The 144,179-nt window shown below is 43.5% G+C and overlaps 1 protein-coding gene across 1 annotated transcript; it reads left to right on the top strand.

The window, feature by feature from the left end:
• The first annotated feature begins 57,916 nt into the window (after positions 1 to 57,916).
• On the top strand, positions 57,917 to 116,681 carry RPP40 (ribonuclease P/MRP subunit p40). The gene is made up of 8 exons (XM_077269810.1): positions 57,917 to 58,155; positions 68,344 to 68,488; positions 94,637 to 94,705; positions 97,462 to 97,557; positions 97,644 to 97,769; positions 108,601 to 108,793; positions 108,976 to 109,110; positions 116,311 to 116,681. The coding sequence occupies exons 1-8, from the start codon at positions 58,039 to 58,041 to the stop codon at positions 116,507 to 116,509; spliced, it is 1,080 nt and encodes a 359-aa protein (XP_077125925.1). The 5' UTR covers positions 57,917 to 58,038; the 3' UTR covers positions 116,510 to 116,681.
• The last annotated feature ends 27,498 nt before the right edge of the window (positions 116,682 to 144,179 follow it).

Below are 144,179 nucleotides of genomic sequence, written 5' to 3'. Positions count from 1 at the left end.
AAAGAAAAAATAGCGTTAGATCAATTAGCACAAAATAAAGATCTTCAAATTAAAAATGCGGACAAAGGTGGGGCGATTATGGTGATTAATGCTGGACTGCATAAAATCCTAAACCTTAGAGATCTAGAGAATCCGGATGTTTATTTGGAATTAAAAGTAAATCCTACAGTGAGATTTAATGGTGAACTTCTAAATTTACTTTAGGAAGGTGTAACAACTGGAGCTTTGAACGAAAAAATTAAAAAAATTGCTATTTGGACTACCCTGTCATTCCAGTGTATCATTCCCTACCAAAAATTCATAAAAATATATTTCCACCTCCTATGAGGCCCATAGTGGTGGGGATTGGTGCACTGGGTGAAAGGCTGGGTGAGTGGTTGGATGCACATCTCCAGCCCCTAGTTTCTTTGACTCCTAGCCATATACAGTTATATGAAAAAGTTTAGGCACCCCTATTAATCTTAAGCTTAATGTTTCATAAAAATTGGTTTTTTTGCAACAGCTATTTCAGTTTCATATATCTAATAACTGTTGGACACAGTAATGTTTCTGCCTTGAAATGAGGTTTATTGTACTAACAGAAAATGTGCAATCTGCATTCAAACAAAATTTGACAGGTGTATAAGTATGGGCACCTCACCAGAAAAGTGACATTAATATTTAGCAGATCCTCCTTTTGCAAAAATAACAGCCTCTAGTCGCTTCCTGTAGCTTTTAATGAGTTCCTGGATCCTGGATGAAGGTATTTTTGACCATTACTCTTTACAAAACAATTCCAGTTCAGTTAAGTTTGATAGTCGCCGAGCATGGACAGCCCTCTTCAAATGATCCCACAGATGTTCAATGATATTCAGGTCAGGGGACTGGGATGGCCATTGCAGAACAGTGTAATTGTTCCTCTGCATGAATGCCTGAGTAGATTTGGAGCGGTGTTTTGGATCATTGTCTTGCTGAAAGATCCATCCCCTGCGTAACTTCAACTTTGTCACTGATTCATGAACATTATTGTCAAGAATCTGCGGATACTGAGAGGAATCCATGCGTCCCTCAACTTTAACAAGATTCCCGGTGTCGGCATTGGCCACACAGCCCCAAAGCATGATGGAACCTCCACCAAATTTTACTGTGGGTAGCAAGTGTTTTTCTTGGAATGCTGTGTTCTTTTGCCGCCATGCATAACGCCTTTTTGTATGACCAAACAACTCAATCTTGGTTTCCTCAGTCCACAGGACCTTCTTCCAAAAAGAAATTGGCTTCTCCAAATGTGCTTTTGCATACCTCAGCCGACTGTTTGTGGCGTGCTTGCAGAAACGGCTTCTTTCGCATCACTCTCCCATACAGCTTCTCCTTGTGCAAAGTGCGTTGTATAGTTGACCGATGCACAGTGACACCATCTGCAGCAAGTTGATGCTGCAGCTCTCTGGAGGTGGTCTGATGATTGTCCTTGACTGATCTCACCATTCTTCTTCTCTGCCTTTCTGTCACGGGGAGACTAGGTGAGCGAGAGCTAATAACCCGGGCCCCTGCAATTTCCCTCAGACTAGGGAAATCCTGACTGACCCTCTACCTGGAGTTTACACTGATGGTGTGCATGTCCAGGCCTCGACCCTCACCCTGTCTCCTGTTTCAACCCTAGGCTGAAACCAATCGCACACCACCCAGTGAAGAGGTAATACACCAATACCCACAGTTAGCACAGACAAGGATAAAGGAAAACATACACCACGACGCAGTCACTCAGGAATACACTATAAATGTGCAGGGCAAAATAAATACAAATATAGGAAGGAGTAAATAAGACTAAGGAAAATACACCACCAGCAACGAATCTCCAACAACCAGCTCTCCACTCCAGACCGAGATAACAACGCACAAGACAGAAGCTATAATCGGCGATGCCCAATGATCAGGAGAACTATTTAAAGGCAATGGGCATGGCCCAGCTTCCAATCCGAGGATCAGGTAAATTAACCCCGGAACAGCTAGATAAAATCTAGCCGACGCCAATGAGCAAATAGTGGTCAAAAGCGGAATTACCGCTGTCTGTCGAACGACCTGGTCTGAACAGCGTCCGACATGACACTTTCTGATGTTTTTCTTGGCCTGCCACTTCTGGCCTTAACAAGAACTGTACCTGTGTTCTTCCATTTCCTTACTATGTTCCTCACAGTGGAAATTGACAGATTAAATCTCTTAGACAGCTTTTTGTATCCTTCCCCTGAACAACTATGTTGAATAATCTTTGTTTTCAGATCATTTGACAGTTGTTTTGAGGAGCCCATGATGCCACTCTTCAGAGGAGATTCAAACAGGAGAACAACTTGCAAGTGGCCACTTTAAGTAGCTTTTCTCATGATTGCATACACCTGGCTATGAAGTTCAAAGCTCAATGAGGTTACAAAACCAAAAAAAGTGCTTTAGTAAGCCAGTAAAAAGTAGGTAGGAGTATTTAAAACAAGAAAATGATAAGGGTGCCCATTAGTGTTGAGCGATACCTTCCGATATCGGAAAGTATTGGTATAGGATTGGATCGGCCGATACCGGCAAAATATCGGATCTCGCCGATACCGATAACCGATACCAATGCAAGTCAATGGGACGAAAATATCGGAATTAAAATAAACCCTTTCTTTCCTTGTAGGTTCATTCTACATGAAGGAAAACAGACAATCCCCAGAATATAATCCGGAAAGAAAAGGTGTGGACTACATTTAAATTTTCAAATTTAAAACCATCTTTAATAAATACATATAATAAAAAACCACAAACTTACAAAAAACAAGGGTAAAATTCACAGTACATATGGTTGGGAACAGTAATAAACTATATCGGGTGAAGCCTATTTAATACAGCTCTAAATGACCAATCAATTTAGTACAAAAACTCAGTTTATAAACAGTCAGTAAATTTTACAAAAATCTCAAAATTCATGTTTAACCCATAAACTGCCTGTTCAAGTATATGCATTGCTGGGCCATTATATAGCAAAAAAGTGCATAGTGCTTGATTGTTTTTTTACCCCATTCTATCAAGCACTATGCACTTTTTTGCTATATAATGGCCCAGCAATGCATATACTTGAACAGGCAGTTTATGGGTTAAACATGAATTTTGAGATTTTTGTAAAATTTACTGACTGTTTATAAACTGAGTTTTTGTACTAAATTGATTGGTCATTTAGAGCTGTATTAAATAGGCTTTACCCGATATAGTTTACTTACTGTTCACAACCATATGTACTGTGAATTCTACCCTTGTTTTTTGTAAGTTTGTGTTTTTTTATTATATGTATTTATTAAAGATGGTTTTAAATTTGAAAATTTAAATGTAGTCCACACCTTTTCTTTCCGGATTATATTCTGGGGATTGTGGGTTTTTGAAGCATGTTTTTGAGGTGTGTTAATTATTTTGGGACCTTTGATAAATGAAGGAAAACAGCTAAGAATAATGTAGGATGTATTGGGGGAGGTGGCGGAGACATTAAAGGCATAGAGGTTTAGCCCAATCAAATAGAATAGCAGGAATTTTTTTTTTTTTTTAAGATGTTCGGAGTTACAAAGATATTGACTATGTTAAGAATTTTTTAATTTTGTCAGATATTGATGTTTCACAACTTCCACGCCCTTCACCTTTTTTTAACTTCTCCCACACTTTCTTCTTCATCATCATCAGCATCTTTGACATCAACTTCCTCTTCACCTTATTCATCTTCTTCTTCATCTTCTACCTATTACATTTTTTTGTTACATTCTTCATATTCTTTTTATTCAACTATTATTCTTCTTCATATTCTACTTCTTCATCATATTCTTATTTGTGACAGGCATTCCTGTAGTTGTTATCTATAAATGTTTGAAGATTACACCTTCCGTTCTGCCTGTCACAAAAGTTACATTTGTCCGCGTTCAGTTTGGCCTGCAGCATCAGGCTTTATCCAGGGGCACCACGAGGAGGAACGGACTCACCCCCATACACTGCTTAGTCTTCTTCTGCTTATAGTTTAGATAATATCTTTTGCTCTGATATTTAGTATTATGCTTAATGTTCTTCTGCTCTTTGTTCTGCAGCCTCTTGTTCTTCTGCTTCTCGGTCTTCCATGTCGTCATCTCTAGGGTCGTCATCTCCGGGGTCATCGTCGTCATCGGGGTGGTCTTCAGGGTCATCGTCTCCAGGGTCGTCGTCATCTCAGTGATTGTCGTCTCTGGTGTCGTCGTCATCTTAGGGGTGGTCTTCCGGGTCGTCGTCTTTAGGGTCTTGAACTTGGAAATGTAGCAGAAGGTACAAGAAGGCTGAGAAAATGTCGAGAACCAGCTGATGGAACTGGAACTTGGATGGCTACCCGAAGGTCCAAGAGCCAATGGAACTACCGAGGACCAGCAGACGTTACTGGAACCCGGTTACTAAGCAGGAGGTACCCGTGCCAGAAAGCACTACCAAGGACCACCTGACGTTGGTGGAACTCGGATACCCAGAAGGAGGCACCTAAGCCAAAGGCTCTGCCCAGAACCAGCTGACGGTACTGGAACCAGGATGGGGAGCAGAAGGTACAAGAGCAAAAGACACTGCCGAGAACCAGCTGACGGTACTGGAACCTGGATGGGTAGCCGAAGGTCCAAGAGCCAATGGAACTACCGAAGACCAGCTGACATTACTGGAACCCGGTTACTAAGCAGGAGGTACCAGTGCCTGAAAGCACTACCAAGGACCACCTGACGTTGGTGGAACTCGGATACCCAGAAGGAGGCACCTAAGCCAAAGGCTCTGCCCAGAACCAGCTGACGGTACTGGAACCAGGATGGGGAGCAGAAGGTACAAGAGCAAAAGACACTGCCGAGAACCAGCTGACGGTACTGGAACCCGGATGGGTAGCCGAAGGTCCAAGAGCCAATGGAACTACCGAAGACCAGCTGACATTACTGGAACCCGGTTACTAAGCAGGAGGTACCAGTGCCTGAAAGCACTACCAAGGACCACCTGACGTTGGTGGAACTCGGATACCCAGAAGGAGGCACCTAAGCCAAAGGCTCTACCCGGAACCAGCTGACAGTACTGGAACCAGGATGGGGACCTATTCAAGATTGTCTTCCTAGAGCCCCAACTAGCGGTGTTGGAGCAAAGGGTCAGCAGGGGGAGCAGAGTGTAGGCCGAAGCCTGCACTGGAGGCATTTGGAGGTCTGTTGTGTCTGCGTGGCGTTTGCAGGACACGATGCCGGCTACACAGCAGGGGAACAGCTGGCGTTACTGAACCCCACTGACACATTGGCTGGTGTTTTTCTCTGTGCAGCCAGCACTTCCGGGCACCAACTGGCGGTGTTAGAGCCCAGGGACAGCAGAAGGAGCCTAATGTAGGCCGAAGCCTAATTGAACCAATTTTAAAGGTAACCTTTAACCCCCCCTCAGGTGTTACAAACTAGAAGAGCCACCTTGTGCAGCAGTAATGCTGCACAAGTCAAAGGTTGCTCTTTTAATTTTGTTCCTTGCACACGCTGAATGAAACACGTATAAAATTTAGCCCCTTATACAGTCAAAACTGTCTTGGAGGCGTGAGTTCCCTTCTTAATGAGACGCAGCACAGCTGTCAAAAAAACCACCTTGGTGCTTGGCGCGGCCTCCTGAGCGTTGCATTTTGCTGTACAGGAGTCTGCGCTGTTGTGTTATCCCTTGGCCCTGCGCTGTTAGCGCTGCCCGTCTTCTGACATAATTTCATGTCGGCCGGTGAGGTTCGCGATGACCATGAATCCCAGCCCCGCAGTGTCTTTTCATTAATTCACACTGCGGGGCTAGGATTCATGGCCTTGCGCAGTAAATATGTTCGCCTCTCACTCATGTCCTTACACCTGCTTCAGACTGTGCGGCGTCAGCTGATCCCTTATCGCATGCCACGGCCATGAAGCCGCACAGTCTGAAGAAGGCGGAAGGAGATGAGTGACAGGCGAACATATGCACTGCTCATGCCCATCAATCACACCCTCGCAGTCAAAATAAATAAGACGACACCGAGGGGCGTTGTGTTGGGCAGGGCGACCGCAGAGGCGCAGCCAGCCAACCAATGATGTCAGAAGACGGGCAGCGCTACCAAGGGGGTTGCTGCGTGTCATTACAAAGGAAAGTCACACCTCAGGGACGGTTTAATGGTCTCAGGGGACACATTTTAGACGTGTTGAGTTCGACGTGTGCAAGGAGAATAACTGAATGAGCCACCTTGTACAAATGCAGCATTACTGCTGTACAAGGTGGCTGCTATACATACAAACGCCTGGGGGGGACAGGTTCCCTTCAATTTCAGTTGTTGTGTCTGCGTGGCGTTTGCAGGACACGTTGCCAGCTACACAGCAGGGGAACAGCTGGCGTTGCTGAACCCCACTGACACATTGGCTGGTGTTTTTCTCTGTGCAGCCAGCATTTCCAGGCACCAACTGGCGGTGTTAGAGCCCTGGGACAGCAGGAGGAGAGGGAGCAGAGTGTAGGCCAAAGCCTGCACTGGAGGCAGTTTTAGGTCTGTTGTGTCTGCGTGGCGTTTGCAGGACATGTTGCCGGCTACACAGCGGGGGAACAGATGGCGTTGCTGAACCCCACTGACACAGTGGCAAGTGTTTTTCTCTGTGCAGCTAGCACTTCCAGGCACCAACTGGCGGTGTTAGAGCCCAGGGTCAGCAGGAGGAGCAGAGGAGCAGAGTGTAGGCCGAAGCCTGCACTGGCGGCAGCTTTGTGTCTGCGTGGCGTTTGCAGGACACGTTGCCGGCTACAAAACGGGGGAACAGCTGGCGTTGCTGAACCCCACTGACACATTGGCTGGTGTTTTTCTCTGTGCAGCCAGCAGTTCCGGGCACCAACTGGCGGTGTTAGAGCCCTGGGACAGCAGGAGGAGAGGGAGCAGAGTGTAGGCCAAAGCCTGCACTGGAGGCAGTTTTAGGTCTGTTGTGTCTGCGTGGCGTTTGCAGGACACGTTGCCGGCTACACAGCGGGGGAACAGCTGGCGTTGCTGAACCCCACTGACACATTGGCTGGTGTTTTTCTCTGTGCAGCCAGCAGTTCCGGGCACCAACTGGCGGTGTTAGAGCCCTGGGACAGCAGGAGGAGAGGGAGCAGAGTGTAGGCCAAAGCCTGCACTGGAGGCAGTTTTAGGTCTGTTGTGTCTGCGTGGCGTTTGCAGGACACGTTGCCGGCTACACAGCGGGGGAACAGCTGGCGTTGCTGAACTCCACTGACACAGTGGCGAGTGTTTTTCTCTGTTCAGCTAGCACTTCCGGGCACCGACTGGCGGTGTTAGAGCCCAGGGACAGCAGGAGGAGCAGAGTGTAGGCCGAAGCCTGCACTGGAGCAAGTTGAAAGGGAACCTTTAACCCCCCCCCAGGCATTTGTTGCTGAAAGAGCCATCTTGTACAGCACTAATGCTGCAAAAGGAAAGGGTGGCTCTTTTAATTATGCTCCTTGCAAACGCTGAACTAGACACTTATGAAATGTGTCCCCTCACACCGTAAAACTGTCCCGGAGTTGGAACTTTCCTTCGTAATGGGACGCAGCACAGCCGTCATTCCTACCCCCTTGGTGCCGTGTGCCGCCTCCTCAGCGTTGTTTGATTCTGTCCCGGAGCCTGCGCAGTTATGTTATCCCTTGGCCAGGCGCACTTAGCGCTGCCCGTCTTCTGACATCATTTGGTGTCAGGCTGGCTGCGCCTGTGCGGCCGCACTGCCCGAGATCCCGCCTTGCAGTGTTGTCTAATGTAATCCCACTGCGGGCCTGGGATCCATGGGCATGCGCAGTGCATATCCTCGCCTCTTACTCCCCTCCCTCCGGCTTCTTCAGACTGTGCGGCATCCCGGCCGTGGCCTGCTATTAGGGATCAGCTGACGGCGCACAGTCTGAAGAAGGCGGAGGGAGATGAGTGAGAGCCTGAGGTGAAGATATGCACTGCACATGGCCATGGATCCCAGGCCCGCAGTGTGATTAAATCAGAAGACACTGCGAGGCGGGATCTCGGCCAGCGCGGCCGCACAGGCGCAGCCAGCCTGACACCAAATGCCGTCAGAAGACGGGCAGCGCTAAGTGTGCCTGGCCAAGGGATAACATAACAGCGCAGGCTCCGGGACAGAATCAAACAACGCTGAGGAGGCGGCGCACGGCGCCAAGGGGGTAGGAATGACGGCTGTGCTGCGTCACATTACAAATGAAAGTCCCACCTCCGGGATGGTTTAACGGTGTGAGGAGACACATTTCATAAGTGTTAGGTTCAGCGTGTGCAAGGAACACAACGAAAATAGGCACCTTTTTCTTGTGCAGCATTACTGCTGCACAATGTGGCTCTTTCAGTAACAAACGCCTGGGGGGGCAGGTTGCCTTAAATTTTAGTTGTGCCAGCGTGGCGGGCGCATGACTCGTTGCCGGATACACAGCAGGGGAGCAGCAGGCGTTACTGAACCCCACTAACACATTGGCGAGGTGTTTGGCTCTGTGCAAACAGCACTTCCGGGCAGCAACCAGCAGTGTTGGAGCCCAGGGACAGCAGGAGGAGCAGAGTGTAGGCCGAAGCCTGCACTGGAGGCATGTAAATGTCTGTTAGTGTGCCAGCGTGGCGGTCGCATGACACGTTGCCGGATACACAGCAGGGGAGCAGCTGACGTTACTGAACCCCAATAACAGAGGAGCGACTGTTGACTGTGCGGACAGCACTTCCAGGCACCAACTGGCGGTGTTAGAGCCCAGGGACAGCAGGAGGAGCAGATTGGAGGTATTTCCACACACACAGCTGTGGAAAACAGCTGACGTTACTGAACCCCAATAACAGAGGAGTGACTGTTGACTGTGCGGACAGCACTTCCAGGCACCAACTGGCGGTGTTAGAGCCTACGGACAGCAGGAGGAGCAGATTGGAGGTATTGCCGCACACACAGCTGGGGAACAGCTGACGTTACTGAACCCCAATAACAGAGGAGCGACTGTTGACTGTGCGGATAGCACTTCCAGGCACCAACTGGCGGTGTTAGAGCCCAGGGACAGCAGGAGGAGCAGATTGGAGGTATTGCCGCACACACAGCAGGGGAGCAGCTGACGTTACTGAACCCCAATAACACGGCAGCAAGTGTTAACTGTGCGGACAGCACTTCCAGGCACCAACTGGTGGTGTTAGAGCCCAGGGACAGCAGGAGGAGCAGATTGGAGGTATTGCCACACACACAGCTGAGGAACAGCTGACGTTACTGAACCCCAATAACAGAGGAGCGACTGTTGACTGTGCGGACAGCACTTCCAGGCACCAACTGGCAGTGTTAGAGCCCAGGGACAGCAGGAGGAGAAGATTGGAGGTATTGCCGCACACACAGCTGGGGAACAGCTGGCGTTACTGAACCCCAATAACAGAGGAGCGACTGTTGACTGTGCGGACAGCACTTCCAGGCACCAACTGGCAGTGTTAGAGCCCAGGGACAGCAGGAGGAGAAGATTGGAGGTATTGCCGCACACACAGCAGGGGAGCAGCTGACGTTACTGAACCCCAATAACACGGCAGCAAGTGTTAACTGTGCGGACAGCACTTCCAGGCACCAACTGGCGTTGTTAGAGCCCAGGGACAACGCTGAGGAGGCGGCGCACGGTACCAAGGGGGTAGGAATGACGGCTGTGCTGCGTCACATTACGAAGGAAAGTCCAACCTCCGGGACGGTTTAACGGTATCAGTGGACACATTTTATAAGTGTTAAGTTCTGCGTGTGCAAGGAGCTAAACTAAAATAGCTACCTTTTCCTTGTGCAGCATTACTGCTGCACAAGGTGGCTCTTTCAGTAACAAACGCCTGGGGGGGGACAGGTTCCCTTCAATTTCAGTAGTTGTGTCAGCGTGGCGGTCGCAGGACACATTGTCGGCTACACAGCTGGGGATCAGCTGACGTTACTGAAACCCAATAACACTGGGTCGTATGTTTTCACTGTGCAGCCTGCACTTCTGAGCCTCAACTGGCGGTGTTGGAGCCCAGGAATTACAGTTCAGGTGGTAGAAAGATGAACACAACAGGAGACCTGGATACTGTAGACAGTCACCCAATTATTTAATCAGGAAGAGGAGTGGCAAATTCCTGTGAGATCCAGGCCGCATGCGACGGTCTGTTAGTACACCACCTGCAGCCCTAAAGACGCGTTCCGCTAATACACTAGCCGCAGGGCAAGCCAGCACCTCCAATGCATACTGGCTTAGCTCTGGCCATGTATCCAGCTTAGAGACCCAAAACTTGAAAGGGGAAGAGCCATCTGGGAGTACAGTAAGAGGGCAAGACATGTAGTCTGTCACCATCTGACGGAACCGTTGCCTCCTGCTGACTGGAGCCACCTGTGATGGTGTAGACATTTGTGGCGGGCACACAAATCTGTGCCACAGTTGGGCCATACTGGTCTTGCCTTGGGCAGAGGCACTGCTTCTGCTCCCTCTTTGTGCAGAGCCTCCTCCACTGCCTGGACGCACTGAGCTGCTTTGTAAAGCACTAGCAGCACTTCTATCAGTTGGACTGGAGAAGATGATGGAATTCACCAGTGTGTCTTGGTACTCCGGTATTTTACGCTCCCGGTTCAACGGTGTGATGAGGATTTGTACATTGTCCCGGTAGCGAGGATCGAGGAGGGTGTACACTGTTGTGAACTATACTTCTTGGCTCCCTCTTGTGGTCACTAGTGGTTTGGCACTTGGATATTCCTTTCCCAGGTTGGTACTCACCTGCTTCGTTAGGCCTGGGGTGTTGCTATTTAAACTTCCTGGATTCTCAGTCCAGTGCCTGGCATCGTTGTAATCAGTTCTCTTCTGTTTGCTCCTGTCTTCAGGTCCTGGTTCTTTGCAAGATAAGCTAAGTCCTGCTTTCGTACTTTTGATCATTTGCATTGTTCATATTTTTTGTCCAGCTTGTACAAAATGTGATTCCTGTTATCGCTGGAAGCTCTAGGGGGCTGATATTCTCCCCCCACACCGTCAGTCGGTTTGGGGGTTCTTGGATATTCAGCGTGGATATTTTGCAGGGTTTTTTTGCTGACCATATAAGTCTTCTTACTATATTCTGCTATTAGTCAGTGGGCCTCTCTGTGCTAAATCTAGTTCATTCTTACGTTTGTCTTTTCTTCTTACCTCACCGTTATTATTTGTTGGGGGCTTGTATTACTTTGGGGTCTTTTCTCTGGAGGCAAGAGAGGTCTTATTTTCCCTGACAGGGTTAGTTAGTTCTCCGGCTGGCGCGAGACGTCTAGGATCAACGTAGGCACGTTCCCCGGCTGCTGTTAGTGTTTGCGCTAGGATCAGGTATATGGTCGGCCTAGTTACCACTTCCCTATGAGCTGGAATTTATGTTTTGCAAACTTTGCTGTAATCTCTGAGGTCCCCTGCCATTGGGATCATAACAGTATGCCAGGCCAATAAATAGTTAATGCATTGCTGAAGTGGGATTAAAAGAAAAGAAGTTCTGAGTTTTTTTTTTTTTTTCTTCCTCCCCTTTATCTCTGAGTGGCTTGAAGCTTTGCTGCAGACATGAATGTTCAGACCTTGATTACTAGTGTGGATCAGCTTGCTGCACGTGTGCAGGGCATTCAGGATTTTGTTGTTAGCAGTCCTATGTCAGAGCCTAAGATACCTATTCCTGAGCTGTTCTCTGGAGATCGATTTAAATTTAGGAATTTTAGGAATAATTGTAAATTGTTTCTATCTTTGAAACCTCGTTCGTCTGGAGATTCAGCTCAGCAAGTTAAAATTGTTATCTCCTTCTTGCGTGGCGACCCTCAGGATTGGGCTTTCTCGTTAGCGCCAGGAGATCCTACATTGGCGGATGTTGATGCGTTTTTTCTGGCGCTCGGATTGCTTTATGAGGAGCCTAATCTTGAAATTCAGGCAGAAAAAGCTCTACAGGCCATCTCTCAGGGCCAGGATGAAGCTGAGGTGTACTGCCAAAAATTTCGGAAATGGTCCGTGCTTACTCGATGGAATGAATGTGCTCTGGCCGCAAATTTCAGAAATGGCCTTTCTGAAGCCATTAAGAATGTGATGGTGGGTTTTACAATTCCTACAAGTCTGAATGATTCTATGGCGCTGGCTATTCAGATTGATCGGCGTTTGCGGGAGCGCAAATCCGCTAAACCTCTGGCGGTGTTGTCTGAACAGACACCTGTCTCAATGCAATGCGATAGAATCCTGACTAGAACCGAACGACAAAATCATAGACGTCAGAATGGGCTGTGTTTTTACTGTGGTGATTCTACACATGTTATATCAGCATGCTCTAAACGCCTAACAAAGGTTGTCAGTCCTGTCACCATTGGTAATTTGCAGCCTAAATTTATTTTGTCTGTGACTTTAATTTGTTCATTGTCTTCCTACCCTGTTATGGCATTTGTGGATTCGGGTGCTGCCCTGAGTCTTATGGACTTGTCGTTTGCCAAGCGCTGCGGTTTTGTCCTGGAGCCTTTAAAGGTTCCGATTCCTCTCAGAGGAATTGATGCTACGCCACTGGCGGAAAATAAACCGCAGTATTGGACACAAGTGACCATGTGCATGACTCCTGAACATCGGGAGGTGATTCGTTTTCTTGTTCTGCATAAAATGAATGATTTGGTCGTTTTAGGTCTGCCATGGTTACAGACCCATAATCCTGTTTTGGATTGGAAGGCTATGTCTGTCTCAAGTTGGGGTTGTCAGGGAATTCATTGTGATTCTCCGCCGGTGTCTATTGCTACTTCTACTCCTTCAGAAGTTCCTGAGTATTTGTGTGACTATCAGGATGTATTCAGTGAGTCCAGGTCCAGTGCTCTTCCTCCTCATAGGGACTGTGACTGCGCTATAGATTTGATTCCTGGCAGTAAATTTCCTAAGGGACGATTATTTAATTTGTCTGTACCCGAGCATGCCGCGATGCGTTCTTATGTCAAGGAGTCTTTAGAGAAGGGGCATATTCGTCCATCCTCTTCCCCTCTCGGTGCGGGATTCTATTTTGTGGCCAAGAAAGACGGGTCTTTGAGACCTTGTATAGACTATCGGCTTCTGAATAAAATCACTGTTAAGTTTCAGTATCCTTTGCCACTATTGTCAGACTTGTTTGCTCGGATTAAGGGTGCCAAGTGGTTCACCAAGATAGATCTTCGTGGTGCGTACAACCTTGTGCGCATTAGGCAGGGAGATGAATGGAAAACTGCATTCAATACGCCCGAAGGTCATTTTGAATACTTGGTGATGCCCTTTGGGCTCTCTAATGCCCCTTCAGTGTTTCAGTCCTTTATGCATGATATTTTCCGTTAGTATCTGGATAAATTTTTGATTGTGTATCTGGATGATATTCTAGTTTTCTCGGATGATTGGGATTCTCATGTAAAGCAGGTCAGGATGGTGTTTCAGGTTTTGCGTGATAACGCTTTGTTTGTGAAGGGCTCAAAGTGTCTCTTTGGAGTGCAGAAGGTTTCCTTTTTGGGTTTTATTTTCTCCCCTTCTGCTGTGGAGATGGACCCAGTCAAGGTCCGAGCTATTCATGATTGGACTCAGCCCACGTCTGTTAAGAGTCTTCAGAAGTTCTTGGGGTTCGCTAATTTCTACCGTCGCTTTATCGCTAATTTTTCTAGCGTTGTTAAACCTTTGACGGATATGACCAAGAAAGGTTCTGATGTGGCTAATTGGGCTCCTGCAGCCGTGGAGGCCTTCCAGGAGCTGAAGCGCCGGTTTACTTCGGCGCCTGTTTTGTGCCAGCCTGATGTCTCACTTCTCTTTCAGGTTGAAGTGGATGCTTCTGAGATCGGTGCTGGGGCTGTTTTGTCGCAGAGAGGCTCTGGTTGTTCTGTGATGAGACCATGTGCCTTTTTCTCTAGGAAGTTTTCGCCTGCTGAGCGGAACTATGATGTTGGTAATCGGGAGTTGTTGGCCATGAAGTGGGCATTTGAGGAGTGGCGTCATTGGCTCGAGGGTGCTAAGCATCGTGTGGTGGTCTTGACTGTTCACAAAAATCTGATGTATCTCGAGTGTGCTAAGCGCCTGAATCCTAGACAGGCTCGTTGGTCATTGTTTTTCTCTCGTTTTGACTTTGTGGTCTCATACCTGCCTGGTTCGAAGAATGTTAAGGCTGATGCTCTCTCTAGGAGCTTTGTGCCTGACTCTCCTGGAGTCTCGGAGCCAGCTGGTATTCTTAAAGATGGAGTAATCGTGTCGGCCATATCTCCGGATTTGCGACGTGTGTTGCAGAGATTTCAGGCTGGTAGACCTGACTCGTGTCCACCCGACAGACTGTTTGTTCCTGATAAATGGACCAGCAGAGTCATTTCCGAGGTTCATTCCTCGGTGTTGGCAGGGCATCCGGGAATTTTTGGTACCCGAGATTTGGTGGCTAGGTCCTTTTGGTGGCCTTCCTTGTCACGGCATGTGCGGTCATTTGTGCAGTCCTGTGGGACTTGTGCTCGGGCTAAGCCTTGTTGTTCTCGTGCTAGCGGGTTGCTTTTGCCCTTGCCCGTCCCGAAGAGGCCTTGGACACACATTTCCATGGATTTCATTTCTGATCTTCCGGTGTCTCAAGGAATGTCTGTCATCTGGGTGGTGTGTGATCGTTTTTCCAAGATGGTCCATTTGGTACCCTTGCCTAAGTTGCCTTCCTCTTCCGATCTGGTTCCTTTGTTTTTTCAGAATGTGGTTCGTTTGCACGGCATTCCAGAGAATATCGTGTCCGACAGAGGATCCCAGTTTGTGTCCAGATTCTGGCGTTCTTTTTGTGCTAAAATGGGCATTGATTTGTCGTTTTCATCTGCCTTCCATCCTCAGACTAATGGTCAAACGGAGTGAACTAATCAGACACTGGAGGCTTATTTGAGATGTTTTGTTTCTGCGGACCAGGATGATTGGGTGACCTTCTTGCCGTTGGCTGAGTTTTCCCTTAATAATCGGGCTAGTTCCGCTACCTCGGTTTCGCCATTCTTCTGCAACTCTGGTTTTCATCCTCGTTTCTCCTCGGGTCATGTTGAGTCTTCTGACTGTCCTGGGGTGGATTCTGTGGTGGATAGGTTGCAGCGGATTTGGAGTCATGTGGTGGACAACTTGAAGTTGTCACAGGAGAAGGCTCAGCGTTTTGCCAACCGCCGCCGCGGTGTGGGCCCCCGACTTCGTGTTGGGGAATTGGTTTGGTTGTCTTCTCGGTATGTCCCTCTGAAGGTTTCCTCTCCTAAGTTTAAGCCTCGCTTTTTTGGTCCTTATAAAATTTTGGAAGTTCTTAACCCGGTTTCTTTTCGTTTGGATCTTCCTGTGTCGTTTGCCATTCACAACGTGTTCCATAGGTCTTTGTTGCGGCGGTACGTTGTGCCTGTGGTTCCTGCTGTTGAGCCTCCTGCTCCGGTGTTGGTTGAGGGCGAGTTGGAGTACGTGGTGGAGAAGATCTTGGATTCTCATCTCTCTAGACGGAGGCTTCAGTATTTGGTCAAATGGAAGGGCTATGGTCAGGAGGATAATTCCTGGGTGGTCGCTTCGGATGTTCATGCGGCCGATTTGGTTCGTGCCTTCCACGCTGCTCATCCTGATCGCCCTGGTGGTCTTGGTGAGGGTTCGGTGACCCCTCCTTAAAGGGGGGGTACTGTTGTGAACTATACTTCTTGGCTCCCTCTTGTGGTCACTAGTGGTTTGGCACTTGGATATTCCTTTCCCAGGTTGGTACTCACCTGCTTCGTTAGGCCTGGGGTGTTGCTATTTAAACTTCCTGGATTCTCAGTCCAGTGCCTGGCATCGTTGTAATCAGTTCTCTTCTGTTTGCTCCTGTCTTCAGGTCCTGGTTCTTTGCAAGATAAGCTAAGTCCTGCTTTCGTACTTTTGATCATTTGCATTGTTCATATTTTTTGTCCAGCTTGTACAAAATGTGATTCCTGTTATCGCTGGAAGCTCTAGGGGGCTGATATTCTCCCCCCACACCGTCAGTCGGTTTGGGGGTTCTTGGATATTCAGCGTGGATATTTTGCAGGGTTTTTTTGCTGACCATATAAGTCTTCTTACTATATTCTGCTATTAGTCAGTGGGCCTCTCTTTGCTAAATCTAGTTCATTCTTACGTTTGTCTTTTCTTCTTACCTCACCGTTATTATTTGTTGGGGGCTTGTATTACTTTGGGGTCTTTTCTCTGGAGGCAAGAGAGGTCTTATTTTCCCTGATAGGGTTAGTTAGTTCTCCGGCTGGCGCGAGACGTCTAGGATCAACGTAGGCACGTTCCCCGGCTGCTGTTAGTGTTTGCGCTAGGATCAGGTATATGGTCGGCCTAGTTACCACTTCCCTATGAGCTGGAATTTATGTTTTGCAGACTTTGCTGTAATCTCTGAGGTCCCCTGCCATTGGGATCATAACAGTACACCCAATAATCAGCCATGTTGAGAATGTGGGCGATGCGGCGGTCGTTTCTCTGGCACTGCAGCATGTAATCAACCATGTGCTGCAGACTGCCAACTCTCCAAGAAACGCTGTCCCCTGCTTGAGGCGTGATCTCTGCCCGCTCTTCATCAACCCCCCCTTGCTGTACACACTGACTACTGGACAATTGTGTAACTCCCTCCTCTGGACGGATGTCTTCCTCCTCCATTGACTCCTCCTCATCCTCCTCACAAAGTGTCCCCGGCCTATGTTTTTGTGAGGAACCACGTGGCGCTGAATGTCCAGAAGCTGATGGAAATGGTGACTCCTCATCCTCCACCTCTTCCACAACATCATCCCTTAGCGCTTGCAGTGTTTGTTGAAGCAGGCAGATAAGGGGGACAGTCATGCTGACTAGTGCATCATCTGCACTCGCCATCCGCGTGAAATAATTGAAGGGACGCAAAACCTGGCAGACGTCCTTCATAGTGGCCCACTCTGTGGTTGTGAAGTCTGAACGGCGCGGAGTGCGACTTCTTTGCGCCTGATACAGCTGGTACTCCATTACTGCTTGCTGCTGCTCACACAACCGCTCCAACATATGTAACGTGGAATTCCACCTGGTAGGTAGGTCACATATGATGCAATGTTCCGGAAGTCGGAATCGGCACTGCAGAGCTGCAATGCGCGATCTTGCCGTGCTGGAACGCCGCAAGTGAGCACACTCTAGGCGAACCTTGTGCAGCAGTGCATCAAGATCCGGATAGTCCCTCAAAAAACTCTGCACGACCAAGTTGAGCACATGTGCCAGACATGGGATGTGAGTGAGGTTGCCGAGGCCCAGAGCTGCCACCAGATTTCGGCCATTGTCACACACTACCATACCTGGCTGGAGATTCGCTGCCACAAACCACACATCGCTCTCCTGCTTGATGGCATTCCAGAGCTCCTGCGCTGTGTGGCTTCGATTCCCCAAAGAAATTAATTTCAAGACGGCCTGTTGACGTTTGGCCACGGCTGTGCTCATGTCGGTCATAACAGGTAAACGTTCACGGGTCCATGTGGAGGTGGACTGTGACGGCTCCTGCAGCGATGATTCTGAGGAACTTGTGTATGAGGAGGAGTCAATGCGTACAGACTGGATTCCTGCAATCCTTGGAGTGGGCAGGACACGTCCTGCGCCACTCGCACGATCTGTACCCGGCTCAACAACATTAACCCAATGGGCAGTGAGGGAAAGGTATCGCCCCTGTCCATGGTGACTGGTCCACGCATCGGTGGTGAGGTGGACCTTGCTACTGACGGAGTTCAGTAGCGCATGTTTTATGTGTCCCTCCACATGCTTGTGCAGGGCAGGGACGGCTTGCCTGCTGAAATAAAAGCGCCTGGGCACATTGTACTGTGGGACTGCCAATGACATCAAGTCATGGAAGCTGTCAGTCTCCACCAGCCTGAATGACAGCATTTCCAGTGACAGAAGTTTGGCGATGCCTGCAGTCAGAGCCTGTGCTCGTGGGTGGTTTGCCGAGAAAGGCCGCCTTTTCTCCCATGCCTGTACTACCAATGGCTGTAGACTGGGCTGGGAGTGTGAGGATTATATGGAATTACAGTGGGTCTCTGGACAACAGTGCCAGAGGTTCTTCCATGGCGATCCTGGGAGGAAGCCGAACCAGCTGTGTGTGAGCTGGAGGAAGAGGCAACACGAGCTGAAGAGGTGGTAGCTGCCGCTGCTGGTTGGCCTAGGTCTTCAGTGTGTTTTTGTAACTCCACCGCGTGCCTGGTCCGCACATGTTTCCACATATTTGAGGTATTGAGGTTGCCGACATTTCTCCCTCTTTTGATTTTATGATGACAAACCTTGCATTTGACAAAGCAAATGTCATCTGCAACTGTGTCAAAAGAGGACCAGGCACTGCAAGTATTGGGAGCGCCCTTTTTGGCTTTTGAAAGAGACATGCTCCTAACGGGTGCCGAAGTGGAGGCTACAGGCTCTGCAGTCTTCCCCCTCCCTCTCCCTCTTTGGCCGGTTCGGGGAATCTCTTCCTCAGAGCTCCTCCCACCACCTACCTGTACCTCACGCCACGATGGGTCAAGGACCTCATCATCTACACTACCCTCTGCCACCAACTGCTCCTCCTGGGTAGTCTCAGCAGCACAGCACGCACCAGAAAGTGGCACCTGATTGTCATCAGCGGATGCGTATTGCGGTGTGGTGACCGGAGGCACTGGCCCACCCGCCTCTTCAGAGTCAGAGAGACAAAGCTGTTGCGCATCACTGCACACTGCCTCTTCTTCCATTTCTCCAATGCTGCTTGGCTGGCCCCCTGTTTCCAAGCCAAGAAATTCAGAGAACAGAAGTAGAGACGGCTCCTGTCCTGGGCTCTCTGACTGCATGGGCAATTTGGCAGGTGGTGAAGAGACAGATGGGTGCTCTCCAGTGCTCTGTGCCTGAGAGGATGTGGCACTAATTGAAGTCGATGCGTTAGCTGCCATCCATCCGACAACGGCCTCAATTTGGTCTTCACGCAGCAGCAGTGTACGGCGCTCTCCGACAAAGCTGCGCATGAAAGACTGTTCCCTCCTGAAACTGGGTGATGATGAGTCACCGGTGCCCGCAGCAGGCACAGAATCCCCACGTCCTCTCCCTGCTCCGCGCCCACGCCCACGTGCCTTACTCCCTGCCTTCTTCATCTTGGTTGACTGATAAAGATAAGCAGAAAAGTACTTAGGGCTTAGTATGCTTATTCCTGAACAGCTCCTAACAGGTATAAGAAACACTAATTTTCTAAAGTGTGGACTAGACTTTAATATGAGCTAATGTGGCCTACACAACTGTAAAGTGGTGTGTTTGGTGAACTTTATTATTATTTTTTTTTTTTTGGCAGAACTGACTACAGGGCAAGCTGTACTCACACGGAGACCATGCAGACAGCCGTAAACGGCGCTGCAAGGCCCAAAAAAACTCCTCTAGGTTATCCTATGTAGTGTTTTTCCACAATTTAGCTGGATACGGGTGGAAAGCCACTAATAGGAATTATTTGAAAAAATGTGCAGCAGCCTGCACTATTTGCAAAAAAGGACAATGTATTTTACGGTATGAGGCAGTGACGCACCCTGAGCTGGATACAACCGGCTGTGGCTGCACACAGACTACAGGGCGAGCTGCACTCACACGGAGACCGTGCAGACAGCCGTAAACGGCACTGCAAGGCCCAAAAAAACCTCCTCTACGTTATCCTATGTAGTGTTTTTCCACAATTTAGCTGGATACAGATGGAAAGCCACTAATAGGAATTATTTGAAAATATGTGCAGCAGCCTGCACTATTTGCAAAAAAGGACAATGTATTTTACGGTATGAGGCAGTGACGCAACCTGAGCTGGATACAACCGGCTGTGGCTGCACACAGACTACAGGGCGAGCTGCACTCACACGGAGACCGTGCAGACAGCGGTAAACGGCGCTGCAAGGCCCAAAAAAACTCCTCTAGGTTATCCTATGTAGTGTTTTTCCACAATTTAGCTGGATACGGGTGGAAAGCCACTAATAGGAATTATTTGAAAATATGTGCAGCAGCCTGCACTATATGCAAAAAAGGACAATGTATTTTACGATATGAGGCAGTGACGCACCCTGAGCTGGACACAACCAGCTGTGGCTGCACACAGACTACAGGGCGAGCTGCACTCACACGGAGACCGTGCAGACAGCGGTAAACGGCGCTGCAAGGCCCAAAAAAACTCCTCTAGGTTATCCTATGTAGTGTTTTTCCACAATTTAGCTGGATACGGGTGGAAAGCCACTAATAGGAATTATTTGAAAAAATGTGCAGCAGGCTGCACTATTTGCAAAAAAGGACAATGGATAGAACAGTATGAGGCAGTGAACCACCCTGAGCTGAATACAACCGGCTGTGGCTGCACACAGACTACAGAGTGGGCTGCACTCTCACACACACAGAGACCTTGCAGATCGCTGTGAAAACAGCGCTGCAAGGCAAAAGCAGTGTACATTCACACTGAAGGCATCAAAACTATGAATTAACACATGTGGAATTATACACTTAACAAAAAAGTGTGAAACAACTGAAATTATATCTTATATTCTAGGTTCTTCAAAGAAGGCACCTTTTGCTTTGAGGACTGCTTTGCACAATCTTAGCATTCTCTTGATGAGCTTCAAGAGGTAGTCACCGGAAATGGTTTTCACTTCACAGGTGTGCCCTGTCAGGTTTAATAAGTAGGATTTCTTGCCTTATAAATGGGGTTGGGACCATCAGTTATGTTGTGCAGAAGTCTGGTGGATACACAGCTGATAGTCCTACTGAATTGACTGTTAGAATTGTTAGAATTTGTATTATAGTAGTAGTAGAAATTCACCGCACACTCTTTAGTCAATTTGCAAACGTGTTTCTCACAATTTATTTTAAAGAATTTTAAACCTTCTTTGGAATAAATTGTGAGAAACACGTTTGCAAATTGATTAAAGAGTGTGCGGTGAATTTCTACTACTACGTACTGGGGCTATTACAGTCCGTTCCGCCTACACCTCATTTCTTAGACCTGAGTGCACACCATTCTCTCCTCATCGAGAATTTTTTGTATTATGGCAAGAAAAAAGCAGCTAAGAAAAACGAGTGGCCATCATTACTTTAAGAAATGAAGGTCAGTCAGTCTGAAAAATTGGGAAAACTTTGAAAGTGTCCCCAAGTGCAGGACCATCAAGCGCTACAAAGAAACTGGCTCACATGAGGACCGCCCCAGGAAAGGAAGACCAAGAGTCACCTCTGCTTCTGAGGATAAGTTTATCCGAGTCACCAGCCTCAGAAATCGCAGGTTAACAGCAGCTCAGATTAGAGACCAGGTCAATGCCACACAGAGTTCTATCAGCAGACACATCTCTACAACAACTGTTAAGAGGAGTCTTTGTGCAGCAGGCCTTCATGGTAAAATAGCTGCTAGGAAACCACTGCTAAGGACAGGCAACAAGCAGAAGAGACTTATTTGGGCTAAAGAACACAAGGAATGGACATTAGACCAGTGGAAATCTGTGCTTTGGTCTGATGAGTCCAAATTTGAGATCTTTGGTTCCAACCACCGTGTCTTTGTGCGACGCAGAAAAGGTGAACGGATGGACTCTACATGCCTGGTTCCCACCGTGAAGCATGGAGGAGGAGGTGTGATGGTGTGGCATGCTTTGCTGGTGACACTGTTGGGGATTTATTCAAAATTGAAGGCATATTGAACCAGCATGGCTACCACAGCATCTTGCAGCGGCATGCTATTCCATCCGGTTTGCGTTTAGTTGGACCATCATTTATTTTTCAACAGGACAATGACCCCAAACACACTTCCAGGCTGTGTAAGGGCTTTTTGACCAAGAAGGAGAGTGGTGGGGTGCTACGCCAGATGACCTGGCCTCCACAGTCACCAGACCTGAACCCAATCAAGATGTTTTGGGGTGAGCTGGACCACAGAGTGAAGGCAAAAGGGCCAACAAGTGCTAAGCATCTCAGGGAACTCCTTCAAGATTGTTGGAAGACCATTCCCGGTGACTACCTCTTGAAGCTCATCAAGAGAATGCCAAGAGTGTGCAAAGCAGTCATCAAAGCAAAAGGTGGCTACTTTGAAGAACCTAGAATATAAGACAATTTCAGTTGTTTCACACTTTTTTGTTAAGTATATAATTCCACATGTGTTTATTCATAGTTTTGATGCCTTCAGTGTGAATGTACAATTTTCATAGTCATGAAAATACAGAAACATTTTTAAATGAGAAGGTGTATCCAAACTTTTGGTCTGTTCTGTATATCTTCAAATCCATTCAGAGACAATCTGGTGTGGATGGGAAGATATATAGATGATCTGGTCTTTGTGCTGAAAAATATGGAGGATGATGTCTAGTCTTTTCTCGAATATTTAAACAACAATGATTATAATCTCCAATTTACTGGTTTTCCTGAGAAGTCACAGATTGATTTTTTAGATGTAACGTTTGTTGCTAGTATTGAGGAGAACAGGGTATTGGTTCTCCCTTACCGAAAATCAACTGCTTCAAACGGTATATTGGCAGCTACATCTTGCCACCCCCCATGCTATTAGAAACCTACCTGTGGGGGAACTCATCAGGACTAATCGCAATAGTTCTGATGATTCTATACATACACAAGTGAAAGTAAAAAAGTTTGCAGCAGATTACAAAACCGTGGTTACCCTAAATGGTGTTTGGAAAGAGCTCATTCGATTGTCAGGAATAGTAGCAGAGACTCTTTACTTAAACATAAGAAAAATAAAACAGATAACAATATTATTACATTCACCACGGGGTACAATCCACAATTTAACCAGATTACTGACATCATACGGAAGTACATACCTATTTTGCGACAAGATACAATTCTCAGAAACATCTTGGATAATCACCTGGTCCGATTTGTGCCAAAAAGAGCAACTACATTAAAAAACCTTTTGTCTCCCAGCTTATTTGTGGATATATTTTACTATAGGAATACTGAAAATAATAAACCAATATTTACCCTCCCAAAGTCCAATGTTGCCTCTCTGACAACAGGACAGGAGTGGTACTGTGCAGTGTATATATTGTGAGGTTGCGCTCACTGCATGTGTTGGGGGACACTCGCTTGGCAATGGGATAAATGCACATGGGCACGGTTTTTAACACAAAACAGTCTATTTGGTTTATTCAGGTATCATAAACCATAGAAACGTGAACCAAAGGCAAACAGTCTTTACATAAGACTTCACATCATTAGTTTGCGGCAACTAAACACGCTGGTCCTGCTCTGACCATTTGCTGTGGGTGACCGCACAGTTCATGGAACATCATAAGCACCAACAGTCTATTTAGGTACCTTATGGGAGCTCCTGCTCCACTTGCTGACTCCTTGTCAGTCCACTCTTCCTGGGAAAGCTGCCTTATGGGGATCACCAACTTGCCTGACAGACATACGCCAGTCGGTTCCAGACCCACCGAAGAACGGTAGCTTTCCCCAACACCGAGGCCGTCACAGATCATCCAGGAACATGGTCTCTCCAGGTGCTTCTAGGAAGTCTCCACTCACAGAAGCTTCCAACACAGACCATCCAAGTCCATGGTCTCTGTGTGCGCTGTTTAGGATGTCCATCCCCACCTGGGACCGTCCAACACACAGGCATGTGGCCTGTCTGGGTGCTAATCAGGACGTTCGTCCAACACCCAGGCCACCAGTTCCAAAGCCCCACCATGTGCTATTCAGGGAGATAGCACTCTCAACACATAGGCTTTTCCAGGACCTTCAGCACAGACCATTCAGGTCCAAACACTCTAAACCATGTGAACAACACCCTGGTCACATTATGAAGCTGTAACCACCCCCACAGGTGGGAGGTGTGTGTGGCTAGTTTGACCCACCCAGCTCTCAGAACTAGCCATGCCAGTCTCCCTCCAAAACAATATAATTACTTGTGGGTAGTGTTGAGCATTCCGATGCTGCAAGTATCGGGTATCGGCCGATACTTGCTGTATCGGAATTCCGATACCGGGATTCCGATACTCTTGTGGTATCGGGTATCGCAACAACATTAATGTTAAAATGTGTAAAAGAGAATTAAAATAAAAAATATCGCTATACTCACCTGTCCGACGCAGCCGGGACTTCAGCGAGGGAACCGGCAGCGTTGTTTGTTTAAAATTCGCGCTATTACTTGGTTACGTGAATTCCCGGCTTGTGATTGGTCAGGTCGGCCACGTTGCCGGGACGCGGACCAATCACAGCAAGCCGTGACGAAATTACGTCACGGCTTGCTGTGATTGGTCCGCGTCCCGGCAATATGGCCGCCCTGACCAATCACAAGCCGTGACGTCACGGGAGGCTGGACACGCGCCCATTTTAAAATGAGCGCGTGTCCAGCCTCCCGTGACGTCACGGCTTGTGATTGGTCCCTCTAAACTTTTATCTCAAACAAGGAGAAGACTGATCTGAGATGCAGCCGAGAGGCCCATGATCACTCTGGATGAACTGCAGAGATCTACAGCTGAGGTGGGACAGTCTGTCCATAGGACAACAATCAGTCGTACACCAAACATGTGGAAGAAGGTGCTCTGGTCAGATGAAACAAAAATCTAACTTTTTGGCAACAATCCCTAACGATATGTTTGGCATAAAGGCAACACAGCTCATCACCCTGAACACACCATCCCCACTGTCAAACTTACGTTTATAGCCTTTTCGCTAGGCACTGCTCCTAATAGCCAGTTTCCTACTCCACACTGATGAGGGGCAAATACCCCGAAACAGCTGTCTGTGGATGGATACCATGTTTTGGCATAGCTGGTTTTCCTTTATTGGATGCTGCCCTTCCCGTGGTTGTTCCTTCCCGGGGAAAGACCTGGCTATTCATTGCTTGAGTTGAGAAACACGTGATCTTGTCTCCGCGGCTTTTCTACATGCATTTGCATATTTCCCATAAGGGATGGGGGCAGTGTTCTGGATCACTGCGTTGAGAAACACGTGATGGTGTCTCCGCGGTGTTGGATGTTTTGATCTCCACGAGGTCATTCATCCTTACGTTTATAACCTTTTCACTAGGCACTGCTCCTAATAGCCAGTTTCCTACTCCACACTGATGAGGGGCAAATACCCCGAAACAGCTGTCTGTGGATGGATACCATGTTTTGGCATAGGTGGTTTTCCTTTATTGGATGCTGCCCTTCCCGTGGTTGTTCCTTCCCGGTGAAAGACCTGGCTATTCATTGCTTGCATTGAGAAACACGTGATGGTGCCTCCGCGGCTTTCCTACATGCATTTGCATATTTCCCATAAGGGATGGGGGCAGTGTTCTGGATCACTGCGTTGAGAAACACGTGATGGTGTCTCCGCGGTGTTGGATGTTTTGATCTCCACGAGGTCATTCATCCTTACGTTTATAGCCTTTTCACTAGGCACTGCTCCTAATAGCCAGTTTCCTACTCCACACTGATGAGGGGCAAATACCCCGAAACAGCTGTCTGTGGATGGATACCATGTTTTGGCATAGGTGGTTTTCCTTTATTGGATGCTGCCCTTCCCGTGGTTGTTCCTTCCCGGTGAAAGACCTGGCTATTCATTGCTTGCGTTGAGAAACACGTGATGGTGTCTCTGCGGCTTTTCTACAAACATGGTGGTGGCAGCATCATGGTTTGGGCCTGTTTTTTATCAGCAGGGACAGGGAAGATGGTTAAAATTGATGGGAAGATGGATGGAGCCAAACACAGGAGCATTCTTGAAGAAAACCTGTTGGAGTCTGCAAAAGACCTGAGCCTGGGATGGAGATTTGTCTTCCAACAAGACAATGATCCCAAACATAAAGCAAAATCTACAATGGAATGGTTCACAAATAAATATATCCAGGTGTTAGAATGGCCAAGTCAAAGTCCAGACCTCAATTCAATCGAGAATCTGTGGAAAGAGCTGAAAACTGCTGTTCACAAACGATCTCCATCAAACCTCACTGAGCTCGAGCTGTTTGCCTAGGAAGAATGGGCAAGAAATTCAGTCTCTCGATGTACAAAACTGATAGAGACATACCCCAAGCGACTTGCAGCTGTAATCGCAGCAAAAGGTGGCGCAACAAAGTATTAAGTTAAAGGGGCCGAATAATATTGCACGCCCCACTTTTCAGTTTTTGAATTTCCATAAAAATGTAAAATAACCAATACATTTTTTTCGACTTCACAATTGTGTTCCACTTGTTGATTCTTCACCAAAAATTTACATTTGGTATCTTTATGTTTGAAGCATGATATGTGGGAAACGGTTGAAAAGTTCCAGGGAGCCGAATACTTTCGCAAGACACTGTACAGAACAAGGATAAGTGGTACTGGGCAGTTTATATACAGAAATAACAGAAAAATGACTGACACATCCAAACTAGTGTGAATAGGTGCATACCAGGAGCAGCTACCTCCATATACAATATACAAAAAAAGGTTGCACTCTATCGTGCCAAAGCATATCAATATTAAATACATGAAATACGAATAGCACAATGGCTTTTGAACATTAGGAAAAATATTTGTAAGACGCTTTGCACAAAATTTGGCCAAAAAGTGTGAGCCCATCAACCATAGCCAAGGTGGCCTCGTTAATCTGATGGGTCTCTGACCTCCCTGTCCAATGTGAACACTTACCTGAGGCTAATTTCTGAATGGGTAAATGTGGACACCTCTCTCGGTAAAGCCTACATATATAGGTTGGCCAGAACCAAATGTGATTAGATATAATGAAAAACCACATGGTGAAGGGAAGAGTGCTCAGTCAGTAAGCTAACATAGAAATAACAGAAAAATGACTGGCACATCCAAACTAGAGTGAATAAGTGCATACCAGGAGCAGCTACCTCCATATACAATATACAAAAAAATGTTGCAATGTATCGTGCCAAAGCATGTCAATATGAAATACATGAAATATGAATAGCAAAATGGCTTTTGAACATTAGGAAAAATATTTAAAATTTATGAGACGCTTTGCACAAAATTTGGCCAAATAGTGTGAGCCAATTAACCATCGTCAAGGTGGCCTCATTAATGTGATGGGTCCCTGACCTCCCTGCCCAATGTGAACACTTACCTAACAATAACAGAAAAACGACTGGCACATCCAAACTAGTGTGATTAGGTGCATACCAGGAGCAGCTTCCTCCATATACAATATACAAAAAAGGTTGCCCTGTATCGTGCCAAAGCATGTCAATATGAAATATGAATAGCACAATGGCTTTTGAACATTAGGAAAAATATTTAAAATTTATGAGACGCTTTGTACAAAATTTGGCCAAATAGTGTGAGCCCATCAACCATCGTCAAGGTGGCCTAATTAATCTCTCATTATATTCAGGGGAGGAGAAGTATACCCATTTCCACAGCCTATGTTATGTATATACAGCATTCACAGCATCACCTGTATAATGTATATAGACTGCTCTACAAACATTCTATAGGTGATACTGCAGTTATATACAGCAGTAGCAGTATCACTTATATATTATATAGTATATTGCACCTCCATTAGGCAGTCTGTATAGTATAATGCACCCCCATTAGGCAGCCTGTGTAGTATAATGCACCCCTATTAGGCAGCCAATATAGTATAACGCACCTGATATAAAAAAAAAACAATACTCACCTTTCTTCCTCCTAGTTCCAGCGGCGCTCCAAGCACCCACTCATCTCCAGACAGCAGGCGCCGGGTACTGACATCATCGCTACCCCCTGTCAGTGTCGGCGTCGGTGACATCAGACGCTGGCAGGGGGATGATGGGAGAAGGAGCATAACACTCCTTCTCTCATCAAGCTGACCCTACGATGACAGGTGGGGGCCCACTGCTGGCACAGGGCCCCACACCGCCTCCTCAGGGGCCGCACAGCGGCCGGGCAGCAGAGCAGGGAGATTGTGTCTCCCTGCTCTGCTGCAGAATGTAACTGTATCGGTGCGCTGTGCACGTGAATACAGTTACATAGCATAGCTCCGGGTGGGCCCCCTCAGAGCGCAGGGCCCTGAGCCACCACTCCCTCTGCCCCCCGGTAGCTATGCTACTGCTTGGAGGGAAGGTCTGTCTGTTGCCATGCGGGAGGAATCTATACAGGCTTCCTAATGGGGGTGCATTATACTATACTGGCTGCCTAATGAGGGTGCATTATACTATACAGGCTGCCTAATGGGGGTGCGTTGTACTATACAGGCTGCCTAATGGGGGTGCATTATACTATACAGACTGCCTATTGGGGGTGCATTATACTATACAGGCTGCCTATTGGGGGTGCATTATACTATACAGGCTGCCTAATGGGGGTGCATTATAATATACACACTGTCTAATTGGGGTGCATTTTGCTGTCAAAGAGCAAGTTAGATGAGAGGTGGAAGGAAAGTTTAGTGTGGACGTGCTGCTCCAGGAGTTTGGACGCGAATGGGAGCAGAGATATTGGGTGATAGCTGGACATAGCAGCTGGATCGAGGGTTGGCTTTTTAAGTTTAGTTAGCCTGTTAGGGTTATGGAAAGGCCAGGTAATGCAAATTTCCCAGCTTTATAAAAACCCAACCTCCTCTAACCTTGTGCCAAAAAACAGAACCCATGGGTTCTTCTAAGAAGCTGCCTAATACTCTGAAAATGAAAAAGAAGGAGGTCTGCAAAGCAGGAAAAGGCTTTACGAAGATAGCAAAGTGTTTTCAAGTTGCCCTTTTTTCAGTTAGAAATAGCAGTTAACAGAAACAGCAGTGGTGAAGATAAGCAAAATTTCAGTTAGAGTTGCTCATAAGATTGTTAGAGAGGCAAATCAGAACTCCTGCTTGACTGCAAAAGGCCTTCAAAAAGATTTAGTAGATTCTGAAGTTGTGGTAAATTTTTCCGCTGTTCAGAAACGTCTCCTGCATCCTCACCACAAAATTCAGAAGTATGCAAAAGAACATCTAAACAAGCCTGATGCATTTTAGAAACACGTCATGTGAACCGTAGAGGTTAAAATAGAACTCTTTGACCACAATGGTATGTGTGGAGAAAAAAGTCACAGAATTTGAGGAAAAGAACATCTTGTCAACCATTAAGCATGGGGGTGGGTCAATCCTGCTTTGGGGTTGTGTTCCAGCCAATGGCACAGGAAACATTTCACAAGCAGATGGAAGAATGGATTCAATGAGATTTCAACAAACTCTTGATGCAAACATAACACCATCTGTAAAAAATCCTGAAGCTGAAAAGAGGATGGCTTATACAAATGGATAATGATCTTAAACACACATCAAAATCCTCAACAGACTACCTCAAAAGGTACAAGCTAAAGGTTTTACATAATTGAAAATCTGTGGCTAGACCTCAAAATAGCAGTGCATGAAAGACGACCCAGAAATCTCACAGAACTGTTAGAATTTTCCAAGGAAGAATGGATAAAAATCCTTCAAACAAGAATTGAAAGACTCTTGGCTGGCTATAAAAAGCGTTTATAAGCTGTGATACTTGCAAAATGGTGTGCTACTAGGCACTAGCCATGCAGTGAGCCCAAACTTTTGCATCAACCCATTTTCCTTTTTGAAATTTTTAAAATGTAAAAAATGACAATATATATTTTGTTTTGGCTAACATACACAGGAAATGTGTTACCCTTAACCTTAGCCCGTTAGAGATCATTTCAACTTGCTTAACTGTTTACAGTAACAGTAATTTTGTCCAGGTATATATACACTCACCGGCCACTTTATTAGGTACACCTGTCCAACTTCTTGTTAACACTTAATTTCTAATCAGCCAATCACATGGCGGCAACTCAGTGCATTTAGGCATGTAGACATGGTCAAGACAATCTCCTGCAGTTCAAACCGAGCATCAGTATGGGGAAGAAAGGTGATTTGAGTGCCTTTGAACGTGGCATGGTTGTTGGTGCCAGAAGGGCTGGTCTGAGTATTTCAGAAACTGCTGATCTACTGGGATTTTCACGCACACCCATCTCTAGGGTTTACAGAGAATGGTCCGAAAAAGAAAAAAAATCCAGTGAGCGGCAGTTCTGTGGGCGGAAATGCCTTGTTGATGCCAGAGGTCAGAGGAGAATGGGCAGACTGGTTCGAGCTGATAGAAAGGCAACAGTGACTCAAATCGCCACCCGTTACAACCAAGGTAGGCCTAAGAGCATCTCTGAACGCACAGTGCATCGAACTTTGAGGCAGATGGGCTACAGCAGCAGAAGACCACACCGGGTACCACTCCTTTCAGCTAAGAACAGGAAACTGAGGCTACAATTTGTACAAGCTCATCGAAATTGGACAGTAGAAGATTGGAAAAACGTTGCTTGGTCTGATGAGTCTCGATTTCTGCTGCGACATTCGGATGGTAGGGTCAGAATTTGGCGTAAACAACATGAAAGCATGGATCCATCCTGCCTTGTATGGAGCATCTTTGGGATGTGCAGCCGACAAATCTGCGGCAACTGTGTGATGCCATCATGTCAATATGGACCAAAATCTCTGAGGAATGCTTCCAGCACCTTGTTGAATCTATGCCACGAAGAATTGAGGCAGTTCTGAAGGCAAAAGGGGGTCCAACCCGTTACTAGCATGGTGTACCTAATAAAGTGGCCGGTGAGTGTATGTATATATATATATATATATATATACATACCTATATATATATACATACCTATATATATATATATATATATATATATATATATATATATATATATATATATATATATATATATATATATATATATATATATATATATATATACACTCACCGGCCACTTTATTAGGTACACCATGCTAGTAACGGGTTGGACCCCCTTTTGCCTTCAGAACTGCCTCAATTCTTCATGGCATAGATTCAACAAGGTGCTGGAAGCATTCCTCAGAGATTTTGGTCCATATTGACATGATGGCATCACACAGTTGCCGCAGATTTGTCGGCTGCACTTATATATATATATATATATATATATATATATATATATATATATATATATATATATATACATACCTATATATATATATACATACCTATATATATATATACATACCTATATATATATATATATATATATATATATATATATATATATATATATATATATATGTATATATATATATATATATATATATATGCATACAATTGTAGGCACAGACATTCTAAATGGCGACACATTTCTGGCAAAGTTTCTAAATATTTTATGATACTGCACTTGCACTTGTACTGTTTTATACTGTTGTTGTACTGTATTATACAATCAATGTTTGTAGATTTTATAGGGAAAAAAATAAATGAAGTAATGACAGAGACAGTCCATCAAAACATAATTTACTACAGCACAAGAAAGCAATTCTGAGTAAATTGATTGTTTGCTATTGACTGGGTATCTATTTGGAGATAATGTTCTTGTACAATGTCAATAGAATTTCTACAAAACCTTCCATGTCATAGAACAATGAGATAATTTGTTAGGATAATGCTCCTGTTTGGGCACAAGTTTTTATTTATTCATGCATGTGCTTGACAACCTATCTGTACAGTATAAACAGGACAGATATTGTGAGCAGAATATTATGAATGGTTTAAAACCCACTGTAGTATAAAGTCAATGTAGACTGATTTTATATGTATTTTTCACCGCAGAAAAGAATCAATATATTGACATAGATAGGGGGCATAGAAGTACCAAAATTCATGGCAATTGCTCATTGGTAGCACTCTGGAGGCTGATTGAGCTTGCCTCAATATGCATTATGCTTGCCCTGAATCTGTAAATTTAAATAATTCATATCAGCTTAATCCTCCTATAAATCATCTCCATTTATTTTTCAATATTCCGTATGCCACATAAGTACGATTGTGTAGTGAGAGTACATATAAAAGTACAACAAATCCCATCATGCATATTTCATGGAGAGCAAATGACCTTTGCTATTATCGTCTGCATTCGACATTAGACCTTAACTATAATGCTTGGTGTCATTGTACAAGTAAGGAATAATAGCCATGCTTTAATGTAATTAATATTTTATTAAAGAGCTATTCATACTGCAGGATGAACACCATATGTTGACGTAGATTGAGCAGTGTAAATATTATTAACTCATTAGCTTGCTAAATACATCACAAATGAGGGCCTTAGATAAAAGATAAAACTTGACAACCAAATGGAGGATACATTTTACTTCCCTTTCCCAGACAAAAAAGTGAAGGTGAATAAATATTGACTAGCTGTTAAATATGCTTATTTTGCACATTTATTTAATCGGGACTATTCACCAGGTGCGTTAGGGTACCGTCACACTGTGCCATTTTCATGGCTACGACGGTACGATTCGTGACGTTCTAGCGATATCGTTACGATATCGCAGTGTCTGACACGCAGCAGCGATCAGGGATCCTGCTGAGAATCGTACGTCGTAGCAGATCGTTTGGAACTTTCTTTCGTCGCTTGATCACCCGCTGACATCGCTGGATTGTTGTGTGTGACAGCGATCCAGCGATGTGTTCGCTGGTAACCAGGGTAAACATCGGGTTACTAAGCGCGGCCCTGCGCTTAGTAACCCGATGTTTACCCTGGTTACCCGGGGACTTCGGCATCGCTCCAGCGCCGTGATTGCAAAGTGTGACCGCAGTCTACGACGCTGGAGCGATAATCATACGACGCTGCGACGTCACGGATCGTGCCGTCGTAGCGATGAAAATGGCACTGTGTGACGGTACCCTTACTCTTAAAGAAAAAATGTCATGATATTTTCATAAAAAATGTAGTGGTTTATTGAATTGTCCACAGAAAAACCACATTGCAGCAAAACATAAAAATAGATGAAATAGTTACGAACAGATTGTCCATTTGTAAATATCAGCGCTTGTTACTCATCGTTTCTGAGATGGAGTAGAAGTCATCTTTCTTTCATGGAGTAGAATCATTGCTACCAGCTGTTCATTCCTTGTGTGTCCTCCGTTGTATGTGAAGAATGATGGTGAAGGCAGGAGGTGACAGCCCCCACGTGACAGCCCCCACCCTCCTAAGAGACGTTATTTATATGTCCCACAGACCACGTGTCCTCTCTATATGGTGTTGACTTATACTCTGAGCTATATATACATAAATAGCTTTTCTAATGTCAGCGAGAGGCAATGTGTTCAGTACAGAATTGAGAATAAGAATAATTCAATTAATAATTATTATTTAACACTAGCTTTAGAAGACCATTTTTGGGAACAAGCATTCCTGAAAACTCTTGTTTCCTGATGATTGACAAGAGTTGGCCGAACCTGCTGATATTGGTAGGTTCGGGTAAAATATATCTATGTGTATGGGGGACTTTAGACAGAAGTGAGCATATATTATGTGAATGAAGTATGCACTCACACATGGCAACATTACATTGTAGTCCCGGTTGTCTATTCCATTCAGCTCTGTGCCAGAAACGGTCAGAAAGAAACATAAGAGATGAGCATACTTTGGCACAAGCCAATGATTTGTATATCATTTTGGGTATGGTAATAATCTTATTTCTGCACTCTGCTAAACAACTGGATGACCATCATTTGACAGCCTGTCCTTAAATATAGAGATTTGTCACAGCCACCAATGGTGGAGTTGGAAGATGAACTGTGTATCAAATAGACATACAAATTTGATTCCTATTAATTAGCGCTGTATTTAAGGGGGATCATTTTAGCATGTGTTTGTTCTTGGCTACACTCATAACTCTTATCAAGTGTAAACCCTTCAAATTATCCAAGAGGTATGTTCTGTATGAGCTCCCATCTTACTCTGAAATATTCTTCTCATTGCACAGTTACAATGTGCTACCTCGCAGGCTCTAATGTGAAGTGTTGAATTGGCAACAGAGTGCACTGTCACTGCACATTGTAATGAGAGAAAGTAGTGAGAAGAGATCAGCCCTGCATCTTAAAGTGACATCTATTTTGAGGAGGGATTGGTCTCTCACCATATTCTTTCCTTACAATGTGCACTGACAGTGCACTCTATTGCAGGCTCATCCCTTCTAATTAGAGCAGGAGAGAGCGCCCTGTAACTCAGCACTGTAAGATTATTACACAGTAAGAAAGGAGCTTATACTGAGCATACATTGGAACTGACAACTGAGGTATGCTCAGTAGAGCAGGAACTAGCTCAGCCACTGAAATGGATTTCACTGTGATGCTTCATTTCAGGGTGGGTACAGAGGCTCCAGCAATGACCGCAGCCTCTGAACCATGATGATGCCCCATTTGAGTATACCTGCATGCGTTGGGGATTCTCAAAATGTAGCATCATTAAATAAAACAGTAAGATCAGAGAGGGAAGGGTATGGACTTTTTAATTAGACCACATTAGAACAACGATTATATTATTAAAATAAATACAAAGACATTTCAGATGAAAATCAATGATAGATTTAGACCACCCTTTAAATTTTCTAACCCATTATGAACATTTTTCAAAACATTTTTACCCATCATGTATCCCATTAAATACAAATGCACTGAAATTTAAAACGTAGCGATGAAAAAATATTACATTTGTCAGGTGTTGAGAGCTGCGGTTCATTAGAGTAATCAGTGAAATGATCATAATTGATGTTTGCTTTCTCCGTAGACTATGCATTTGGTTGACTCAGTCACTTCCTGTAATTATTTTGACTCTGTTCCCTCATGTTATTGACATTGGTAATCTTGTTTTTCCACTGGTTACTAAACAAATGTAGAGATAATCAGTGGATTCACATGAACAAGACATCATATCATATGCTTTATATGATTTCTGTTTTGACTGTTGCTTTCAATTCCCCTTGTTAAAACAGTTGTCCAGTATCTAAAAATTGACTATCTTCTTATAACGAAGCCGTGTACGGGACGGAACACAGAAGCCCTCTACATTGTTTAGTAGCTGCTCCGAGTACTGCACTTTATCTTTCATTCAATTAAATGGGAGATAAATTACAGTATTCGTCAGAACACACTGTACAATATGCATGGCTGCTGTGTTCTGCCTCATACATTGCTTATATCTGGCCATTGGTGGGAAGAGTACGAGGGACATAACCAATGAAATGGCAACGGGGGAACTGAATGGAGAGAGGATCAATTTCAGGCTGATTTTAGAAAATAGAGTGGAATCATAACACTGGTATCTCTTCTGCTTTGGGTGGTTAGGAGGGATTATGGAGGAAACTTATATGAGGACTAAATTTTAAGCTTGGACTAGCATAGTGGCTCAGTGGTTAGCACTGTTTCTTTGCAGCACTGGGAATTGGACTAAAATTCAACCAAGGACGACATTTGCAAGGAGTATGTATGTTCTCCCCGTGTTTGCGTGGGTTTCCTCCAGGTTTTCCGGTTTCCTCCCACATTCCAAAGACATACTGATAGGAAACTCAGATTATGAGCCCCAATGGGGACAGTGGTGATATTTCTGTAGAGCACGACAGAGTATGCTGGTGCTGTGTAAGAAAGCCTACTTAATAAATAAAACTTGCTATGCGGTGTCTGACTCTCAGTATATAGCCCTGTACAGTATATAGAAAATTAAATAGCATGCTGACTGTAAAATAGTTTTAATAACCCATCTTAAAGGCACTCTGTCACCCCCTCCAGCCGTTATAAACTAAAAGAGCCACCTTGTGCAGCAGTAATGCTGCATTCTGACAAGGTGGCGCTTTTAGTTATTGGTGCAGTCAAAGCAGAAATAAAGCGTTTTATAATTTCGCAAAACTACCTTTCTTCAGTCCTGGAGGAAGGTCTTAACCCCCCTGCTGCACACGCCACACTGCCGTCAATCAAGGCTTCTTCGGCACCGGGTGCCGCCCCCTCTGCGCTGTTTTAAAATCAAATCCAGGGCCTGCGCTGTTTTGTTCTGCCTGGGGCAGGCGCAGTGAGCGCTGCCCGTCTGACCTCAGATGCAGTCTCGCAAACTGCGCCTGTGCGGCCACCCAGCTTGTGAATCCCAGCCCCGCACTGTGCATAATGCATAACACACTGCGGGGCTGGGATTCACAAGCTGGGTGGCCGCACAGGCACAGTCTGCGAGACTGAATCTGAGGTCAGACGGGCAGTGTTCACTGCGCCTGCAGGCAGAACAAAACAGCGCAAGCGCCGGATATGATTTGAAAACAGCGCGGAGGGGGCGGCGCCCGGCACCGAAGAAGCCTTGATTGACGGCAGTGTGGCGTGTGCAGCAGGGGGGTTAAGACCTGCCTCCAGGACTAAAGACAGGTATTTTTGCGAAATTATAAAACGCTTTATTTCTGCTTTGACTGCACCAATAACTAAAAGAGCCACCTTGTTAGAATGCAGCATTACTGCTGCACAAGGTGGCTCTTTTAGTTTCTACCGGGTAGATGGGGTGACAGAGTCCCTTTAAATGACTGATAGTTACGGTCTCACTTCTGGGACCACCAACTATTGAGATAACAATTAACCCTCTGACTCCTTTTTTGCTGTTACAAGTTGGTCATCATCTTTCCTGTTAGTGGCCTTTATTTTCTACCAATTCCTAGCAAGTTGCACATGTGGATATGGCATTAATGATGAGAACTACAAATCAAAGTATTTACTCAAGTTACTCATCAAAAGGTTACTCATACTTTAGGTACACAACACAAATATTGAAGAGTTTAAAGAGCGATTTCACCAATCATTGTGCCAACTATAGTTTACATATGGATATTTCCACTCTTAGAGCATCATGTCATTTGTAAGCTGTAACTCATGGGGTCTTTGATGCATTTTTAATCTTGTAACTTAATGTGCTATCTTATTTTGCTTCATATCAATTAACAATTTTAGATTTAGATTGTAAATGTGTATCTCTTAAAGGGAACCTGTCACCTGAATTTGGCGGGACCAGTTTTGGGTCATATGGGCGGGGGTTTTGGGTGTTTGATTCACCCTTTCCTTACCCGCTGGCTGCATGCTGACCGCAACATTGGATTGAAGTTCATTCTCTGTCCTCCGGAGTACATGCCTGCACAAGGCAATATTGCCTTTCGCTGGCATGTACTCCGGAGGACAGAGAATGAACTTCAATCCAATATTGCGGCCAGCATGCAGCCAGCGGGTAAGGAAAGGGTGAATCAAACACCCGAAAACCCCGCCCATATGACCCAAAACCGGTCCCGCCAAATTCAGGTGACAGGTTCCCTTTAAAGCTCTTGTTAGATCATTGGGTACTGGACATGTTGATGAAGTAGGTTTAGTGCTACTTTACAGAAATAGCAGGAAAAAACGAGGCTAAAATATAACTTTAAACTAAATTTTGAAAACTATATCCCATCAGTATAACCAAGGAAACCAATTATGTATATTATATTATGGACAATTATTACAGTGCACAATGTTACACTTTTCCTTAACTTTTTGGATCAACTGCCAGAAAATGTGAATGTGTGGAGATAAACTAACGGTACATGATTTTAAAAACTAGTAAAATATACATTTTAGCCTTGTTTTATTTGTAACAGTCGTTTAGTGCACTGGTTAGATTGGGTTGATCTAGATTTCAGTGAGGAGTTTCGTGTTAGTTTATTTCAAAGTGATAATGTGCCAACCTTTGCAACCACCCAAAAACTGACAAAAGAACAGGTTAGAAAATGTATATGCACCCTTAAGCAGAAGTACCTACAATGGATTGTAATAATGATTTAAATCTGTAAATTTCCTATAATTTAATATATTATATACATCTAAACTCTATTGTATTATGCATCCCTAGCTATAATATATTGGGGTTTTTGTACAGTATGTATGTATTAGGGTTAATACTAAAGCTATAGACTGTATTCACATTTTTTCATGGCATTTTGGTCTATGGTCAGTGGCTCCATCACGGTTTTATGTCTGAAACTCTGGAAAATGGGATTTTGGTTTATGCATTAATGGAGCCATTGACTTTAATAATGCAGGCAGTGTGCTCTACCAGATATTATTTTCTGTAATATCTGCCTATATGAAGCAGGCTCGGAGATGCAGTTGACCGCATTTTGGAGACTGCATCAAATAGGCTGATACTGTCGAAAATTATGTCCAACAGATCACAGTGTGGCTTTGTCTGCATCATTACAGTCAACAGACCCATCAGTGCGAACATCCAAGTCCGCTTTCAAGGAGAAAGTCCCAATGGGGTCATTGACCGTAGGCTAAAACGCTATGTGGACTGCTTTACAGTATATGAGGGTAAGAAATGTTCTAATTATGTGAATGATATGACTGTACATTTCAAAGTGATTAATATGAAACTTCAATATCTTTACAGAAATCATGATGAATGAATCATTCAGTGATGTCAGCAGCAATGGGTCAACAGGTGACCTGAATGGAACAGAAGACAGTCAGACTTTAGTCAACCAAATCACTTATGGATTGCCTTTGACCATATCCTGTCTAATTTTGTGCATTTTTGGACTTTTGGGAAATGGGGTTGTGATTTGGATCCTTAGTTTAAAGATTAAGAGGACCCAATTTACCATCTACATCCTCAACCTTGCTATAGCTGATTTTATCTTTTTATTTGGATTATGGGTATTCATGATGTACACCTTTTGCTACTTAAATGGCTGGACGACATCCGTTTTTGTGGAGAACTATGTAGCTTTTATCATTGGTCTGTTTTATAATTTTGGTTTTAATAGTAGTATATATATCCTCATGGTCATTGCACTGGAGAGATGCATTGCTACATTATATCCATTCTGGTACCAATGTCAAAGACCCCAAAATTTATCAGCTTACATGTGCATTGTGTTTTGGTTACTGTCACTATTAGTGACAGGACTAGAAAATATAATTTGTTCTAATGGAGCACAGTATCAAGACCCAGGCTCAGAAAACTGTACATATGTGTATTTCTTTACTTCAGCTTTATATCTCATGATTGTTCCTCTAATGGTACTTTCCAGTATCACTCTTGTGGTTACTATTTATACAGCCTCGACACACTGGCATCATACGAAACTTTACATTGTCATTGTCATTAGTGTAGCAATTTTCCTAATTTCGGTGGTACCTGCGAGGATACTGGGACTTCTCTTATACTTCAATGTGTTACAGACAGGGGAATTCCTAGTGGCATTTTTTTTCGCTACAGCTCTGTGCTCCGCTTTTAATTGTAGCGCTAACCCATATATTTATATGGCAGTGGGCAGGTTTAAAAAACAGAAAATTGAGTCTGGCTCAATAAGACATGTGTTAGAGAAGTTATTTAAAGAAGTCACAACAAAATAGGGGCAGCATGGTGGCTCAGTGGTTAGCACTGCAGTCATGCAGCGCTGGAGTCCTGGGTTCAAATCCCACCAAGGACAACATCTGCAAAGAGTTTGTATGTTCTCTCCATGTTTGCGTGGGTTTCCTCCAGGTACTCCAGTTTCCTCCCACATTCCAAAGACATACTGATAGGGAATTTAGATTGTGAGCCCCATCGGGGACAGCGATGATAATGTCTGTAAAGCGCTGAGGAATATGTTAGCGCTATATAAAAATAAAGATTATTTATTTATTTATGAAATAAAACAGCCCATTATACCTAAGGGTATGTGCACATGATGGCTTTATTTCGAAGGTGGGGTTGCCGAGATTTTCAGAAGCTTTAGAAAAAACTGGCTCTCTTTTTCCTGACGTAGCAACACCATTGGTTTTGCTGTCATTTTTGCAGCCCTGTCTTGTTTCTGGAGTTTCAACTATAATTAATCGGCGGCTTTAAGCTAGTTATAAGAAAAACAAATATGCTACTTCTTCTAATTGCTTCATTTTTTCCAAATCCTTAAGTGGCTAAAAAAGGTAACACAAAATTGAACATGTACACAGAAATGTCCTTTTTGTATTGATGTGCAGTATATTCATTTTTTAGTGGTTGTTTTTTAAGCGAATCTGCCAGAAAAAGATGTTGTGGGCACATACCTGTTTTCAATGATAACCAGCATTTAGGAAAACATTGGGTTCTATTAATCAAGACTGACATAGTGCATAGCTGTTATGCTACCTTTCTGACATAAAAATGTTTGAAAAATTGGTCCCTTTGCTTTTTATTAATGCAGACTAATGATTTAATTCATTTGAACCTTTGACTTCAATTTTCTTTAATGTTATTTGCACCTTTGTTATGTAAAAAAATACACTTAGTGATTTATCTGTGTATTTTAGAAGCATCTAACTGCTTTATATTGTTGACTTATATGCTTGCTTGTGAACCTACAAGCTCAGAGCTCTGTGGAGATTCCCATAAGTTAGGGTCACACAATCGAAATTTCTCTCATTTATCAGATTCTGATTAAAGTTTGATCAGAGTGTGATCCCAGTGTGATCTTATTTTCTCAGATGTGTAGAAAAAATAAGTTTCTCCATTTTTTACATTTTATACATATTTGGTAAATGCCTTGCTACATGGAGTGGGAAATATATGGCCAGGAAAAAATATGAATTCTTTTGAGAACCCTGCTATTAGAAGTAGAAATAAGGAACAAAAATAAATTCTGAATGAAAATAGAGGAGCAAGAGAATCCGACGACAAACTAAAATGGGTCTATACAAATGAACAGAGCATGGGGAACAAATAAGGAGAACTGAAGGAGCTAACACAGGAAGAGAAATATGATGCCATAAGCATCACTGAAATATGGTGGGATGATACACATGATTGGAATACAAACCTTGAAGGTTACAACTTATTTATTAGAAACAAGATTAACAAAAGGGGAGGAGGTCTATGTTAGGAAAATGTCTCCACAGAGAACCAAAATTCAGCGACTGGTAGCTCTGTAGAAACTGTTTGGGTAAGAATACAAGGTGAGAAAAACAGAAATGACACTATTGTAGGTGTTTACTATAGGACACCTGGACAGACTGAAGATATGTCTCTGTCCTCAAAAAAGTGTGATCATGGGAGAATTTAACTGTCCAGATATTTGTTGGGAATCTCTCTCAGGCAAAAAAAGCAGGTCCAGAAAACTCTTATCTTCTCTTGCTGACAACTTTGTCTTTCAAAAGTTAGAAGAGAGAACAAGAGGATCGGCAATATTGGACCTAATTCTTACCATCCAGGAGGAAATGGTTGAGGAAGTAAAGGTGGGTGGAAATTTAAAGGGAAGGTGCCATCAAAAAATTTTTTTTTGCAGCAATTGTAAAAATGTAAAGAATTAATGTTTACATTTTCTTAAAAAATATTATCATTTGTTTATAATTTAGTAAAATATGAAAAATAATTTGAAAAGTTTTGGAATTTCCACTTTTAAACACTAGGGGGAGCAGCTGCTGAAATTTCAGAAAAACCTAGTGTACAACTAGCTCACATTACAGCACTGCAGTAATTATGGGCGGAGTCTGCTGACGAGTGTGTGATGTCACTCCTCTCCTTCCCTTCTGGGTGTCTGCTAAGGGATAAGAGAGGATGATATTCAGGAACCCAGTGAGCAGCCATTTTGTTGGTGACTGCAGAGTAAGGCTGCCGTCACACTAGCAGTATTTGGTCAGTATTTTACCTCAGTATTTGTAAGCCAAAACCAGGAGTGGAACAATTAGAGGAAAAGTATAACAGAAACATCTGCACCACTTCTGCATTTATCACCCACTCCTGGTTTTGGCTTACAAATACTGAGGTAAAATACTGACCAAATACTGCTAGTGTGACCGCAGCCTTAGGCTACTTTCACACTAGCGTTGTTTGCAATACGTCGCAATGCGTCATTCAGGAGAAAAAAAACGCATCCTGCAAAGTTGTCTGCAGGATTCGTTTTTTCACCATAGACTAACATTACCGACGCATTGCGATGTATTGCCACACGTCGCAACCGTCGTGCGACGGTTGCGTCGTGTTTTGGCGGACCGCCGCCACAAAAAAATGTTACATGTAACTTTTTTTGTGCGTCGAGTCCAACATTTTCGACCGCGCATGTGTGGCCAAAACTCCGCCCCCTCCTCCCCGGACCTTACAATGAGGCAGCGGAAGCGTCGTAAGACTGCTTCCACTGCCCACGTCGGGCATTTCTTTCACAGCATGTGTCGGTACGTCGGGCCGACGCAGCGCGACTGGCCCGTATTGACGCTAGTGTGAAAACAGCCTTATACTGACAAGTAGACAGTCACCGAGGATGGCAGGCAGCAAGGATTCTGGGAGATATGTGGTGGAGGGAGCAGGGTGACAGCAGCACAGAGTATTTCAGGAGAGCAGTGTGCTGGTCTATGGGGGGCACCCTGTTTAGTGCGCGGAGCAGCCAGGGATTGTACACAGAGCACTGTCTTTTATACACATGGATGGACCGTCTCCTCAGAAATCCAGGAAACATTTCTGTGGATTGATGGCCTGTTCTGATCCAGACTCTGCATGCAGACCCCATTCCCCTCCTCAGATCCTGTCTTCTCCATCCTGTCCTGGCGATGTGTGAAAGCGAGGCGACAGGCGCAGTCTGGGGTGACGCTGGGAAGGAAATGTAGCCATATAGTAACGATAAAAATGAGACTCCTCTTCAGCTGCCTCACCAGCCTTCCCCTGACTGCACCTAACTGGAGGTCATGCTGTCCCCTCTATTACCCCAGACCCGCGTGCAGGTGCTCAGCCAGAACCTCCCTATAATGGTCCGCTTTCTGAAGATAATACTGCCATAGTGTTCTCACATAATACCGCCATATAGATCACACATAATACCGCCATATAGATCACACATAATGCTGTCCTATAGTTCTCACATAATACCATCATATAGATCGCAAATAACGACGCCATAGTGTTCTCACTTAATACCGCCATATAGATCACACACAATACCATCAAATAGATCACACAATACTGTCATACAGTTCTCACATAATACCACCATATAGACCACACATAATACCGCCAGTGTTCTCACATACCGCCATATAGATCACACATAATACCGCCATATAGATCACACAATACCGCCACATACTTATCACAATGCCGCCATATAGATCTCACATAATACCGCCATATAGATCACACACAATACCACCATATAATTCTCACAATACTGATAAAGCATAATACCACCATACAGATCACATAATACCGTCATATAGATCTCACATAATACCGCCATATAGATCACACACAATACCACCATATAATTCTCACAATACTGATAAAGCATAATACCACCATACAGATCACATAATACCGTCATATAGATCTCACATAATGCCATAATACAGCATGACCCCTGCAGCTCCTGTTATCGCATGCATTGAGTTGTGTGTGCAATGGGGAAAGACATGCAGGGGGGAGAGGAGTGCATAGGAGAGGATTAGATACACTGTTCACCAGACAGTATCACACAGGATAGGATTAGATACATGGCTCAGCAGACAGTATCACACAGGAGCGGATTAGATACACAGCTCAGGCTACTTTCACACTTTCGTCTTTAGGGATACGTCACAATGCTTCGTTTTGGAGAAAAAACGCATCCTGCAAAGTTGCCCGCAGGATGTGCTTTTTCCCCATAGACTTACATTAGCGACACATTGCGACGTATGGCCACACGTCGCATCCGTCGTGCGACGGATGCGTTGTGTTTCGGCGGCCGCGACGCGCAAAAAAAAGTTCCATGTAACTTTTTTTGTCCGTCGGTTCCGCTTTTTCTGCCCGCTCATGCGCGGCCGGAACTCCGCACCTTCCTCCCCGCTCATCACACTGGGTAGCGGATGCGTCGTAAGACTGCATCCGCTGCCCACGTTGTGCTAAATTTAGCACAACATCCGTCGGTACGTCGGGCCAACGGTTTGCGACGGCCCCGTACTGACGGTAGTGTGAAAGTAGCCTCAGCAGACAGTATCACACAGGAGCAGATTAGATACACAGGTCAGCACAGTATAGGATTAGATACACAGGTCAGCATACAGTATCACACAGTATAGGATTAGATACACGGTTCAGCATAGTATCACACAGTATAGGATTAGATACACGGCGCAGCAGACAGTATCACACAGGATAGGATTAGATACACGGCTCAGCAGACAGTATCATACAGGATAGGATTAGATACACGGCTCAGCAGACAGTATCATACAGGATAGGATTAGATACACGGCTCAGCATAGTATCACACAGGATAGGATTAGATACACGGCTCAGCATAGTATCACACAGGATAGGATTAGATGCATGGCTCAGCACACAGTATCACACAGGATAGGATTAGGTACACGGCTCAGCAGACAGTATCATACAGGATAGGATTAGATACACGGCTCAGCATAGTATCACACAGGATAGGATTAGATACACGGCGCAGCAGACAGTATCATACAGGATAGGATTAGATACACGGCTCAGCATAGTATCACACAGGATAGGATTAGATACACGGCTCAGCATAGTATCACACAGTATAGGATTAGATGCATGGCTCAGCACACAGTATCACACAGGATAGGATTAGGTACACGGCTCAGCAGACAGTATCATACAGGATAGGATTAGATACACGGCTCAGCAGACAGTATGACACAGGAGAGGATTAGATACACGGCTCAACATAGTATCACACAGGAGAGGATTAGATACACGCGCAGCAGAAAGTATCACACAGGATAGGATTAGATACACGGCTCAGCATAGTATCACACAGTATAGGATTAGATGCATGGCTCAGCACACAGTATCACACAGGATAGGATTAGGTACACGGCTCAGCAGACAGTATCATACAGGGTAGGATTAGATACACGGCGCAGCAGACAGTATCATACAGGGTAGGATTAGATACACGGCTCAGCAGACAGTATGACACAGGAGAGGATTAGATACACGGCTCAACATAGTATCACACAGGAGAGGATTAGATACACGGCTCAGCATAGTATCACACAGTATAGGATTAGATGCATGGCTCAGCACACAGTATCACACAGGATAGGATTAGATACATGGCTCAACATAGTATCACACAGGAGAGGATTAGATACACGGCTCAGCATAGTATCACACAGGAGAGGATTAGATGCATGGCTCAGCACACAGTATCACACAGGAGAGGATTAGATACACAGCTCAGTTAGTATCACACAGGAGATGATTAGATGCATGGCTAAGCAAACAGTATCACACAGGAGAGGAGTAGATACACAGCACAGTAACACACATGGGAGGAGATAACTGCTCAGTCAGCACCACAAAGGAGAGGATTAGATTCCCTCTCCCCCCTCCCCACTGATACTTACTTCACGGCTCCCGGCTGAGTCCTTCTCCCTCCCGTCCATGGTCTCCTCCTCCTCCTATGACTGCAGGGCTCCTGCGATCATCCTGGAAAGCTGGCCTGGAGCCCACAGAGGCAGTGTGAGCTCCAGGAAGATGGCGCTGGTCTCCTGCCTCTGCCGTGCTGTGGACGGCTCAGGGGGCGTGGCCAGACACAGCAGGGACTAGCTTATAATGGTAGGTATAGAGTCAGCTCCCGACTGCAGATCTCTATGCCCTGGGCTGCCGTAAATGCAGAGTGAAAGTGCCGTGCAGCTACACTTACACTCCTGCAAAGCAAAATGGCGGCGCCCAGTGGCTGAAAAAAAAATTAATAATAAAAAAAATGTTAAAGTTAAAAAATGTAAATTTGTATTAAAAATAATTGTTTATATAAACAATCATTTTTAATACAAAAAATAAAATGCGGCACCTTTCCTTTAAGAAGCAGTGATCATGCTATTCTCAAATTGTCGACTACAAGAGGAGGAAGACCAGCGAGGACTCAGACTTTAAGGTTGGACTTCAGAAAGGCAGATTTTAATGGACTCAGAAAGAGGGTAGGGAAGGTTGAATGGCTGAGTGTTCTAAAGGACAGAAAAGTCCAAGAAGGATAGGAGATTTTGCTAAATGAAATTCTCTCTGCACAATAGGTAACAATCCCCAAAAGAAGGAAGAATTGGAAGCTTTTAATGAGACCAGGATGAATGAACACAGAACTTATTCACTTGTTAAAAAGAAAAACGAAATGTATATTAAATAGAAATAATGGGCATATCTAAAGAAGAATATAATGCTGTTTGCAGGGTATGCAGGGCAAGCGTTAGAAGAGCTTAAAGGGAACCTGTCACCCCCCCCCCCTCAGGCGTTTGTAACTAAAAGAGCCACCTTGTGCAGCACAAATGCTGCATTCTGACAAGGTGGCTCTTTTAGTTATGATGCCTGCACACGCTGAAATAATCACTTATAAAATGGGCCCCCTCTTACCCTGAATCCGCCAGGGAGACGGGTTTTGCCTTCCTAATCAGACGCAGCACAGCCGTCACTCCGGGCCTGTGCGCGCCAGGCGCCGCCTCCTCTTGCTTCATTATTGTCTCCGGCGCCTGCGCTGTAAGTACAAAGGGCAGCACAACTGCGCACGCCCGAAAAAAAAACTTAATGTGCAGGCGCTGGGGACGATAATGAAGCAAGAGGAGGCGGCGCCCGGCGCGCACAGGCCCGGAGTGACGGCTGTGCTGCGTCTGATTAGGAAGGCAAAACCCGCCTCCCTGGCGGATTCAGGGTAATAAGTTCTGTGTTCATTCATCCTGGTCTCATTAATTATTTCAGCGTGTGCAGGCATCATAACTAAAAGAGTCACCTTGTCAGAATGCAGCATTTGTGCTGCACAAGGTGGCTCTTATAATTACACATGCCTGAGGGGGGTGACAGGTTCCCTTTAAGCCAATAATCAAAAGCAGTAAAAAGGAATTTGGGGGGTATATCAGAAGCAAAAGAAAAGTCAAAGATGCTATAGGATTTTTACAGGGTGAAAGGAGTGAAGTGATCAAAAATGATGTTGACAAGGCTGAACTATTAACTTCCTATTTTGCATCTGTGTTCTCTAAAGAAGCCATTGTAACATCAACTGATCTTCACGGTGCTATTGAAGGAATACAATAATCCACACTATCTATAAACAGAGAGATGGTGATGGAACACTTTTAATTTGAATGAATTTAAATCTCATGGTTCAGATGAAATACATCTTTGGGTACTGAAAGAGTTAGCAGAGGAAATTGCAGAACCACAAGCCAGAATCTTTGAAAAATCTTGGAGGAAAGGAGAAATCCCAGAAGATTGGAAAAGAGCAAATGTTGTCCCCATCTTCAAAAAAGGAAAGAAGATGGAGCCAGAAAATTACAGGACAGTGAGCTTTACTTCTATACTAGGAAAGATCTTTGAATACATTTATAAACAGCATGTATGTAAGTATTTGAATAAGAATACAGCAAATAACAAGAGCCAGCATGGGTTTGCAGCAAACAAGTTATGCCAGACTAATCTAATTTCCTTCTATGATGGAATCACTGACTGGGTGGATCAGGAAAATGCGGTAGATATAATATATCTCGGCTTCAGCAGAGCATTTGATAAAGTATCTCACAATATCCTTATTGAAACAATGACCAAGTATGGGATTGACAAGACTATGGTTAGGTGGACTCATGACTGTCTCAGTAATCTTACTGAAAGAGTGGTAATAAATTGTTGCACATCCAATTGGAAGAGTGTTTCAAGTGGGGTACCACAAGGCTCTGTCCTGGCCCTAGTGTTGTTCAACATTTTTAAAAATGATCTAGATAAGGGAACTGAAAGTAAACTGATCAAATTTGCACAAATTTGCAGACAATGCAAAGCTATGAGGGACAGGTAAGGGTACTGTCACACAGTGCAATTTTGATCGCTACGACGGTACGATTCGTGATGTTCTAGCGATATTGTTACGATATCGCAGCGTCTGACACGCTACTGCGATCAGACATCACGCTGAGAATCGTACGTCGTAGCAGATCGTTTGGAACTTTCTTTCATCGCTTGATCACCCGCTGACATCGCTGGATCGTTGTGTGTGACAGCGATCCAGCGATGTGTTCGCTTGTAACCAGGGTAAACATCGGGTAACTAAGCGCAGGGCCGCGCTTAGTAACCCGATGTTTACCCTGGTTACCAGCATAAACGTTAAAAAAACAAACAGTACATACTTACATTCCATTGTCTGTCCCCGGCGTCTCAGCTTCTCTGCACTGTGTGAGCACCTGCCGGCCGGAAAGCGAGCACAGCGGTGACGTCACCGCTCTGCTTTCCGGCTATGGTGCTTACACAGTGGAGAGAAGCTGAGACGCCGGGGACAGACACCGGAATGTAAGTATGTACTGTTTGTTTTTTTAACGTTTACGATGGTAACCAGGGTAAACATCGGGTTACTAAGCGCGGCCCTGCGCTTAGTTACCCGATGTTTACCCTGGTTACCCGGGGACTTCGGCATCGCTCCAGCGCCGTGATTGCAAAGTGTGACCGCAGTCTACGACGCTGGAGCGATAATCATACGACGCTGCGACGTCACGGATCGTGCCGTCGTAGCGACGAAAATTGCACTGTGTGACAGTACCCTAACACTAGAGAACACTGAGAAAAGACTAAGAAGGATCTAGATAAGCTTGAACAATGATCAGCGACTAATAGAATAGCATTTAACAGGGAGAAATGCAAGATTCTACATGTGGACAAAAAAACCGAAAATTACATCTACAGAATGGGAGGAATAGAATAAAGCAACAGCACGTGTGAAAAAGACTTGAATATACTAATAGATTACAGACTGCACATGAGTCAACAGTGTGACGCAGCAGCAAAAAAGGCAAACAGTTCTGGGATGTATTAAGAGAAGCATAGAGTCTAGATCATACGACTACATTTTAAAATAGACTTTGAAAAACTGGAGCAAGTTCAGAGAAGAGCTACCAGGATAGTGAGCGGATTGTAAAGTATGTCCTACGAGGAACAATTAAAGGATTTGGGAATGTTTAACTTGCAAAAAAGAAGGTTTAGAGGAGACTTATCAGGTGTCTACAAATACAGTTGTGCTCAAAAGTTTACATACCCGGCAGAATTTTTGCTTTCTTGGCCTTTTTTCAGAGAATATGAATGATAACACCAAAACTTTTTCTCCACTCATGGTTAGTGGTTGGGTGAAGCCATTTATTGTCAAACTACTGTATTTTCTCTTTATAAATCATAATGACAAAACAAAACATCCAAATGACCCTGATGAAAAGTTTACATACCCTGGTGATTTTGGCCTGATAACATGCACAGAAGTTGACACAAATTGGTTTGAATGGCTACTAAAGGTAACAACCTCACCTGTGACCTGTTTGCTTTTAATCAGTGTGTGTATGTAAAAGCTAAGTAAGTTTCTGGGATCCAGACAGATTCTTGCATCTTTCATCCAGGCACTGACATTTCTGGACTGAGAGTCATGGGTAAAGCAAAAGAATTGTCAACGGATCTACGGGAAAAGGTAGTTGAACTGTATAAAACAGGAAAGGGATAAAAAAAATATCCAAGGAATTGATAATTCCAATCAGCAGCGTTCAAACTGTGATTAACAAATGGAAAATCAAGGGCTCTTTAAAAACAAAACCAAGGTCAGGTAGACCAACAAAATTGTCATCCACAACTGCCAGGAAAATTGTTTGGGATGTAAAGAAAAACCCACAAATAACATCAGCTGAAATACAGGACTCTCTGAAAACTAGCGGTGTGGCTGTTTCAAGATGCACAGTAAGGAGGCACTTGAAGAAAAATGGGCTGCATGGTCGAGTTGCCAGAAGAAAGCCATAATTGCGCAAATGCCACAAAGTATCTCACCTACAATATGCAAAACAGCATAGAGACAAGCCTCATAACTTCTGGAACAAAGTAATTTGGAGTGATGAGACCAAAATTTTACTTTTTGGCCACAACTAGGGTTGAGCGAAACGGAACGGACATTTTCAAAAGTCGCCGACTTTCAGCAAAGAGAGAGAGAGAGAGAGAGAGAGAACAAAAAAAAAAATCCCCATTGACCTGCATTGGGTTTCATGTTTCGGTTGGCCCCCGACTTTTCACAATAATCGGCCGATTTCACACGATCCGACTTTCGAGACAGTCGGGTTTCACGAGACCCGACTCGATCCTAAAAATGCAAAAGTCGCTGAACCCTAGCCACAACTATAAACGTTACATTTGGAGAGAGGTCAACAAAGCCTATGATGAAAAGAACACCATTCCTACTGTAAAGCACAGAGGTGGATAGCTGATGTGTTGGGGATGTGTGAGCTAAAAAGTCACAGGAAACTTGGTCAAAGTTGAAGGAAAGATGAATGCAGCATGTTATCAGCAAATACTGGAGGCAAATTTGCACTCATCAGCCCAAAAGCTGCACATGGAATGTACTTGGACGTTCCAAGATGACAATGAGCCAAAACACAAGGCCAGGTTGACCTGTCATTGGCTACAGCAGAACAAAGTGAAGGCTCTGGAGTGGCCATCTCAGTCTCCTGACCTCAATATCATTGAGCCACTCTGGAGAGATCTCAAGCGTGCAGTTCATGCTAGACAGCTCAGGAATTTAAAGGAACTGGAGGCTTTTTGCCAAGAAAAGTGGGCAGCTTTACCATCTGAGAAAATAAAGAACCTCATAAACAACTACCACAAAAGACTTCCAGCTCTCATTGATGTTAGAGGGGGCAATACATGGTATTAAGAAATAGGGTATGTGAACTTTTGATCAGGGTCATTTCGATGTTTTGAGTTGCCATTATGATTTAAAAAGAGAAAACACGGTAATTTGACAATAAATGGCTTCACCCAACCACCAACCATGAGTGGAGAAAAAGTTTTGGTGTTATCATTCATATTCTCTGAAAAAAGGCCAAGAAAGCAAAAATTCTGCCAGGGTATGTAAACTTTTGAGCATAACTGTATCTAAAGGTATATTACAGTGTAGAGGGATCAACCTTATTCTTATTTACACCTGGAAACACAAGAAGCAATGGAATGAAACTGAAAGGGAGAAGATACAAATGAGATATTATAAAAAAACTTTTTAACAGTGAGGGTGATCAATGAGTGGAATAGGCTGCCACGAGAGGTAGTGAGTTCTCCTTCAAAGGAAGTCTTCAAACAGAGGCTGGACAAACATCTGTCTGAGATGGCTTAGTGAATCATGTGCTGCATTGAGCAGGTGGTTGGACACGATGACTCTTGAAGTTCCTTCTAACCCTAACATTCTATCTATGATTCTATGTGTCTGTCATCTGAGTGCAGTCCGATGTTTTTCACGGAATCATAGACTTGAATGGCCAAGTGCTATCTGAATTATTGCAGGAAAATCTTTGGTGACATTATTTTTTTAAGCTCATGTATTTTGGGCTAAAAATAATTTTTGCAGTTGGGTTGTGTCACAAATTTTGCACCACTTTGCTTTTGCAGATGCTTTCTGTCCCTTCCCTTCGGAGCTCTGCCATGCGTCCAAATGGTGGTTCCCCCCCCCACATATGAAGTATCAGCGTACTCAGGACAAATTGGACACCAACTTTTGGAGTCCAATTTCTCCTGTTACCCTTGGGAAAATACAAAACTGGGGGCTATAAAAATCATTTTTTGTGTAAAAAAAAAGGATTTTTTATTTTCACGGCTCTGCGTTATAAACGGTAGTGAAACACTTGGGGGTTCACAGTTCAACACATCTAGATAAGTTCCTAAGGGGGTCTACTTTCCAAAATGGTGTCACTTGTGGGGGGTTCCAATGTTTAGGCACATCAGGGGCTCTCCAAACGCGACATGGCGTCCCATCTAAATTCCAGTCAATTTTGCATTGAAAAGTCAAATGGCGCTCCTTCCTTTCCGAGCTCTGCCATGCTCCCAAACAGCGGTTTACCCCCACACATGTAGTATCGGCGTACTCAGGACAAATTGCACAACAACATTTGTGATCCAATTTCTCCTGTTACCCTTGGGAAAATACAAATCTGGGGGCTAAAAAATAATTTTTGTGGAAAAAAAAGATTTTTATTTTCGTGGCTCTGCGTTATAAACTTTAGTGAAATAATTGGGGGTTCAAAGTTCTCACAACACATCCAGACAAGTTCCTTGGGGGGGTCTATTTTCCAATAAGGGGTCACTTGTAGGGAGTTTCTACTGTTTAGGCACATCAGGGGCTCTCCAAACGCGACATGGTGTCCAATCTCAATACCAGCCAATTTTGCATTGAAAAGTCAAATGGTGCTCCTTCCCTTCCGAACTCTGCCATGCGCCCAAACAGTGGTTTACCCCCACATATGGAGTATCAGCATACTCAGGACAAATTTCACAACAACTTTTGGGGTCCAATTTCTCCTGTTACCCTTGGGAAAAAAAATGTGGGCGAAAATATCATTTTTGTGAAAAAAATTATTTTTTATTTTTATGGCTCTACATTATAAACTTTTGTGAAGCACTTGGGGGTTTAAAATGCTCACCACACATCTACATAAGTTCCTTAGGGGGTCTACTTTCCAAAATGGTGTCACTTGTTGGGGGTTTCCACTGTTTAGGCACCTCAGGGGCTCTCCAAACGCGATAATGGCATCCGATCTCAATTTCAGCCAATTTTGCATTGAAAAGTCAAACGGCGCTTCTTCCCTTCCGAGCTCTGCCATGCACCCAAACAGTAGTTTACCCCCACATATGGGGTATCGGCGTACTCAGGACAATCGTTCAAAAACTTTTGGGGTCAAATTTCTCTTGTTACTCTTGATAAAATAAAACAAATTGAATCTGAATAAATTTTCTGTGAAAAAAAGTAAAATGTTCATTTTTTTTAAACATTCCAAAAATTCCTGTGAAGCACCTGAAGGGTTAATAAACTTCTTGAATGTGGTTTTGAGCACCTTGAGGGTGCAGTTTTTAGAATGGTGTCACTTTTTGGAATTTTCTATTATATAGACCCCTCAAAGTGACTTCAAATGTGATGTTGTCCCTAAAAAAATGGTGTTGTAAAAATAAGAAATCACTGGTCAACTTTTAAGCCTTATAACTTCCTAACAAAAAAAAAATTTGGTTCCGAATTATGCTGTTGTAAAGTAGACATGTGGGAAATGTTACTTATTAAAGTATTTTGTCTGACATATCTCTGTGATTTAAGGGCATGAAAATTCAAAGTTGAAAAATTGTGACATTTTCAAATTTTTTGCCAAATTTCCATTTTTTTCACAAATAAACGCAAGTCATATCAAAGAAATTTTCCCACTAGCGTGAAGTAAAATATGTCTCGAGAAAGCAGTGTCAGAATCACCGGGATCCATGGAAGCGTTCCAGAGTTATTACCTCATAAAGGGACAGTGGTCAGAATTGTAAAAATTGGCCCGGTCATTAACATGCAAACTGCTCTTGGGGGTTAAGGGGTTAATAGCTGTCTACAAATATCTCAAGGGCTGTCACACTGTAGAACGATCATCTTTATTCTCATTTGCACAAGGAAAGACTAGAAGCAATGGGATGAAACTGAATGGGAGGAGACACAGACTAGATATTAGAAAAAACTTTTTGACAGTGAGGGTGAGCAATGAGTGGAACAGGCTGCCACGAGAGGTGGCGAGTTTTCCTTCCATGGAAGTCTTCAAACAGAGGCTGGACAGACATCTGTCTGGGATGATATAGTGAATCCTGCTTTGAGCATGGGGTTGGACCAGATGACCCAGGAGTTCCCTTCCAAGTTTACCATTCTATGATTCTATTAGCTGCATGTGTGCCTCAGTTTAGTAACACTGATAGGAGACTCATTGGGATTACTAAGGTAAGGCACATCTAGGGTTGCCATCTTGCTGGTAGATTACTGGCATAGCCGGTATTTCTACTCAGTAAAATAGCAAAAGCTATTTAATATTTGCATTGTAAAAAGTATGTAGTTACTACCTATATGGCTCATTTGCCAGGTCATCCAGGCCCATAAATGTCAGCAATGTCAGCACTAGGTCAATTGTTGGTATAACATCAAGGGTTGTATTAGGCCTGACCGCAGATAGGTGAAAACCATACAGTGCCTTCTGACATAGAAAGCAGAGGCAAATACTCACTTAGGGCTCTTTCACACGTCCGTGTCTCCGGTATTTGTGGTGGCAGTTTTTACATGTACTGGATACACTGACACACGTAGACCCATTCAAGTGAATGGGTCTGTGCACATGTCAGTATGTTTTCCCGGCCCGCGTGTCTGTTTTTTACCATCAGCATGAGCCCCAAAATGTCCCGCACACGTGCACACGGATAACACACATGGATGTCATTCGCGTGACACACACCGCTGCCAGGGAAGAAGCGCTACAGTAAGCGCTGTTCCACGGCACCGGGTGCAGAAGACAGCTCTCATCATTCTCCCCTGCTCTGCCAGTGATCAGCGTGAGCAGGGGAGAATGATGAGATATATTCAAGTGATAACAATGACTATTACTCTCATCAGCCTACACCTGCTGCTGCTAATAACAGTGACAGCTGGAGGGGCTCATCAGCCGCTGCTTGCGCTATGAACAAATGAAAAACCGGCATGGGTTCCACTGTATTTTCTATAACTAGCCAGGCAAAACTCACAGCTAGGGGCTGCCACCCTCAGCTGTCAGCTTCAGCAAGGCTGGTTATCAAGAAAAGAGGGGTCCCCATGCTGTTTTTTTTAAAATTATTTAAATAATTAAAAATTACGGCGTGGGGTCCCCGCCATTTTTGATAACCAGCCTTGCTAAAGCCGACAGCTGGGGGCTGGTATTCTCAGGCTGGTAAGGGGCCATTGATTTTGACCCCACCCAGCCTAAAAATAGCATGCAACAGCTGCCCAGAAAAGGCACATCTATTAGGCTATGTTCACATCAGCGTTGTGCGCCGCAGCGTCGGCGAAACAACGCACAACGCAAACAAAAACGCAACAAAACGCACGCTAAAACGCTGCGTTTTGCGATGCATGCATCCTTTTTTGCCGAAAGTTGGACGCAAAAAAAAATGCAACTTGCTGCGTTTGCTGCGCCCAACACTTGAGGCCAAAAAAACGCAAGCACAACGCATGTCCATGCGCCCCCATGTTAAATATAGGGGCGCATGACGCATGCGGCAACGCTGCGGCGCCCGACGCTGCGGCGCCGAACGCTAATGTGAACGTAGACTTAGATGTGCCAATTCTGGTGCTTTACCTGGCTCTTCCCACTTGCTCTATAATGGTGGCAAGTGAGGTTGATATTTGTGGGGTTGATGTCAGCTTTGTATTGTCAGGTGACATCAAGCCCATGGCTTAGTAATGGAGAGGTGTCTATAAGACACCTCTCATTACTTATCCTATGGTTACATGGTAAATAAAGACATAGCCAGTATAAAGTCCTTTATTAGAAATAAAACAAAACACAGTTTTCCATTTTTATTTAAAAATAACAAAAACAGTTATACTCACCCAATGCCTATTACACCTAATCCTTCGTCTCCTGTAATAAAACTAAAATAAAAAATGCCATAATCCATGTCTGGGGAATAAATAGTTTTCAAGCTGGACGGTGCCAAGATGCGACCGTCCAGGCTGAAAACCACTAGTGAATGAGCTGCTGCGAGTGCAGCATCATTGACCAGCGGTGATGTCATTGAGGTTACTGCTGTTCATTGAGGCTGCATTCCCAGCTGGGCTGAACTGCGTTAACCTCAGTACTGTGGGAAAAAAATCAGTGATGAGGTCACTGCAGTTCAAGCTCAGTGTCTACACAGCAAATCACTGTGAAAGACGCAGGTATTACACACAAGGACACTGTCATCTCCAGTACTGTTTACTGGAAATATCAGAACATGTGAAACCGGTCTTAGGTGGTCTCACACTGCACTTTGCAGTGTCCACTTGCTGTATACATCCTTTAGGCAGAGTGTTTCCCAAACTCCAGTCCTCAGGGCCCCCAACACGTTTCAGGATTTCCTTAGTATTGCTCAGGTGAGAGAACTTGTGTCCATTTCTGATACTTGCTAATGATTCTATCACCTGTGTAATATTAAGGAAGTCCTGATGTGTGGGGCCTTGAGCACTGGAGTTTGAGAAATGCTGTTTTTGGATGCTGTCATGTATCTTTTTCCTGGTGTATGGAATAGTACAGTTAGTTTTCTCTCATTATATAGGCTTCCAGCGCCACACAGCTTTAGAAGGCTATCATCCTGTTAATTAACCCATATATGCAAGTTAGGCTGGTTTCACATTAGCGTTCGGCTGGGCTGCGGATGGCTGCATACTTCCTCCCTTCTTCCTCCCTTAAGCTCCGCCTATGCTCCACCTACTCTGCATGCATCCTTGCGTACCTATCTTTAACATTGGGTACTGTGATGCAGTGACCCATGATGCAGCGAGGGGGCGCTGTGTGGGCTCCCCAGGATACACATGGAGGCACAACTGTTTGTGAAACAGGGTCCGGCATGACTGTAAATGGCTGGTATGTGTCGCAGAAGGAGTATTGTTGTTCTAGGACCTGTAGTCCCACAAGTATTTGTGTAGCTTTAAAGGGAGGCTTACAGGGTTAGTTGGAGAGCTGGGCGGGACTGACTAACCACACATACCTCCCACCTATAGGGGTGGTTACAGGTACATAATGTGACCAGGTTTTGGGTCATATATTCAGAGTGTTTGGATCGGAATGGTCAGAGTGTGAGGTCCTGGATGTCCGGTGTGTTGGAATGTCCTGGAGTGGACTGGATTCCTGGAAGCACATGGTGAGGCCATTGACTGATAGCCTGTGTGTTGGAATGTCCTGAAGTGGACTGGATTCCTGGAAGCACATGGTGAGGCCATGCACTGATGGCCCATGTGTTGGAAGTGCCTGGGACTGGACTTCCTGAATAGCACACAGAGAGGCTGTATCTGCAGAGCCTGTGATGGCTGCTGTGTTGGGGAATCTACCGTTCCTTCTGCGGGTCTGGACTATCTGAAGTGCCCTGCTCACAAGGGCAGTGATCCCAGTTAGGCAGCTTCCCTGGGAACCAGGACGGACAGGAGTCAGTGAGTGGAGCAGGAGCTCCTGTAAGGTAACTCCAGATAAAGGGGGTTACGGGCAGAGAAGTATCTGCCAATGGAACAGACTGTCGGTGGTTAATGTGTCCCATTGATGTATATAATGAACTGTTTGTGATGCGGTTTATGAGTCTAAATAAACCGGAATAGAATGTTTTTGTGAGAATGTGCCCGAGTGCTTTAATCCCGTTGCCAAGCGAGTGTTCCCCAGCGCACTCAGGGAGCGCTATCTCACAGTACGGAGGGACATGCATTGTATGTGGATGGGCCCACATGCGGCGTTTTGACGTGTCCGGCGACTGCACAGGAACGCAAAATTTTGCGTTCCCGTGCGGTCACTGGACACGTCAAAATGCCATATGCGGACGCGTTCGCATACAATGCATGTCCCTCCGTACCCAATGTCAAAGATAGGTACGCAAGATGCATGTGGAGTAGACGGAGCTTAAGGGAGGACGTACGCCGCCATCCGTAGCCCAGCCGAACGCTAATGTGAAACCAGCCTTAATAGTGTTTTTTTTACATGCCAAATTCCCTTAAAGTCTTGTGTCTGCACACCATGGTCAAATAGTGTTTTTTAGCTGTATTTATTTTATACAAAATCACAGACTACTTAAATATCACTATTAATCTGTGACAGTGAAATGTAAATGGCACAAGCGAGAGCAGGGATCTTATTCCGATGCCAATCGCACCCTTCCAGGCAATTAGGTAAGCCGATGAGTTGCCATAACAATCATATATAGCCTGCTGAAAGCCTCCTTTGGTGCTATCACTGTATTCCTGTGAAGCCCAAACACAGGTTGGGATTCATATGAAACATAGTTTTTCACTATTTACTGAAATCTGAAAGGATTGCGGTATATAAAACGAGCTATCAAATGATCCCAAGTTCAAGTTGTCCATGGAAACAAAAAATTATAGTGAAAAGTATCATTCTTTAAATATTAAAAAGCCTTCAAACAGCTCTATTTACTGAAAAAAAAAATCACAGTATTTCTTCCACCACTTAAATAATAAAATACACAAAATTATGACCACTGCATTCTGGATTATCCTCCAGCAGGTGGCAGTGTGGTACACCCAACATCTGTCTTCACTATTGGCTGCAGGAGCGCTTATTGTAAAATTCTGTTCTAAGGACTATCCGCCAGCAGGTGGCAGTGTGGCACACTTGACATCAGTCTTTATTGCGCTCACTGTAAAACTGATCGCTGCACTTTTGACTATTCGCCCGCAGGTGGCAGCGTGGTACACATGAAACATCCGTATTCGCTCACTATAAATCTATGATCGCTGCACCATGATTATCCGCCAGCAGATGGCAGTGTGGTACACCCAGCAGGCAGGATATGGCGTGTGATCACCGCCCCTTCCACGGCAGTCTGAGCTTTTTATCATTTATCCACTGGTGTCCTAATAATCTGTGTGGACAAGGCGGTCACGATGCTCCCCGCACTGCAGGCGTGCCCTCGGCATCTGCTGGTATGTGAGAAGTCCAGCTTCCTGCAGGAGAAGTCCCGGCACAGCTCCCACGTGCAGACTCATCACTACAACTACAGTGTGAGTACGCGCCGGCGCGGCCGTGTCTGCTGACGTCACTGATGTGTGACCGGGCACAGCACGTGGAGCCCACAGGGAGTCTGTGACCCGTGCCTGCATATGAGTGCTGTGCTCCGCCACTAGCAGCCAATTAGAGACCGTGTTTTATAGTGTTCAATGAAAACCGAAGTCTGATTGGTTGCAGCATCATCTTTGCTCCCCTGGTCTGTACTGTGCATTCATTGCTGCTATTTAAAGGGGTTGTCCACTACTCCTACACAGCCTTCTAAATCCCTACTTCCCTCCAGTAAAATAGTAAATTCCATTCCCCTCCGGTGCCCGCACCATTCCAGCAGTGTGGGCACTGGCTGGCCCCTAACAATGTCACCCGACACCTGTGGCCAATCAGCAATGGTTTCTCTCTTCCCACCTTTTGGAGAAATCGGATACATCTGAGGAAGAGTGAAACCATTGCTGATTGGCCACAGGTGTTGGGTGACATTGTTAGGGGCCAGCCAGTGCCGACACTGCTAGAACAGCGCCCACGCCTGCACCCAAAGTGAGCATAAGGGCTCATACCTATCAATGTTAAAAAAATCAGTGCTTTACGTGTGATTTAGTATCAAGTGCATTTAGGAAAAAAATGTCAATGATTGCCATGGTGACGATGATGTCATAATAGGTTGCCATGGCGACTATGGGATGGAGGATGGGTATATGGGCACGGGACTATGGGATGGAGGATATGTATAATGGGTATATGGGCACGGGACTATGGGATGAAGGATAATCATTAGAATTTGTTATAACTAACCACAGTTAGTTACTATGCCCGGGCAATGCCGGGCTCTTCAGCTAGTTTGAAATAAAGATTCTGACTTCTTTTTTTTTTTGTAATTCAATATAAAAGAGCAACATTATCACCTTGATGCCCTATATCCCCCTGAAGAAAAGAAATAAAATAAATAAACCTATTCCTCACCTCTCCTCCGATGAGAAGATAATAATCCATTTGTCCCTTGACTCGTCTGGCTCTGCTACATGTACTTGGCCCACTGAACAACTCGTTCAGACTGCCAGCCAGCAGAGACAGTGACCTGCACGTGCTAGCGCAGCTCAGTGCCTCGTAGTCACATGAGACACTTGAGTGGAGTACAAGCCCAGTAAACTCCATGCACCTCACTGAAGTCAGCGCGAGCCTGAGACCTTTCCTATGGTGCTGACGTCGGTGTGGGGATTGGAGTTCATTGGGTATGAACTCCGCTCATTTTCTCATATCACCACGAGGCACTGAGCCGCGCTAGCATGTCCAGATCACTGTCTCAACTGGCAGGCAGTGTGAACACTCGCATCATGCAAGTGTTCAGCATGCCAAGTACATATAGCAGAGCTAGACTCGTCAAGGGACAAATGGATTATTCTCGTCAGAGAGGTGAGGAATATGGTTGTTTATTTAATTTTTTTTACAGGGGACATGAGCTTCAATGGATTAGTCATCAAGGTGAGTATAACTTTGATTTTTTTATTTTTAATTTAACCCCTTTACCCCCAAGGGTGGTTTGTATGTTAATGACCGGGCCAATTCTTACAATTCTGACCACTGTCCCTTTATGAGGTTATAACTCTGGAACGCTTCAAAGGATCACGGTGATTCTGACACTGTTTTCTCATGACATATTGTACTTCATGTTAGTGGTAAAATTTCCTTGACATCACTTGAGTTTATTTGTGAAAAAAAATGGAAATTTGGCGTACATTTTGAAATTTTCACAATTTTCCAACTTTGAATTTTCATGCCCTTAAATCACAGAGATATGTCACACAAAATACTTAATAAGTAACATTCCCCACATGTCTACTTTACAGCAGCACAATTTTGGTACCAATTTTTTTTTTTGTTAAGGAGTTATAAGGGTTGAAAGTTGAGCAGCAATTTCTCATTTTACACCATTTTTTTATTTATTTTTTAATTTTTTTTAGGGACCACATCACATTTGAAGTCAATTTGAGGGGTCTAAATGATAGAAAATAACCAAGTGTGACGCCATTCTAAAAACTGCACCCCTCAAGGTGCTCAAAACCACATTCAAGAAGTTTATTAACCCTTCAGGTGTTTTACAGGAATTTTTGGCATGTTAAAAAAGAACATTTAACTTTTTTTCACAAAATATTTACTTCTGATCCAATTTGTTTTAATTTACCAAGGGTAACAGGAGAAATTGGACCCCAAAAATTGTTGTACAATCTGTTCTGAGTACGCTGATACCCCATATGTGGGGGTAAACCACTGTTTGGGCGCATGGCAGAGCTCAAAAGGGAAGGAGCGCCATTTGACTTTTCAATGCAAAATTGGCAGGAATTGAGATGGGACGCCACAAGTGACATTATTTTGGAAAGTAGACCCTTTAATGAACTTATCTAGATATGTGGTGAGCACTTTGAACCCCCAAGTGCTTCATAGAAGTTTATAACGCAGAGCCGTGAAAATAAAAAATCTTATTTTTTTCCACAAAAATTATTTTTTAGCCCCCAGTTCTGTATTTTCCCAAGGGTAACAGGAGAAGTTAGACCCCAAAAGTTGTTGTCCAATTTGTCCTTAGTACGCTGATACCCCATATGTGGGAGAAAACTACTGTTTGAGCGCATGGCAGAGCTCGGAAGGGAAGAAGTGGCACTTTGGAATGCAGACTTTGAATGGTCTGTGGGCATCACGTTGCGTTTGCAGAGCCCCTGATGTACCTAAACAGTAGAAACCCCCGACAAGTGACCCCATATTGGAAACTAGACCCCCTAAGGAACTTATCTAGATGTGTGGTGATCACTTTGAACCCCCAAGTGCTTCACAGAAGTTTATAACGCATAGCTGTTAAAAAATAAAAAATCTTTTTTTTTCCACAAAAATGATTTTTTTAGACAAGTTTTGTATTTTCCCATGGGTAACAGGAGAAATTGTACCCCAAAAGATGTTGTCCAATTTGTCCTGAGTAGGCTGATACCCCATATGTGGGGGTAAACCACTGTTTGGGCGCACGGCAGAGCTATGAAGGGAAGGAGCACCTTTTTACTTTTTCAGTGCAGAATTGTATGGATTGAAATCGGATGTCATGTCGCGTTTGCAGAGCCCCTGGTGTGACTAAACAGTGGAAACCTCCCAATTCTAACTCCAACCCTATCCCCAACACACCCATAAGCCTAATCCCAACCCTAACCCAACCGTAAACGTAATCCAAACCCTAGCCCCAACCCTAATGGGAAAATGGAAATAAATACTTTTTTTTAATTTTATTTTCCCTAACTAAGGCGGTGGTAATGGGGGGTTTGATTTACTATTTATAGCGGGTTTTTATGTTTGGCAGCTGTCACACTAAAAGACGCTTTTTATTGCAAAAAATAGTTTTTGCATCACCACATTCTGAGAGCTATAATTTTTCCATATTTTGGTCCACAGAGTCATGTGAGGTCTTGTTTTTTGTGGGACGAGTTGACGTTTTTATTGGTATTTTCGGGCATATGACATTTTGTGATCGCTTTTTATTCCGATTTATGTGAGGCAGAATGAACAAAAACCTGCAATTCGTGAATTTCTTTTGGGGGGGGCGTTTATACCGTTCCGCATCTGGTAAAATTGATAAAGCAGTTTTATTCCTCGGGTCAGTACAATTACAGCGATATCTCATTTACCCGTATTTTCCGGCATATAAGACGACTGGGCGTATAAGACGACCCCCCAACTTTTCCAGTTAAAATATAAAATCTTCTTAAAAGTCGGGGGTCTTCTTATACGCCGTATGTCGTCTTATAGGGCCAGTGACTAATGTGCCTTTTGGGGGGGGGAGTGGTCCTGATGACGAAGAGGGGGCATCTCACAGGAAAGTGTGAGTGGAGTATCCCCCATTACCTCATTGTAGCTGCAGTGTGGGGTGCTGGGGAGCGGCGGCGGCCACCGCCCCACAGCACAGCACCCATGCGGCACAAAGAGGAGCAGCAGCTGCCGCCTCTCCCCAGCACAGAGACCCCATGCTGCAGCTACAATGAGGTAAGGGGGATACTTCACTCACACTTTCCTGTGAGACGCCCCCTCTTCGTCATCGGGACCACTCCCCCCACCCACCATATACACATTGGTGTCTGCACTCGGCGTACAAGACGGCACCCGGCGTATAAGACGACCCCCGACTTTTAAGAAGATTTTCAGGGGTTAAAAAGTAGTCTTATACGCCAGAAAATACAGTATATCTTTTTTTGTGTTTTGGCGCTTTTATACAATAAAAACTATTTTATAGAAAAAATAATTATTTTTGCCTCGCTTTATTCTGAGGGCTATAACTTTTTTATTTTTTCGCTGATTACGCTGTATGGTGGCTCGTTTTTTGCGGGACAAGATGATGTTTTCGGTGGTACAATTTTTATTTATATCCGTCTTTTTGATCGCGTGTTATTCCACTTTTTGTTTGGCGGTATGATGAAGCATTGTTTTTTGCCTAGGATTTTTTTACGGTGTTCACTGAAGGGGTTAACTAGTGGGACAGTTTTATAGGTCGGGTCGTTACCAACGCGGCGATACGAATTGTGTACTTTTTTTTTTTTAATTTACATAAATAAATGTATTTATTGGAACAATATATTATTTATTTAGGATTTTTTTTTTTTTTTTTTTACCACATGACATCATGGTAAAGTTTCATATCACTGATCTAACACTTTGCAATGCACTGTGGCAGATAGCGGTCTGACAGGCTGTGCTGGCACCTGCTTTGAGCAGGCGCTTGCAAGCCACCTCCCTGCAGGACCCGGAAGGAGCCCCGCGGCCATCTTGGATCCGGGGCCTGCAGGGAGGAGGATGGAGAAGACGTGTTGTGATCGCGTTGCACCGAGGGTCTCAGGGAAGCATGCAGGGAGCCCCCTCCCTGCGCGATGCTTCCCTATGCTGCCGGAACACTGCGATCATGTTTGATTGCAGTGTTCCGGGAATGAATGTGCCAGGAGCAGTCCGGGACCGCTCCTGGCACATAGTGCTGGATGTCAGCTGACACCCGGCCTCGCTCCCCCCGTGAGCGCGGCTGATCGCATTTGACGTACTATGCCGTCAGTGGTCATACGGGCCCATACCACCTCGACAGGACAGTACGTCTAATGTCAGAAAGGGGTTAAAAAAAAAAAAAGGTGTCTTATGTCTTTCAAATAAGACTTTATTTAGGTTGTTCTTTATTTGCAATATGACTATGGGGTTAGTAATGAGGGCGTCTAATAGATGCCTGTCCATTACTAACCCCTGGGCTTGATGTCAGCTGACATTACAAAGCTGACATCAACAGCAAGCTTATTACCCCCCCCCCCCATGCCAACGCACCAGGGCAAGTGGGAATACTGGAGGATAAGCAGCAGAATTGGTGCATCTTATGGATGCCCCTTTTCTGAGGTGGTTGATAGCTATTGTCTTTAGTCTAGGAGGGGGCCAATATCCATGGTCCCATCCTTGGCTATTAATATCACCCCTGCCTGCATAGCCTCTGCTGGTTGTTAATTATAATAATGACCCTAAGTCATGTTTTAATCTTTTTTTTTTTCTGGGGGGGGGGTCCCCAATTTTAATAACCAGTAAAAGCTAAGTATACAGCTGTGAGCTGATATGAATAGCCTGCGAAGCTCCATGTGAATTACCCCCTTCCCAGCCTATAAACATCTGCGGACCCCCATCTGTCCGCTTTCCCTCTGCTGGTTAATGAAATTTTTGGCCATTCCATTTTTTTTCAGGTTTTTATTAAATACATGTGCAGTAATCTACACAAGCTCTGTACTAATTATATATGTGACTGACATCTTAAGATCTATTCTGTTCGGACTTGTAGCGCTGTGATTTTACTGTGCGTGGCTCATGAAATGTTGGGTTTTCAAGGAGATGGATGTGTAAAAATTGTGATGGCTCGCTCATGTGCTGTGTGATATGCATTATATATTTTTTTCCCTCGCATCCAGTGACTTGCATTGGCAAGTCGTCCGATATAAGAGGACAATCGCAACATGCAGTATTTTTTTTTTTTTTTTTCCCCCTCAGTCCAATCTGAGCTGAGAAAAATTTGCAGATGAGTAGGGAATCCTAGAATAACATGAGGCATAGTGCAATCCAATCTTTTTATTTTTAATTTTTTCTATCGTATTGCACTCTTCCGGTTTACTCACATATGAATGAGCCCTTTGTGTTATTTTACAGAGGGCAAAAATAGGAATTAAGAAGGGGTTGTCCTAGTAGAGTATAAGCCATTTAAAGCAACTTTGTGCAGAAAGAAGTTGCACTGAAGGAGGTAAGGATCTGACTAGCTCCAGAGCAGCGCTCACAAGCAGTAAAGCTTGTAAGTAGTGTAGAGTAAACGTGTACTGAAAAGGTGTTTTCTGACCATGCTCTGGTGCTAACAGAATACTGTGCTTGAGTCCCTGCGGCTGTATGTCTCATGGCTGTTCGACAGCCGCAACACATGCAAGGATTACCTGTTAGTCAATCCCTGCATGTCTTGTGGCGGTTGAATAGCCACGGCGACTTGAAATAGTATTCGAGCATGCCAAAGATATTCTGTTAGCACCAGAGCATGCTCGGCTAACACGTTCGCTCAACACTACTTGTAAGCACTTCACAAGTTTGGTCACCAGTGCTAGCCTGCGTAAGTGGCTGGTAATTTTGTTTACAGTAAAAAGAATTTAAATTAAAAATCCCTTTTGTTCTTAAGAATGGAAAGGAATTTTAATAACATGATACATCCTTTCCCATCAAAGGACTTGTCATAATCACTGGTGGGGGTCCTGTGCCTGAGATTGATATGAATTGGGGGTTAGTATTTCGCTTGATCCAGATCATGTTTGGGGTGGGTGGGAGAGTCCTGACAGGATATTAAATGTATGCTGGTGAGTCGGTAGGAAGACCTGTTTGCCAAAGTAATTGACATTCAGATGACACCTATTGTATGTGAATGGGCCATTCCTGATTTGTATTGAATCCCTACCCTGCTCTAAGGGTACCGTCTCACATAACGATTTACCAACGATCACGACCAGCGATACGACCTGGCCGTGATCGTTGGTAAGTCGTTGTATGGTCGCTGGGGAGCTGTCACACAGACCGCTTAGTGCAACTTAGTGCAACTCTCAGGAGGTGGTAGGGAAATTGAGCAATCCCTGGACTGATGTGTTTGAAATTATGGGAGGCACTCGCATATGAAAAAGCCTGATAAGTTATGTTACTCTTTAACACAAGGGAAGGATCCTAATAAAAGAAATGTGGAAAGAATACTTGCCTTCAGAACTCTCTAGCGCCTCCACTTCTATGTGGTCTGTGAGGAGTGGAGTTGATCAGTGCGGTGTTCCGCCTGCTGCTGCTGGACTTCTCTTATACTCTTATCTGTAATGTATAAATCCTCCTATTCCCTAAGGTCATGTTCACACTTTGCGGGTGACCTCTGCGGGTTCTCCCGCAGCGGATTTGATAAATCTGCAGGGCAAAACCGCTGCGGTTATCCCTGCAGATTTATCGCGGTTTGTTCCGCGGTTTCCGCTGCGGGTTTCCGCCTATACTATTGATGCTGCATATGCAGCAATATGCAGCATCAATAGTAATGTTAAAATAAAAAAAAAAGTTTATATACTCACCCTCTGACGTCCCGATGTCCTCGGCGCTGCACCCTGCGTTCCGGTTCCAAAGATGATGTGCGAGAAGGACCTTCGTGACGTCACGGTCATGTGACCGCGACGTCACCGCAGGTCCTGTTCGCACAGCAACTCTGACCGGCCGGCCGCGTGCAGCGCTGAGAGGTGAGTATAACATGATTTTTTATTTTAATTCTTTTTTTTACACACAAATATGGTTCCCAGGGCCTGGAGGAGAGTCTCCTCTCCTCCACCCCGGGTACCACCCGCACATTGTCCGCTTACTTCCCGCAACGTGTGCACAGCCCCATGCAGGAAGTAAGCGGTTCAATGCATTTCTATGGGTGCAGAATCGCTGCGATTCTGCACAAAGAAGTGACATGCTGCGGGTTGTAAACCGCTGCGTTTCTGCGCTGTTTTTTCCGCAGCATGTGCACAGCGGTTTGCGGTTTCCATAGGGTTTACATGTAAATGTAAACGCAATGGAAACTTCTGTGGACCCGCAGCTGCAAAATCGCGGCGGTTCCGCGGTAAAAACCGCAAAGTGTGAACATGGCCTAAAGCCCTGCGGTCAGTTTGAGGTAGGTTTGTTTGGATTGCTAAACTCCGGCTTGGTTAGTTTCCTTTAAATGTGGGCCTTTTTGAGATACACTGCCTTGCGAACGTATTCCGCTCCCCGGAACTTTTCAACCTTTTCCCACATATCATGGTCCAAACATAAAGATACCAAATGTAAATTTTTAGTGAAGAAACAACAACAAGTGGAACACAATTGTGAAGTTGAACGAAATTTATTGGTTATTTTAAATTTTGTGGAAATTCAAAAACTGAAAAGTGGGGCGTGCAATATTAATCGGCCCCTTTAACTTAATACTTTGTTGCGCCTTTTGCTTCGATTACAACTGCAAGTCACTTGAGGTATGTGTCTATCAGTTTTGTACATCGAGAGACTGAAATTCTTGCCCATTCTTCCTTGGCAAAGAGCTCGAGCTCAGTGAGGTTTGATGGAGATCGTTTGTGAACAGCAGTTTTCAGCTCTTTCCACAGATTCTCGATTGGATTGAGGTCTGGACTTTGACTTGGTCATTCTAACACCTGGATACGTTTATTTGTGAACCATTCCATTGTAGATTTTGCTTTATGTTTGGGATCATTGTCTAGTTGGAAGACAACTCCGTCCTAGTCTCAGGTCTTTTGCAGACTCCAATAGGTTTTCTTCAAGAATGGTCCTGTATTTGACTCCATCCATCTTCCCACCAATTTTAACCATCTTCCCTGTCCATGCTGAAGAAAAGCAGGCCTCAACCATGATGCTGCCACCACCGTGTTTGACAGTGCAGATGGTATGTTCAGGGTGATGAGTTGTGTTGCCTTTATGCCAAACATATCATTAGGGATTGTTGCCAAAAAGTTAGATTTTTGGTATCATCTGACCAGAGCACCTTCTTCCACATGTTTGGTGTGTCTCCCAGGTGGCTTGTTGCAAACTTTAAACAACACTTTTTATGGATATCTTTGAGAAATGGCTTTCTTCTTTCCAGTCTTCCATAAAGGCCAGATTTGTGCAGTGCACGACTGATTGTTGTCCTATGGACAGACTGTCCCACCTCAGCTGTGGATCTCTGCAGTTCATCCAGAGTGATCACGGGCCTCTTGGCTGCATCTCTGATCAGTCTTCTCCTTGTTTGAGATGAAAGTTTAGAGGGACGGCCGGGTCTTGGTAGATTTGCAGTGGTATGATACTCCTTCCATTTCAATATGATCGCTTGCACAGTGCTCCTTGGGATGTTTAACGTTTTAGAAATCATTTTGTATCAAAATCCGGCTTTAAACTTCTCCACAACAGTATCACGGACGTGCCTGTTGTGTTCCTTGGTCTTCATGATGTTCTCTGTGCTTCAAACAGAACCCTGAGACTATCACAGAGCAGGTGCATTTATACGGAGACTTGATTACACACAGGTGGATTATATTTATCATCATTAGGCATTAAAGACAACATTGGATCATTCAGAGATCCACAATGAACTTCTGGAGTGAGTTTGCTGCACCGAAAGTAAAGGGGCCGAATAATATTGCACGCCCCACTTTTCAGTTTTTGAATTTTCACAAAAATTTAAAATAACCAATAAATTTCGTTCAACTTCACAACTGTGTTCCACTTGTTGTTGATTCTTCACCAAAAATTTACATTCGGTATCTTTATGTTTGAAGCATGATATGTGGGAAAAGGTTGTAAAGTTCCAGGGAGCCAAATACTTTTGCAAGGCACTGTATCTCAAAAAGAAATAGATCAGCTCTGCTCACATTTTTAAACTTTTGTCAGTACCTTGGATAGGGGATCCTAGAGGGGGCAGATTGTAAGTTAATATCCCAGTATATATATATATATATATATATATATATATATATATATAATGTGTAATTGCCCTTTTTAAAGCTTTATGTGCAAATCTATTTTGTATTCTTTATTTTATGAGTTTTGGGTAACTTTAATGTCAGTCATTGAAAGAAGATAGAATGAGCAGCCCATTCTGTCAGAACTCGTACATTAATGTTATTTTATTGTTCCAGGTGTCTGTTTTGCTACCTGAATGTAGACATCTACCTGAAAAATTAAAGTATATCATTGATGGAATGGGAACCTATCATTTAATAAGAAACTTGCCTCTACGTGAATTTCTAAAACAGGAATTTAATGAGCAATTTATAAAGAAAGGTAAGAAAACTAAAACCACATTTACCATTTTGATCATGTTGTGGTATATAATGTGCATGTACAGTATAACTTGTGTGACGGGGTCACTGGCACTATATGTGAGGGGAGATATGTGTCACGAAGATTGCTTTCTTCCATGATCTAGAAACCCATAAGTTTCTCTCCAGCATGCTGTGTGCTGAAGGGGCTAATCTGCCATAAGGGACCGGCCTTTTAGGTAAGTAGATCAGAGATGGGCGGGATGCCTACTCACCATATCTCCACCTCAAGACAGTGGCTGGGGAGTTAAATGTTGAGCCACTGTTTTTTTTTTGTTTTTTTTTCTCTGCTGTGTGTTTGGAGAGGAAAGACTCCAGATGTGGCTCTAGGAGGAGCTGAGGACTTTTGTGTGTAAGGCTACTTTCACACTAGCGTTTTTCGGAGGACGTCGCAATGCGTCGTTTAGGAGAAAAAATGCATCCTGCAAAGTTGTCTGCAGGATGCGTTTTTTCCCCATAGGCTTACATTACCAACGCATTGCGACGTATCGCGACACGTCGCAACCGTTGTTTTGGCGCACCGCCGCCATAACAAACGTAACATGTAACTTTTTTTGTGCGTCTAGTCCGCCATTTTCGACTGCGGCCGAAACTCCACCCCCTCCTCCCCGGACCTTACAATGGGGCAGCGGAAGCGTCGTAAGACTGCTTCCGCTGCCCCCGTTGTGCTTTTCTTTCACAGCATGCGTCAGTACGTCGGCCCGACGGACTGCGACGGGCCCGTACCGACGCTAGTGTGAAAGCAGCCTTACCTGCGGGTGAATCCTGCAGGAAAAAGGACTCTATTGTACTTTATCTTTGTTTGTTTTCCCATTAGGCCAGAATGGCCACGTTTACTTTAGTCAACCCTGCTACGGTTTGTGCTGTGCTATAATAAACCAGCTGGTGATTTAACCCCTTTCTGCCAGCTGACGGAATAGTACGTCAACTGGCAGATCCCCTGCTTTAAGGTGGGCTCCGGCGCTGAGCCCACCTTAAAGCCGCGACATGTCAGCTGTTTTGTACAGCTGACATGTGCGCGCAATGAGCGCGAGCGGAATCGCGATCCGCCCGCGCCCATTAACTAGTTAAATGCCGCCGTCAAGCGCTGACAGCTGCATTTAACTAGCGCTCCCGGCTGCGCGGCGGGAAGTGCTCGCACTGCTGACCCCCGTCACATGATCGGGGGTCAGCAGTACATCGCCATAACAACCAGAGGTCTCCTTGAGACCTCTATGGTTGTTGATGGCCGAATGCTTTGAGCGCCACCCTGTGGTCGCCGCTCAAAGTACACGACCATTTCTGCTACATAGAGGTGATCTGTATTTCACCTCGATGTAGCAGAGCCGATCGAGTTGTGCATGCTTCTAGCCTCCTGTGGAGGCTATGGAAGCATGCCAAAATTAAGAAAAAAAAGTGTTTAAAAATATAAAAAAAATAAAAAAAATATAAAAGTTCAAATCACCCCCCTTTCGCCCCAATCAAAATAAAATAATAAAAAAAAAATCAAACCTACACATATTTGGTATCGCCGCGTTCAGAATCGCCCGATCTATCAATAAAAACAAAGGATTAACCTGACCGCTAAATGGCGTAGCGAGAAAAAAAATCAAAACGCCAAAATTATGTTTTTTGGTCGCCGTGACATTGCATTAAAATGTAATAACGGGCGATCAAAAGAACGTATCTACACCAAAATGGTATCATTAAAAACGCCAGCTCGACACGCAAAAAATAAGCCCTCACCTGACCCCAGATCATGAAAATTGGAGACGCTACGGGTATCGGAAAATCGCGCAATTTTTTTTTTTTTTTTTTTAGCAAACTTTGGAATTTTTTTTCACCACTTAGATAAAAAATAACCTAGACATGTTAGGTGTCTATGAACTCGTAATGACCTGGAGAATCATAATGGCAGGTCAGTTTTAGCATTTGGTGAACCTAGCAAAATAGCCAATCAAAAAACAAGTGTGAGATTGCACTTTTTTTGCAATTTCATCACACTTGGAATTTTTTTCCCGTTTTCTGTTACACGGCATGGTAAAACCAATGGTATCGTTCAAAAGTACATCTCGTCCCGCAAAAAATAAGCCCTCACATGGCCATATTGACGGAAAAATAAAAAAGTTATGGCTCTGGGAAGGAGGGGAGCGAAAAACGAAAACGAAAAAAGCTCCGGGGGGTGAAGGGGTTAATTCAGAGAGAGATGTCACACAAAATAGTTAATAAATAATATTTCCTACATATCTGCTTTACATCAGCACCATTATTGAAACAACATTTTTTTTGTTAGAAAGTTAGAGGGGTTAAAAGTTGACCAGCGACTTATCCAATAAAAACAAAACATTTTTTAGGAACCACATCACATTTAAAGTGACTTTGGGGGGGTCTATATGGCAGAAAATACACAAAGGTGACACAATTCTAAAAACTGAACCCCTCACAGTCCTCAAATCACATTCAACAAGTTTTTTAACCCTTCAGGTGATTCACATGAATTAATGCACTGTGGAAGGAAAAAATTAACATTTTACTTTTTTTCACAACTTTTACTTTAGCCCCAAATTTTATATTTTCACAAAGGTAACAGGAGAAAATGGACCCTAAAATTTCTTGTGAAATTTCTCCTGAATACGCCAATACCCCATGTGGAGGAAAACTACTGTTTGGATGCATGGCAGGGCTTGGAAGGGAAGGAGCACTGTTTGACTTTTTGATTGCAAAAATGGCTGGAATTGAGAGCAGACAACATGTCACGTTTGGAGAGCCCCTGATGTGCTCAAACAGTGGACACCCCCCACAAGTGACCCCATTTTGGAATCTTAACCTCACAAGGAATGTATCTAGATGTGTGGTAAGCACCTGGAACCCTGAGCTGCTTCACAGAAGTTTATAACGTAGATCATAATGAGTCACATTTTTCCCACAAAAATGTTTTTAGCTTCAAATTTGAAGGCTAACAGCAGAAAATGCAACAAGCAGTTTTTTTGTGCATGTGTGACAGCACACATGAGAGAGTAGGATCCAGCCCTAATACTGGACAGGAAGCCCCGAGAACAAAATAAAAAGTCAACTCCCACTTCCTCCTTCAATGTGGCTTTCTGTCCTCTGGATTTAGGAGCCTTGAGCACACAGTTGGAGCTTCTGTGAATCATGGAACACGATGGTGTGTTCTATAGCAACCTCTAGTAAGAAAGGAAGTAAGTACAGGAGCCCAGTTGGGCTCTGAAATGCTAAAATAAGTCTGGGAGAATCTACATTTAATCATGTCACTGAATCATGTCACTCAGAGATTTAGATGAAAACCCCAGAGAAGGTGCTCAGCGTAGAGTGCCAAACATGCAGGATGGGGACCCGAGCTCTCACTGAGCAACCCCGGAAATCCTTAGCGAGCTCTGAGCATCTCGAGTAGTGAGATGCTCGTGCAAGTAACGAGTAGTGGCGAGCATGCTCGCTCATCACTAATCAAGAGGTGTATTCTGTAAAATGGGATCACTTATGAGGAGTTCTGCTGTTCTGGCACCTCATGGGCTCTGCTAGTGGGTCATGGCACCTGCAAACCATAGCACTAAAATACTGCACTATAATATGGTGCTCCTTCTCTGCTGAGCTATGCACTGTGCCTGAAAAGTATTTCCCATTTGCATGTAGGGTATTGGCACACTCAGGAGAATATTTTACAACAAACGGATGTCCATGTTTTTTCTATTGGCCCTTAGAAAAATTAAAAACTTTGAGCTAAAACAACATTTTAGTGGTAAAAATGTAATTCTTCTTTCTTTACTGCCCAATAGTATAAAAATCTGTGATGCACATGTGGTGTCAATTTAATCACTGCACCCCTAGATGAATTCATTTTGGCATGTAGTTTGTGAAATTAGGTAATGTATGGGGGGTTTATGCTGTTCTGGTACCTCGGGCTCTGCCAATGTGACATGGCACCCTAAAATGATTTTAGCAAAATCTGAACTCCAATATGTCTCTCTTTCCCTTCTGAGTTTTGCACTGTGCCTGAAGTAGTTTTCAACCACATATTGAGTAAATTGCATGACAAATTTTGGGGTCCATTTTCTCCTGCTATCCTTGTGAAACAGAGAAGGGGTAATACAGTTTTGTGGGGAAAGTGGGTCACTTGTGGGGGTTTTCCACTGTTTAGGCACACCAGGGGCTCTACAAAAACGACATGACACCCACACAAAATTCCATCAAAGTCTGCTTTCCAAAACGTCACTCCTTCATTTCTGAGCCCTGCTGTCTTCACAAACAGTAGTTTTCCCACACATAATGGGTATCTGCGTACTCGGGAGAAATTGCACAATAATTTCTATGGTGCAATTTATTCTGTTGCCTTTGTGAAAATTAAAAAAAAATGGGGCTAAATTAAATTTTTTCAGGGGAAAAATATATATTTTTTTATTTTTTCACAACTCAAGGTTATAAACTTCTGTGACACATCTGGGGCTTCACAATGCTCACCACACATTTAAATAAAATTCTTGAGGGGTCTAGTTTCAAAAATTGGGTCACTTGTGGGGAGTTTTTACTGTTTAGGCACATTAGGGGCTCTCCAAATGGGACATGGTATTCGCTAAATATTCCAGCAAATTTTGCATTCAAGTGAAATGGCGCTTATTCTCTTCTGAGCCCTGCTATGTGCCTAGACAGTGGTTTTCCCTCACATATGAGGTATCAACATGCTCAGGAGAAATTGCGCAAAAAAGTTTGGGATTCATTTTTTCCTGTTACCCCTGTGAAAGTAAAAAAAAATTGGGTCGAAAGTAAAATAAATGATGCACCCCAAATTTTGGGATGGGAAAATAGGAAAAAGATTTTAAGATGGGGGTCCATCTTATAGTCCGCATTTAAGGTATCCTACCTGGGGCCTGGCAGTGGAGCTGGGTCGCCGGAGGCATGGTCCTTTCCTCAGGAAGCCGGTGGTGGCAGATGTGGGGCAATGCTGCGGGCCCCTGGGTAGGAGGAGGGGGTATCCAAGCTGTGTGATGCTGTGGGCCTGGTGTCAGCGGTGAACAGAGCGGAGTGCATCATTGTTTTCCTGGCCGCCATTTTCCTGAAACTGTGGGCCGCAGATTGGGATCTCGGCCCAGCCAGATCTCAATCTGTGCACATGCGGCCATTTCATTAAAGCCCACAGCCTGAAGGGTTAATAAACCTATTTAATGTGGTTTTGAGCACCTTGAGGGGTTCAGTTTTTAGAATGGTGTCACTTTTGGGTATTTTCTGTAATATAGGCCCGTTAAAGTCACTTCAAATGTAATGTGATCCCTAAATTATTATTATTTTTTTTCAGTGAGAAATCAATGGTCAACTTTTAACCCTTATAACCTCCTAAGGAATAATAATAAAAAAATTGTTTCAAAAATTGTGCTGATGTAAAGTAGACATGTCGGAAGTGTTATTTATTAACTATTTTTGCCGTGACATAACTTTGATTTAAGGGCATAAAAATTTAAGTTTGAAAATTGCAAAATTTTTGCCAAATTTTCATTTTTTACGCAAATCATATCAAAGTAATTTTACCAATAACATGAACTGCAATATGTCACGAAAAAGCAATCTCAGAGTCAGATCATAAAATTTGACTTGGTCATAAAGGTGCAAACAGTCTTGAGAGGTAAAGAGGTTGAACTTAGTCCCTCTGTGGGAATTTTACTTTTTGCAGTTAAAAAGCATTGCAATGCTTTATAAATTGTCAGTGCTGCACTGACACAAGCTTATTAGACCATGCTCTGTGCATGGTCTAACTGGCTGGGTAGCCTTGGTGACCTGAATGTTGCTGGGACGCCGATCGAAGGGGAGAGGCAGCCCCCTCCCTCTCACTTCCTTCTAAATACTACAAATGTTATCAATCGCAGCATTTGGGGAGTTTAACCCCTTAACGACCGCCGATACGCCTTTTAACGGCGGTAATTAACGGCGCTGTGGTTTAAGTACCCTTAACTAACGGCGCTGTGGAAAAAGTGATTAGCGCCCCCCAGAGTCAGATTTTCTCTGGGGTCTCGGTTGCCGAGGGTAGCCGAGACCCCAGAGAACAGGATTCGGGGAGTTTTTACCAACCCCCCGGTTGCGACCGCCGGTAATTAACCTTTTACCGGCGGCCGCAAAAAAACCCCGCGATTTCCCATTTAATTTCTCTGTCCTCCGATGTGATTCCACATCAGAGGACCGAGAAATGGGGTCCCTGATAGCCCCCCGATACTCACCAGTCTCCCCCGATGCTCCTCGTGGCTCCCGATGGGCGCCGCCATCTTTTTCCGGGTTAAAAAATGGCGGGTCCCGGCAGATCGGGGTCGGTTTTTACCGACCCCTGTTTTGCGATCGCCTGTAATTAACCGTTTACCGGCGAACGCAAAAAAAAAAAGCTGCGTGTCCTTCTCTGTCCTCTGATGTGATTGCACATCAGAGGACAGAGAAATAGGGGTATTCGGGGACCCTATCATACTTACTGGTGTCCCTGGGTCCTCCTGCGTCCCCTCCTGGCCGCCGGCTTCTTCCTCCGGGAACAAAATGGCGGGCGCATGCGCAGTGCGCGCGCCGTGATGTGCCGGCCGGCAGAGGAAGATTCTTCCTCTTGTTTTATTTTGGTCACTGTGAGATCCTATCACAGTGATCAAAATAAAAAATAGTAAATGACCCCCCCCCCCCTTTATCACCCCCTTAGTTAGGACAAAATGATAAAATAAAAAAAATGTATGTATTTCTATTTTCCAGTTAGGGTTGGCATTAGGGTTAGGTTTGGGATTAGGGTTAGGTTTGAGGTTAGGGTTGAGATTATGATTAGGGGTGTGTTGGGCTTAGGGATTTGATTAGGGTTAGGGTTGGGATTAGGGTTGGGGTTGTGATTAGGGTTATGCCTTAGGGTACCGTCACACAGTGGCATTTTCATCGCTACGACGGCACGATTCGTGACGTTCTAGCGATATCGTTACGATCTCGCAGTGTCTGACACGCAGCAGCGATCAGGGACCCTGCTGAGAATCGTACGTCGTAGCAGATCGTTTGAAACTTTCTTTCGTCGCTGGATCTCCCGCTGTCATCGCTGGATCGTTGTGTGTGACAGCGATCCAGCGATGCGTTCGCTGGTAACCAGGGTAAACATCAGGTTACTAAGCGCAGGGCCGCACTTAGTAACCCGATGTTTACCGTGGTTACCAGCGTAAAAGTAAAAAAAAAAAAACCGTACATACTCACCATCTGATGTCCGTCAGGTCCCTTGCCGTCTGCTTCCCGCTCTGACTGTCTGCCGGCCGGAAAGTGAGAGCTGAGCACAGCGGTGACGTCACTGCTGCGCTCTGCTCTCACTGTACGGCGGCACTCAGTCAGAGCGGGAAGCAGACGGCAAGGGACCTGACGGACATCAGATGGTGAGTATGTACTGTTTGTTTTTTTACACTTTTACGCTGGTAACCACGGTAAACATCGGGTTACTAAGCGCGGCCCTGCGCTTAGTAACCCGATGTTTACCCTGGTTACCCGGGGACTTCGGCATCGCTCCAGCGCCTTGATTGCAAAGTGTGACCGCAGTCTACGACGCTGGAGCGATAATTATACAACGCTGCGACGTCACGGATCGTGCCGTCGTAGCGTCCAAAGTGTCACTGTGTGACAGTACCCTTAGGGTTAGGGGTGTTTTGGGGTTAGGGTTTTGATTTAGGGTTATGGATTGGGTTGGGGTTAGCGTTAGGGGTGTGTTGGGGTTATGGTTGGAGTTAGAATTGGGTTTACACTGTTTAGGTACATCAGGGGGCCTCCAAACGCGACAGCCAATTTTGCGTTCAAAAAGTTAATTGGTGCTCCCTCCCTTCTAAGCTCTGCCGTGCACCCAAACAGTGGTTTACTCCCACATATGGAGTATGAGCGTACTCAGGACTGATTGGACAACAACTTTTGGGGTCCAGTTTCTCCTGTTACCCTTGCGAAAATGAAAAAAAAAAATGGGGGCTAAAAATTCATTTTTGGGGGGGGGGAAAAATGATTTTTTATTTTCATGGCTCTGCGTCAAACTTCTGTGAAGCACTTGGGCGTTCAAAATGCTCACCACATTTCTAGATAAGTTCCTTGGGGGGTCTATTTTCCAAAATAGGGTCACTTGTGGGGGGTTTCTACTGTTTAGGTACATCAGGGGCTCTGAAAATGCAACATGACATCTGCAGACCATTCCATCAAAGTCTGCATTTTAAAACGTCACTACTTCCCTTCCAAGCCCCGATGTGTGCCCAAACAGTGGTTCCCCCCACATATGGGGTATCGGCATACTCAGGACAAACTGGAAAACAACTTTTGGGGTCTAATTTCTCCTGTTACCCTTGTGAAAATAAAAATTTGTGGGCGAAAAGATCATTTTTGTGTTAAAAAAAAAACAAAACAAAAAATAACTTCTATAAACTTCTGTGAAGCACTTGGTGGGTCAAAGTGCTCAACACACATCTAGATAAGTTCCTTAAGGGGTCTAGTTTCCAAAATGGTGTCACTTGTGGGGGGTTTCCACTGTTTAGGCACATCAGGGGCTCTCCAAACGCGACATGGCGTCCGATCTCAATTCCAGCCAATTCTGCATTGAAAAAGTCAAACTGCTCTCCTTCTCTTCCAAGCCCTGCCGTGCGCCCAAACAGTGGTTTACCCCCACTTATGGGGTATCGGCGTATTCAGGAGAAATTGCACAACAACTTTTGTGGTTCATTTTCTCTTTTTACCCTTGCGAAAATAAAAAAATTTGGTTCTGAAGTAAAATGTTTGCAAAAAAAAGTTAAATGTTCATTTTTTCCTTCCACATTTTCAGTTGCTGTGAAACATGTCAAGGGTTAATAAACTTCTTGAATGTGGTTTTGAGCACCTTGAGGGGTGCAGTTTTTAGAATGGTGTCAAATTTGGGTATTTTCTGTCATGTACACCCCTCAAAGTGACTTTGAATGTGAGATGGTCCCTAAAAAAAAAAAATTATTTTGTTGTAAAAATGAGAAATCGCTTTTCAACTTTTAACCCTTATAACTTCCTAACAAAAAAAAATTTGTTTCCAAAATTGTGCTGATGTAAAATAGATATGTGGGAAATGTTATTTATTAACTATTTTGTGTGACATATCTCTCTGATTTAAGGGCATAAAAATTCAAAGTTTGAAAATTGAAGATTTTTTAAAATTTTCGGCATATTTCCATTTTTTTCATAAATAATCGCAAGTAATATCGAAGAAATGTTAGCACTAACATGAAGTACAATATGTCCCGAAAAAACAGTCTCAGAATCAGCAGGATCCGTTAAAGTGTTCCAGAGTTATAACCTCATAAAGTGACAGTGGTCAGAATTGTAAAAATTGGCTCGGTCATGAAGTACCAAATTGGCTTTGTCACTAAGGGGTTAACTGTCGGAAGCGTTGCGGGACAGGTGTCTGCTGTTAGATTCGCTGAACACCCGGCAACGGTCGCTTGCAAAAAATCATTCGGACATATCCATACTTCCAAGGTTGGTGGAGAAGTCTTTCCCAACCAGGATGTATGGATACATTTAAGGTCGTGAAGGGGTTAAAGATCCGGCATGTTTTGGCCAAATTAATGTTTCCTATTTATTTCTTTTAGGGCGCAATCAGACTGTGATATAAATCTGACAGAGATCGGAATACAGTGCACAGAATGGCTCTTCCTTCCCAAGCGTGATAGCTGCATAGAAGTATGTGTCTCTTTCACACTCTGGTTGGGAGAGCTGTCGGCCAGTGCAAGCCTTGCCTTATGGTCTCAGTATGATTTATATGGCGGTTTGTGCTGATTTTTTTTTTTTTTTTTTTTTTTTTATCCTTTTGGGTTTCATATAATTTGCATATTAACTTTTATTAAAGGAGTATTTTGCTGTCTGAAAATAAGCAAGTTTCCAATGCACTTGCTTTTTCCATCTGCTGTCATTCTTCTGCAGTGAGAGCTTTGATCTTACATAATGTACAGCTAGTTTCCAAGGAGCTCGAGCATCAGAGCATGGCTTAGTGAAATGTTTACAGTAGTTACATTCCAGGAGTGGAGTTAAATCCTAAGGGTATGTGTCCACGTTCAGGATTGCATCAGGATTTGGTCAGGATTTTACATCATTATTTGTAAGCCAAAACCATTAGTGGGTGATAAATGCAAAAGTGGTGCATCTGTTTCTGTTATACTTTTCCTCTAATTGTTCCAGTCCTGGTTTTGGCTTACAAATACTGATGAAAAATCCTGACCAAATCCTAATGCAATCCTGAACGTGGACACATACCCTTAGATGCCAGTCAGCACTCTTCAGCCCATTGATTTCTATGCAGTAGATAGCTGTTCGCCTCTTTCCCATCCAGCTTCTTACAAGGCTCTGTGTAATCACAATCGGTAATGAGCATAGGTGCTCGGATAAGATGTTATCTGAGCACGATCATGTGCTAACCGAATGTCTTCTGCGTGCTTAAAAAATATGTTCAATTACTCGGTGATTTGATGAAAAAGCATAGTTTTTTGCCTCATTTTTTTCTTTTTACGGTGTTCACTGAAGGGGTTAACTAGTAAAATAGTTTTATAGGTCTGGACATGGTGATACCATATATGTGTTCCTTTTTTTGCTTTCATAAAAAGGTATGGGTACAATTTATAAATAAGGCTCTTATCAGTCCTCTGTAATCACAACTAGTGATGAGCGAACATGTTAAGGCCCCGTCTCACATAGCAATTTACCAACGATTACGACCAGCGATACGACCTGGCCGTGATCGTTGGTAAGTCGTTGTGTGGTCGCTGGAGAGCTGTCACACAGACAGCTCTCTCCAGCGACCAACGATCAGGGGAACGACTTCGGCATCGTTGAAACTGTCTTCAACGATGCCGAAGTCCCCCTGCAGCACCCGGGTAACCAGGGTAAACATCGGGTTACTAAGCGCAGGGCCGCGCTTAGTAACCCGATGTTTACCCTGGTTACCAGCGTAAATGTAAAAAAAAAAAAAAACACTACATACTCACCATCTGATGTCCGTCAGGTCCCTTGCCGTCTGCTTCCTGCTCTGACTGAGTGCAGCCATACAGTGAGAGCAGAGCGCAGCGGTGACGTCACTGCTGTGCTGTGCTCTAACTGTACGGCCGGCAGTCAGTCAGAGCGGGAAGCAGACGGCAAGGGACCTGACGGACATCAGATGGTGAGTATGTAGTGTTTGTTTTTTTTTACATTTACGCTGGTAACCAGGGTAAACATCGGGTTACTAAGCGCGGCCCTGCGCTTAGTAACCCGATGTTTACCCTGGTTACCAGTAAAGACATCGCTGGATCGGTGTCACACACACCGATTCAGCGATGTCAGCGGGACCTCAACGACCAAAAAATGGTCCAGGCCATTCCGACACGACCAGCGATCTCACAGCAGGGGCCTGATCGCTGGTACGTATCACACATAGCGAGATCGCTACTGAGGTCGCTGTTGCGTCACAAAACTTGTGACTCAGCAGCGATCTCGCTATGTGAGACGGGCCTTTAGGATAAGGTGTTACCTGAGCATGCTCATATGCTAACAGTGTCTTTGGTGTGCTTGAAAGACAACCACAACACATGCATGGATTACCTGTTTGTTAGGACAGCCGCGAGACATGCACCCGCGGGGACTCGAACATATATTTTTCAAGCATGCCGAAGTCACTCGGTCAGCACGCGAGCATGCTCGGATAACATCTTATCAGACCATGTTCGTGCATCACTAATCGCAAGCCCTCGGGCCCCCAGCATCATGTCTCTAACTGTCCATACGTGTCTTGTTCTTCTTCAAATGCCCTATTATCTCTATGTATAAAATACAGGGATAGCAGTGTAGACTGCAGAACAAACCACTGATTGGTTGCTATGTGTACAATTAAAAGGAATTATGGGTTGAGGGCAATAGTTGATCACTATTGACCTCAACATCTAATTGGTTGAAATATCCAGAATCAAAGTTAACCTTGATTCTAGCTGTTGCAGCGGGATAGTGGCAGTCATTTACAGCCCAAGTTCCAGGGTGATAACTCAGGCACAGCTTCTGCTTCTGTGTGGTGACAATGACATGAGGACGGTTTATTTTAGACCTAGGGTATAAAGTAGCTTGCATACATACGTTTTTTATGACTTTACGAACTCCCACTTAGGACCGATACTGCATACATAGAAATCTTCATACCCTTAATACCCATCAATATATGAAGAATTTATAGTCTTCATTGTCCCTTATTTTCTCCCTCCTTGTCCAATTTAGCTGCAAAACATTATAATAAGTGTCCTCGAAGAAGCTGCCCCTCCTACACAGAGAACAACTGGGCATAGACGTCTGCAACCCTGACACAAACATTATTTTCAGCTGTGCTCTCGAAGTGCTGAACATTGCTCTAAGCCAGGGGTGGGGAACCTCAGGCCCCAGGGCCATTTACGGCCCTCGATGACCTTTTATCTGGCCGCCGAGCAAATTCTCAGGGACCGCATTCTTGGGCAGGGAGGTTTATTTTGATTAGAACCAGCTCATTAATTTCATCTTGCTCTGTTAGCACACATACACCGTGCTCAGTACTGAACACTGAAGGGCATGCAATGAAAGATTAACCTGAAATCACTGCTGGAGTCGGGGTGTACTTTGTGGGCGGAGTTTGTATGGCCCCCGAAGGATGGTATAAATATCCAAATGGCCCTTGGCAGAAAAAGGATTCCCCACCCCTTCCCTAAGCTCATAATTTAATCAGAACTTTGCCCTTCACTTCTCCAAACAAGCTTACTTCACAGCTCTCACAGCCTAACTATTCAACAATCCAAAATTACTTTGATACTTTTCACTCCGTCCTTAAGGCCCCGTCTCACATAGCGAGATCACTGCTGAGTCATAAGTTTTGTGACGCAACAGCGACCTCAGTAGCGATCTCGCTATGTTTGACATGTACCAGCGATCAGGCCCCTGCTGTGAGATCGCTGGTCGTGTCGGAATGGCCTGGACCTTTTTTTGGTCGTTGAGGTCCCACTGACATCACTGAATAGGTGTGTGTGACACGGATTCAGCGATGTCTTCACTGGTAACCAGGGTAAACATCGGGTTACTAAGCGCAGGGCCGCGCTTAGTAACCCGATGTTTACCCTGGTTACCATCGTAAATGTAAAAAACAAACAAACAGTACATACTCACATTCCGGTGTCCGTCAGGTCCCTTGCCGTCTGCTTCCCGCACTGACTGACTGCCGGCCGTAAAGTGAAAGTACAGCACAGCGGTGACGTCACCGCTCTGCTGTTAGGGCCGGGCTCAGTCAGTGCAGGGAAGAGGACGCCGGGGGACGCGAAGGTGAGTATGTACTGTTTGTTTTTTTACATTTTACACTGGTAACCAGGGTAAACATCGGGTTACTAAGCGCGGCCCTGCGCTTAGCAACCCGATGTTTACCCTGGTTACCCGGGGATCGGCATCGTTGGTCGCTGGAGAGCGGTCTGTGTGACAGCTCCCCAGCGACCACACAGCGACAAAACAGCGACGCTGCAGCGATCAGCATCGTTGTCTGTATCGCTGCAGCGTCGCTGTGTGTGACGGGGCCTTTAGTCCTAAAGTACATGCCCCATCACCAACCTCCAGCGCTGAAGATCTGACTATTCATTTTAAAGAAAATGTGGAAATTTCCTGGCAAAGCCCCTAATGACTTACTTTTTTTTTTATCCCCTTCCTCAGTTCAATCCAATTCACTTTCCATCTTTTGAACCTCTCAAAGTACTTTCCAGGCCATTCTTCTCACCCTACTACCTCACTAGAGACCCTATCTTCTCTCATCTCCTACAGTCCCTCTCCCCTGCAGTCACTACCCACCTAACTAAAATATTTGAAAGGGACTGTTTGGGCAAAACTAAAATGTTACTAGTGGATTGATATATTTGAAAATATCAAATAAGGTTATACTCGCACACCAGCTCTTTCCTGGATCCAGTGTAGGCCATTCTGTGGTCTTACACTGAAAGAAAGGCTTTACAATTCAAGCATCAACATGGCTGTTGGTTGAATGCCGTAGTAAGGTGACTTCAACAGCGCATCATTGCTTTGGTGCCCTTCTCGTTGACATGGGTTACAGGAAAAAATGGACCCCAAAATTTGATGTCATTTCTCATGAGCATGCCGATACCCCATATGAGGGAGAAAATCACTGTTTGGGAGCACAGCAGAGCTCAGAAGAGAAGGTGCACCATTTGACTTTTTGAATGCAAAATTTGCTGGAACAATTGGCGCATGCCATGTCGCGTTTGGAGAGCCTCTGATGTGCCTAAACAATGAAAATCCCCCACAAGTGCCACCATTTTGGAAACTAGACCCCTCAGGGAACTGATCTAGATGTGTGGTGAGCACATTGAACCCTCAGGTGCTTCACAGAAGTTTATAATGTTGAGCCTTGAAAAAAATAAAAAATAAATAAAATTTTCCCCACAAATGTTTTCAGCACAAAATATTGCATTTTCTTAAGGGGTAACAGGAGAAATTGCACCATACAGTTTGTTGTGCAATTTCTCTTGAGTACGCCAAATACCCCATTTGTGGGGGAATACTACTTTTGAGGCACAGTGCAAAGCTCAAATGGTAAGAGGCGCCATATGGGAGTTCAGATTTTTCTGGAATGGTTTGAGGGTGCCATGTCACATTTTCAGCGCCCCTGAGGTGCCAGAACAACCGAAACCCCCTATATGTGAACTGATTTTACAAACTACACTCCCCAGTGAATTCATCTAGTGGTGCAGTGATCATATTGATACCACGGGTGTATCACAGAATTTTGCACCATTGGGCAGTGAAGAAAAAATAACTACATTTTTACCACCAACATTATGTTTTAGCCCCAGATTTTACATTTTCACACAAGAAATGGGTAAAAATGGCACCAAAATGTGTCCCACAATTTCTACTGAACATGGCAATATGCCATATGTGGTTGTACAGTACTACTTAGCCATACGGAGAGACTCTGGAGGAATAGAGCACTATTTGCCTCCTGGAGCGCAGATTTTCCTAGAACAGTTTGTGCACTCCATATAGAGAGCCCGTATTTTCTAGAAGAGCAGAATCCCTCCTCAAGTGACCCATTTTGGAAACTATACCCCTTGGGGAATTTACCTATAGGTGTAGTGACGGTTTTGACTCCATGGGTATTTTCCAGAAACAAGCAGCAATGCTGAGTGAAAATTGCAAACTGCCGTTGTCGTGACCAGTATGCTGTAGTGACCAGTACATTGTAGTCACCAGTACGTTATGCCCAGCCCATGCGTCTGGAGGCATGCACCCGTAAGTTAGGCGGGCTCTCATCACTTCAAAAATGCCAAACGTGGACACAATATGTGGTTTAGGTACACTGTGGAGTTCATAAGGGAGGGGAGCATTTAGATTTGAGAGCGAAGAATTTGCTCAATTTCTTTTGGCGGGTGAGGAGCCATTTTGCTTTTTCCAGAGCCTTTGTACTACCAGTAACGTGGAAGCACCCCATATTTCTGTTAACAGATGGCAGACCTGGGTGGAGACTTGCTTTTTTTGTGGATTGAGTTTAAGCTTTATTGGGAATATTTTACATAACATTTTGGATCACAGTTATCCGTCGCTCTACACTGACCACTTACCACTTACTTTTGGAGTTTCTGTTTAAATCTCTGAGTGACGTGATTCTGATGAAACCCCCGAGGGATCCATTCACTATAATGAGGCAGCAGAGTTACTCTGGACTCCGTCTGGCCTCTGTTCAGCCGGTGTCCTTCTTTTCAGAAGTGCACAAAACTGTGGCCGACTGCACTTTTTATGCAGTCATAAAAAGATGGACACCGCCGAATCACAGGTCAGACGGCATGCACCGTGCCTCCGTTTGCCTCATTATAGGGAATCTTCCACCAGAGGTTCTGTCTGAATCACGTATTTCAGAGATTTACACAGAGAAACACCGGTGTAAGCGCTCAACGTAGAGCTCAGGATAAATGCGCGCTGAGCCTTACTGCGATCTTTGGGAGGCAGAATGAAAAAAAATCAACAGCAGGTGAAGAATTGGTTTTATTTATTTTTTTACGCCGTTCCTCATGCGGTATAAGTGATTAGGCGACTTATTCTTCGAGTCAGTGCGATACCAGATTTATATCGGGATTTTATGTTTGGCTGCTGTCACACACTAAAAGATGCTTTTTATTGCAAAAAATAGTTTTTGCATCATCATATTTTGAGAGCAATAATTTGTCCATGTTTTGGTCCACAGAGTCATGTGAGGGTTTGTTTTTTGCAGGACAAGTTGACGTTTTTAGTGGTACCATTTTTGTGCGCAGGACGTTTTTCTATTCCGACTTTTGGAAACCAGAGGGTTTATGCCTCTCTGTGTGTGGTAAAATTGATAGGACAATTTTATTCTTTGGGTCAGTATGATTGCAGCGATCCATTATTTATATTTTTTTTTTTATGTTTCTCCTTCGCCTCATTGGGGGACACAGACCGTGGGTGTATGCTGCTGCCACTAGGAGGCTGACACTAATACAAAGAAATTTAGCTCCTCCTCTGCAGTATACACCTTCTTGCTGGCTCTCAGCTAACCATTTCTTGCTTAGTGTCTGTAGGAGGCACTTGGGTCTGTTTTCAGACCCCACAGTTTTTTATTTTCTGTAAATTTTTATTTTTTAATTAACAGAGTGACGGATTCCTTTGTAGGGTCCGCTCTGCCTCCCCGTACCTCTCCTGCGATGACTGGGGCACGCCTAATCTACGCTAGGGCGACGGTTCCTATACGGTCCCGATCTCCCCTGTAAGATGGCGAGCACAAAGAGTATAGCTCTTATGTGCATCTCCTGGGCTCCACCGCACTCAAGCCCTCACCTTGGCGTCATGTAGTCCCCACAGTAGCTGAAGTCCCCTGTGGCAGGCACAGCCGTAAGTCCCCTGCGGCAGGCACATATGAAGATGCACAGACGCTCTCCATCCCCCGGCTAAGGGAGGATCGATTGAGCTTATTCCCTTGCAATGGAGGCTGCATCTCTGCTAAGTGGCGGTGAGTAGTTCTCTTCCTCACACTGCCTGCGTGGGAAGGTGTGGTCTGGGTCCCTGGGGAGAGGCGCCGCTGGCGTCCGCCAGCTCCATAAATTTAGTCCCCGGCTTTTTCAGCCAGACTAGGCCACAGTTAAAATCCCCGCCCACTACTCAGGCGCTTCTCGCTCTGAACGAGAAGAGCCCTGCAAATCTCGGGCTCCATCTTGGGACTACACTTCTGCGGGGAGGGGGCGACGGATCCTTTCAAGGCTCCGATCTCTCCCGAATCATCAACAGGTGAGCACGGCAAGTATACCTCCCCGTACCCTCTCCTGTAACGTGGGAAGCCATGCCTGAGCTCACTTTCGGGGCGACTGTTCCTTCATGGTCCCGATCTCCCCACACCAGCAACAAGCGACCACACGGAGTGTCGCCTCCATGTATCCTCTCCTGGAGCCAGGCCTATTGCCAAACAACTGGCCCTGTCCTCCCGGACTGAATTCCATGGATGTACAGAGGCCCCTCTCTATGGCGTCTGAGCAGCCCCCACTGTCCCACCACTGTGAAAGCGGATGGCACAAGGAGGTGGACGGTTCCTCTACACCTCCCTAACAAAGGGATGATGGATTGAAGTTTATCCCTGCACCATCCACGCTGCACAGAACAGCGCTGAAACCCACATCCGTGGCGGCTCCATGCCGGGACGGGCACCGATGGTGAGTGGATCCATCTTCAGAGGGATATCCACATGCTGACAGGCAGCCTCAGCCACTTCCCTGTGGCCCACCTCCCTGAGGTAATGCTGCTGACGGCTGCAAAAATTTAGCCCCCGGCTTCGGCCGATGTGTAGGCAGCATCTCGGAAGCCGCGGCCTAAGGCGGCTCTGTCCGCTTTTCTGGTGCTTCTCACCTGGCACTACCTCAGTACCCGTGTAAGGAAGTACCAGACCTAAAGCCACACTGGTCTTAAAGGCGCATGACCAGTATTCCCTGGTCTTAAAGGAGTATGACCAGTATTCCTTGGTTTTAAAGGCACATGACCATTTTTCTCTGGTCTTAATGGCGCATGACCAGTATTCCCTGGTCTTAAAGGCGCATGACCAGTATTCCCTGGTCTTAAGGTTGCTTGATCAATCCGAGGAGCCCTCCACCGCCAACCCCAGCTTATCCCAGAGTACCTAGTTTCCCCTCAGTGGACTTCGTCACTGACCGCAATCCATGCTTCTCTGACCAAGAGATTGAATCCCTCCGTGTACCCTCTGTGGCTCGGAGTGCTCGCAGGACCGATATACATGGTCCCTATCCTACATAGGAGCCGTCGGCTAGCAGGGGCCGCAAGTATTCTAGAAACGTACAGTCATGTAGAAACATACAGGCACAGGGGCATCGGTTTTTGCATTAAAGGGGCACATCGACTCTAGAAAACAGAAGTTTTTTGTTTCCTGCTCCCTCTCCAATGATTTGATGACAACAAGGCTCTGAATATGGAATGGATGTTGCTACTTGCCAGAGCCTCAGAGAAGGAACCATCAACCAATCTCGGTACATTGACGAGGACTCTGGTTCTGCTCTAGACTACGCAGTGTCCCTCATAAGGAGACTAAACTCCCTCGTAGAGAATTTGCCATTCAGTCCGGATAAGCGATTCACAGGACCGAAGCCTCTATGTGGGATGCCATGCCTGGTCTGAATGTTAAGGGTGACGGGTCCTTTAAAGGGCTCCGATCTCCCCACACCATCAACAGACGAGCACACGGAGTCGCCTCCATGTATCCTCTTCTGCATCCAGGTCTAATGCCAGACAACCTGTCCACCCGGAGACCTGAACTCTGTGGATGTACAGAGCCACCCCTTTTTGGCGTACGAGCACCCCCCTCTGCATCATCACTATTTAGCGGATGATGCCAGAAGGAGGACAATTCCTCTCCACTTCCCTGTTAAGAGGTTGATGGATCGAGGGTTCCTAATTTTTATCTCTGCACTGTCAAAAGAGCGGCGATGGCAAGAGACTATGACCTGCTGGATGCAGCCGCGCATTCTGCCTCTTGGCAGATTAACCGGGTAGAATTTCCTGTGGTATACCGACCAGTATCCCTGCCCGATGTATCATCAGTTAAAAATACCACGGACTGTCAGATAACAAATCTGGTTCATTCCGTCTTGCAGCTTTGGGTTCAGCGCTCTATCCTTCTTAGCCGCCGCATGGATTGCTAGAGCAATGGTCCCCTGGCTGGAGACCTTAACTACCTTGATTCACACTTTTCCTGAAGACAGTACAACTGGCCAATCAAATCTTTTGAGCGGGAGTCTGACAAAGGATTGTATAAGGGTTGTCCAGGACAGTCTAGATCTAAGGGATCTTGGCTCCAAAAAGGGGAACGAAAAGTAACACCGATCCTGGACCTCAAACTTCTAACAACCTTTGATAAGGTCCTCCTTCTGATGGAGTTCCTCCGCTCAGCCATTACTTCAAAAGAAAAAGGTGCAGTTTCTGGCATCTTACCCTTTTCAAAAATTCCTTCGCTTTTTCCATTCGTGAACAGCATTTTCAAGTCACGACATTGTCCTTCGGCCTTGCTAACGCACCCAGAGTGTTCGCAAGGGTCATGGCGGATGTCATGTTTCTCTTGCACCCTAGAGGCGTGCTCGTCCTGCCCTGTTTGGTTGACTGTCTAGCCGCCCTTCCAGGACTACGCTGAGTTGTCTATATCACTTGCGATACCCTCTCACCTGGGCTGGCAGCTAAACTTAGACAAGTTCTCCTCATTTCCAGCCCAGCAGATATCCCTTTTGAGGATGATTCTGCACTCTTGCAGAAGGATGGTAATTCTCCCTCGAGACAAGGTCATGGCCCTTCAACAGGGAGCTCACGCACTTGATTACTCATCCCCTCATTTCATTCGATTTGCTAGGAGGGTTCTGAGGAAAAATGGTGACGACAATGGAAGCGGTTTCCTTTGCTCCGCTCGTTTTCAGCAAGTCAAACAGACGATAGTCTCTGAGCTCCTTCTTCATCCAGGGCCTTTCTCCTGGTTCAATGGTTATTAGTAACTACCAATGCCATCTTCTTCTCCCTATCATTGCTCTGGAGATCCGAACGGTAGTCCTACAGCAGGTCCACTGCCTTCTGGTGGGTCACCCCATCCGAATTCAATTGGATAATGCAACGGCGGTGCCATACGTCAATAATCTAGCTGGTATCCACGGTCAGGCGCCATGACCGAGGTACAGCACATTCTCTGAGGGGCCGAGATCTATCATTCGATGATCTTGGCAGTATATATCTCACGAGTAGAACTCTGGACGGCAAACAAATTCAGCTGTCAGGGTTCCGCCTCAAGTCAGTGGGAACTTCACCCCGAAGTCTTCCATCAGATCTGTCTTCACTGGAGCTCTCCAGTTGTAGATCGGATGGTGTCCAGACTGAATGCCAATGTACTCGAGTTCGTGGTTCGGCCTCGAGGATCCAAGAGCCATCGCTGTGCAAGGTTCTGCCGTGGTACCAGTTTCCATAACTCCCCTTCCACTACTTCCGAAAGCCTTTCAGAAGCAGAAAGGGCCCCAGTGATTCTCCGAGATCTGCACTGACCACGTCAGTTTTTGTTTGCGGAGCTAATATCTTCCCTCCTTATTGCAGCAAAACTGCAAGTAGGGACTTTCTCACAGGGAGTTTTCACACGTAGTCCTTCTCTATCGCATACCGTTAGTTCATTGGGACCTTAATGGTCCTAGGAGTCTTGCAGTAGACTCCTTTTCATCTGGGCAGACTTTACTATCAGGGAAGGTCGCCCTTTTTTCTCTGCGATATCCTCACTCTGACGAGTCTTCGGAGCTAGCTGCTCTGCTCTTTCAGACCTTTTTTCCCTTATTTCCTTCAAGGCAAGGTTGTCCTCAGGCCATCCCCATCCCTTGTTACCAAGGTGGTATTGTATTACCACTGTTATGAGAGCTTAGTTCTTCCCTCACCTCTTTCGGCACCAGTCCACAAAATGGAATGAGTTCCCCATATTCTGGACGAAGTGAGTGCTCTGAGTAGGTACGTCCTGAGGACGGCGTCCTGGCGAAGGTTGGACGCTTTATTTGGGCTTCCTGACGGTAAGAGGAAGGCTTCCTGACGTTTTCAGGAAGGGTTTAGCAGTTTCATCGGCCATGATAGCTTGGTGGATTCGTTTCACCATCCAGGAGTCCTTCCGTACTAGATGTCAGCCTATCTCCCTGTCTATCGAGGGTTCTAGGCACCAGGCGTCGGCAAGGCACGCCTGCAAGCTTGCGCATTCGTCCAGTCCGCATGCATTCTTGAAGCACTATAATTCCCGCACTTCCACAGATGTGAGTCTGGGCAGGCGGACTCTGCAGGCTGCGGTGGCGCACTTGTAAGTAGCGGTTACACAGGGCCTGATCTGATGTTGTCCCCACCCAGGGACATCTTTGGGACGTCCCACGGTCTGTGTCCCCCAATGAGGCGAAGGAGAAATAGGGATTTTTGTGTACTCACCGTAAAATCCTTTTCTCCGAGCCATTCATTGGGAGACACAGCTCCCACTCTGTTATTAGCTTAAGCTAGTTTTTATAATCTTCCATGCTATACTATGACATGCTATACGCTCATATTTTGTTATTGATCACCTACTGCTTTTGCACCGAGCTGGTTAGCTGAGAGCCAGCAGGAAGGTGTATACTGCAGAGGAGGAGCTAACTTTCTTTGTATCACTTAGTGTCAGCCTCCTAGTGGCAGCAGCATACACCCACGGTCTGTGTCCCCCAATGAATGGCTCAGAGAAAAGGATTTTACGTTGCGTACACAAAAATCCCTATTTTGGCGCTTTTACACAATAAAAACTATTTTATAGACAAAATAATTATTTATACATTGACTTATTCTGAGAGCTATAACTTTTTTTATTTTTCTGGTGATGGAGCTGTATGGCGGATTGTATTTTGCGGAACAAGATGACGTTTTCACCGGTACCATGTTTATTTATATCAGTCATTTTGATCGGGTTTTATTCCACTTTTTGTTTGGCGGTATGATGATAAAGCATTGTTATTTGCCTTGTTTTTTTATTTTTTTATGGTGTTCACTAAAGGGTTAACTAGTGGGACAGTGTTATAGGTCGGGTCGTTGCAGACGCGGCGATACCAAATATGTATACTTTTATTGTTTATATTTTTTTCATTCAAATATTTATAGATATATCTTTTAATTTTTTTAGTTTTTAAATAATAAAAATATATTTTTTTAAATTATTCCGACAATTTTTGCAGTCTAATCGCTTCTGCTGCATAGGGATGACTGATTGTGCATCAGCAAGTTTCCTAGCTCTGGTGACCCAACGACATCAGGTTCCATGGCACGAGTGGGAGAATATGCGGGGGATATTGACCAAATATTTGCCGGTGCTGAGTGCTGAATCCTCCCTGAGACCCTTCTTGTCAGACAGACCTCTTATGACGCCCCGGCGAGCTAAAAATTTAAGTGACTTACTAATTAGGAGCCACTATGTGGCACCAAGTAAAAACTACTTTGGCATAACTCAACCCAGAAAGGGATTTTTTTAAATGCGGCCATTGTCTGGCATGCACAAATGCCCATCAAACGTCCATTTTTTTCTTCAGTAGACCATAAAGAATTTCAAATAAGGGAATTTATCTCTTGCAGCACAAAGAACGTAATCTATTACGCTACTTGTAGCTGCCCCCTTATATATATATATATATATATATATATATATATATATATATATATATATATATAGGGCTAACATCTAGGGAATTGAGGATACGTATCAGGGAACACGTGCGTGATATCAGTGCTGCCGCAACAGTAGATGATGTGTCATCCCTCAAAACAATACCCAGACACTTTCGTATGGTGCTCAACTGTAACCCTAGAGATTTTCAAGTTAGGGGTATAGATGTTATACATACTGGTATCAGAGGGGGAGATGTAAAAAAGTTACTAGCGCAACGGGAACTGAAATCGATTGTGACGCTAGGAACTATGAAACCGGCTGGCTTAAATGAATCCCTTAATTTTGCTTCATATTTGTGAAGTTATCTCCTTATATACTGTATGTCATTAGGTACTTCCCCTTTCACCATCCTGTATTTTATCATTGTTAGTGTGATTTGTGTTTGGTTTTTATTCACTTTCTTTTTTCTTTATATGATATAGGTTCTTCTCCCACTGGTATATAGGGAATATTGCAGTAATGCCAAGGTCTTCCCCCTCCTTTTTCAAGAGATAAGCAGAAATGGCTAATAAATGGTTAATTGTGATTAAAGACCGGACTTCACCAACTAGTATTGGGGAAAATCTGCAAACGTTTGGATCCCTGCCAGCGGAGATAACCTGTATTGCACATCAATGTACCATTTGGTTTGTTTGTTTTGTTTAATATGTTATTTATACATGTGGCGCATATACCCCTGCTGTGGTGCGCGCTCGCGGCTCCTCCTTCCGCGGTCACCCGCTCCCGTCCGGCGGCACTCACCTGCGCATATGATCAGGACCAATTGGTGCCTGCTCTTGTGCGGGGCAGGTCCAGGCTGGGGCGGGGAGACTGGGACGGCGGTACGTGCGTGCGCCGTTTGACACAGCAGGGGGCGGATACTACCATGTGATGATCACATGGGTTGTTGTCAGGGTGATTTAAGGTCCTGCAAACCATCCGATTCACACTTCCCCTTGATAAAGCGAGGCTCACGAGAAGCGAAACGCGCGTCGGGGTGCGTGTTGGAGTGTCCCTGCATCAGGTGAGACAGGCTTTCCCCATGCTCCTGTTACATTGCTCCTCTATGCTCAATGCTGAGGGCTTTCTCTCCGTGATACATGCCTTATGGGGCGATTGACGTATAGGATAATTTTAATTTGTTGGAAGCAATATATGGGGTTAAAAGCTTGCCTGTACCTAATAGATTTTGCTCGTATGGATACATATAATTAATGACTTATGTGGGACATTTCATTAATCCTGGTGTCTTTTCTTACACTTTTGTGTTATTTGCACGGTTACTAATGTATCATGTGCCTGTATTTTTATATTAATGTTTTTATAGAGTGTCTTTTGTAATAAATAAATCTTACTATTTTTACAAATCAAACAAAGCTTCCTTTGGTCCTCTTTAGTTGATAAGATATAGCTTAAGGGAGATAAGAATGGTATTTTGCGACAAACGGTGGTCGCAATAATGATCCTGGAAAGTGTGTTAAGCTTGCGCATTCGTCCAGTCCGCATGCATTCTTGAAGCACTATAATTCCCGCACTTCCACAGATGTGAGTCTGGGCAGGCGGACTCTGCAGGCTGCGGTGGCGCACTTGTAAGTAGCGGTTAAACAGGGCCTGATCTGATGTTGTCCCCACCCAGGAACTTCTTTGGGACGTCCCACGGTCTGTTTCCCCCAATGAGGCGAAGGAGAAATAGGGATTTTTGTGTACTCACCGTAAAATCCTTTTCTCCGAGCCATTCATTGGGAGACACAGCTCCCACCCTGTTATTAGCTTAAGCTAGTTTTTATAATCTGACATGCTATACTATGACATGCTATACGCTCATATTTTGTTATTGATCTCCTACTGCTTTTGCACCGAGCTGGTTAGCTGAGAGCCAGCAGGAAGGTGTATACTGCAGAGGAGGAGCTAACTTTCTTTGTATCACTTAGTGTCAGCCTCCTAGTGGCAGCAGCATACACCCACTGTCTGTGTCCCCCAATGAATGGCTCAGAGAAAGGGATTTCACGTTGAGTACACAAAAATCCCTATTTTGGCGCTTTTACACAATAAAAACTATTTTATAGACAAAGTAATTATTTATACATTGACTTATTCTGAGAGCTATAACTTTTTTTATTTTTCTGGTGATGGAGCTATATGGCGGATTGTATTTTGCGGAACAAGATGACGTTTTCACCGGTACCATGGTTATTTATATCAGTCATTTTGATCGGGTTTTATTCCACTTTTTGTTTGGCGGTATGATGATAAAGCATTGTTTTTTGCCTTGTTTTTTTATTTTTTTATGGTGTTCACTAAAGGGTTAACTAGTGGGACAGTGTTATAGGTCGGGTCGTTGCAGACGCGGCGATACCAAATATGTATACTTTTATTGTTTATATTTTTTTCATACAAATATTTATAGATATATCTTTTAATTTTTTTTGTTTTTAAGTAATAAAAATATTTTTAAAAAAATGATTCCGACAGTTTTTGCAGTCTAATCGCTTCTGCTGCATAGGGATGACTGATTGTGCATCAGCAAGTTTCCTAGCTCTGGTGACCCAACAACATCAGGTTCCATGGCAAAGATCGGGACCCCACGTCACACTGCGGGTCTCCAAGCCAGAGGCAGAGGGGCTGTCGGCCCTCTGCCGGCTCCCTGAATGTTGCAATCTCATTCGATCACAGTATTGCGGGGGTAAAAGTGGCGGAAGCTGTGCATGACCACTCCTGGCACTTAGTGCCGGGTGTCAGAATCAGCTGACATCCAGCAGCGATCGATTGCATCGCGCCGACGTAATAATCCGTTCCTGGTCAGATTGACCCAGGTCACATGGATGGATTATTGCTCCTAATGTCAGAAAGGGGTTAAGGAAAAGGAATATTTACCACTCCCCATGCCCATAGTTCTAGGTGTGGGGAGCAGTGAATATTCTGGCAGCTGATGTCGGTGTGTGGGGGCTCATGGCATTGACGTTATGCACTGTGCCGCTTTCATGCTGAAGTCAGTTGCTGGCAGCAGAAGAAAACGCAATGTGCGAGTGAGTGCAGGGAAGGTAAGTAGAATTGTTTTCTTTTATGTGTGAGGCGTGATGATGGGGGCCATATATATTTCAAGATGGGGGACATTGCGCCCATGAGTGTCAGCAGCGGAACACACTCCCCCCCCCCCCCCCCCCTTTACTGTGCGTAGTATAAGATTATAAGAATGGGATTCACATTGATCAGTGTTGTACTGGATTCACACATCAGTGTCAAAGTATGGATGACGATTCACAGACTAGCAGCAGGTTGCCAAAACTTCACAGCATCGTACTGTATATGCACTTGAGGATTTTGAGTTTGGGTTAGGAGTCACAAGAAAGGGTAAATGAGTGTTAACAGCTTTTCATAACTTTTCATTGCTTTTATACATGTATATCTTATTTTTTTTTATAGGCTTGTTTTATGCACTTTCATATAACACAAGAATTGATCAGGATAACGTTGCTGCAGTTCTGCCAACAGGTATCTATTTGTTTCCTACAAAGTTTAGAACTTAATTGTGGATATAAGTGAATATGAAGATTCTAGTCTTCTCCTTTTGTACACCAGGAAAACCGACCAAATATTCCATGAGTCACTCCAATTTAAGGAATAAATATTTTTAATGATTAAGATTACAGTGGATGTACAAACAGAGGGCGCACATCCTCACAGGTGAAGGCTTTTGCCGAAACGTGTGTCCGGTTCATCATACTAGGAATTTGCTACCTATACAGTATGTACTGTCTTTTGTAATAGTGATGTATTTCTGATGTATTTGACAGCGTTGCCTACATTATATGGTTTATGCATGGACAAAATTGGACAATAGAAGCATGCACACTATATAATTAATTTTGCCTATATCTATACACTCATTGTTATATATGTGCGTAGTCCATTATATAACCCACGGCTTTCCATGCTCCATATTTGAGTATTTCGCGTGTAAGTGGTATGCCAACTAGCGATCATATGCCTGCATTCAACTACATACCCTCCTACAAAAAATATGATGTTTTTATAATTGTATCTACATTTGGGTAGGCATCCACTTTCTGTTTGTACATCCACTGTATGCCATCTTGATCCCTAATAAAGTGTTTATTCCTTAAATTGGAGCGATTCATGAACAATTTGGTCAGTTTTCTTTTCTTTATAGGTTTTGTGCATTTTTTGCGTTGTCTGATTGGCACTGTTGTCCGTTAATATGTATGCCTAAGACATAGTTAGGTCTAGAAATATTTGGACAGTAATCGAATTTTCGTGATGTTCATTTTTAATACTTTGCCTGCAAAAGATTCTCTACAATGACTGCCTGGCTTCTTGAGATGTTTTTTTTGACACAGTCTAATCTGGCCTTTCTATTTTTAAGGCTGATAAGTGGTTTGCACATTGTGGTGAACCTTCTGCATTTGCTCTCATTAGGCCTCTTTCACACTTCAGTCTTTTGGCGTCAGTCTGAAACCGCCATTTTCCTCAAATAGCGGATCCGCCATTTTTTTTTTGCGGATCCGCTATTTTCCCATAGACATGCATTAGCGACCGATTGTGGTGGATGGTCGTCCGTTCCATCCGCCATGCGACGGATCCGTCGAAATTTGGTGGACGTTGTCTAGACATTGACGGACATTATAACGTTTTTTGTCTGCGCCGAAATGGCGGTTCGCGGCGGATCCGTCGCAACCGTCATTTCGGCGGATCCATCGCCCCAATCCGCTTTTTCAATTGCGCATGCTCCAAAAAGTAGATACTTTTCCCAGAAAACCCCCAAGTAACTGATCTGTCAAAAAAACGGATCCGTTAGAACCGTTTTCTCAACAATTGTGGCGGATCCGTCGATCCGTCACTATGTCGGAGCAGACTGACGCCAAACAACTGAAGTGTGAAAGAAGCCTTAAGTGTTTTCTTTATCGTAGACTTAGAAACTGTAACTTCAGCTTCCTTGTTTCTTCACTTGGGTGGGTGTTGTGAAGGAGTTTTTCTTCACCATGGAAAGGATTCTTCCATCATCCCCCCACTGTTTTTTGTGGACGTCCAGGTCTTTTGAGTTCCCATGCTCACCAATGCAAATGCCACACCTGAAATCAGCTCTAGACCTTTTACCTGTTTCATTGATAACGGGCAGAGAATAGCCCATTAAAGCACTTTTGAGATACTTGTCCAATTACTTTTAATCACTTTAAAAAGACAGCTGCATATTAAAGGACTAATTCCTAAATCCTTATTCCAGTTAGGATGTGAATACATTCATATTAAGTTTGCACTTTAAGCCAATATTGATTATAAAACTGTATCTTAAATATGTTTTAGTCAATGGCTAAATTGCCTAAACCTGTGTCACTCTCCAAATATTTCTAGATGTAACTGTATATTTGTATATTTTCCTTTTATACATACTGATCTTTACTGTTTACATTTTTTGGTATTATATCTATTATAATATGGGCATAAAGTCGCTGTTCTGCTGATTTAGGACGTACCTTTACTGTAGAAATCTGCTGCCTGGTTATTGTTCACCAATAGAAGTTTTCATGCAACAAGCTGATATCGGGGCGAGCCTATGGGTAGGGTCGGACTGTGGGTAGGGTCTCAGCTGCCTCTGGTGTAAGGATCTACATTCTGTTTAAAATTCCGTGTCTGCTCCGTCCCAGCCGTGGGCAGCGCTTGCACAGATCAATCTGGTGAAGAGGTCAAAAATTATGTATGTGTGCATGTGGATGAAATGTGAAATTCCCCGTTCTCTTGCATTAGATTTTAATTGTCAGTAGATATGGGCACACAATGTCTGCCTTTTAGAGAGGTTTTATCCAATATGCAAAAAGTTCTGTTCCAAAGTGAGTTGTGCAGTAAAAAAAAAACTTTAGTCACCCACCCCGGGTACAGTGCCATGTCTGCATCGACAGTGACAAAATGTTAATCTTGGGAAGGGTGAGTAAAGTGAGGTTTTTGGTTTTTTTTGCTACAAACTCCATTGGGGACAGTACTTTTCTAAAACCAGAAAACTACTTTAACCTTCCTTAAATCGTCAGCATTTGAACATGAAGAAAATGTAATCCAGAGATAAGTGATCAGCATATACTGTTCATTGTAATCTGTTTCTAAATTTTGCACATTGCAATGTTCTTGTGCACATTCATGATACAGCACATGTTACTGAATAATAATTATAGAGATTTGTACATCTCAAACTGCATTGAGCGCGATCTGTATATCATAGTGATATGTTTTTTCTTTAGGAAAGCTGATTATCTCTGTAAATAAAGACACCTACGAAGAGTTGGGTCTGCAGGGCAAGCCCTCTCTATATTCGGGGAAACATGCCATGCGGTATAGTAAGTTTCGGGCGTGTGCTTACTGTCTGTTACTGGACCTGGAATTCATTCTGCTTCACTAGTGACCCTTTCCCTTCATTTTGCAGTTATTACAATTGACCTCACAGACAGTGCCATGTCACCAGATGGTAAAAAGTTCCAGCGTGTGAGGTGGGCCTTGACTGAGAAAAAACCTCTGAGTTTTGATTTCTTGGTTGCTTGGGATAATTCAGGTAGGCCACCTCTCTAACACAATAACGACTGGTATTTGTATGTGGCACCATTTGACTTTTTTATTTGGCATACCCTTTCGAAATAATGTTGGAGAATTCCTTGTCCAAACCTAGGTCGACAGTTAAAACATCACCACTTATTCATTTGCAATGCAACATGTTGAAAAGGAACATTTCATGTTGAAAACTTGTAAAAAAACACTACCTGGGATATTGGAGCTCAGGTAAAGAAGGCGCATATGCTACATATATTCTTAAAATATTCATTCTTTATTATAAATTCATATAAAATTTGAAAAATTAAAAACAAGCAAGGATTAGTCAATTGTAGCATACAGATATCCTGTAGAAGTTTAAATGGGAGTATGCACAAATGTGATTCTCAATGCACAGTTATCAATGATGATGAAAATAAGGTACTTAATGCTGAACTATATATGGTAAAAAAAATAAAGTGGAAGTGCCTATGTACCCAAGAAAGTTCTGCTGGCTAGAGTTTGTTTTCATCAGTAAATCATATTGAGGTAGAGAGGTTAATTTTCTGAAATTTATATGAATTTATAATAAAAAAATGAATATTTTAAGAATAAAAAATAATATATAAATTATAGCATTTGTACCTTCTAAACCTGAGACCAAATATCCCATGTAGTGTTTTTTTACCTTAGCTTTGAAGGGGTATGCCTAATCTGTTACTGTGACTAAGTGTGTTTAGTATGTTGAAAATGGCATCTGATCTGAAGGCAGGATGTTATGCTGAGGAACTGAGTCGATTGTACATTCTTTTGGGAAACGTGACAGTAACCTTTCATTATATTCACTGAATTCTGTTTCTATGGATAGGAGTCCAGTGAGCGTCCTATTCAGTGATTGACTGTCTTTCCTGCATAACTTGTCGTTGAGAATCGGTGTAGGACCACCCACTGGACTCCTATACATACAAACACCAGGGATTTCAATTAACCCCTTTACCCCCAAGGGTGGTTTGCACGTTAATGACCAGGCCAATTTTTACAATTCTGACCACTGTCCCTTTATGAGGTTATAACTCTGGAACGCTTCAACGGATCCCGGTGATTCTGACATTGTTTTCTCGTGACATATTGTACTTCATGATGGTGGTAAAGTTTCTTTGATATTACCTGCGTTTATTTGTGAAAAAAATGGAAATTTGGCGAAAATTTTGAAAATTTTGCAATTTTCCAACTTTGAATTTTTATGCCCTTAAAATCACAGAGATATGTCACGCAAAATACTTAATAAGTAACATTTCCCACATGTCTACTTTACATCAGCACAATTTTGGAACCTAAATTTTTTTTTTGTTAGGGAGTTATAAGGGTTAAAAGTTGACCAGAAATTTCGCATTTTTAAAACATCATTTTTTTTAAGGGACCACAGCTCATTTGAAGTAATTTTGAGGTGTCTATATGATAGAAAATACCCAAGTGTGACACCATTCTAAAAACTGCACTCCTCAAGGTGCTCAAAACCACATTCAAGAAGTTTATTAACCCTTCAGGTGTTTCACAGGAATTTTTAGAATGTTTAAATAAAAATGAACATTTAACTTTTTTTCACACAAAATTTATTTCAGCTCCAATACTGTTTGGGCGCATGGCAGAGCTCGGAAGGGAAGGAGCGCCATTTTACTTTTCAATGCAAATTTGACTGGAATTGAGATGGGACGCCATGTTGCGTTTGGAGAGCCCCTGATGTGCCTAAACATTGAAACCCCCCCACAAGTGACACCATGTTGGAAAGTAAACCCCTTAAGGAACTTATCTAGATGTGTGGTGAGCACTTTGACCCACCAAGTGCTTCACAGAAGTTTATAATGCAGAGCCGTAAAAATAAAAAATCATGTTTTTTCACACAAATTATCTTTTCGCCCCCAATTTTTTATTTTCCCAAGGGTAAGAGAAGAAATTGGACCCCAAAAATTGTTGTGCAATTTGTTCTGAGTACGCTGATACCCCATATGTGGGTGTAAAGCACTGTTTGGGCGCATGGCAGAGCTCGAAAGGGAAGGAGCGCCATTTGACTTTTCAATGCAAAATTGACTGGAATTGAGATGGGATGCCATGTTGCGTTTGGAGAGCCCCTGATGTGCGTAAACATTGAAACCCCCCACAAGTGACACAATTTTGGAAATTAGACCCCTTAAGGAACTTATCTAGATGTGTTGTGAGAACTTTGAACCCCCAAGTGTTTCACTGCAGTGTACAACGCAGAGCTGTGAAAATAAAAAAAACTTTTTTTTCCCACAAAAATGATTTTTAGCCCCCCAAATTTTTATTTTCCCAAGGATAACAAGAGATCTTGGACCCCAAAAGTTGTTGTCCAATTTGTCCCGAGTACGCTGATACCCCATATGTTGGGGTAAACCCCTGTTTGGGCGCACGGGAGAGCTCGGAAGGGAAGGAGCACTGTTTTACTTTTTCAACGCAGAATTGGCTTGAATTGAGATCGGACGCCATGTCGCGTTTGGAGAGCCCCTGAACAGTGTAAACTCCCCAATTCTACCTGAAACCCTAATCCAAACACCCCCCTAACCCTAATCCCAACGGTAACCCTGACACACCCCTATCTCTAATCCCAACTCTAATCCCAACCGTAAATGTAATCCTAACCCTAACTTTAGCCCCAACCCTAACCCTAACTTTAGCCCTAACCCTAACCCTAATGGGAAAATGGAAATAAATACATTTTTTTTATTTTATTATTTTTCCCTAACTAAGGAGGTGATGAAGGGGGGTTTGATTTACTTTTATAGCGTTTTTTATAGCGGATTTTTATGATTGGCAGCTGTCACACACTAAAAGACGCTTTTTATAGCAAAAAAGTTTTTGCGTCTCCACATTTTGAGACCTATAATTTTTCCATATTTTGGTCCACAGAGTCATGTGAGGTCTTGTTTTTTGCAGGACGAGTTGACGTTTTTATTGGTAACATTTTCGGACACGTGACAATTTTTGATCGTTTTTTATTCCGATTTTTGTGAGGCAGAATGGCCAAAAACCAGCTATTCATGAATTTCTTTTGGGGGAGGCGTTTATACCATTCCACGTTTGGTAAAATTGATAAAGCAGTTTTAGTCTTCTGGTCAGTACGATTACAGCGATATCTCATTTATATCATTTTTTTATGTTTTGTCGCTTTTATACGATAAAAGCTATTTTATAGAAAAAATCATTATTTTGGCATCGCTTTATTCTGAGGACTATAACTTTTTTATATTTTTGCTTATGATGCTGTATGGCAGCTCGTTTTTTGCGGGACAAGATGTCGTTTTCAACGGTACCATGGTTATTTATATCCGTCTTTTTGATCGCGTGTTATTCCACTTTTTGTTCGGCGGTATGATGATAAAGCGTTTTTTGCCTCGTTTTTTTTTTTTTTTTTTTCTTACGGTGTTCACTGAAGGGGTTAACTAGTGGGACAGTTTTATAGGTTGGGTCGTTACAGACGCGGCGATACTAAATATGTGTACTTTTATTATTTTTTTTATTTAGATAAAGAAATGTATTTATGGGAATAATATATACCGTATTTTCCGGCGTATAAGACGACTTTTTAACCCCTGAAAATCTTCTTAAAAGTCGGGGGTCATCTTATACGCCGGGTATCGTCTTGTACGCCGGGTGTATATGGTGGGTGGGTGGGGGGGAGTGGTCCCGATGACGAAGAGGGGGCGTCTCACAGGAAAGTGTGAGTGGAGTATGCCCCATTACCTCATTGTAGCTGCAGCGTCAGCGTGGGGTGCTGGGGAGCGGCGGCGGCTGCTCTTTGTGCCGCGTGGGTGCTGTGGGGCGGCGGCTCCTCTTCGTGCAGCGTCGGGCCTCTGTGCTGTGGGGCGGCGGCGGATCTTAGTGCAGAGTCGGGGCTCCTCCGGCATCTTTTCAAAGCCCGGAGGCACCGGCAGCTCCATTGCTGCGATGCGGTGGCCTCCGGAAAAATGGCCGCTGGGGGCGGCGCATGCTCAGATTCAGATCTCGTCCCGAGATCTCGGGGATTTTCTCTGTTTAGGCACATCAGAGGCTCTCCAAACGCAACATGGCGTCTGACAAATATGCAAGAAAATTTTGCATTCAAAAGTCAAATGGCACTCCTTCCCTTCTGAGCTCTGCCATGTGCCCAAAGAGCGGTTTTCTCCCTCATATGGGGTATCGGCATGCTCAGGAAAAATTGCAACAACTTTTGAGGTGGTCCATTTTTTTTCTTTTACCCGTTTTCAAATTAAAAAAAATGGATTTGAAGTAAATTGTTTGTGAAAAAAGTTAAATGTTCTTTTTGTTTTCACATTCCAAAAAATTCCTGTGAAGCACTTGAAGGGTTAATATACTTCTTGAATTTGGTTTTGAGCACCTTGAGGGGTGCAGTTTTTAACCCCTTAGTGACAGAGCCAATTTGGTACTTAATAACAGAGCCAATTTTTACAATTCTGACCACTGTCACTTTATGAGGTTATAACTCTGGAACGCTTTAACGGATCCTGCTGATTCTGAGACTGTTTTTTCGTGACATATTGTACTTCATGTTAGTGGTAACATTTCTTCGATATTACTTAATTTTTACAATTTTGCAATTTTCAAACTTTGTATTTTTATGCCCTTAAATCAGAGAGATATGTCACACAAAATGGTTAATAAATAACATTTCCCACATGTCTACTTTACATCGGCACAATTTTGGAAACAAAATTTTTTTCTTGTTAGGGAGTTATAAGGGTTAAAAGTTGACCAGCAATTTCTCATTTTTACAACACTTTTTTTTTAGGGACCACATCACATTTGAAGTCATTTTGAGGGGTCTATATGATAGAAAATAACCAAGTGTGACACCATTCTAAAAACTGCACCCCTCAAGGTACTCAAAACCACATTCAAGAAGTTGATTTACCCTTTACGTGCTTCACAGGAACTGAAACAATGTGTAAGGAAAAAATGAACATTTAACTTTTTTTGCAAACATTTTAATTCAGAACCATTTTTTTTATTTTCACAAGTGTAAAAACAGAAATTTAACGATAAATTTTGTTGTGCAATTTCTCCTGAATACGCCGATACCCCATATGTGGGGGTAAACCACTGTTTGGGCGCACCGCAGAGCTTGGAAGAGAAGGAGTGCCGTTTGACTTTTTCAATGCAGAATTGGCTGGAATTGAGATCGGATCCCATGTCATGTTTAGAGAGCCCCTGATGTGCCTAAACAGTGGAAACTCTCCACAAGTGACACTATTTTGGAAACTAGACCCCTTAAGGAACTTAACTAGATGTGTGGTGAGCACTTTGAGCCCCCAAGTGCTTCACAGAAGTTTATAAAGTAGAGCCTTGAAAATAAAAAAATCGCATTTGTTTACACAAAAATGATCTTTTCGCCCACAAATTCTTATTGTCACAAAGGTAACAGGAGAAATTAGACCACAAAAGTTGTTTTGCAATTTCTCCGGAGTACGTCGATACCCCATATGTGGGGGTAAACCACTGATTGCGCGCACCGCAGAGCTTGGAAGAGAAGGAATGCCATTTTACTTTTTCAATGTAGAATTGGCTGGAATTGAGATCGGACACCGTGTCACGTTTGGAGAGCCCCTGATGTGCCTAAACAGTAGAAACCCCCCACAAGTGACCCCATTTTGGAAACTAGACCCCTAAGGAACTTATCTAGATGTGTGGAGAGCACTTTAAACCACCAAGTGCTTCACAGAAATTTATAACATAGAGACGTGAAAATAAAAAATCCTTTTTTTTTCCTCAAAAATGATTTTTTAGCCTGCAATTTTTTATTTTCTCAAGGGTAACAGGAGACATTGGACCCCAAAATATGTTGACCAGTTTGTCCTGAGTACGCTGATACCCTATATGTGGGGGGGCACTGTTTGGGCACCCATCAGGGCTCGGAAGGAAAGGAGCGCCGCTTGGAATGCAGACTTTGATGGGATAGTCTGCGGGCGTCATGTTGCATTTGCAGAGCTCCTGATGTACCTAAACAGTTGAAACCCCCCACAAGTGACCCCATTTTGGAAACTAGACCCCCCAAAGAGCTTATCTAGATACGTGGTGAGCATTATGAACCCCCAACTGCTTCACAGAAGTTTATAATGTAGAGCCATGAAAATAAAAAAGATAATTTTTTCCACAAAAATGATCTTTTCAACCCCAAATTTTTACTTTCACAAGGGTAACAGGAGAAATTGGACTCCAAAATTTATTGTGCAATTTATGCTGAGTAGGCTGATACCCCATATGTCGGGGTAAACCACTGTTTGGGTGCATGGCAGAGCTCGGAAGGGAAGGAGCACCGTTTTGGAATGCAGACTTTGATAGAATGGTCTGCGGGCATTATGTTGCGTTTGCAGAGCCCCCGATGTACCTAAACAGTAGAAACCCCCCACAAGTGACCCCATTTTGGAAACTAGACCCCCCAAGGAACTTATCTAGATGTGTTGTGAGAACTTCTAATGCCCAAGTGCTTCACAGAAGTTATAATACAGAGTCGTGAAAATAAAAAATATTTTTTTTTCCACAAAAAAGATTTTTTTAGCCCCCAAGTTTTTATTTTCACAAGGGTAACAAGAGAAATTGGACCCCAAAAGTTGTCCCAATTTGTACTGAGTACACGGATACCCCATGTGTGGGGGGACCACTGTTTAAGCACATGGCTGAGCTCGGAAGGGAAGGAGTGCCGTTTTGGAATGCAGACTTTGATAGGATCGTCTGCGGGCGTTATGTTGCGTTTGCAGAGCCCCTGATGAACCTAAATAGTAGAAACCCCCCACAAGTGACCCCATTTTGGAAACTAGACCCCCCAAGCAACTTAATCTAGATGTGTGGTGAGAACTTTGAATGCCCAAGTGCTTCACTGAAGTTTATAATGGAGAGTCATGAAAATAAAACATTTTTTTTCCACAAAAAAGATTTTTTAGCCCCCAAGTTTTTATTTTCACAAGGGTAACAGGAGAAATTGGACCCCAAAAGTTGTTGTCCAATTTATCCCGAGTATGCTGATGCCCCATATGTGGGGGTAAACCACTGTTTGGGCACACGGCAGAGCTCAGAAGGGAGGGAGCACCATTTGACTTTTTGAGCGCAAAATTGGCTGTGGCGTTTGGAGACCCCCTGATGTACCTAAACAGTGGAAACCCCCCAATTCTTACTCCATCCCTAACCCCAACACACCCCTAAACGTAATCCCAACCCGATCCATAATCCTAATCACAACCCTTACCCCCAAAACACCCCTAACCCTAATCCCAAAGCTAACCATAACCCTAATCAAAACCCTAAACCCAACACACCCCTAATCCTAATCTCAACCCTAACCTCAACACCTAACCCTAATCCCAATACACCCCTAACCCCAACCCTAACCTTAACCCTAATCCCAAACCTAACCCTAATCCCAAATGTAACCCTAATGCCAACCCTAATCCCAACTTTAACCCTAACTTTAGCCCCAACCCTAGCCCTAACCCTAACTTTAGCCCAAACCCTAACTTTAGCCCTAAACCTAGCCCCAACCCTAACCCTAACTTTAGCCCCAACCCTAACCCTAGCCCTAACCCTAGCTCTAGCCCTAACCCAAGGCCTAACCCTAGCCCTAACCCTAAGGCTATGTGCACACGTTGCGAATTTTGATGCGGATCCGCAGCGGTTCCGCAGCTGCGGGTCCGCAGCAGTTTCCCATGAGTTTACAGTACAATGTAAACCTATGGGAAACATAAAACGCTGTGCCCATGCTGCAGAAAAAACCACCCGGAAACGCAGCGGTGTACATTCCGCAGCATGTCACTTCTTTCTGCGGATTCCGCAGCGGTTTTACACCTGCTCCATAATAAAAAACCGGAGGTTTAAAACCGCATGGGAATCCGCACAAAAACCGCGGTACATCCGCGATAAATCCGCAGGAAAAACGCAGCGTTTTGACCCTGCGGATTTATCAAATCCGCTGCAGAAAAATCCGCAGAGAGCCATTCTACTTGTGCACATACCCTAACCCTACCCCTACCCCTAAGGCTACTTTCACACTAGCGTCGGTACGGGGCCGTCGTGCTGCGTCAGCCCGATGTACCGATGCATACTGTGCAAGCGCCGCACAACGGGGGCAGCGGATGCTGTTTTTCCACGCATCCGCTGCCCCATTGTGAGGTGCGGGGAGGTGGGGGCGGAGTTCCGGCCGCGCATGCGCGGTCAGAAATGGCGGACCGTCGGCACAAAAAAACGTTACATGTAACGTTTTTTGCTGCCGGCGGTCCGCCACAACACGATGCAACCGTCGCACGACGGTTGCGACGTGTGTCAATACGTCGCAATGCGTCGCTAATGTTAGTCTATGGGGAAAAAACGCATCCTGCAGACGACTTTGCAGGATGCGTTTTTTCGCCAAAAGACGCATTGCGACGTATGCAAAAAAAGCTAATGTGAAAGTAGCCTAACCCTAATTGGATAATAGTAAATAACCCCCTCCCCCCTTTATCACCCCCTTAGTAAGGAAAAAATAATAAAATAAAAAAAAGTATGTATTTCTATTTTTTTATTTTGATCGCTGTGATAGGATCTCACAGTGACCAAAATAAAACATGAGGAAGAATTTTCCTCTGCCAGCCGGCAGATCATGGCGGGCGCACTGCACATGCGCCCGCCATTTTCTTACTGGAGCAAGAAGCCGGCGGCCTGCAGAAGAAGCAGGAGGACCCAGGGACACCGGTAAGTATAACAGGGTCCCCGATCCCCCTATTTCTCTGTCCTCTGATGTGCGATCACATCAGAGGACAGAGAATGACTTCGCTTTTTTTTTTTTTTTTTTTTTTGCGGTTGCAGGTAAACAGTTAATTACCAGCGATCGCGAAACAGGGGTCGGTAAAAACCGACCCCGATCATGTTCTTTGGGGTCTCGGCTACCCCTGGCAGCCGAGACCCCAAAGATCTTCCGGGTGCCGGAAAAAGATGGCGGCGCCGATCGGGAGCCACGAGGAGCACCGGGGGAGATAGGTAAGTATCGGGGGGGGCGATCTGGGACCCTATTTCTCTGTCCTCTGATGTGCGATCACATCGGAGGACAGAGAAATTAAATGGCAAATCGCGTTTTTTTTTTTTTTTTTTTGTTGCGACCGCCGGTAAACGGTTAATTATCGGCGATCGCAACTCGGGGGTCGGTAAACCCCCCCCCCCCGAATCATGTTCTCTGGGGTCTCGGCTACACCCGGCAACCGAGACCCCAGAGAAAATCCGACTCTGGGGGGCGCTATTCACTTTTTCCACAGCGCCGTTAATTAAGGAGTTAAATGCACATAGTTTATTGTTACTAATGTATACATTCCCCATCATGGCCTGTTCCCACCTTACAGCAAAAAGAAAGTCCATCAGCACAGCCATGGCACAGCGACTTCTCTTAATACAATTCCAAAATGTGTCCACAAACGCCAGCAAAATGTTCCTGACAAAAATAGAGTGTGAAATTCTGCACCAACAAATTAAGAGCAATAACATGATCAGTATGGAGGAAAAAAACCATGATGAGCTGACTCGTTTCTTAGGCTATGTGCACACGTTGCGGATTAGGCTTAGGAATTTCTGGTGCGGATTCTGTATCTCCTGGCAGAAAACGCACCTGCGGTTTTTTGTGCGGTTCCGCAGTGTTTTTTTGTGCGTTTTTGCTGCGGTTTTCTTGCGGATTTGCTGCTTTTTTTACCCCTGCGGTTTTCTATAATGGAGTGGGTACAAAAACGCTGCAGATTCACAAAAAAGAAGTGACATGCTACTTCTTTTAAACTGCAGCGTTTCCGCAGCTTCCGCAAAGTGTGCACAGCATTTTTTTTTTTCTCATTGATTTACATTGTACTGTAAATCAATTGTGGATCTGCAGCGTTTCTGCACCTCAAAAAACGCTGCGGATCCGCAGAGAATCCGCAACGTGTGCACATACCCTCAACCTGCAGTTCTGATTATTCCATGGACTTTGAGTACAGACCACAAGGTCATAAACGTCTGTATTAAGTACTTTTCACAATAGGGTAACTTACTGTGGTGCAATTTTTAGAATGGTGTCACTTTTGAGTATCTTCTTTCATATAGACCCCTCAAAGTGACTTTATATGTGAGGTGGTCCCTAAAAAAATGGTTTTGTAAATTTTGTTGGAAAAATGAAAAATCGCTTGTCAAATTTTAACCCTTATAACTTCCTAACAAAAAAAATGTTGGTTCCAAAATTGTGCTGATGTAAAGTAGACATGTGGTAAATGTTATTCATTAACTATTTTGTGTGACATATCTCTTTGATTTAAGGGCATGAAAATTCAAAGTTTAAAAATTGCGAAATTTTCCACATTTTTGCCAAATTTCCATTTTTTTCACAAATAAACGCATGTCACACCAAATAAATTTTACCACTATCATGAAGTGCAATATGTCACGAAAAAATATTCTCAGAATCACTGGGATCCGTTGAAGCGTTCCAGAGTTATAACCTCATAAAGGGACAGTGGTCAGAATTGCAAAAAATGTCCCGGTCATTAACATGCAAACCACCTTCTCGGTTAAAGGGCTTAATAAAAATAAAGAAATTATCAAAAACTTGACTTGTCCATTATAAGTGTGTGGGTGATAAAACAGATCTGTCATATATTTCATGAATCATGTAAAAAAGCAAGATGCCTATGTTTCCTTTGCAAAAACAAGCTGATCAGTCAAGAAAATAACTTGTGTAATGTCTTTGACTTAAGCAATTCAATTTTGAGATAATGATTGAGCTCTATGTTACCATAGACCAAATGACAACCTGTGAGAGGGTGATATGATTATACTGTATTTTCTTTTCTTTCATTTCCTAGAAGAACCTCCTACAATATCTTATTTTTCAAATTATGTTGTTAAGGAGTGTCCATATAAGATAAGTTCTAGTGTTTCCAGAGATCAGACCTTTCCAGTGCTGAAGAGTGAAGATCTGCATGGTGAAGAAGGAAAGTCATGTTGTGCACATGAGTTTTTCGATTGGCTTGGTGCCATCAGCAATAATATTGACTGGTAGGTGAATTATTTGTAGTTTTCGATCTAGATTATCATGTTGGCTCAGAGAATATGTAAACATATTGTATGTTAGCGAATGCAGCCTTAAACTTCAGTTTACCTTCTTTATCACACTATCAGTATTTAATATTTTGAAATGTTTCCAAATGTATCCTCACTATTCTAATGTTTTTTTTCAGCAACAATGAATCTTCCAGCTTCATATCAAGTTTTTGCTGTCCGGAGCCGAACACTTCAGTTGGACAAGCACATTTATGTACAATTACTGGATTTATAACACCAGTGAAAATTCAGCAGTTGGTGAATCAGCTACGGTACGTTCCAAAAAAATATTTAGAGTGGCTTTTTTTCTTAACCTTTTTAAAGCTAGCCCTTAGGCTGTGTGCACACGTTGCGTTTGTTCCTTGCAGATTTTCTAGATAAACCTGAAGCAATCTTGATGCCACCAGAGTGAATGAGAAATCTGAAGTGTCATGCACACATTGTTTTCTGCAGTCAAAAATACTCAATCTGCAGCATGTCAATTTTGTGCTTTTTTGACCTGCGTTTTTCAACATTGACTTTACTCAAATCAACCAAAAACGCAGGGTAAAAAAGCACCAAAAATGTGTGTTTTCGCAGATCCTTTTTTTCGGCCAAGAAATACAGAAATGATGTCGAAATTTTATTCAATGTGTGCACATAGCCTTAATATTAAATTGTGTTCTCTTACTGATACAGTTAGGTCCATATATATTTGGACAGAGACAACATTTTTCTAATTTTGGTTATAGACATTACCACGATGAATTTTAAACAAAACAATTCAGATGCAGTTGAAGTTCAGACTTTCAGCTTTCATTTGAGGGAATCCACATTAAATTTGGATGAAGGGTTTAGGAGTTTCAGCTCCTTAACATGTGCCACCCTGTTTTTAAAGGGACCAAAAGTAATTGGACAGATTCAATAATTTTAAATATAATGTTCATTTTCAGTACTTGGTTGAAAACCCTTTGTTGGCAATGACTGCCTGAAGTCTTGAACTCATGAACATCACCAGACGCTGTGTTTCCTCCTTTTTGATTCTCTGCCAGGCCTTCACTGCGGTGGTTTTCAGTTGCTGTTTGTTTGTGGGCCTTTCTGTCTGAAGTTTAGACTTTAACAAGTGAAATGCTGCTCAATTGGGTTGAGATCAGGTGACTGACTTGGCCATTCGAGAATATTCCACTTCATTGCTTTAATAAATTCCTGGGTTGCTTTGGCTTTTTGTTTTGGGTCATTGTCCATCTGTAGTATGAAACGATGACCAATCAGTTTGGCTGCATTTGGCTGGATCTGAGCACACAGTATGTCTCTGAATACCTCAGAATTAATTTGGCTGCTTCTGTCCTGTGTCACATCATCAATAAACACTAGTGACCCAGTGCTACTGGCAGCCATGCATGCCCAAGCCATCACACTGCCTCCGCCGTGTTTTACAGATGATGTGGTATGCTTTGGATCATGAGCTGTACCATGCCTTCGCCATACTTTTCTCTTTCCATCATTCTGGTAGAGGTTGATCTTGGTTACATCTGTCCAAAGAATGTTCTTCCAGAACTGTGCTGGCTTTTTTAGATGTTTTTTAGCAAAGTCCAGTCTAGCCTTTTTATTCTTGACACTTATGAGTGGCTTGCACCGTGCAGTGAACCCTCTGTATTTACTCTCATGCAGTCTTCTCTTTATGGTAGATTTGGATATTGATACGCCGACCTCCTGGAGAGTGCTGTTCACTTGGTTGGCTGTTGTGAAGGGGTTTCTCTTCATCATGGAGATTATTCTGCGATCATCCACTAATGTTGTCTTCCTTGTGCTCCCAGGTCTTTTTGCATTGATGAGTTCACCAGTGCTTTCTTTCTTTCTCAGGATGTACCAAACTGTAGATTTTGCCACTCCTAATATTGTAGCAATTTCTCGGATGTTTTTTTTTCTGTTTTCGCAGCTTAAGGATGGCTTGTTTCACCTGCATGGAGAGCTCCTTTGACCGCATGTTTACTTCACAGCAAAATCTTCCAAATGCAAGCACCACACTTCAAATCAACTCCTGGCCTTTTATCTGCTTAATTGAGAATGACATAACAAAGGGATTGCCCACACCTGTCCATGAAAGAGCCTTGGAGTCAATTGTCCAATTACTTTTGGTCCCTTTAAAAACAGGGTGGCACATGTTAAGGAGCTGAAACTCCTAAACCCTTCATCCAATTTTAATGTGGATACCATCACATGAAAGCTGAAAGTCTGAACTTCAACTGCATCTGAATTGTTTTGTTCAAAATTCATTGTGGTAAAGTCTTTAACCAAAATTAGAAAAATGTTGTCTCTGTCCAAATATATATGGACCTAACTGTAGATGCTACTGTGCAAGCGACGCCATTTTGAAAACATTTTTTACAAGCGATAGATGCTACTGCACGTGCCGAGGCTTGCACCATTTTGCTTTAGGAAAAACAAATTTAACCACCATTTTGCTGCATCTTCAACAAAATGGCTCTGCCGGGGGCGCTTGCACAGTAGTATCTATCAGTAACAGATGCTACTGCGCAGGTGCCAGTTTTCTGGGTGTGAAGTTTTTGTTTTTATTTCCCAAGTCTCACAATAGCCACAATATTAGAGGTATTATCAACAATATTACATATCAAGAATATTATGAATAGTAATATCAATACTATTATATGCAGTATGTAAAATAGGAGGCAGGTCACTGAAGGATCAATGACCTGTTATAAGCCCATACAGATGCATATGTAAGCAGAGCACCACATAAAGACCAGCCCACAGACCGCCCCGGAGCACGAGAATCTCATTAACTAAAAACTACCAATACAGATGAAACAACAAGGTATCATCAACCAAGGTATAATTTTAATCAGTATAACAGTGCCAATCTGACAGTATCTGTAGTTTACTGAGCAGAAGAGGGATTTAAGTATCACAGCCAGCGTTGGACTGGAGCACCTTGGGCCCACCAGAGAAAATCATTCTTGGGGCCCACTATGTAGCTACAAAGAAATAGATACAAGACCACCAATTGTGAGGTAAAAAGCGCTAATATCAGGGTATAATATAAGGTAGTTCACGTCTTAATTATGTAGCAAGGGTTGGGGTAGCCCCCCTCATAGAAGATAATTTAGCCCCCTCATAAAATATAACGCAGTCCTCTCTCATAGAATATAATGCAGCACTCCACAAAATATAATGCAACCCCCTCAGGTATAACGCAGTCTCCACCATAGAATATAATGTAGCACCCTCATAGGGTATAATGCAGCCCCCTCATATAGTATAATGCAGCCACCACAGAATATAATGTAGTCAACTGAGAGAATGCAGCCCCACCACAGAATATAATGCATCCCCCCCATAGAGTATACTGTAGCCCCCTCACATATTATGATGTAGCCCCCCATAATATAATGCAGTCTCCTGAGAATAATGCAGTCCCCCCACAGAATATAATGTAGCCCCCTCATAAAGTATAATGCAGCCCCTCTCCACCCCCATCATTGTCCTCATCACCACCTCCATCATTGCCTTCTCCCCCACCACCCCATCATTCTCCCCCACCACCTCCATAACTGCCCATTCCACCACCTGCATCATTGCCTCCTTCCCCACCTTCATTTTCCAATTCAACACCTCCATCATTGCCTCCCCCCACCACCATCATTGCCCATCACCTCAATCATTGCCTCCCCTACCACCATCATTGCCCATCACCTCCATCATTGCCTCCCTCCACCATCATTGCCCATTTCATCACCTCCTTCACTGCCTCCCACCACCACAATTGCCCATCACCTCCATCATTGCCTCCCCCACCATCATTGCCTCTCCTCACCCTCATTGCCCATCACCTCCATCATTCCCTCCCTCATCATGATTGCCCATCACCTCCATCATTGTCTCCCCCACCATTATTGCCCATCACTTCCATCATTGCCTCCCCTCACCTCCATCATTGCCTCCCCACGACCACCATCACTGCCCATCACCTCCATCATTGTCTTCCCTCCCACCATCATTGCCCATCACCTCCATCATTGTCTCCCCCCACCAATATCATTGTCGTTCACCACACACACTGCTCACCGCAGCAGCTCATCACACACACACACACACGCACACACACTCTCTCTCACTCACTCACACACACACACACACACACACACACACACACACACTCACACTCACACTCACACTCACACTCACACTCACACTCACACACTCACACTCGCAGGCACGCAGCACAGCTCACCTCCCCGCAGCAGCAGCTCATTCCAGCAGCTTCTTCCTCGCTGGATTCCTGGAAGCTTTCTGACTGAGACAGCAGCACGCTGGATGATGACGTCATCCAGCTGGGCTGTCTCAGACAGGAAGCAGGACGCCGGGAGGTGAGCTGCTCTGTGAGTCTGTGTGCCTGCGTGTGTATGTGTGTGGTGCGGTGCTGTATGTGTGTGGGTGTGCGGTACTTTGTGTGTGTGTGTGGTGCAGCTTTACATGCGGGCAGTGTTAGCTGCACCCTGCGGCTAACGCTGCCCGCTATTAAAGAGAAATGGTATTCACACCTCTCCACGCCCATAGGGGCTTGGGGAAGCGTGAATATTCATTTGGCTGTAGCAGCGGGGACAGGATCCTGTCTCCAGCTGCGGCTACTGGCACAGGACGGGCCCCCTTGACTCAGGGGCCCTATAGCCACTGGCAAGGGGCCCCTGGAGCAGCGGGGGCCCTAGGCAGCTGCTGGCCAGTATGCCAGCAGGTGTCAGTGCCTGGGCCCACCGGAGAATCCTCCGGTTCTCTGGTGGGCCAGTCCGAGCCTGATCACAGCATGCACTGGGATTCTCAAATGAAGCATTATCAGGAAGCAAAGGCTGCAGTTACTGTCCTAGTCTCTGCACCCTCCCTGAAATGTAGCATCAATGACGCTAGTCTCAGGAGCTGGGCTAGTCCCAGCACGATGTGCATTGTGCGCAATGACAGAGCACTCTCTGTTGCTGGCTCAGATCAGCAGTAACGAGCCAGCAACAGAGTGTTGTCAGAATACCCAATGAGACCGGTATCTTCACTTCCGGAGACTGCGCTAGTCTCTGCACGCTGGGTATCTGTCAACATGCTCTGTTGCCGGCTTATTACTCCTGATCTGAACTGGCAACAGAGTGTGCTGTCATTGTGCACCTCATGCAAGGACTAGCCTCATTCTTGAAATGAGTGTCAATGATGACTCTTTGCTTCAGGGATGGGGCAGGGGCTTCTGCCCCATGATGATGATGATGATGATGATGATGATGCTTCATTTAAGAGTCCCAGGATGCACTAGGATTCTCAAGTGAAGCATAATCCAAAAGGAAGTGAAAAAAAAGTAGAAAAGCAGTTAGATAGCATAGTTAGGGAAATTTTAATTCAACTATATTAAAAATAGTTTAGACTATGGCATTATTTGGGGATTTAGGATAAAAAATACTTTGGACTTGGGACCACCCTTTCTAGGACCCGCCTATCTTGGACTTAAAGGGGCATGTACAGTGCCTTTCGAAAGTATTCGGCCCCTGGAACTTTTCAACCTTTTCCCACATATCATGCTTCAAACATAAAGATGCCAAATGTAAATTTTTGGTGAAGAACCAACAACAAGTGGAACACAATTGTGAAGTTGAACGAAATGTATTGGTTATTTTAAATTTTTGTGGAAATTCAAAAACCGAAAATTGGGGTGTGCAATATTATTCGGCCCCTTTAACTTAATACTTTGTTGCGCCACCTTTTGCTGCAATTACAGCTGCAAGTCGCTTGGGGTATGTCTCTATCAGTTTTGTACATCGAGAGACTGAAATTCTTGCCCATTCTTCCTTGGCAAACAGCTCGAGCTCAGTGAGGTTTGATAGAGATCGTTTGTGAACTGCAGTTTTCAGCTCTTTCCACAGATTTTCGATTGGATTGAGGTCTGGACTTTGACTTTGCCATTCTAACACCTGGATACGTTTATTCGTGAACCAGAAATTTTTCTTCTTTCCACTCTTCCATAAAGGCCAGATTTGTGCAGTGTACGACTGATTGTTGTCCTATGGACAGACTGTCCCACCTCAGCTGTAGATCTCTGCAGTTCATCCAGAGTGATCATGGGCCTCTTGGCTGCATCTCTGATCAGTAAGGTTGAGCGACTTTTATTTTTATAGGATCGGGTCGGGTTTCACTAAACCCGACTTTCTCAAAAGTCGGGTCGAGCGAAATCGGCCGATCCTATAAAAAAGTCGGGGTCGGCCGAAACACGAAACCCAATGCAGTGCAATGGGATACTATGGTTCCCAGGGTCTGAAGGAGAGGAAACTCTCCTTCATGCCCTGGGATCCATATTAATGTGTAAAATAAAGAATTAAAATAAAAAATATTGATATACTCACCCATCCGGAGGCCCCTGGACATCACCGCTGGTAACCGGCAGCCTTCTTTGCTTAAAATGAGTGCGCTCAGGGCCTTCCATGATGTCACGGCTTCTGATTGGTCGCGTGCCGCTCATGTGACCGCCACGCGACCAATCACAAGTCGTGACGTAATTCTCAGGTCCTAAATTCCTAATTCTAGGAATTTAGGACCTGAGAATTACGTCACGGCTTGTGATTGGTCGCATGGCGGTCACATGGGCGGCCGCGACCAATCACAAGCCGTGACATCATCTAAGGCCCTGAACACGCTCATTCTTAGGAAGGAAGGCTGCCGGAAAGAAGCCGAGGGTGAGTATATTCCTATTAGGTATATACTCACCCTCGGACGCGCCCTGCTTCTTTCCGGCAGCCTTCCTTCTTAAGAATGAGCGCGTGAAGGGCCTTAGGTGACGTCACGGCTTGTGATTGGTCGCGGCCGCCCATGTGACCGCTCACGCGACCAATCACAAGCCGTGACGTAATTCTCAGGTCCTAAATTCCTAGAATGAGGAATTTAGGACCTGAGAATTACGTCACGGCTTGTGATTGGTTGCGTGGCGGTCACATGAGCGGCACGCGACCAATCAGAAGCCGTGACGTCATGGAAGGCCGTAAACGCGCTCATTTTAAGGAAAGAAGGCTGCCGGTTACCAGCGGCGATGTCCAGGGGCCTCTGGAGAGGTGAGTATATCAATATTTTTTATTTTAATTCTTTATTTTACACTTAAATGTGGATTCCGATACCGATTTCTGATATTGCAAACATATCGGAACTCGGTATCGGAATTCCGATACCAGATTCAGAAGATCGCCGACGTCATGGCCGACCCCACACAGGGGTCGGGTTTCATGAAACCCGACTTTGCCAAAAGTCGGCGACTTCTGAAAATGGCCGACCCGTTTCGCTCAACCCTACTGATCAGTCTTCTCTGACTTCTCTGACACATAGGCATGGAATGATCCTTGTTTGTGGCACCTGGAAAGAGGCTAACACATGCATACTTCTGTCTACTAGAGATGGCGTTACATTTGTTAAAGGCCACACTGTATTCTCACCTCCTTTTTCTGTTCTTATTGCAGTGAATATTTCAGTGAACCAAAGTTGAGTCAGTGGGTATCCCTTGTGGTACATGGTTTCGCAGACAGTCCTGTATCCTGGAAAGAAAGTGAACATGGTTTCTTTAAAGGTGGTGAAAACTTGTACAGTTTTGTCATATTTAATAATGAGGACTATTGGTTGCAAATGGCTGTTGGAACACATGATAGCTGTCCTCCATAATAAAGATGGTAATTATTACAAGATAGGAGATTTACATTTAACAAAATATATATATTTTTATATTTTCTGTGGATTATTTACTATGTGGCAAATATAATACAACCTTTTTCAAAGCTGTCCAAGCACAAATTGTGTTTAATCCCAAATAAAAGAAAACTTTTGCTTCGGTTTCTATTGTAGCTTTAATTTTCTTTTCTGTGAGAATGTCCAAACTTGTTAAATTTGGAGATCTACAGAGCAAGGACTGGAAAACTGCGCTAACTATAAAACATACTGTGTGTATAGGAATCGGTCATAATATACACATAAGACTGTCCAAAGTAAAACTGATGTGGAGATCTGGGTTTACTTATGGTTAAAGGAAAATCTGCTCCTTTAATGTGGGGAGGGGGGCTATAGGATGCTGATATCCAATGAATGGAGGTAGGTGATCTAGGAGACAATGATGTGATGTACAGTGGGTATGGAAAGTATTCAGACCCCTTTAAATTTTTCACTCTGTTTCATTGCAGCCATTTGGTAAATTCAAAAAAGTTCATTTTTTTTTCTCATTAATGTACATTCTGCACTCCATCTTGACTGAAAAAAAATGTAGTAATTTTTGCAAATTTATTAAAAAAGAAAAACTGAAATATCACATGGTCCTAAGTATTTAGACCCTTTGCTCAGTATTGAGTAGAAGCACCCTTTTGAGCTAGTTCAGCCATGAGTCGTCTTTGGAATGATGCAACAAGTTTTTCACACCTGGATTTGAGGATCCTCTGCCATTCTTCCTTGCATATCCTCTCCAGTTCCGTCAGGTTGGATGGTGAACGTTGGTGGACAGCTATTTTCAGGTCTCTCCAGAGATGCTCAATTGGATTTAGGTCAGGGCTCTGGCTGGACCAGTTAAGAATGGTCACAGAGTTGTTCTGAAGCCACTCCTTTGTTATTTTACTGTGTGCTTAGGGTCATTGTCTTGTTGGAAGGTGAACCTTCGGCCAAGTCTGAGGTCCAGAGCACTCCTGAAGAGGTTTTCATCCAGGATATTTCTGTACTTGGCCACATTTATGTTTCCTTCAGTGACAACCAGTCGTCCTGTCCCTGCTGCTGAAAAACACCCCCATAGCATGATGCTGCCACCACCATGTTTCACTGTTGGGATTGTATTGGGCAGGTGATGAGCAGTGCCTGGTTTTCTCCACACACACCGCTTAGAATTATCACCAAAAAGTTCTATCTTCGTCTCATCAGACCAGAAAATCTTATTTCTCATAGTCTGGGAGTCCTTCATGTGTTTTTTAGCAAATTCTATGCGGGCTTTCATATGTCTTGCACTGAGGAGAGGCTTCTGTCGGGCCACTCTGCCATAAAGGCCTGACTAGTGGAGGGCTGCAGTGATAGTTGACTTTGTGGACCTTTCTCCCATCTCCCTACTGTATCTCTGGAGCTCAGCCACAGTGATCTTGGGGTTCTTCTTTACCTCTCTCACCAAGGTTCTTCTCCCACGATTGCTCAGTTTGGCTGGATGGCCAAGTATAGGAAGACTTCTGGTGGTCCAAAAACCTCTTCCATTTGAGGATTATAGAGGTCACTGTATACTGCACGAGGAAAGGCGTAAAAAATAAATAAAACCAATTCTTTACCTGATTTTTTTTCATTCTGCCTCCCAAAGATCGCCGTAAGGCTCGGTACACATTTATCTTGCGCTCTGCACTGAGCGCTTACACCGGGGTTTCCGTGTAAATCTATGAAATACATGATTCAGACAGAACCTTTGGTGGAAGATTCCCTATAATTAGGCAGATGGAGGCACTGTGGACACCGTCTGACCTGTGAACCGGCGGTGTCCGTCTTTTTAAGATTGCATTAAAGTGCCGTCGGCCACAGTTTTGTGCACTTCTGAAAAGGATACCGCTGAACAGAGGCCAGAGGGTGTCCAGAGTAACCCTGCTGCCTCATTATAGTGATTGGATCCCTCGAGGGTTTCATTTGAATCACGTCACTGAAAGATTTAGATGGAAACCCCAAAGTAAGAGCACCGGATGTGATCCCAATTGTTACGTAAAATGTTCCCAATAAAAGCTTCAACTCAATTCACAAAAAAAAGTCCCCACTGAGGTCTGTCATCTGTTAATGGAAATATAGGGGGCTTCCACATTACTGGTAGTACAAAGGCTCTGGAGAAGTGAAGTGGCTCCTCGCAGTGCAAAAGAAATTCAGCAAATTCTGACTCCCAAATCCAAATGCCCCACAGTGTACGTAAACCATATATAACGTCCACATGTTTGGCATTTCTGAAGCGATGAGAGCCCACCTAACTTACAGGTGCATGTTGCCAAAAGCAAGGGGTGATCTTTACATACTTGTCATTACAACATACTGGTCACTACAACGGCAGTTTGCAATTTTCACTCGCCAACATTCATTGTTGCTTGTTTCTCGAAAATACCCATGGAGTCAAAATCATTACTACATCTGTAGATAAATTCTCAAAGGGGAATAATTTCCAAAATAGTCACTTGAGGGGGATTTTTCTCTTCTTGCAATTAGGGCTCAGTATATGGAGTCAGCAAACTGTTCTAGGAAAATCAGTGCTCCAGGAGACAAATAGCTCACCATTCCTCCCAAGTCTCACCGTATGGCTAAGTAGTACTGTACAGTCACATGTGGTATAGCCACATTGAGCAGAAATTGTGGGACAAATTATGGTGCAATTTTTACCCACTTCTTGTGACAAGATGTAAAATCTGGGACTAAAACAACATTTTGGTGGTAAAAATGTAGTTATTTTTTTTCCACTACCCAATGGTATAAAATTCTGTGACACCCATGGTGTCAATATGATCACTGCACCCCTAAATTAATTCAGTGAGGTGTGGTTTGTAAAATGGGGTTACCTTTAGGGGGTTCTGCTGTTCTGGCACCTCATGGGCTTTCCCAGTGGGTCATGGCACACGTAAACCATAGCAGTAAAATAAGCACCATAGTATGGCGCTCCTTGCCTTCTGAGCTTTGCACTGTGCCTGAAAAATATTTCCTGATTTACATGTAGGAAATTGGTGCACTCAGGAAAAAAATGGACCTCAGTTTGTTTAAAAAAAAAATTCTTGTTAGCCCTTAGAAAAATTAAAACTTGGGGCTAAAACAATATTTTAGTGGTTAAAAATGTAATTTATTTTTCTTCATCGCTCAATGGTATAAAATTCTGTGAAGTACATGTGGTGTCAATATGATCACTGCACCCCTAGATGAATTCGTTGGGGAGTGTACTTTGTAAAATTAGTTCACATATAGGGGGTTTCTTTTGTTCTGGCATCTCGGGCTCTGCCAATGTGACATGGCACTCTCAAACCTTTCCAGGAAAATCTGAATTGCAATATGGCGCTTCTTACCTTCTGAGCTTTGTACTGTGCCTCAAAAGTAGTATTCCCCCACATATGGGGTATCCGTGTACTCAGGAGAAATTGAGCAACAAATTGCATGGTGCAATTTCTCCATGTACCATTAAGAAAATGCAAAATTTGGAGCTAGAATGCATTTGTGGGGAAAATGTAATTTTTTATTTTCTCGGCTCAACATTATAAACTTCTGTAAAGCACCTGGGGGTTCAAGGTGCTCACCACACATGTACATACATTTCTTGAGGGGTCTAGTTTCAAAAATGGGGTCACTTGTGGGGGGTTTCCACTGTTTAGGCACATCATGGGCTCTCCAAATAGGACATAACGCCCACTAATGATTCCAGGAAATTTTACATTCTAAAAGTCAAATGATGCTCCTTCCTTTACGAGCTCTGCTGTGTACACAAACTGGCAAACTCAGGAAAAATTGCACAACAAATTGTTTGGTACAGTTTCTCCTGTTGCCATTATGAAAATGCAAAGTTTGGGGCTAAAAAGCATTTGTGGGGGAAAATGTGATTTTTTTTTTTTTTTCTTTTTCTTTTTTTTTTTCTTTATTTTTTTTCATGGCTCAAAGTTGTAAACTTCTGTGAAGCACCTGAGAGTTCAATGTGCTCACCACACATCTTGATCAGTTTCCTGAGAGGTCTAGTTTCCAAAATAGTTTCACTTGTAGGGGATTTTCTCTGTTTAGGCACATCAGAGGCTCTCCAAACGCAACATGGCGTCTGACAAATATTCAAGAAAATTTTGCATTCAAAAGTCAAATGGCACTCCTTCCCTTCTGAGCTCTGCCATGTGCCCAAACAGTGGTTTTCTCCCTAATATGGGGTATTGGCATGCTCAGGAAAAATTGCAACAACTTTTGAGGTCCATTTTTTTCTTTTACCCGTTTTCAAATAAAAAAAAATGGATTTGAAGTAAATTGTTTGTGAAAAAAGTTAAATGTTCTTTTTGTTTTCACATTCCAAAAAATTCCTGTGAAGCACTTGAAGGGTTAATATGCTTCTTGAATTTGGTTTTGAGCACCTTGAGGGGTGCAGTTTTTAAATTGGGTCATTTTTGGGTACTTTCTGTTCTATTGGCCCCTCAAAATCACTTCAAATGTGAGGTGGTACCTAAAAGAAAAAAAGAGAAATCGCTGGTCAAATTTTAACCCTTATAACTTCCTAACAAAAAAGTGTTTAAAAAATTGTGCTGATGTAAAGTAGACATATGGGAAATGTTATTTATTAACTATTTTGTGTGACACATTTCTCTGATTTAAGGCCATAAGAATTCAAAGTTTGAAAATTGCTAAATTTTCCACATTTTCACCAAATTTCCATTTTTTTTCCCCAAATAAGCGAAAGGTCTATCGAAGTATGTTTACCACCATCATGAAGTACAATATGTCACAAAAAATATTCTCAGAATCAGTGGGATTCATTGAAGCGTTCCAGAGTAATTACCTCATAAAGTGAAAGTGGTCAGAATTGTAAAAATTGGCCTGGTCATTAACGTGCTAACCACCTTTGGGGGGTAAATGGGTTAATGTTGCTGTACTTATCTTGGCAGCCTTCCAGAACAATATTCTTCTTTTCTTATTATCAATTTATTAGGGACATCCAGTTCTAGGTAATGTTACTTTGCCAAATTTAAGCCCCTTGTTCATGACTGTCCTGACAGTATTCCATGGTATATATAGTGCCTTTGCAAAAAAATGTTACCCATCTCCTGACTGATAACTTTCAGCAGTTAAGATTGCTTGGCTGTTTTATACAGTGTTTACTGGCCATGGTCTTTGCTGTAATATGCAGCTAAAGGTACCGTCACATTAAGCGACGCTGCAGCGATAGCGACAGCGATGCCGATCGCTGCAGCGTCGCTGTTTGGTCGCTGGAGAGCTGTCACACAGACCGCTCTCCAGCGACCAACGATGCCGAGGTCCCCGGGTAACCAGGGTAAACATCGGGTTACTAAGTGCAGGGCCGCGCTTAGTAACCCGATGTTTACCCTGGTTACCAGCGTAAAAGTTAAAAAAAACAAACAGTACATACTCACCAGCGCATCCCCCAGCCTCTGCTTCCTGACACTGACTGAGCTCCGGCCCTAACAGCACAGCGGTGACGTCACCGCTGTGCTTTCACTTTCAGTTTAGGGCCGGCGCTCAGTCAGTGTCAGGAAGCAGAGGCTGGGGGACGCGCTGGTGAGTATGTGCTGTTTGTTTTTTTAACTTTTACGCTGGTAACCAGGGTAAACATCGGGTTATAAGCGCGGCCCTGCGCTTAGTAACCCGATGTTTACCCTGGTTACCAGTGTAAAATATCGCTGGTATCCTTGCTTTTGCTGTCAAACACGGCGATACACGGCGACCTAGCGACCAAATAAAGTGCAGACCTTCTAGCAGCGACCAGCAATTTCACAGCGGGATCCAGATCGCTGCTGCGTGTCAAATACAGCGATATCGCTATCCAGGTCGCTGCAACGTCACGGATCGCTGGCGATATCGCCTAGTGTGACGGTACCTTAAGGAAATGTTAGAAGACTCCTAGAGCATCTAAACTTTATATAGGGTTAATCAGCTTCACCTTTTAAGGAGGGCAGCTGTGAAGTGAATATTAATTAACTTTTAAATGTGATTGGATAATTATGAACACAAGCACATCCCCAATTATAAGAGGGTGGCACAATTATTTTAGTTTTCTTATTTTAACAAATGTGTGTTAACTTTGTATATCTGCTGTACTCTTATAAGTAGTAGCTACAGTGGAGAAAAATGTATTTAGTCAGCCACCAATTGTGCAAGTTCTCCCACTTAAAAAGATGATTGAGGCCTGTAATTGACATCATAGGTAGTCCACAACTATGAGAGTTAAATTGAGAAAACAAATCCAGAAAATCACCTTGTCTGATTTGGCAAGATTTATTTTGCAAATTATGGTGGAAAATAAGTATTTGGTCATTAACAAAATGATCAATGTAAATCAAAATGAATATCCCATGGAGGTCTGGATTTGGAATGATACTCAAAATCAAAGTGGAAAATCAAGTTATAGGCTGATCCAACTATAAGTGGAAATGCCTCAAGACAAGGAAATGATGTTCAGTTATGTGTGTGTTGCCTCCATGTGCCTGTATGACCTCCCTACAATGCCTGGGCATGCTCCTGATGAGGTGGCGGATGTTCTCCTGAGGGGTCTCCTCCCAGACCTGGACTAAAAGCATCCGCCAACTCCTAGACAGTCTGTGGTGCAACTTGACGTTGGTGGATGGTGCGAGACATGATGTCCCAGATGTGTTCAATCGGATTCAGGTCTGGGGAACAGGTGGGCCAGTCCATAGCTTCAATGCCTTTATCTAGCAGGAACTGCTGACACACTCCAGCCACATGAGGTCTGGTATTGTCCTGCATTAAGAGGAACCCAGGGCCAATCGCACCAGCATATGGTCTCACAAGGGGTCTGAGGATCTCTGTACCTAATGGCAGTCAGGCTACCTCTGGCGAGCACATGGAGGGCTGTGCAAAGAAATGCCACCCCACACCATTACTGACCCACTTCCAAACCGGTCATGCTGAAGGATGTTGCAGGCAGAAGATGGCTGTCCACGGCATCTCCAGACTCTGTCATGTCTGTCACATGTGCTCAGTGTGAACCTGCTTTCATCTGTGAAGAGCACAAGGGCGCCAGTGGTGAATTTGCCAATCATGGTGTTCTGTGGCAAATGCCACCATCCTGCACGGTGTTGGGCTGTGAGCACAACCCCCATCTGTGGACGTTGGGCACTCAGTCCATCCTCATGGAGTCGGTTTCTAACTTTTTTGCAGACACATACACATTTGTGGCATGCTGGAGGTAATTTTGCAGGGCTCTGGCAGTGCTCCTCCTGTATCTCCTTGCACAAAGGCTGAGGTAGCGGTCCTGCTGCTGGGTTGTTGCCCTCCTATGGCCCCCTCCACATCTCCTGGTGTACTGGCCTGTCTCCTGGTAGCACCTCCAGCCTCTGGACACAATGCTGACAGACACAGCAAACCTTGCCACAGCTCGCATTGATATGCCATCCTGGATGAGCTGCACTACCTGAGCCACTTATGTGGATTGTAGAGTCCGTCTCATGCTACAACGAGTGTGAAAGCATAACCAACATTCAAAAGTGAGAAAAACATCAGCCAAAAAGCATTGGTACTGAGATGTGGTCTGTGGTGCCCACCTGCAGAACCACTCCTTTATTGAGTGTGTCTTGATAATTGCCAATAATTTCCATCTGTTGTCTATTCCATTTGGACAACAGCATGTGAAATTGATTGTCAAACAGTGTTGCTTCCTAAGTGGACAGTTTTATTTCATAGAAGTTTGATTTGCTTGGAGATATATTCTGTTGTTTAAGTGTTCCCTTTATTTTTTTGAGCAGTATATATTCTTTGTTGGCAATGACAGAGGTCAAACTTTTTCTGTAAGTCTTCACAAGGTTGGCACACACTGTTGGTGATATGTTGGCCTATTCCTCCATGCAGATCAATTCTAGAGCAGTGATGTTTTGGTCCTTTCGCTGGGCAACATAGACTTTCAACTCCCTACAAAGGTTTTCTATGGGGTTGAGATCTGGAGATTGGCTAGGCCACTCCAGGACTTTCATATGCTTCTTACAAAGCCACTCCTTCATTGCCCTGGCAATGTGCTTGGGATCATTATCATGCTGAAAGACCCATCCACGTTTCATCTTCAGTGCCCTTGCTGATGGAAGGAGGTTTGCACTCAAAATCTCACGATACATGGCCCCATTCATTCTTTCATGTACGCAGATCAGTCGTCCTGGTCCCTATGCAGAGAAACAGCCCCAAAGCATGATGTTGCCATCCCATACTTCATAATATGTATGGTGTTCTTTGGTAGAAACAAAACTCGTCATGTTTGGAGGAGACAGAATGCTGAGTTGCAACTAAACAGTTCTACTTGGTTTCATCAGACCATATGACATTCTTCCAATACTCTTCTGGATTATCCAAATGCTCTCTAGCAAACTTCAGACGGGCGCATTCATGTACTGGCCTAAGCAGGGGGAGACGTCTGGCACTGCAGGATATGAGTCCCTGGCGGAGTAGTGTGTTACTGATGGTAGCCTTTGTTATGGTGATCCCAGCTTTATGCAGGTCATTCACTAGGTCCCCCCGTGTGGTTCTGTGATTTTTGCTCACCGTTTTTGTGATCATTTTGACCCCACGGGGTGAGATCTTGCTTGGAGCCCCAGATCGAGGGAGATTATCAGTCGTCTTGTATGTCTTCCATTTTCTTATTATTGCTCCCACAGTTGATTTCATCGCACCAAACTGCTTTCCTATTGCAGATTCAATCTTCCCAGCCTGGTGTGCGGGGCTACAATTTTGTTTCTGGTGTCCTTCGACAGCTCTTTGGTCTTCACCATAGTGGAGTTTTGGAGTGTGACTGAGGTTGTGGACTGGTGTCTTTTATACTGATAACAAGTTCAAACTGGTGCCATTACTTAAGGTAATGGAGGACAGAGGAGTCTCTTAAAGGTCTGTGAGAACCAGAAATCTTGCGTGTTTTTAGGTGACCAGATACTTATTTTCCACCATAATTTGCAAAATAGATCTTGCCACATCAGACAAGGTGATTTTCTGGATTTGTTTTATCATTTTGACTCTCATAGTTGTGGTCTTCCTATGATGCCAATTACAGGCCTCTTTCATCTTTTTAAGTTGGAGAACTTGCACAATTGGTCGCTGAATAAATACTTTTCTTTCCCTCCAACAGAGTATCATCTCCCACAGAATTATGCCCCAACAGTTGCCTACTCAATATTATGGACCCTGTACACAGTATGATGGATCCACAGCTCACCACCTAGTATGATGGATGAAGCTGACAGTCCTTCACATGGTATTATGATCGCCAGATCCCCCCACACGGTATGGTCGTGCACAGTCCCCCAAAAGTTTGATGTCTTCACAACCCTCCCACATGCACACTTTATAATTCTCCCACGTACCCCCACACAGTATTATGGTCCCCACAGCCATCCATCCACTTACAGAATGATGGCCCCCACAGTCCTCCACACACTATGATGTTCCGATGACCCTTCCTCACTTTGCATATGATGCCCTTACAGTCCCCAACAAACCAGTTTGATAGTCCTCACCACTCCCTACACAGTATGATTCTTTCACACACAATACTTTGTCCACACACAGTAAGATGTGTTCACAGTCTTGCAAAGTTATGATGTTCCCACAGCCCCCCAAATATACAAAACCTACAAAATATACAACATGGTATGATGGCCTCCATACTTTATGATGCCCCCACATATTCCATCCAGAAAAGAATGACAATAGGAAAAACATACTACTCACCTCACTCCCATTTCCCCAATACACTTCTTTTTTTTTTTATGTGTGCAGACTGAGGCACCGCACAGCAAGCAAGATCTAGTGACATCATTCCGCCTGCTGCAATGAGTCTCAATCACACAGGTTAAATGGTGGAAAGAGTAGCTGGACTGGCCTAGGTGGAGCAATACAGAGTATTTTCTATAATCTTTGGCAGTTAGCATGTTCTTTCTAACTATGGTTAGGACCATATCAGGAAAGTAGAGGTGACAGATTGCAGTTAGTCTAAAAGTGTATTGGATGATATGTAGGTGAAGAGTTCAGGTGGACATATTGTTCAAGAGCTTTTGTGTAAGGGTCATCATGTGAGGTGGCTCTGCTAAGCCTCTGGTCCAGTTGGCACAATGACTCCAGTCATTAGTACAGCTTCCAGAGGACAAGTGGAAATTCAGGAGCCAATGGAGTGGAACCCAGCAAGGATGGATGCGAGTTGAAACACAGTAGTGCATAAAAAGCTAGGAACACAATAGTCTCAATCCCAAGACACAGGTGTTTGTGTCAATTGTCCTTAAATAGATCTGGGGGGATGATGTCATTGATCCACACATCCACATTGATCCACACCTGAGTTCCGGGGATAGCTGTGTAAAATTTTGATTGAAATGGGAGTGGTAATATGCGGTGATAGCTGGACAGTGGGTGGTTCAAGGGATGACTTCTTGAGGATGGGTGTGATAGTTGCATGTTTAAAAGAGGAAGGAAATACAACGGAGGTTAACAATAAGTTGAAGAGATAGGCTGGGACAAGGACAGCAGTAAGGTTGTAATTAACAAACAATTGCTGTCCAAAAAAGTCAGCGTTGGGTAATCATAACATGCATTACAAATTGTCAAAGGCAAATAATCCCTAACTGAGGACTCTAAAATATGCCTTTTATTGATGCTATCAAAGTAAATTATAATTATTAAAACCTGCACTTGTTAGTGTGTATAATTGGACACTAGCGTACTAATTATTAGACTCCCGTCTTTAAAGGTGCTCACAGTCCTAATCCTAATATATAACAGTATTCAGGGATATGGGGTAAGGTGCGGACGCTACCTAAATCCCCTGAAGATCCCACACTACACAATCACTGGCTAGTCCCATTAAAATTTGCTCCTAAGCCTCCGAACATGATTTGCCAGCTAGACTGGCCTCATCGGGGGGATTGAGGCTGAAATGAGCCGAAAAAGAGATTGCTGGACGTTTTAAGACCTAGGGTCTGATGTCACAGAAAACGTCAACCAATCACCCAGTACGAGCAGTTGGCCAATCATGGCTGCTATTACATCCTGACAAAAGGGTAAACTAGGTATAAATACCCCAAACCTCTGCCACAGGTTTAGGATAGATCTATTTGTGCACTCCATACTCATCATGTTGGGGATTTATCAAATTGTACTTAATTGGGGAGACGCAACTTACACATTATGAAGGATCTACTGCCATTTCGATACTCGCCTCCAATTAGAAGGACACTATGGGGACTCAAAAAAAAGCTATAGACAGACTCATACGACCTATCAGCCTCTACTATACTTCTGGGTGTATCTTGCATCCCTTCCAGGTGTACTTACTGACGTGTCCACGATTGCGCAGATCCGATCATAAGGGCTCATTTCCACATGCGAGGCACACGTCCGTATCTCGCATGTGGAAACCAAGCTCTGGCGCCGGCACTTTGGAGCGGAGCTGTGCAGCTCCATGTGTTCCTATGCGGCCGCACGCTCCGCTCTGGAGTGCCGGCTCCACAGCTTGGTTTCCACATGCGAGATACGGACGTGTGCCTCGCATGTGGAAATGAGCCCTAAGTATGAGGATACCCTTCGCATGTCAGGGTACCAAACTCCGTTTGAACGTGTCCATAGTATAATTATATGGCAAGTCAGCTCGCATATGATGCAGAGAATGGTGCATACAGCATTCCCTTCATATATTCATAGAATTCTCATTTAGAGTGATCCCCAAGTATGCGTAATGATCTTTGTGTACATACACAGATGTTTAACTATATGGCCCTTAACTGTAATACATAAAAATTTATAAGGTATGTTCCTCCTCCCTTTCCAAAAAGGGTGGGGCAAAACACTCCCTCCAACACTACATGAAGCGGGGAAGTATCATATACACCAAAAAAGGCATAACGTTAACCAGCTTAACCTCAAATAGAACAAAAATCTTCCCAATAGATGCTTACCTGACAGGACCCAATAAAACAATCTCAATCCCTTAAACCACAATTTTATAAATTATACTCCCATCATAGGTTATCAATATTAATTATATTATTCTTATTAACAGATAGTGGGGTTATCAGAAGGTCAAAACAGATACCCAACCAAAAGCCACCATGACAGAAATCAATCATCAAGAAAAGCCGAATAAGTGAAGCCCTCATTAAGACCAGTGGGGCTCCGAGATTTTTATCTGACTATCCATCTGCATTCTTCCTGCAGTAGCAGCTGATCTAAATTGCCCTTATGGGGCCCAAGTACCATGTCTCAAACCCCATATTTCAAGAGGGTTTGTGGAGTACACATTCCTCATATGTGCTGCTAATGGTGTATCTATGCCCGTATTGATCAAGCTAATGTGCTTATACAGACGTCTCCTCAATTTCATTATTGTTTTCCCTACATACAGCTTAGGGCAGGGGCATGTTATCACATAGACTACACCTCTGGTCTTATAATTGATGCTGTCCATTCAATAATACTCCCTATTGTCTACAGGATTGACGAAATTGTTCATTCTTGGTAAGTATTTACAGAACGTACAGGAGTGGAAAAATTACTATGTGTCAAATAGTTCCTCAAATGTTTGCCCCTATGATAAGTGACAGATGGATATCCTCCGATAACATCCCTTAGGCCGGGGTCACACTTACGAGTTCAATGCGAGAAACTCACACATCAATTCCCAGCACAGCTGCTGGTGGTTTGGATTGGAGCTTGCGGCTGCATAGACATACATGCAGCTGCACAATCCGGTCTCGAGTGCTAGCAGCAGTGCCAGATATTGATGCAAGAGACTCGCACGAGTTTCTCGCATTACACACGCAAGTGTGACCCCGGCCTTAAATCGGGATTGGCTCTCAATATCAGCCAATATTTGCATATAACGCTATATCCAGTAGTCACTTTTGCATCTTATGTCCCTATGAGTCCTATAATACGATCCTCCACCTTTCTGGGAGCTATATCTGTCAGTGCACCTCTATTTCTCACTTTAGCCCTATTAAATGCCCTATGTAGCACCCTCTTAGGGTAACCCCTTACAGAGAATCTCTGGAATACATTTTGGCTCTCTTCCAGAGAGGACATCACTAGAGCAATTACGCCTTGCGCAAAGGTACTGCCAAACCGGTATGCCGGCCTTTAAAGACAGAGGGTGCCAGCTTTCCCAATGTAGAAAATTATTAGTTGAAGTAGGTTTCTGGTATATATTGCTATATATATCCCTCCCCTGTATCAATCGATATGGTCAGATCAAGGAAGTTGATTTCTTTTTGTCCAGTTTCCATGGTGGACAGTAGTAATGTTGGGGGTGAGGTGGTAAAGAATAGGGTTCATCACCCAGGTGCAAGATGTGATTTGGAGAGAAGGGTTGCAAGATTTTCTTCAGTGATTGTAGGGTAGAAGGTTATCAGGGTGGTTATTGGGGATTATAGAATCTTTCTCTAATGTGATTATTCTTGTATGTGAAATAGGAGTCAAAGTCCTCTGCTGAAATGAGAGAACTGGGAGGTGGCATCAAGGGAACAAAGAAGGGAATTTAAAGTATTAAATAATGGGTTGAGGGATAGAAAATATGAGAGTTGTGAAGTAGAACTGTTTAGCAGAGTTGAATGCAGACTTCAGTTTAAAAACAACGTGATTGAATGTGATAAAGTCTTTGTTTTTGTGCAGCACATTAAAAACAGAAATGCTGGCACTGCTACCACATCTATTCAGCACTGAATCAGGAGTCACCATAGGGAAAAAAAGTAAAGCGGGCGACCAGATCAGGTGGTGCTCAGCCCAGAAACAAACAGCGTCTAAAAATACAAATAGAAGCACTGAAAAAAGAACCAGCACTCACCACCAGTATATGAATTATCAGCACTTTATTCATTCCTTACATGAGAGGAGCACAGACACAAAGAGTGAATGTACAACAGCTGTTTTGAGTAAATTACTCTTCTTCTGGTTTCTTGTAGGGCCCCACTCTGCAACCCTGGAAGCTTGCCTTGGCTTTTTGATTAGTTCAATGTGCTAGGGTTGCTTCTTAAGTCATCGGCTTCAACTATGCATGATATAGGTGACCAAAACAAGAGATGAGGTGATTGTGGTGGTAGAGAAAACAATGGCTGTGTCACAGAGTTAGGATATGGTGGAGAATAGAATAGACAGAATGTGTAAATGACATAAGAAACCAGAGTGTTACGCCTACGGTTAAAGGAGAACAGGCATTTGGGGGGACAATCCCTGGTCCATGCTGTTTTGGCTAGCGGACCGGGGCTCCTGCAGGAAAAGTCCAGTTACTCAACCTTAAATGTCCAAGCAAATAATAATAATAATCTTTATATAGCGCCAACATATTCCGCAGCGCTTTATAGTTTAACAGTTTCAAACACAACAGTCATAGGTAACAATGTTAACAATACAATAATAAAGCAAAATAAGACAACCCTGCTCGTGAGAGCTTACAATCTACAATGAGGTGGGGAGATACAAAGTACATGTGTGTATTTACAATGATGTATTTACAATGATGGTTCAGCCATCTTCAGGGGGTGGGGGGTAGGTGGAGATAGTGAATGGGCTACACACACACAAACATAAAATTACTTTGATTAGTTTGATTAGTTAATGTGGTAGGCCGCAATGAGCAAGTGTTTTTTGAGCGAGCGCCTAAAACTATGCAAATTGTGGATGGTCCTAATATCTTGGGGTAGAGCATTGCAGAGGATTGGCGCAGCGCGGGAGAAGTCTTGGAGTCGGGAGTGGGAGGTACGGATTAGTGCAGAGGTTAGTCGAAAGTCGTTTGCAGAGCGCAGCGGTCGGTTAGGCCGATAGACCGAAATGAGGGAGGAGATGTAAGGGGTGCCGCACTGTGAAGAGCTTTGTGGGTGAGAACAAGTACTTTGAATTGTATCCTGTAATGAATGGGCAGTCAGTGTGATGACTGGCAAAGAGCGGATGCATCTGAGTAACGATTAGCCAGATGGATAACCCTGGCTGCTGCATTAAGGATAGACTGGAGAGGGGAAAGTCGAGTAAGGGGGAGGCCAATTAGTAGAGCATTGCAGTAGTCAAGGCGGGAGTGGATCAGGGCGACAGTGAGGGTTTTTGTTGTCTCCATGGTGAGAAAAGGGCGGATTCTAGAGATGTTCTTTAGGTGTAAGCGGCACGAGCGGGCAAGCAAATCCAATTTTGCCATTATGATTAGTGTAATGGGAGTTTTAATTTTTATTTTCACCTTTTTTTTATAATAGTAACATATTTAATTCTCCTGAGAGATTAGTTTTAAATTTGAGTACGTTTTCTTTTTTCCTGGGGTGTACAGTATGTTCTAACTATTCATAATTAGAATGGTTAAGCAGACAACTTTACCCTGCGCTTTACAGATAATATGTGGCAGAAATGCACGGCTGAAACTTGGACCACCAATTGAAAAGTGGGTCTGCACCATAATATATCTTATTCACATCCATTTCTTGCAGAATGGTATCACATTTTCTGTTAAAATGTAATCATGTGGAGACAGTTTATTTTTTTACTTAAATGCATGTGTTTTCAGCTAACAATGTTTCAATTTTAGTTTCATTGAAACTTTTGCATAATTTGACTTTACAGGCTTTTTGCTTCTCTGCATGTTGCTTGTTGCTGAATAAATTAACTGAAAGTCCGTCAATGAGATCTGACAGGAGAGTTTGTAACTCTTTATTCGTCTTTTTTTCCTAGCTTTGATGTGGTCTCTGGTCATAAATCCGCACAGAGGAGTTCAGAGATAAATAGATAAAAGAGTTGCAAACTCTCCAGTTAAAAAGAGCTCACTAGTGGATTCTTAGATATCTCATTCTACTGTGAGCAATATACAGTGAAACATAAAGGTCATAGAAGGTAAACTGTGAAAAAGATTTAATGGAGCCCACATGCAAAACTGATTTTTAGGAAAAAACGACATGCATTTAAGTAACAAGAAATGCCCCCAATCTGAATATCCCATAAGCATGGAATCCTCACATAAACCCTGACTAAATCCTCTATGTGTGATCATGGCCTTCAGGGGCTGACACTGACAGCTTGGAGCCTCTATGTAAGAAATGTGTTTGGGCCCCGCTACTTTTTATGGCGACAAAGCTACAGATATACAGCTCTGGCAAAAATTAAGCGACCACTGCAAAATTTTCAGTTCCTCTGATTTTTCTCTTTATAGTAAACATATAACCCAAACCCATTACCTTCACACTTTGGATGGGTAACACTCTACACAAACTCTGAACATGCTGATCAACTATGCACTTATTAAACTGCGTGTTGAATCAAAGAGTGTTATTTCTTTTTTTTTTTATAAAAAGTTATAACTTTATTGACACAGGCAATATACACATATAATTAAAATAATGCCTCTAAGCCATTGAAAAACTATAGTGACAGGTAAGCATAGAAATAGTTTACAATCATAGCAGGTAAGCACTAAACAATATAACAAAACAGCTTTAATTATTATTAATATTGATGCAAGAGCATGCTGAGAAAATATTTCAATTTTGTTAAGGCATGCTGGAAAAATATCTTAAACATGCTGAGAAGATTTCTCTATTAAATTGAAGCATGCTGAGAAAATATCTCAATTAAAATTCCCTATCCGGAAAAGTTTCAACATTTTTAAAAAAAAGCATGCTGAGAAAATATCTCAAACATTTTTTAAAGTGATTATATTTTGTCATTGGTTATCACAAGAAAATGCTGAGGCACCAGCTCAATTATACTGAGGTCAGCTACCTTACAATTTTTGCATATGTCAAGATATTAACATCAATGCATATTTGCTGATACCACACACGTAATTCCTCAAAAGGTGCAAAAAAAGGTGCAAAAAAACCTGCATATCAAAAAATGCCAATGCTATATTGATGTAAACAATATTAAGAGCTAAATCTAATAAGATCAATGTCTTCACTATGCGCTAAGTAAAATTTAATATGCAGATCCCATAAATAACGCTATTGTGCTGGCTAGATTCACTTATCAAAATTGAACAGAGAGCTCCCAACAAACTTTATGCCGAGTATATTACCCTATCAAAGTGAGCAATAAAGCCGCAGCTATGTTTTATGCTGCCCACAGCCATACAGGTACCAATTCAATTGCCCGGTCAGAATGACCGCACCTACATTCAGTGCCGACAAGTACCATACAAAAATTCCAATAGCCCAATACAACAGTTTTAACACGACCAATACGCTCACAAGCGCTGGTGATAACCTAGATCTATCAATATCAAAGTAAATCAACTATAAGCTGAAAATATACATATTACCTAAATAGGAAGTGCTCTCTGCTTGCAGCCACACATGGCACGCTAGTCCTGGCCAAACCCCGACGCTCGTTTCGCGACAGCTTCCTCCTGGGGGCGTGTTTCTCTTTATAGGTATATTTTTGAGTATAATGTACATTGTTGTTTTATTCTATAAACTACTGACCAAAAGCTAAAAATTTTGTATTTATTTGCAGCAAATGAGAAATCGTCAAAATAATAAAAAAGAAACAGTGCTTTCATACCTCAAATAATGCAATGAAAACACGTTCTTATTAATTTAGAAACAACAATACTCATGTTTTAACTCAGAAAGAGTTCAGAAATCAATATTTGGTGGAATAACAATGATTTTTAATCCCAGCTTTCATGCGTCTTGGCATGCTTTCTACCAGTCTTTCACACTGCTTTTGGGTGACCTTATGCCACTCCTGGCACAAAAATGTAAGCATTTTTTCTTAGTTTGATGGCTTGTCACTATCCATCTTCCTCTTGATTACATTCTAGAGGTTTTCAATGGGGTTCAGGTCTGGAGATTGGGCTGGCCATGACAAGGACTTGATGTGGTGCACCTTCATCCACACATTGATTGACCTAGCTGAGTGGCATGGGGCATTGTCCTGCTGGAAAAATCTGTCCTCAGAGTTGGGGAACATTGCCTGAGAAGAAGGAAGCAAGTGTTTTTCCAGGATAACCTTGTATGTGGCTTGATTCATACATCCTTTGCAAAGATTAACCTGCCCAATTCCAGACTTGTTGAAGCATCACCACATCATCAAGATCCTCCACCAAATTTCACAGTGGGTGCAAGACACTGTGGCTTGTACGCCTCTCCAGGTCTCCTTCTAACGTTTAGACAACCATGTGTTGGGCAAAGCTGAAAATTAGACTCATCAGAGAAGATTACCTTACTCCAGTTCTCTATGGTCCAATCCTTATGGTCTTTGGCAAACTTCAGCCTGGCTCTCCTTTGCTTCTCATTGATGAAAGGCTTTTTTCTAGCTTTACATGACTGGAGGCCTGCCCCTAGGAGCCTGTTACGAACTGTGCTTGCCGTGCACTTCACCCCAGCTGTCATTTCCTTTTGTAGGTCACTTGATGTCATCCTGCGGTTGCTGAGTGACATTCAAATAAGATGACGGTCATCCCGGTCAGTGGAGTGTTGCTTTTGCCCTCTGACAGTCTTTAGCTTCGTTGTCACTAATTTCTGCTGTTTGACCTTGTTGTAATGGATGCTGTCTTCGAACTTTTAAGTATGGAGGAAACATGTGGCTCACTGTATCCCTCTGCTAGTAAAGCTAGAATTGAGCCCTTCTTTTCCTCACTCAAGACTTTTCAACTCCTTTTGGCATGGTTAAAAGTTAGTTTTTCATTCAAATTAATTTTGGGATATCCCTAGCACTTGTTTTGCCATCCAGCTTGTCCTATTGCAAGAGAATTGTGAAGACCACAGCAGTGTTTTTTATACTTTCCTTCGTTAAATAAAATTTGGTTCAGGTGATCACTTAATCAGAAGCATATTAAGTAGAATAAGGTGTACTCTGGTTGGAATTCAACTGACACAGGAATGGAATTGCTGTCAAACATGTAGGGATGATGATTTTTAGAAAGCTGTGCAGTGGTCTCTTAATTTTTTGCCAGAGCTGTATATATAGCCACACCCACACATACAGCATATATATTTTACATAGTCTCCTTTATTATGTATATTGCCATCCCTAATTACACAGTGCCATCTCTCTTGTTATGTACAGCTCCATCCCTTACATATCGGATTATATAGAGCCCTTTTTTTATTATATACTGTCCTGTCTTGTTAGATATATAATGCAATGAAGGCTGCTGGAGCATTGGAAGGCTTCTTTTTACTGGTCTTCTGGTCACCGGCTGCTCCATCAGCAGTCATTTTATATCTAACAAGAGAAGACTATGTAATAAAAGAAGGCGCTGTGAATAAGAAAAATAACAAGCATACACTATGTAATAGACAGCACTGTATATAACAGAAGAGGAAGCTATATAATAAGCAATGCACAATATATAACTAGAGAGGATGGTACAAAATTAGGGACGGTGTTATACTTAAAACCAGGGCCATTTTCCGCGTTTGCGTTTTCATTTTTTGCTCCCCTTCTTCCCAAAGCCATAACTTTTTTATTTTTCTGTCAATATAAACATGTGAGGGCTTGTTTTTGGGAGGACAAGTTGTACTTTTGAACAACACTATTGGTTTCAATATATCTTGTACTGGAAGATGGAAAAAAAAAATCCAAGTGCGGTGAAATTGCAAAAAAGTGCAATTCCATAGTTGTTGTTTTTGTTTTTTTTTTACCATGTTCACTAAATGCTAAAACTGACATCCCATTATGATTCTCCATCTTATTACAAGTTCATTGACACCAAACATATATAGGTTGTTTTTTTATATAAGTGGTGAGAAAAAAATCCAAATATTGTTTAAGAAAAAAAGAAGTACCATTTTCTGAGACCTGTAGCATGATCTCGAGCTGGGTGAGGGCTTATTTTTTTGTGTGCCAAGCTGATGTTTTTATTGATACAATGTTGATGTAGATACAATGTTTTAATTGCCGTTATTTCATTTTATTGCAATGTAGCGGTGACCAAGAAATGTAATTCTGGTGTTTTGCATTTTTTTCGCATTACGCCGTTTAGCGATCCGGTTAATTCTATTTTCATATTGATTGGGCGATTCTGAATGTGGTGATACAAAATATGTGTATATTTGATTTTTGTTATTATTTTATTTTGAATGGGACGAAAAGGGGTGATTTTTTAAATATTTATAAAACATTTTTAGAAGCTGCAGTACATTAATCGCTTCTGCTATACATTGACCATGATCAGATTATCTGTGTGTAGTAGAAATGCTCACTTGCTATGAGTGCTGCCCCATGGAAATGACAACCACAGAGGTCTGTTGCAGACCTCTGGTTGTCATTACGATCCATCGGTGACCCGTGATCATGTGACGGGGTCACCGATGGGCAGAATTAGTGATGTGCTTCCTGTAAGCGCAAGTTAAATGCCGCTGTCAGAGATTTAACTAGTTAACAGCCGCTGGTGGATTGTGATTTCACCTGTGGCTGTTGTGGGCACATGTCAGCTGCATAGATCAGCTGTCATGTGCCTGGATAGGTGCAGGCTCAGCGCTGGAGCCTGCACCAAATGGGGAATCCAACCTGTGCATACTATTGCAGCACATGTCAGAAAGGGGTTAATAAAAGAGAAAACTATGTAAGGATGGTGCTATACATAATAAGTGAGTACACTATATAGTAAGGGACTGCTGTATATAAAAAGTGAGTACACTATATACTAAGGGACAGTGCTATACATAATAAGTGAGTACACTATATACTAAAGGACTGTGGTATACATATATATGGCTGCATTCCTGCATCCATGTAAAGTGTCAGTGTGCTGTGCGCTTTTACAAACGCATTGAGTATGTCCTATTCTGATCCTCAAAATCGGATCAGAAGAGGATATTATCTGATCCTCACGGATCTAATTCTCAGATCCATAATTTTCATGGATATGTGAATGGACCTATAATACTCTACGAGTCCGTGTGCCGTCTGATAAAAAAAAATTTGGAAACACACAGACGTTTCACATAAACGTGAGAATGTAGAATAAAGGATTTTTCAGATAACATTATTACTCCAAGTCACAAAATGCAGATACAGAATAATATTTACATCCAGGAACTTACCACTGACTTCTCGTCTGATTAGTATCTTCTCCATCTGGTCAGACCTTCATGTCGATATCTCCCAGCCACGACTCTTTTTGTCACGATGATCATCACAGCCCTGAAAATAACAAAGTTAAAGGTAGAAATCGGTCACAGGAGCGCTGAAAAGAGACACTGACACTGGATAAAGTTTAGCCACAACACTTTTCAATGGACATGCTGTCTTCATCAGGGGGGATGAAACTCCCACCTGATGAAGACGGCATGTCCGTTGAAACGCGCTGTAGCTAAACTTTATCCAGTGTCAGTGTCTCCTTTCAGCGCTCCTGTGACCGATTTCTACCTTTAACACTGTATCTATCCTCCTTTGGAGGTTTTCGGCTGGAGCTTCGGCGGTTCCTGGCACTTCCCTTATCCCTGGGGCTGCCTCCTCAGCGCTCCTAAATGACTGCCTTACATTGACTCTGAAAATAACAAGGTCACATACATTGTACACATACATGTCTCCCCCCCTGAATACAGATATGTACCCCACCATTAAAATATATAAAGTAATAAGCAGCGCTGTGCCAACCATTACCTATAAACCCTGCCACCCAATAATATAAATAATTCAGTCTGTGACTCTCCCCAATTAACTGTAAGGCTATGTGCACACTGAAAATACGCAAGGTTTTACAGTACAAGCAAAGTGAATGAGATAGATCCCTGAAGTCTCATGCACATGCTGCTTATTTTTTCAGTGCAGATTTGCAGCAGATTCAAATCTGCACAATGTCAAATCTTAGTTAACAAGAACTGACATATCGGAAACACATTAACATATGTAGTCCCCACGCATGAGAACGACTAGAGCAACTTCCTGAAAATCATATTATCCTATAAAGAGCAAAAAGGAGCAAGAGCTCACACAGAAAAATATAATAAACTGAGTCAGAATAATTATAATAAAATATACAAATAATCTTTATTAAACAATAACTTACACAAAAAGTATGGGCATAAATAGCCCCAAATGCAAACACAGGACAAGAATAGAAGAGGTGAGGGAATCAAACAGCACTGGTAGTACTGAACCTCTCGTGCTTGTTGGCATATGCAACAGATTAGGACTTATTATAAGTGAAAGGAGGACTTTACACTAACCAGACAGCAGATGGCGATAGTGTGTAAAGTTATATACTTGCTGTAATGTGGGGAGGGAAGCTCTCAATTGTTGGTTGTTTTTCTTACTTCCTGATTATTCATTCTTTTTTCTTCATGAATGTATATGCCTCAGTGCACGGATTATGTGACACTGAATTGTATCTCATGTTTATCCAGTATGAAGTAAATACTGTTTACTCAAGATATCTTGCTGATTGAAGCTCTCGTAACTACAGCGGTGACTGCAAGAAGACGCACTCTGCAACAGGTTATGGGCCCAGGCACCCCGGACACTACAGGTCTGCACTACAAGGCAGAAGGATTCTGGTTTATAACCCCAGATAATGGAGCACACAGATAAGCTCTGTAAACAGAAGGAAATAAATACAGAGTGACAGAGGAATTCATGATCCCAGGAGCTTGACATACAGGAGAATATCTTCAGAACAACTCTCTAAACAAGTAAGACTATATAAAGATGATGAGTAACACAGAACTGAAATGTACAGTAGCTAAACTGAATAGTGAAAATTATCAGTTATGGAAATTCAAAGTAGAGATGTTGTTATCTAAGGATGGTCTATGGGAAGTAATTGTTACATCAAGACCAGATCAAGATAATCAGACATGGGATAATAAGAATAGACAAGCTAAAGCCACCATTAGCTTATTAGTGGATGATGCTCAATTAATACATATAAGAAATGAAGAAACAGCTAAGGGAATGTGGGAAACATTAAGAAAACTGTATGAAAGACCTAGCTTGAATCACAAGTTATTTTTATTAAGAAAGCTTTACAGTATGAGATTGAGTGCAAATGACGATATGCAGAAGCACATATTCTCAATGATGGAATTGATATCACAGCTAAGATCTATTGGTGAAGATGTTAAAGAATGTCATGTAGCAGCTATATTGTTGTGCAGTTTACCAGATTCGTATACAGCCTTGATAAATGCCCTTGAGACGAGACCAGAAACTGACATTACATTAGATTTTTTTAAAACAAGACTAATAGATGAATATCAGAGAAGAAAAGAACAAATAAATGATTCTTCTACTGAAAAGGACAGTAAAAATGCTCTTAAAGCTACAGAATTAAAAAAAACCTATAATAGAGACAAGTGGATGCTTCAGATGTAAGAAAAAAGGTCATTTAAAGAAAGACTGTACCATATGGAAAGCAGAACAACAAAAATCACAACATAAAAAGCATACACAGAGAGTAAAAAACACAATTTCCGATTCATGTGAGAATAATTGGAATTTCACATTTAAAGTAACAGACAAGAAATCATCACTTGGTTGGTTTATTGATTCAGGAGCAACGAGTCATATGACAAGTGACAAGAATTTCTTTACTGATCTTGATTTAGATAAAAAAGAAGCCATTTATCTTGCAGATGGAAGCAAAATAACCGCAGAAGGTATCGGACAAGGTATGCTAAATTGTTCAAACAAGTTCGGGCAAGATTCAAAGATACTTGTACAAGATGTGTTGTATGTTCCAAAATTGGAAGGCGGATTATTATCTGTGAAACGTTTAACAGCAAAAGGACTTACAGTGAAATTCAAAGACAATGAGTGTGCAATTATTGCAGGAAACAAGGTGATAACCAAAGTCAAGGCAGATGAACAATTATATCATTTTGACACACCAAAGGAACAGATGAAGGTATGTACACATGATCACAAAAACTGTATTCACATGTGGCATAGACGTCTAGGACATAGACACCCTGACAGTATAAGGGAACTACAGAGAAAAGAATTGACAAAAGACTTAAAGATATCAGATTGCTCAATTACCATAAGATGTAAATGTTGTATAAAATCCAAAGCCACAAGGATATCTATTCCAAAAGAAAGTGAGATGAAAAGTGAAAGACCACTTGAAGTTTTTGATAAACTTGTAGACTATGTAACAAGATCAAATAACAAATTTCAAAGGAAGCCAATTGTCATCAGAAGTGATAATGGTGGTGAATTTACAGGTCACAGAATAGAAGACTACTTAAGACAAAATGGAATAGAACACCAGAAAACGGTTCCATACACACCTGAACAAAATGGAGTAGCAGAAAGAAAAAACAGAAACAGAAATGATAAGATGTATGCTGACGGATTCCAAACTACCAGAGAAATATTGGGGTGAGGCAGCAATGACAGCTACATATCTACAGAACCGACTTTTTTTTCCCAGAAAACTGACGAAAACTCCATATGAACTGTGGTAAGGTATGAAACCAAGTGTGTCAATCATTTAAAAGTTTTTGGATGTAAAGTTTTTATATTCATTCCAACAGAAAAACGTTCCAAACTTCAAAACAGATCCATGGAAGGAATATTTGTTGGACATAGTGAAAATTGCAAAGGATACAGATTCCTAGATCCCAAAACAGACAGTTACGGTGAGTAACAGTGTGACATTCTTTGAAGATTTGAATGAAGACATTATGATTTCAGTTGAAACAAAAAATGAGAAAACCAATAGTGACACAACTGAAGAAATATCTGATGAGAAAGAAGCAGAAATTAATGAAGAACAAAATACTGAAAGTGAAGAATCACAACTACAAACAAACACAGAACCAAGACGTTCAATGAGAGAGAACAAAGGAAAACAACCAAAACGTCTCTCATACAAGACAAGCACAAGAAAAATCTATGAGCCTACCTCTTGGGAAGACATATCTAATCTTCCTGTAGAAGAAGCTAATAAATGGATAGAAGCAACAGAAACAGAAATTAAATCCATGCAAGACTCAAATACATGGACACTAACAGATTTACCAGAAGGATGAAAAACCATAGGATGTAAATGGATTTTTAAAGTTAAATACCAAACAGATGGCACAGCTGAAAGATACCGAGCAAGACTCGTAGCTAAAGGGTATTCTCAAAAATATGGAGAAGACTATGATGAGACATTTGCTCCAGTTGTCAAACACACTACAATAAGAACTTTACTTACAGTTGCAGCAATGAAACAGATGCAACTGAGACATCTGGATGTAAAGACAGCTTTTCTGAATGGAGATTTAACAGAAGACATTTATATGGAACAATCTCTAGGATTCAAAGATGAAAGAAATCCAAACAAAGTTTGTAAACTACAGAAAAGCATATAAAGTTTAAAGCAAGCAGCTAAAGCGTGGAATGACAAAATCACGGAAGTACTTACAAATGAAAAATTTCAAAGAAGCAAAGCTGATCCATGCTTATACACAAAAAGGCTAAGTAATAGATGGATTTATATACTCATATATGTAGACGACATTTTGATTTGTTTTGAACAAGAAAGGGATAACGAAAACATTCTAAAAATCCTGAAGCAACATTTCGAAATCAAAGACTTGGGAAATGTAAAACAATATCTAGGAATACAGGTAGAAAGAGAAGAAGACGGAAGTTTCCTACTGAATCAAAATCACATGATTCAAGACATAACAGAAAAATTTGGATTAAAGGATGCAAAAACAGTAAAGTCTCCAATGGAAACTAATTATCTCAAAGAGATGAACAGTGAAAAAAATATGCTACCAAATAATGAAGAATACAGAACAGCAATAGGAAAACTACTGTATCTAGCGACCGTTACAAGACCAGACATCGCAGCAGCAGTAGGAATCCTGAGTAGAAAGGTATCAAAACCAAATAAAGCTGATTGGAATGCCGTGAAGAGAGTAATGCATTATTTGAAAGGAACTAGCAATGTTAAGCTAAAATTACCCACAAGTGATGCTTGCATTTTAACAGGATATGTTGATGCAGATTGGGCTGGAGATCCAACTGACAGAAGATCTACCAGTGGACATATTTTTTTCCTCTCAGGTGGACCAATAAGTTGGACAAGTAAGAAACAGTCAATTGTGACGTTATCTTCAATAGAAGCAGAATATGTTGCCGCAGCACATGCGAGTCAAGAAGTACTGTGGTTAGGACAATTGTTGACAGAATTAGGACAACCACAGTTGGCACCAACAAAACTGAAAGAGGACAATCAAGGATGTCTTGTTCTTGCTCAGATGGAAAGAGTCAATCCAAGAACCAAGCATATTGATGTGAAATATCATTTCTTGAGAGATCATCAGGAACAAGGAGTCTTGAAGTTAGAGTACTGTCCTACTGAAGGAATGACAGCAGACATCCTCACGAAGGCGTTGAATGCTGATAAAAATCAGAGACTAATAAAAAAGTTGTGTTTGATTGAATAAGTCCTTACTGTTGAGAAAGGGTGTTGGCATATGCAACAGATTAGGACTTATAAGTGAAAAGAGGACTTTACACTAACCAGACAGCAGATGGCGATAGTGTGTAAAGTTATATACTTGCTGTAATGTGGGGAGGGAAGCTCTCAAATGTTGGTTGTTTTTCGTACTTCCTGATTATTCATTTTTTTTTCTTCATGAATGTATATGCCTCAGTGCACGGATTATGTGACACTGAATTGTATCTCATGTTTATCCAGTATGAAGTAAATACTGTTTACTCAAGATATCTTGCTGATTGAAGCTCTCGTAACTACAACGGTGACTGCAAGAAGACACACTCTGCAACAGTGCTTACTAATAGTATGTAAAGATAGGCACTGAGCACCCCAACAGATGTATAAGTCAACCTCCAGAAAACATGACACAACCAAATTTACGTATGTCTATAGTCTGTCCATGTGGACAAAATAGATTATATAGCTAATAGTGCCCATAGCTACCGGAGACTAAAGTGCCTCTCATAGTGCATAAAAGAGCTATCACTTACCAATATGGGAGACAGGGATCAGACCAGTGCATGCACGCCAAAGCCCCGACACGCTTTTTGTGTGGTATTGCTTCCTCTGGGGGCCAAGACGAGAATAGAAGGGGTGAGGGAACCAAACAGCACTGGTAGTACTGAACCTCTCGTGCTTACTAATAGTATGTAAAGATATGCACTGAACACCCCAACAGATGTATAAGCCAACCTCCAGAAAACAGGATACAACCAAATTTATGTCTATAGTCAGTCCATATGGACAAAATAGATTATATAGCTAATGGTGTCCATACCTACCGGAGAATAAAGTGCTGCTCAGAGTGCATAAAAGAGCTATCGCATACCCACATGGGAGAGAGGGATCAGACCAATGCATGCATGCCAAAGCCCCGACGCACGTTTCGTGTGGTATTGCTTCCTCGACTTGCGTTTGCATTTGGGGCTATTTATGCCCATAATCTTTATGTGTAAGTTATTGTTTAATACAATTATTTGCATATTTTATTATAATTATTCCGACTCAGTTTATTATATTTTTTCTGTGTGAGCTCTTGCTCTTTTTTGCTCTTTATAGGATAATAATGTCAATTCTTGCAGCTTATTTCACCCATACTGAGTGGAGAAAACATGCAAGAAAAGAATGTAAAAACACATTGCAAAATATAAATATATTTTACTCAGCATTCTCCCTGCCAAAGCATTGGAATATACAGCAGAATTTTCTTCTGCAAATCCTGAACATGTGCGCATAGCCTTAGTCCCTGTCCTT

Source organism: Ranitomeya variabilis, chromosome 6 (genome assembly GCF_051348905.1).
Source record: "Ranitomeya variabilis isolate aRanVar5 chromosome 6, aRanVar5.hap1, whole genome shotgun sequence".
NCBI classification, from domain to species: Eukaryota; Metazoa; Chordata; class Amphibia; order Anura; family Dendrobatidae; genus Ranitomeya; species Ranitomeya variabilis.
This window is presented reverse-complemented; position numbering and strand designations above follow the sequence as displayed.

What these genes read in the sequence shown, in the direction of transcription:
- RPP40 (XM_077269810.1), top strand. Translation starts at nt 58,039, where the DNA reads ATGCTCCCCGCACTGCAGGCGTGCCCTCGGCATCTGCTGGTATGTGAG. An exon ending in TGCTGCAGTTCTGCCAACAG is followed by an intron (nt 94,706 to 97,461) that starts GTATCTATTTGT and finishes TTTTTTCTTTAG; the next exon opens with GAAAGCTGATTATCTCTGTA. An exon ending in GGTTGCTTGGGATAATTCAG is followed by an intron (nt 97,770 to 108,600) that starts GTAGGCCACCTC and finishes TTCATTTCCTAG; the next exon opens with AAGAACCTCCTACAATATCT.